The sequence below is a fragment of the Peromyscus maniculatus genome, chromosome 21 (genome assembly GCF_049852395.1).
Source record: "Peromyscus maniculatus bairdii isolate BWxNUB_F1_BW_parent chromosome 21, HU_Pman_BW_mat_3.1, whole genome shotgun sequence".
Lineage (NCBI taxonomy): Eukaryota > Metazoa > Chordata > Mammalia > Rodentia > Cricetidae > Peromyscus > Peromyscus maniculatus.
Genome location: NC_134872.1, coordinates 5402108 through 5542909, shown reverse-complemented (window position 1 = coordinate 5542909; position 140802 = coordinate 5402108). Strand labels below are relative to the sequence as shown.

General features: G+C 55.9%; 1 protein-coding gene across 2 annotated transcripts; it reads left to right on the top strand.

The window, feature by feature from the left end:
- The first annotated feature begins 22682 nt into the window (after window positions 1–22682).
- On the top strand, window positions 22683–105270 carry Grm4 (glutamate metabotropic receptor 4). Of its 2 annotated transcripts, XM_042265700.2 has the most exons (10): window positions 22683–23567; window positions 60157–60373; window positions 75547–75682; window positions 78106–78260; window positions 79982–80122; window positions 91555–91755; window positions 91959–92095; window positions 94420–95355; window positions 99364–99610; window positions 104326–105270. In XM_042265700.2, exons 1-10 carry the CDS (start codon window positions 23049–23051, stop codon window positions 104373–104375), a joined length of 2739 nt encoding a protein of 912 aa, XP_042121634.1. In that variant the 5' UTR covers window positions 22683–23048; the 3' UTR covers window positions 104376–105270. The 2 variants fall into 2 exon arrangements, with proteins under 2 accessions (XP_042121634.1, XP_042121635.1); XM_042265701.2 differs by lacking the exons at window positions 22683–23567; window positions 60157–60373 and adding an exon at window positions 74007–74521.
- Window positions 105271–140802: the final 35532 nt, after the last annotated feature.

The following is a 140802-nucleotide window of genomic DNA, read 5'->3' as shown; positions in this document are numbered from 1 at the left end:
GTGGGCGCAGAACTGTTGGGTCACCCAGGAAGGAGGGACGGACCCCGTCTGCGTGGGGAAGGAAGGATATCATAGCTGCCTGTATGCATGGGACACGGCAAAGCCAAACTCAACACTCCTGCACCTAGGGTCTCCACCAGCGCTGGGCCCAGACACTGGGAGCCTGAGGTCCAGCTCCACCGCCTCCTGCCATCCCTTCGGTCTTTCAGTGAGCTGTTTTCAGGCAGCGTGAGTGACTGGGCCAACAAGCCGTGCGATTTAAAGGACCCTCGGCACGCGGCTGCAGGACGCCCGTGGCAGCTGCCCCATGTTCAAGTGGCAGTCTCCAGATAACGCTCCAGATAGTCTCCTCTTTTCCTTGGTAGGACTGGTGGATGCTTGAGCATGTTTATCATCTGGGTTGGCCAATCACAGCCTTCCCTGAGAGTTTGCAATCTGCCCAGGAATAGACTGAGATGCATGGCTGGGCCTCCTCACCCTTGCCGTTTCTGGGGTGGCAGCTGCTGGAAGGAGGGTGTAGCAAACACTATCAGGGAGGCCCTCCCAAGCTTGACACACACACACACACACACACACACACACACTCACGCACGCACGCACGCGCGCGCACACACACACACACACGCAGCTTTTTAACTTCTCTGAGTTATGTGTAAACAATACCTCACCCCCCCACCCCCCCACCCTCACCCCCACCCCCCGTCCTTTAGCAGATTCTTCCGAGAAGCAGGGCTCCTCCCCACAACCATCATGTTGCCCAAGTCCCCAGCCGGCCAGCCCTATTTCCGTTCTAAGGCTTAGCTGGTAGCTCCGCCCAGGATCTCCATGGCTGTAGTCAGATGGCCGGGACCTCTCCGTCTCCTGTTTGTTTTCCTCTTTGACATGCCATGGCTGCCTGTGATCTGGGCTATAGCTGGCTGTCGACCAGAGCATCTCTGAGTCACTCTCCACGCAGCCTGGGCTTCCTCCCAGCACGCAGCCTGGACTTGACTTCCTCCCAGCGCGCAGCTGCATTCCAAGAAGCAGGAAGGGGAAGTGTCCGTTCTTCCGTTCTTCAGGCCTGGCCCCTAGCACTGGCATGGAGACCTTGTGTCCGTACATAGAACAGCCACAGAGCCCAGAGTCAGGGACCCAGCCCCCTCAGCTGGACTGCCAATCAGACCTTCCCCTGGGAGTTTGTATATAAGGATCAAGGTGGCTGGGGCCTCACTGCTCAAGAGAGAGACCAAAAATTGCCATATGCTCCATATATTTATTACAAGATTTGTATCATCATCGTGTGTGTGTGTGTGTGTGTGTGTGTGTGTGTGTGTGTGTGTGTAGTCCCTGGGGGAAGCGTCGGGCATTTTCTCTATTGCTCTCCCCTTACTCTTCTCATCATTATTTGAGACAGGGTCTCTCTGTGTAGCCCTGGCTGCCCTGCAACTTGCTCTGTAGCCCAGGCTGGCCTCAAACTCAGAGATCCACCTGCCTCTGCCTCCCGAGGGCTGGGATTAAAGGTGCGCGCCACCACCAACCAGCTGTCCCTGCCTTAATCTAAGACAGAATCTCTCATGAAAACTCACTATTTCCCAGCTAGGCTGGCAGCCGGCGAGCTGCAGTAATCCATTACAGGCATGAGCAGTCACACCGCGCTCTTTATGTGGGTGTGGAATCCAAACTCCGGTCCTCACGACTGCACAGGAGGAACTTCACCCAGTGAGCCATCTCCTCGGCCCACGTTTAAGACTGACGCCGTGTTGCTGAAAAGATAGTTCATCCTGAAAGTTGTTTCAACAACATTCTTTATAATTATTTAAGATCCAGGTTTGAGCTGGAAAGACGGCTGAGTGGTTAGGGGTGCATGCTGCAGTTGGGGGGTGGTGGCACACCCTTTAAGCCCAGCACTGGGGAAGAAGAGGCAGGTGGATCACTGTGAGTTTGTCAGCCTGGTCTACAGAGTGAGAGACTGTTTCAAAAAGAGGGAGGTGGTGCTGGACAGAGGGCTAGGTGGTTAAGTACACTGGCTGCTGTTGCGGAAGACCTGGGTTCGGTTCCTAGTACCCATACGGTGGCTCACAGCAGCCCATAACTCCAATTCCAGGGGTTCCAACGCCATCTTCTGGCCTCCAAGGGCACCAGGATGGCACTTGGTACACAGATGTATATGCATGCAAAACACCCATACACTTGAAAAGAAACCACCGAGGGCTGGGATGTGGCTCAAGGGCCATGAGCCTGTGTGACCATGCGGAGTCCGGCGCGGCCCCGGCACCACATACATAACACCGTCTCCTGTTGAAAGTCTGTAGTTACTTGTCAGGTTGCTCCGACAGAATACTCAGGCCCGGAGAGATGCTCAGCTGCTAGCCTCACAGCCACGACAGAAGATCCAAGCAAAGGGGGTCATCCCACCGTGGCGGAAGGTGTGGCGGCAGCCGTGTGAGGCTCACATTGTGTCTGAGGAAGTGGAGAGGTGACCAGGACCCGTCCAGGGCCTCAGCCCAAGGGCTGATGCCTCCTGATGGAGCCTAATCTAGATGACCCCTCACAGCATGCCACCTGTCTCCTCGGAGATTCTGGATGCTGTCAAGCTGATGCCAATATTAACCATCACAAAGTCACATCTGAAACAGATGCCTGAGAGGACTCAGCTCAGGTCAGACCGCCAAGTTTAATCTTCACTGAGGGAAGAATTTTCTTTTTAAAGATTTATTTATTTTTATGTGCATTGGTATTTTGCCTGCATGTATGTCTGTGTGAGGGTGCCAGATCCCCTGTAACTGGAATTAAAAACAGCTGTGAGCTGCCACGTGGGTGCTGGGAATTGAACCTGGGTCCTCTGGTACTCTTAACAGCTCAGCCATCTCTCTAGCCCCGAGTGCCCACTCTTGTTCTGCCCTGTAGTGGATTGAGAAGGCTGCTGCCTGACTCTGCGGCTGTTCTGCTCCATCAGCCATGAATGCACGGGACTGGTGTGGGAGGTGAGGACTTGCTGGGTCTGTGGTCCAGGAACTCCCCCATCTCGTCCTTCTCTCTCCCCTTCCTGTAGTAGAATATTATTTTAAGGTGTGCTACTTTTGTTTATGTTGCATTTGTTTAACTCTGTGAAGCTGTGTTACTGTGCCTGTCTAAAACACCTGATGCTCTAATGGAGAACTGAACGGCCAATAGGGAGCCAGGAGAAAGGATAGGCGAGGCAGCAGGCAGAGAGAATGTACAGAAGGAGAAATCTGGGAGAAAAAAAAAAGAGAGAGAGAGCTAGCAGCCAGAGAAGGAGGAGGACATCAGGGGTCAGCCATCCAGCTACACAACCAGCCAGTAACAAAGAAAGGTATACAGGAATAGAAAAGGCAAAAGGCAGAGGGGATAAGGCTGGCTAGAAATTAAGCCAAGCTAAGGCCGGGCATTCATAAGTAAGAGGAAGCCTCCATGTGTGATTTATTTGGGAGCTGGGTGGCGGCCCTCAAAGAGATCAGATATGAACACTGCCACCTTCCTTCTCTCCCCAGCTAGGGCCTCACTCTTGCTCACTGGGACTCCTGGGCCCCAGCAGTCTCCTCCCTGGCCTTCTGCATCAGCCACTCCCCTGAATCAGTCACTCTTCTTGTTGCTGTGACAAAATGCTGGACAGAAGTGACTTCAAGAAGGAAGGGTTGCTGGACATGCTGGCACACACCTTTAATCCCAGCACTTGGGAGGCAGAGGCAGACAGAGCTCTGTGAGTTCGAGGCCAGCCTGGTCTACAGAGCAATTTCCAGGACAGCCAGGGCCACACAGAGAAACCCTGTCTTGAAAAACAAAACAACAACAAGCAACACAAAAGCGTTTATTCTGTGCCACAATATGAGGGCACAGTCCCCTGTGGTGGGGACAGCCTGGCGGCAGGAGTTTGGGGGACTGGTCTCCTGGTGTCCACAGCTCGGGAGGAACGTCAGCACACTTTTCTCTTTCCAGTCCAGGGCTCCCCCTGCCCCGGAAGAATGGTACTGCCCATATTTAGGGTAGGTCTTCCCATCTTCCTTAACCCAATCTAGAAACTCTTTCACGCCAGGCGGCGGCGGCGGTGGCGCACGCCTTTAACATGCTGCCCAATGGAGGAACCACACTTCTAAAGCTGCGGTCTGAAGGAGTGTCGCAGGTTTTTGTAGGTTCGATGTTTCTGCGTCACTTGATTACTGTTGTGCATGTACATTGTGCACCCGTGGACACACGCCTGCTGTGAGCTCTGAGGACAACTTTGTGTGGTTTACAGGTCTTTCCACACTCAGGTGCCTATTAGTGAGAGCCTTTCTTTGGGGTGTGGGGCCTTGCCTTGCGGGGACTGACAAGCTCAGGAGGCTGATTTCTCTGTCACCCTCCCCTGTCAGCCATGCCTCTCTCTGGTTGCTGAGGCCAGCCACCCCAGGACAGTCTGCCTTCACTGCACTGAGAGCACAGCCCTGTGTACCAGGTCCCTGCCATACTGTGTACCCCAGGGACAGCTGGAGCCTGGGGCCTTGTACAGATTGGCTGTCTACTGCTTTGATAAAGGTGATGACCAAAAGCACCTTGGGGGAGAGAGGGCTTATTAGGCTTACATGCCCTGATCACAGCCTGTCACTGACGGAAGCCAAGGCAGGGACGGAAGACAGCAGGAGCCTGTGGCAGCAACCAGAACAGAGACAGCGGAAGAGCACTGCTTACTGGCTTGCTTGACATGGCTTGCCCAGCCTGCCGCGGCCACAGCTTCCCAGTCCTTCTTAGACAGGCCTCACTCACTGTGTAGCCCTGGCTAGCCCCCTGCTCCAGCCTGCCTTCGTTCACACCCGGGAACACGTGCCTCGGGATGGAACTGCCCACAGTGGGCCGGGCCCTCCACACCGATGTTAATCACGAAATCACCCTCATAGCCTTTCCTACAGGCCAATCTGATGATTGTTATTTTCTCAATCAAGTTTCCTTGTTTTTGTTCTTTCAAGATAGGGTCCTTCTTTGTAGCCCTGGATGTCCTGGAACTTGCTCTGTAGACCAGGCTGAGGTCAAACTCGCAGAGATCTGCCTGCCTCCCAAGTGCTGGGATTAAAGGTGTCACCACTGCCCGGCTTTTTTGGGTCTTTGAGACAGGATGTGTTAGGGTTTCTATTGCTGTGAAGAGACACCATAACCACAGCAACTCATAAGGAAAACATTTAATTGGGGCTGGCTTATGGTTTCAGAGGTTCAGTCCATTATTGTCATGGTGGGAAGCATGGCAGCATGCAGGCAGATATGATGCTGGAGAGGTCGCTGAGAGTTCTAGATCTTGATCTGCAGCAACAAGAAGTGAACTGAGGCCCACACTGGGCATAGCTTGAGCATATGAGACCTCAAAGTTCATCCCTACAGTGACACACTTCCTCCACCCCAGCCACACCCACTCCACCGAGGCCACACCTCCTAATAGTGCCACTCCCTGTGGGCCCATCATTCATACATATGACTCCATGGGTGCCGTACCTCCTCAAACCACCACACAGGGTTTCTCTATATAGCCCTGGCTGTCCTGGATCTCGCTCTGTAGACTAGTCTGGCCTTGAACTCACAGATACTCCTGCCTCTGCTGAGATTAAAGGCGTGCACCACCAAATGACTATAGCTTGTGTCAAGTTTACAAAAATTAAGCACTGGCCTTTTGCACAGATCTGAGTTAACTGGTTCAGGGTGCAGCCTGGAGTTTCGTAAGAGTCCTTGTAGCTCAAATGTGCAGCAAAGGTGATTGGAAGGGCCGAAGATTGCAACTTTGTGCCTGCCCGTGCCGGCTTCCACACCTCAGCATCACACCCCACTCAAGAAACCGGAGACCCCTTCACCTGTGGCCACCCGCATGGGTCTTTTCCAAAGGGCGCATGTGGCTTAGAAAAAGCTCTCTGTCGTCATTGCAGGTGAGCGGCTGCGCACGAATCTGAGGGCGGCGGCCCAGCTGGGAAACGTCCTGAAATAGGCCCCCTGCCGCCCCCGCTGCCTCCTCCCGGAATCTGTTCAGGTGAAAACAACTCTCTCCATCCGGGTGTCTCCCTCCTCCCGCTCCTGCCCGCAGCTCACACCTGGACCTGGGTGCTGCTCAGAACTGTGGACGCACCAGGGGCCGGCCAGCGCGTGCAGTAAGGGCGCTTGGCCACGGGGCGGCGCTGCAGGCCCGCGATGGGAGAGCATCCAGGCTATGCTCGCCGACACCTAAGAAGAGATGGCCTCTTACCTGAGGGTGGTGGTGTGTCCAAATGGGACTTCATCTTGTAGAGGACGCTTAGGACCATTCACATATGATGCTACAGACACAGGAGAGGGTTGGGGCCCTGCAGTCTCCCCCCAGGCCTCTATGTTCACCTCTGGCTGCTGCTTTTGGTCCATTTCCACACTTTCTGAAGTCTAAACTTGGAGGGTAGAGGCGTTAACCCACCCACCATGCACTCAGATAATCTTAATTACCCACTACAAGCCAAAGAAACGGGGAGGAGGACCATGGATCTGGGTACCCTAAAATTTTCTACTTGGGCCTTTAAAGTTGGGGAGAAATTTGGGGTGGAGAAGGAGTCCAGACAGAGGGTGAGAGGGAGCCCATGTGGGGCTGGAGGACTGTGAGAGTGTGGGAGTCCCTGGGTGCTGCCTCTGGATCAGCCCAGCCTGGGCTGTGGAGCCCTCCTCCTCCTCCTCCTCCTCCTCCTCCTCCTCCTCCTCCTCCTCCTCCTCCTCCTCCTCCTCCTCCAACAGGAAACCAAGGCCAGAGAGGGATGGAGGAGACATGGTAGGTGGCCTGAGTGTAAGTATGATTGTGGCTGGAGATAGGGTCTCCATACGTAGCCCAGGCTGGCCTCAGATTAGGTACTCCTCAGTCTCTCCTGAGCCCTGAGACCACAGATGTGTGCATGAGTAGCCCTACCCAGATGAGTATCCCAGGCCCCTGGGCTCTGTTCTCCTGCCCATGGTCGTCCTGCTCTGGGAGGAAGCCTGTGGCAGCCTGCTCCTGGGCAATCTGGAGGGAGAGCGGCTACCTCTGAAAAGGCAGGTGGGAACCAGATGGGGCAAAGCCTGGGATTCTGCCTTGAGGTCTCCAAGACTCCTGCATCCCCAGGATGCTGGGCAGCCCCAGCACTCTGCTAAATGGCTGCCTGGCTTGGCTTCTGTGGGTCCAACCATTCTTCTGAACCAGGAGAGGTAGTGCAATCTCCGAGCCCGGGAGAGCTGTAGCTAGCTCAGATGTGGGAGTCAGGGATGAGCTGGGGGTGTGGTGTGGGAGGGTCCCAGTGCTCAGCGGATCCCTTCCCTAGGACCCAGGGTGGGTCTGCGTGCCGCCGCGCTGGCCTGGTGACTTAGGCTCCAGAGCATCTGTATCTTAGAGTGGGTCCTTATCCCCAATCCATCCCCCTGTTGCAGGTTGTCAGGGGAGTGGCTGACTCACGTGGTCTTAGCAGCACACCTGAAGGCTTGCCAACTTTCTCTTCCCATACCCAGGGACACAGTCCTGTCCCAAGTCAGCTCCTTCCTCCTCAGCCACGTCCCCACCTTCTCCTTCCTGTCCCCTCTTTTTCCATTGTGGGGGCCTCACGCCCCTCTCCAGCTGGTTGAAAGTCTATTAATATTTCAGTTTGATGAATTAAAGATTCTTCCCTACCCTCCTTCTGATGTCCCAGGAGGGAATTAAGAGCGCATCCGATCCAATCAAACGCCATTAGAATGCAGCCCACGAGGGTGGGAGCTGGCGGTGCGGCGCGAGCCTTTCTTCCCCAGCCTGCTTTGTTTTGGGGGTCTGCACCGTGGCGGGGTGGCCCAGAGGCAGCACCTGGAGGAAGAAGGGAGCCGTGGCGGGGTGGCTGGAGTGTCAGCACCTGGAGGAGAAGGGGAGGAGAGAGGTAATCTGGGACTGGTGGGGGGTGGGCATGTGTCCTGGCAGCTGTGACCTCAGCACTGCCCCCTACCAGGGCACAATACCCCTCTGCTCACCTCCATGGGGATCTTTTTCTGGGTCAGTCCAGTGTTTCAGTGTTCTGTGCTCCGTGCTGAGGATAACCTCAGAGCAGGGTGGAGAGCTCCAGATAAGTCTGGATCGATGGCCTCCTCCAGGCTCTGGCAGTGAGCTGTCCCAGGGGCATTTCCAGCTCTCTGTCCATCCTGGTCCTCCACACGAAGGGAGCTACTGTTAGAAGTCCGTGGCCACTGTCCAGCAGCTTCCTAAATAGGCCAGGGCTGCAGTGTGGTGGGGGCAGTTGACAGAGGGGGGGCCCCAACCATCCGTCGGCGAGGCCGTGTGGCTGGAGGACATGGGCCACCAGGCCCAATCACGGGGGTCCCTTACGCCTGTTCCTCCCTTTTCTCCCCATGCAGTTGAGTGAGTGGCAGGCTGCATTATGATTCACAGTTGACAGCCAAGGCTGGGACAGCACCAGTTAGGGCAGCCGGCCTATGACGGTGCAGGGCTGGGACAGAAGTGTCCTAAGGTATGAGTGGCGGGCAGTGCAAGCAAAGCTCCAGAGGGAAGACTGGATGGAGGGGGCTCCCGGGAGCTCAGGGAAGCCCGGCACAGCTGCCAGGCTCCCCCCTCCTCCCTCCCCTCATCTGGCAGGCCTGTGCATCAGGCCAGCTAGACGACTGGATGGTCCCCTCCTGTGCCTGTCACCTGGTAGCTCTCCTTGGTGTCTGGGGCCCTGCCACTCAGCCGAAGGAGCCACGGAATGGCTGGCCACCAGGCTGAGGGCGGGAGGAGCTTTTAAATGTTAATTGTATTTTGACATCTGGGCTTGTGACATCCATCCTAATGACATTTGGCTCGCGGCTGACAGCCCCTGGACATGTGGGGAGAGAGAGAGAGATGATAAGTAGTTTTAAATTGCAGAGTGGCAAAGAGGCTGAAAAATCCTGAGTCTTAAGAAAAAAGAGAGAGGGAGGGCGGAGGAGAGAGTAGAGAGGAACAGGGTAGGAGGCGGCCGCTCCCTGCTAATCACCAGCTGTATGCACTGAGCATCCACTGTATGCTGGCAGAGTCAAAGGCCTCTGGAGGATTCAGGTGTGTCCAGCTGTGTTTGCCACACCCCACATCTGGAGCTGTTAGGTTTTGTTTGTTTGTTTGTTTTTTAAAAAACCTTTGCATCTTTCAAAGCCTCATTCCAAAGCTTCCTGCTCTGGAGGTCTCTGTCTTGGCAGTCCCCATTCCCAGCCATCCTAGGGTGTGAGGCAGCAGATGAACTAGAGGGTCTAGATCCTTGGGAGCCATGAGGACCGCTGCCTCCTCTCTAGCTTGGGGGGCACCCTGTCTCCAGCTGCTCTGGCAGGCCGCCCCTGCTCCCAGCCTCCCCTGCTTTTCCTTCCTCATCAGAGGGAAACCAAGGGTGAGGAAGGAAGTAGATGCGTCTCTTTCAGACCAGGAAACTCTGGAGCAGCAGTTGGGCAGTCATGTTGGCCTGGGGCTCCCCTCTGCCTCCCTGCCCAATGCTCCTCCTGTCCTGGCCCCTGTGTGCCACTTCATGCTAGTGGCAATGGGCACAGGCCGTTGTCACCCCTGACCTCTTGTCCTGCACCCCCTCCCCATGCTGCAGGTGCTAAGGGGCGCCTGGCACACTGCGGGATGCAGCCCATCCTGGTCCTCCTGGGGTGGGCACAGCACTGTGGTTCCGGGAGGCTCGGCTTCGTAGAGGTGTGTTTGACACCTGCCCTCAACCTGTACCACCTTGTCCTATTGGCCAGTCAGAGCGGATGGAAGATGTGGTTTGAGTGTCGGGGCACACTGGGAGCCCTGGATGGTATGTTAAGGGCACACGGGCATTTATGGGGACCAGATGGAGCAGGAAGTTGCAAGGCTAACATGGTGACACAGTCTGTGGAAGACCCGTGGGCAGTATGTACCCCATGTTGATGGCACTCCTGGTGGACAGTCAGAGAGCCGCTGGAGGGGCCGTAGCCAGGTTCTGGTGTCCTGGGAGTGTCCAAAAACAAACAGGCAAACTGTGGCTGCCTGCAGAGCTGCTTGGATTTGGGAGCAGTAGACGGGGTGTGGGGTGTGGGGGGATGTTCTGCTATGGAGGATTCTGGGGGCCGGAGGATTCCTGGAGGCCGGCATGTCCCAGAGCAGAGTCGCAGTCCTCGGAGGTTACTGGCCTTGTCCCTTCCTGTCTCTGAGACTGTGTGTGGGGAGGCATTGCCTCCTGGAAAGGCATGAAGATGAGGCTTAACTCCCTGTGGAGACTTGAGAGGCTCAGCCCAGCCACAGATCTGACAGATGGAGAACCCCATGCTCAGGAAGGTTGGGGACCCCACATCCAGTGGCTCTCAGCACAGAGGACCCAGCCCTGTCCTCTCCCCTCCAGCCTGAACCAGCTCTGAGGTCCAGGGGTCCTGCGGTTGGTTTTCAGGAGACTGTGGTGAGCGCAGGCCGTGGAGAAGCAGCCTCGGCAGAGCCCACGTGACTCTCTGGAGGTCACTTCTGGCCGTGGCTCCTCCACAGAGGCGGCTCTCCCACAGAAGACACCATGGAAGTTCTCTGAAGGTCCTGTTTCTCTGTCTCCAAGTCAGGCCAGCCGGGGCCCATGGTGAGGGCTGATGGGGGAGTGCGCTCAGCTTTGGTGGTCTGAGGTGTCATGGCTACCAGGCAGATGTAGTCTCCGCTGGGGACCTGCCTCGGGCCCAGCCACAGACTCCGCATCTGCCAGCAACAGTTTCTTTTTTTAATCTCTGAAAAACACAGCCTGCCCAGCCTTTAGCAACACAGCTGTGGCGGGTGGGGGATGATTATGGCCAGAGTGGCGGCAATACCGAGGGGCAGGAGCAGGGGAGTGGCTGATTGTAGTAGTTCTGGTTCTAATAAACCATGGCCTGTGTTATTTTTGGTCGCATCCATCCATCCAGCCAAAGGACACTGGGGTTATGTTCTGTATAGGAAGTGCTGTGGCTCCCACTTACAGAGGCGGCCGGTGCTGTGAACCCAACTCCCTTTATGCTGGCTTTGTAGGGGGGCCTAGGGGCTGGACCACGTGCTACTGAGCATGGCGATGGGATGCCTGGGTACAGAGGACAGAGGAACCACTGACCCCAGATCCTCACAGACCAGAGCCATGCACACTTGGCCGTGGGAACTCTACCATCTCTGCATCCGTGGCTGGAGCGGCTGGAGATGCATGCTGCTGAGGTGGGAACCCTGGCTGTGCCTGTCCAGGGGCAGGAGCACTGGTGGCCCTGTCCGTGTCCCGCACTGTGAGTGAGGCAGCATCACTGGTATCAGCTATACACACACACACACACACACACACACACACACACACGCACACGCACACGCACACGCACACGCACACGCACACGCACACGCACACAGCACAGATGAATGAACAACCTGGATGCTTCCGTCAGAGACTTCAGACTGACTGGGTGAAGGAGACATGTATTTGGGTCATTTCATGTGACAGCCAGGAGAGTAACAGTTTGCCAACAGTTATTCATTCACCAAACACTCCTAAGCTCACTGTGGTCCAGGCACAGTGCCAGGCACGGCATGAACGATGGTCACCAGATGCAGCACTGGCCTCCACAGTCTTCAGAGCTGGAGGTGTAGGGCCCGCCTTGGTGGGGACTTCAGGGAGAGAGGCAGACAGGCCAGGGCGGCTCAGGCTGCTGTCCCCAGCCTCTCCCTAGCATTCCACTAGAGTCTGGAAGTCAGGGCTCCAGCAGCCAGGATAGCTGACCGCCCTGCCTGGGCCCAGTAAACACCAGGTGGCTCTCTGCAGGCGGGCCACAGTGAAGGAGGCCGCAGCTCCGTTAGCCACCCTGTCTCCCCAGGACAAGGCGGGCCACTCCTCGGGCCTCTCAAGGAAGCCACATCTGCAGTCTGGGCCCCGAGTTCGCAGCTTTGCAAGGACCGCGTGGTCTGTCCCTGGCTGTCTCACGCGGCCTCTTAGGCAGGCACCCTTTCGGGATGGCCAGAGCCCAGGGAGAGGGGGCAGCCAGCTGCCAGCTTCCGGGGCTGAGGGACTCTTCTTGGGGCTAGCTCCAGGACACCTGTTACACTGTGTAGAGTGGGTCCGGGGGTGAATTGCTCCCTTGGTCTGGGGGCACGGGATTGCTCGAGGTTCAGGGGTAAGAGCGCTCTTCCCCACAGGCCGTGAGACCTGGGGCAGGTGGAGTCACGTCTCTGGGCCTCAGTTTCCTTCCTTGGCATGCTTGTGACAGGAGTGTGTAAATGAGCATGCCACAGGGGGGCATATGCCACGTGTGTGCTCGGCTGTGAGAAGCGGCCCTGCGGGTGGGTGGGGGGGTTCCAGTGACGCACCGGGTGGGTGTAGCGCGCCCCTCGGCGTCCCTGAGCTCTGCTGTACTTTGCCGGGTGTGCGCTGGGAAGCTGGGTTCCCTGACCCTCGACCTGTGGGGGTGAGGAGGGGTCTCCGCCATGTCTTTGGGGTGCAGGGGTGGTGAGCTGGCGCGCGCATGGGGCTAGGGGGTAGGAGGGAAGGCTTCCTGGAGCGGGTGACAACCGAGTGCCGTGGGAGCGGGAGCCGCTGGCGGGGCGGGCGTGGAGGGGTGGCGAGTCCCAGCTTCCGGAGGTGGAGGTGCAGGTGTGTGTGTGTGTGTGTGTTGGGGGGGGACGGGACCCGGGCGCTCGCTCTTTAAAAGGCTGGCGGAAGCGTGGCGCGCTCGACCCGCACTCGCGGCGCAAACTTGCGGGCTGGGCTCGCGCGTGCGGTGCGGCAGGGCGGTGGGCGCCGGGAGCGGTGCGGCCCCCTCGGCCCTCGGCCCGCGCTCCCGGCGCTCGCGCCCCTCCCGCGCCGCCGGGCTCCCTGTGCCTGGCTCGCACGCTCTCATTTTCTCGCCGCCGCTGCCGCCGTCAGGTGCCCGCACCCCGGCCCGGCTGCGCTCGCTCCGCAGCCCCGAGCCTCGGCGCACGCAGCGCCCCGCACCACCTCGCCCGCGCTCTCGGGCTCGGCGGCGGCGGCGGCGGCGGCAGTGGCGGCGGCAGCAGAGGCACCGTGGCGGCCGCTCCCAGCTCCAGCTTCCCGGGAGCTGCTGCCGAACGCCGCGCGCTGCTCCGAGGCTCCGGCCAAAGCGGCCGCCAGCTCCTCCCCGCCGCGCCCGGGACTGCCGGCGGCTCCGCGCCGGGCTTGGTCCGCAGCGTCAGCGCCGCCCGCCGTGGCCCGGGCTCCCGGCACCAGCAGCTAGCGGCTGGCCTCCGCCTCCCTGCGCTCCCCGGGCGCAGCCGACCCCCGGCCGCGGCGTTCACCTCGCCGATGCGCGGTGAGTTGTGGCCCGAGAGCACGGGCGGAGGGGACTATGCCCTCCGGTCTCCGGGAGCGCGGGCTGCGGTGGGGACCCCAGCGTTTGGGGAGGTGGCCTCTGCGAGCTCCCTAGTTCCGGGAGGCGGGCTCGGGACCCAGGAACAAGGGTCCTCTTCGGGCTGGGGCCGCCTCTCCGATGCCCCCTCGGGGATGGGACACAGCTGTCTGCGGATCTAGGGGAAAGTGGGGTGGGGGCTGTGACGGGCTGCACCGATGACAGGTGGAGTTGGACCCGATGGGGACGGCGACACCCGCGCGCCCCCTCTGCGGAAAGGCTAGGTGGTGGGGGCGCGGGCCGGGGTGTGCGCTTTTGCCCCGTGGTCCTCGGCCGGAGGGCAGCGCCAGCCGGGCGCTAAGGCTCCCTTCTCTGAGAACCGAGTCCGGCCCCGGCACCACCTTCGCCACTGGCTGGAGCCGGAGCACCTCCTGCCCGCAGCCGCCGCCGTGGTTTGCGGTGGCGCTGCAGGTCTGGGGTCTCTCCACAGCCCCGGGACCTGGGGTCAGGCTTTCTTAACACTTGGGGCCATAGCCTCCCCGAAACCCTGGTGAACCGAGCGTCTCTAAGGGATCTTTGTGAGCGCTCGTGTGGCGGGGGAGGTCCCTGCTCCGGGGTCGGTTCCCCGCGCCCGCGGGCAGCCGTGTCCCCTCCCCGCGCGGGGGCGGGGCCGAGGTGGAAGCCCGACTGTGCGCTGCGCCCCCGCACCTCGCGCTGCGAGGCTGTTTGTGCTGAGCTGGGGCAGCAGCGCCGCGGCGGGGAGTCCTGAGCCCAAAAGGACGAGCGCCCTCTGCCCCTAGCCCTGGGCGACACTCTTCGTGCTCAGACAATCCTTTCTGCAGGGGGCACCTGGTTTCTTCTTGCTCTCCTCGGTATCCCTGCCCCTGGCTAGGGAGAAAGCTGTCTTTTGGTGACACCCCCCTGAGCTGGGCTTTCAGGGCTAGGGTACCCCAAGCCACACGTGTGGCAGTGTGGTGGCCATCCTGCTGTGAGTCTGGCGGGAGGCGTGTGTGTGTATGTGTCCTCACAGCCACCCGCTCTACTCGGGATGGCTGGACTTAGGGCGGGCAGGCAGGCAGGCCGGTACTCGGAGGGTATCCCTTCTGAGCATCTCAGGCCACTGGAGCGTCTCTGCAGCGGAGCCTAACATCTAACCAGCCGCGGGGAGAGGGCTTCGCTTCTCATGCCAGCCCCTACCTCTCAGGGTGGCTTGGTCCTGGCCCTCTTTCTCCTGGGCTCAGTTCCCCCGTGAACCGGAGGAGGTGGCAGGCCTTGGTGAGGAGCTGAGAACTTGGGAGCTTTCCTGAGCTGCTCTTATAGGATTGAGCAGAGTCTGGGGTGTGGGGGTCGCAGAGGACCAGCACAGGGGTGTGGGGGTCACAGAGGACCAGTACAGGGGTGTGGGGGTCACAGAGGACCAGCACAGGGGTGTGGGGTCACAGAGGACCAGCACAGGGGTGTGGGGGTCACAGAGGACCAGCACAGGGGTGTGGGGGTCACAGAGGACCAGCACAGGGGTGTGGGGATCACAGAGGACCAGCACAGGGGTGTGGGGGTCACAGAGGACCAGCACAGGCCCTGGGCAGGCTGTGGGGGGCTGTGGGCATTCGTCCTCAGCAGAAGACTGCTTCCTGAAGGAGCCCCAGCCTCGGTCAGATTCTCGTCCTGGGTGGGACCTTTGGGGATGGTGCCCCACCCATTCCTTCTCAGCTCTGAGCTGCATGCCTGCCCTCCTGGGGAACAGATGGCTACGGTTTATTTGGACTCTCCTCACCTGCTTCACACCGCTCAGGGACAAACATCCCCAGAAATGATCCCTCACCCTGGCAGTTGGCAGTGTTTGGTCTGGAGGAACATATTGTGAGTGGTGGATTTCCAGGCACATTCAGAGAGGGCATTGGGAAACTCTCAGCCTCACATAGAACAGGCCCTGAGCAGGCAGGGAGGTAGGACAGGTCAGGACCTGGACAGATGTCCTGGTCTCTGGTCCAGGTGAGGGCACTCCCCTCCTCCTCTGACTGTGTCATGGCTTCTGCATCCTTCTGTTGGAGGCATGATGTCTCCAGGAGTTTGGCAGTCAGCCTGCGACTGAATATTTGCTGGCCAGAAGAGCCTGGGAGGTTCTGCACAGCCTTGTCCCTGTCCTGAGGGCTCCATAGCCCAACCTCGGGGCTGCTGGGCCATCCCTACCCCACTGCAGGGGCCAGCTGGTGGGAAGACATGGAGCAGGACCCATGGACTCCAGAGCCTTGTAATTACAGCTGACAGGCCTGTCCTCTTCCTCCAGGCTCAGAGCAGCAGCCCCTAATTACCACCCACCCCAAGACATCTGCCCACCCCTGCTGTCCTCCCCCTCTGGGCCCAGAACCCAACTTTCCAGTGGGCAGGCCCTGCTGGGAGACTGGGCAGCTGGGCTGGCATCTCCTGCCACTGCAAGGTATGTGCTCTCCTGCAGATCGCATCTCATGCCCCAGCCCTGGCCTGGCCTGGCAGAAGACCTGCCGGCTGAGCAGGCCCCCACCTGAAGAAGGAGAAGCAGAGGAGCTTGGAGTGAGGACAACAGCTTCCTGTCACTCCCTGTAAGACCCCGTTTCCAGGAGTGTCAGCTCTGCCCTAGTCAGCTGGGATCGCCAGGAAATGAACTGAGAGGAAGCTGCAAGATGGCTCATTTGGCAAGCCCCAGGTTCTGAGTTTGGGTGCCGGCACCTGTGAGAAAGCCATGTGGTGATGTACCCGGAACCCCGCACTGGGGGGGGGCAGAGACAGGTAGCCCCTGGGCTCACGGCTCAGCCAGCCTAGCCTCACCATGGGCTTCCTATTAGCAAGACTCCATCTCAGCAAATAGGGAGGGGAGGAACTGAGGGCCACAGCTGCTGTCCACTTCTGGTCTTCATAGGTCCACAAGTATGCACCTGTATGCACACCATCCATGCACACGTAGATCGCTACCTACTCCGTGCACACAGCGGGATTGAGAGAAATCCCTGCCTAGGGCCCTGGGGAGCAGGCTGTGCCCCCCAGTACCTGCTCCTTATGCAGCAAGACCTCCCTCTGACCCCGCCCTTCACTCCCTCCTTCAGGGAAGGTTGTGAAAAGGACCCAGGAGAGCAGCTGCTGGCCACAAGCTGGCCTAGCCCAAAGCGCCATCCCCTCTGAGCCCTCTGAGACGGCAGGCCAAGAGAGGCTGCTCTGGCTTGTCCCTGTCCCCTGGCTTCTTGGTAAAACCAGCACACCGAGGATAGTACAAGTCACCCCTAAATGAAAGCCGAGTCCTCCCATTAAAGTGTCACCCCCGAATGTCACCGTAGAGTAGTCATGGTGGCAGCCAGGTGTTAATATGTGTGTACGTGCATATATTAAGTGAATTGGATAACTTGGTGGGTAATGGCATTATCAGGACCCTGTTCAATTAAAGTAGATATTATCTGCAGTAATTGGGAAATGACAGCCCATAATGACAGCCTGCGCCATTTTAGGCCTGGTGAGACAGTCTTGTTAAGCTACCTCTCTCCTGGAGAAGGCAAGGCCACGATCATTGGGGTGAGAGTGATAACTATGAAACTCGGAGAGACCCGTGGCTGCTCCTGTGGGTGTGTGTGCGGGGGGGATGGAGCCAGAGTTCTGGGCTCTCTGGCTACCTCCCCCACATTCCTGGGTGACAGAAACCAGCCTTTGTACCTACTAGTTGGGGTGGGACTTCTAGTTAAAATGACAGCCACTGCCCCAGATGCAGAGAGACTCTTCAGGTTCAAATACAGACTTGAGGGTCGGGGATTCAGCCTGGCAGGCCCTGTCTGTCACAGACATCATCATGGCCACCTCTGGTCCATGGCCTTTGTGTGGCCCACCTAGGCATGGAGTCTTGTCCTCGGAGGTGGCTGTGTCCACGCTCTGAGGCAAGATGGATCAGATTGGGCTAAGCACCCGGCTCCAGGCCGTACTTGGGCCTGGAGTATGGGGTTTGGGGGGGGGGGAGCTGTCGACTTGGGTCTTGTGCAGGAAGCTAGGGACCATGGCGGGGAGATGGGGAGGTGAGACAAGGATGAGGGCTAGGCTGTGGACACTGGACCTGAAGTTGGAGGAGGCAGTGTGGACTTTGAGGCCCCAGAGAGGCGGGCGATGTTGGCAGGATGGCTGGCTGATGCCCTGAGCTTTGGTGATAGGCTGGACATGGGATGAGACTTTCTGCTGATGTGGGCAGCTGTGGGCAGCTGTGGCCACCCTTCTGGGCCTCAGCTTTCTTTTTCATCTTGTCACTGAGTTCGAAGCCCCCATCTCTCGTCTGAACAGTGGCCATGGAGTCTGACCGTAGCCAGTCACTCTCTGCTTGTCCCTCAGCAATCCCTCCGCTCTCTCCCTGTCCTCTGGACGCGCTGGCTTCCTGCCGTTTATCCACAAAAAGCTAAGCACCAACCTCGGGGTCTTTGCCCCTGTGGTCCCCTCCTGGCTTCTGCTCCAGAAGCCCACAGGCTTACCTGCTCCCGCTGTACTTTCTGTTTGAAAACAACTCCTCAGAGAAACCTTCCCTCGCGATCCTCTTCCCAAAGGGCTCTTCCGGGCACCTCCCCTGATCCCCTGTGTGGCTGCGTGGCTCTTGTGTCCTTCATCCCCAGTGCCAGCTGCACAGGTGTGTGTACCTGAGTCACACCAGGGCAGGGCATCCTGGGGGTTCATAGCCCATGTTTGAAGGCCACCCCGAATGACTGGATGTCCATGGCAAATGGGACAGCAGTCTGTGCTTGACCACACGGGAGGGTCTCAAGAGTTTGGCTCCAGGGCGGAGTCCTTCTCTGTGAACGGCAGATGTTGCTGCTCGTTGTCCTGGCCTCTGCCTCAGTGGAGCTGCATGACTGGCTCCGGGAGGGGACCTGTCTCTGCCTGTCATTGATTGAGCGTGTTATTTTGTGTTCTGAACCGTGGATGAAGCACAGGGGATGTAAAGGAGCTGGTCACATGGGCCTCTCCATCAACCCCCAGCATCAGCTTCAGCGTGAGCGAGACTATAATATTTGTCTCAGGAACTGGAGTAGTCAGGGCAGATTCCCTGGGGGAGGAGGGCTCTCCACCGGAAGGGCAGAAGTACAGGACCGTGGATGCCATGTTCTCCTCTTCCTAATTCCCACTGACACTAAGCTGAGGAGTTACTTCCTGTGTCCTTCCCACCTCCTACCTGGTCTCTTCTCTCCTTCCACACACATTTCTGCAGGGCTTGCCGAGGAGCCGTCACCTCTGAATCAGGCCTGTGCTCTTGCAGAACCTGAACGGACGGATGCCTGGGGGTGTAGACTGTTCTAGGACTTGGCAGGTTCCGGTCTGGGAGCTTCGGCTATTTGAGCGCGGGGCTTCCAGAGCCGGGCCCCGGCGTGATACTCTCTGTTGCCAGCCCGTGGCTGTGGGAATGCTGAGGGACCTGGAGAGGTGCTGAGGGACCCAGAGCTCCTCTTTAGAATAAGTCTCTGATCAGTTGGGTGGCCTCGGCACCTTGGCCCTGCCAGTCAGTCCTGTTCACAGCCTGACAACCTACCCCGAGTTCCACCATCAGAAGTACCAGTCCTGTGTACCACAGGGTCTCGTAAATGCAGAGCAGGCCCTTGGGGAGCAGTGCAGGCCCCTTCATAGCATCCATGCTCCACACCAGCTGAGAATGTAAGGCTGGCGAGCCGCGGTGCAGAGGCCATGGAGGACCCAGCCTACTCTCCTCATGGGAGGCCATGTGCCCGATGGAGCCGCAAAGCCGCTCTGAGGCAGGCAGAGTTGTGGACTCTCTCGCTGTGGGGCAGGGGAGGTTTCGAGTGGCCTGCTTCCCATGTCTGGGCACTGGCCATGTCCCTGTGGGAGGGTACTGACTCACAAACTAGTCCTTTGCTGGGTCGTGGGGTCCTGGGGGTGGTGGAGAGGGGTTCAGGCAGGAAGAGGGGAGAGGTCTCTGGTTCCCTTTCATTTTGCCTTTTAGGGTGTGAGATGTGGGCCAGAGAGATGTCTACAGAGCTGGGGGCAGTCCCCCGACTCAGCCATTCACAGTTTCCAGCTTTCTGAGCACCTGGTTGGGTGGGAACCAGAGGTATCCAAGGTGGGACAGGTCACTGAGGCCATGGAGCAAGGCTCAGGAGGGCTGAGGGCGGGGTCTGGGCTCTAGCTCTCCCTATGGCACCCATGGATGGCTTCATACCCTGAGTGCCCACGTCTTTTCTGGGGCGCAGCCCTCAGAGGATCAAGTGTAGTGGCTCCCACCTTGTCCTGTGACAAGGTACAAGGTTACCCCGTTCTCTGCCCTCAAGGCTGCTGTTTGGGTTCTGTTTGGTGGGTTTTGGAAGAGTCAAAGGCAGCTCAGTGAAGGATGACTGGAGTTTTGGTGAATCATGGTTCTCCCTGCCTGGTTGTTGCTCTGTGGTCTGGTTCCTCCTGGATCGGGCCATGCTTGGGGAGGAAAGATCGAGATCAGAAAGGCATGGTGGGCCAGCCTGAGAGGAGTTGGCACGGCCCCTGGGGAGACAGGTTCCTGAGCCCTCCCTGGTGGCCGAGGCCCGCGTTGGTCCTCAGCCCTCCTGGACTGCAGCCCATCCCAAGTTCACTTTACAACCTCATTCACGGAAGAGAAGGCTCTGGAAAATGCCTTCCCGTTGGCCCGTGAGCTAATGCTGTGCGGGGGAGGACTCTCTGCTCCTCCTCTGGTGCTGTCACCGTCCACCCTGCGCCAGTGGGGGGGGGGGGAGTAGGGAGGACTAAGCCAGGGAAGGGGAAGAGGAGGGAGATGCTGGCCTTGCAGCCATCCCGGTGACTCCTTCTGGAGGGGCGCCCATCTTGCCCCATTTGGGCTTCCTGGCTGTTTTGAAGTGTGTGTGTGTGTGTGTGTGTGTGTGTGTGTGTGTGTGTGTGTGTGTCTGCGGCTTAGGGAATGGACTTCAAAGAACTCCCCTTTCCCCTGCAGGTGCAGACAGACGTCCCCAGGGCTGTGCTCTGCCTCCTTTCAGGGTATTTTTACTTCCCCCTTGTTCCTGTTACAGCATCAAAAGATGGAGGGGAGGCTGAAGGAGGTGTGTCCGCCAATCCCCTTGGAGGAACTGGAATCTGCCTGGGGACCTGCCATGGCCAGGGACGAGGCTCCTCTCCCGGGAGGGAGGCCGTGTGGGAGGCTTGGCAGCCGAAGTGCCTTCAGGACTCCTGAATCTGGCCCTGCTGTGTTGGGCTTCCTTCCCCTCCTGCCCTGATTGTTCCCACATGTGGGTGGCGCACTGAGCCTCTAGGAGCTGCAGTGAACCTCTGGAAAGGGCGCAAGCCACTGCCACAGCTGTGCCGCGCAGGCTCCCTGCATCCATTGGCCCTGATGTGGCTCACACCCTTCCAGGGTGCCGAGCCCCCTCCATGTGACACTCATGGAAACAGCTGTGAGCTCAGCAGGTCTGAGGGACTGCCCGCCACAGCAGTGGAGTGACCAGAGCGTAGGCCACCCTGCCCATGCACTGTGTCTCTGGGCTCCGTGTGGCTGGACCGCTCAGTGCTGCAGCTGCCCCCTCTGTGGGGTGGGCTGGACACTGTCCACCCCCAGGGCAGTGTGTTGTGCTCTTCAGCTGCCCCGTGGTTGTCTGAACTGCCCAGTGACCCCTTGGCAATTGTCTGGCACGCCCATACCCTGTCTGCACACAGGCCATTTTAGTGATAGCTGCAGATGTGCCCAAGGGGCCACCATGGTGCCCAACTGACCCAACTCCCATATATGACCACAAGAAAGACCCAGAGGAGATGTGCCCACCTGGCAAGGCAGGGCAGGGTTCTAGGACCCCATGGTGACACCAATCTCCTTCCGACTGCTTGTGGCCTGCCTAGTGCCCCATCTAGCTATTCCCACAACCACCCAGGAAGTGATCCCACAAAGCCCTTCTCATGAGGGGTGAGAGATGACATCTCTGAACAGAGGGAGCCTTGAGACCACCCAAGATGCTGGCTGTGGATCTAGTCCCAGGTCCCTGGCTCTTGGAAAAGGTGGCTCTTCAAGGATCTCTATGTGCTCTGTCTCTAGACCTGACACATCTTGATCTGCTAGGTGACTTGGAGAGAGTTACGGGATGCTTCAGGGCTACCCATACCTGTTCACTGGTAGAGCAGGGCTAGGTAGAGTCATCGCTAGAGTCTTGACTGCCCAGGGCCTGTTGCAGATGGAAGACTTGAGGTCTGGGCTTGTAGCTCAGTGGTGGAGATTGCCTAGCATGTGCTGACCTTGGGTTCCATCCCTATCCCCCCAACACTTAGTGTGAGGCCCTCAGGGCCAGAGAAGCCCAGAAGCTGAGGCTGTAATCTCTCATCCTTCCATTCCCTGTCCTTGGGGCTTGAGTAGGTGGATTGGCAAGTTGAGGAGGGGTGGGTTCCCAGACCCCTGCTGGGCCTTGATGGAAGCACCCCATTTCTAGGGGGAGTTTCAGTCCAGACTCCAGCTCCTCTTCTGATTGCATGGGAAACTGAGGCACAGAGTGGCCCCATGGCTAGCTGGCTTCACTTGGAGAAAGGGCCTTGGGGTCACCTCTTAGCCCAGCCCTGACTCAGCTATCAGCCATTTTCCTGGTGGAATCTGAAGTAGAGGGGGAGGCTGCTGGCTTCAGGGGGGAAGCTAGGGGGTGTACAGAATTCCCAAGGGAAATTAGCCCAAATTAGCTGTGAGAATGAGGAAGAGCTCTGTTTTCTCCTCTACCCTGCAGATAAATATTTAATCACAACAACAATAACAACAATGATGACAATAATGTAGAGACCCAGGCCACAACCCGAGCCCCACTGGGGCAGATATCGGATGGAGAGAGGCCAGAGGAGGCCGAGGCAGGGAGAGGGACAGGGGAGGGAACCTGGATTTGCACTTTTTGGGCACTTGTGTGACTGGAGTGAACATGTGGAAGTGGGGGACCATCTCTGAACCCCAGATTACCACTTCTTCCCACCTTTGGCATTGCAGCTCCTGGCCTGGGCACAGCCAGCACTCCAGCTTGACTGGGCAGGCCGCTCTCCTCCTGGGGTCTTGGCTTCCCCTCCTGGGTCCCCCCAAAACAGCTGGGTTTTTTGCTCAGAGCTAAGGTGGGGAATATCTGTGGAACTGGGCACAGACTTCTATGGGGTCTCAGTTTCTTCATTTCTATCATGAGGTTATAACTTCGAGGGCATGCTGAGGGACCCGTTCCTCCCCAGCCACGCTCACTGTCCCCAGGAGGACTCTGTCAGAGGCCTGGCCTCTGAGGGCAATGGGTCCAGGCCAGCGAAGGTCTTTAAACATGACCCAGTTTCTGCTTCCAGCTCTGCATTTCCTCAGGAGCTGGGCCGCAGCAGTGAAAATCAAGTAGAGATTTATGGCGTCTTTGGCGATAACCTCTGGGCTCCCTCTCCCAGGCTCCTGATGAGGAATCAGAATAGTAAATGTCTTCTTCGGGCTGGGCTGATAGCCTCTCTCTCTTTCCCAGGTTGGTAGCAGTGATCGGAGCTGTTTTCTCCTTGATGCTAAGATCCTGCCAGGCCAGGAGCTCTCCTCCCTTTCCACAGCCAGAGACAGCAATCTGGCCTGCAGGACATGGGGACGAGGATCTGAGACCGCCTGTAGCTCCGGCCACTTTCTGTCGTCTGTGGATTTGGCCTGTGTGGGCCACTGAGCTCCATTCAAGTACCGAAGAGGAGGAGGGGAGATCTCTGGAATGGGCCAGTCCATTGGCCGTCACCAGCCACCCTGCTGCTGAAGCTGCCCTGCTCATGTGTGCCCAGGCCGTGGGACCCAGGGCCTGCTAGGGCTAGGAGTGGGGCCCACTATTCATGGGTCTCTAGGCCTTTTCGAAATGCCTGGGAAGGGAGGCTGGGGCTGGTGGTGGGCCCGGCTGCCCCTCTGCCTGCTCCTTAGCCTTTATGGCCCCTGGGTGCCTCCATCCCTAGGGAAGCCCAAGGGTCACCCCCACATGAACTCTATCCGCATTGACGGGGATATCACGCTGGGAGGCCTGTTTCCTGTCCATGGCCGTGGCTCGGAGGGTAAAGCCTGTGGGGAGCTGAAGAAGGAGAAGGGCATCCACCGGCTGGAGGCCATGCTCTTCGCTCTGGATCGCATCAACAATGACCCGGACCTACTGCCCAACATCACCCTGGGCGCCCGCATTCTGGACACCTGCTCCAGGGACACCCATGCCCTGGAGCAGTCACTGACCTTTGTGCAGGCGCTCATCGAGAAGGACGGCACGGAGGTCCGCTGCGGCAGCGGCGGCCCGCCCATCATCACCAAGCCTGAACGAGTGGTGGGCGTCATCGGAGCTTCAGGGAGCTCGGTCTCAATCATGGTGGCCAACATCCTCCGCCTCTTCAAGGTTAGTGCCCTCCATGGCCCAGGGTGCCTGGCCTGAGACTCCTTCCTCCTTCTTCTCCTCCTCCTGACTGTGTGGGAGAGTGTATGAGAAAGGAGGCAGCCCTCTGGGCTCTCGTGCCTGATCCTGTGTTGGAAGCCTGGGCATGGTGGAGTGAGGGTGAGGCTGAGGGATGGGGCTTGGTGCTGACCGTGGTTCTGAAGCAGCACCCGCCTTGGCTCCCTCTTTAGACCCTGAACCTGGAGGGGGCTGGAAGTGTGAAGGAACATCAGAGAGAGGCAGACAGACAAATGGAAGACAGGTGGATCGATGGAAGGGCAGACAGACAAAATATAGACTGGAAACCACGGCGTTGCAGATTGCCAGGGGATAAAGCAAGACTTTTGTTTTGACATTGTTTTCAAATAATTGCAATCCCCAAGAAAGATGTGTTTTCTTCTGGTTAGTTGAGGAAGCCCCTGGTGGCTCTCCCAGCCCGCCCTTCAGTTCCGGCTAGAGAAGAGTGTCCTGGTTTTCGGATGGGGGCGGGGTTGTGGGTTTAGAAGGGGGATGAAGAGAGGAAGGGGGAGCAGGCTAATCCAACCTTAGCCTGGTTACCTGAACCCAGCCCTGGCCTCCCTCCCACCCTCCCCTCTGCCCTCTGCCCTCCTCCTTTACATCCTCCTCCTCTCCCTTCCCAGCCCCTCCCTGCCCCCTCCACCACCTCCCTTCTTCTCTTCCCGGGGCAAGAGCTGCTGATTTGCAATTCAATTGGAGCCAAGTGCTTGCTAAGCTGCTAAAACAACTGAAAGCTACTGGGGAGAGGGAAAACGTTACAAGCATTTTACCAATAATTATGCACCAGCTCCCCCCACCCCGAGCCTGCCTCCTTTGCTCTATCTGTGGTGTGAGTGGCGGGGGGAGCGGGGGAGGGAAGGGGAAGAGACCAGAAGAGGCCACTGGTCCCCTCTAACTCTGACCTCTGGGTCCCTTTGCCCTGGTCTCCAGAGCTTGGGAAAGGCGGCTTGAGCCACTTGGGGTGGGAGGAGAGGAAGCCAGTCTCTCTCACCCGGAGCTCATCTGTCTAACTCTGAGGATGCATCAGCGCTGGGGATGGTGTTGTGTCTGTGCTTCCAGGAGGGGATGAATAGCGAGGACGTCCCTGTTAGATGGGGTAGAATCTAGCCATGGCTAGTCTCAGGTAGCCCCACTGCAGATGCATACCCCTGTCTGCATCTGCAACCATCGGAAATGTGTGTGCCCACGTGTATGCACCTGCTGTGGTCCCAGGGTGGCCTTTTCCTGGGCGGTTGGTTTTACTTGATTTGGTGTAGGAGCAGCAGGAACCCCTAAGGGAATGATGCCCCTGCATGGACAATTCAAGGAGTCCCCGGGGACCTCGTTGTCCTGATCATCTCGTGGGTTCTCAGAGTGCTGCATTGGTCCTCCCGTGCCTCCAGCCTCACGGAGAGGAGGAGATAATGGGAAAACGGGCTGGCTGTCCCAGGCCTGCTCCACTGATGGCTGGGACAGCTGAGTCATCCAGGCCCTGCCAGGCCCGGGAGGGAGGCAGCCTGGGCCACCCAACTGTGCTCCCAGTGACGTTGGCTCAGCCCCCAGCTCATTGTAAGTGAGCCTTGCATGGAATCTTGAGACTTTCCTGGTGCTCAAGAGTGAAGGCCTCCCAGTATCCACTTCACCTTTGAGATGGGGGATCCCTGGCTCCCCGACTTTCTGTGTGCTGAGCCCACAGAATGGCCTGTCTGGATGTTAGACTTCAAAGCATATTCACAGGGACACATATCTGGGGGACAAGGTGCTCTATCGAGGTTCTCGAGATGGCTAATATTTCTGTGCTATTCTGCCCAAGGATGGGCACAGTTGGTATGATAGGACCCAGGGCTCAGGCCTCCATGTTCCCTGTCCCTCTGGTCCTGTGCAAAGAGGCCTGGCTGCTAGGTCTGTGCCTATGTGAACACAGGGACTGGTGTGCATTGTGAGGTGGGCAGGCTGCATTGACCGCTGGTCTGCAAAGAGAGGAAGTAGGGGAGGGGGAGCAACCAGAAGGCTGTGGTCTGTGTTCCCTGGGTCCCTTTTAGTGATGTTAATGGTCCAAGCTGGGGCAAGAGGTTTCTTCGCTAATGAAACCGATAGTGATGAGAGGCTGGACCAGACACTCAGAAGCCATTTACAGAGGCAAGAGGTTAACGTGGGGAGAGTGGGCTGGGCAAACTCAACAAGAGCTGGCTCTCCAGCTCTGGGGCATGTGGGTGTCTGCTCCCCTGTGTGTGTATGGGGGTGTGTGTGTCACTGCCTGGCTTTGCCTCCCAGCCACATGGAGACTAATTCTTCCAGGGGGCCTGGGCTCTGCTGCTCTGGTCAGTGCTTCCTTCCTGCTGAGGGGGGCTCCAGGGGCACAGCCTGCCTGGAGGGTGCTTATTGGGATGCAAGGGGCCAGGTCTCCCATGCTCCCTCTAGACAGCTAGCTCACACAAACCTGCTGCAAGTGGGATGGGAACCCGGCCATCTCTGGGGATCCACAGGCCTAGCAACCACCTACGTCCTGTTCAGTCAGCCTTAGCTTGGCCTGTTCTCCCAAGGGACGGAGGATGAGTGTGTGGAGAACACCTTGCCGATGGTCCACAGTCTCCGAGGAGGACATGGCGTGGCCGTGGATACCTTGTGGTGATGATAGCCCCAGGCAGGGTCAAGCCTGAGCGTTAATCCTCGTCCCTCCAGAATCATTAGAACCCCACTTAACTGCATCAGCCATTGACACCAGAGTTTGAATGAGCCAGTGGGATCTTCTGAGAACAGACGCTGTTGAGGGTGGTCAGGACAGGACAGGCTCCGACCTGTGCTGGTGAGAACTCAGAGGAGATGACTCTGAATTCCTCTTCCTTCTGCATGGGAGAGTGCTGAAGCAGGTAGGAGAGGCCAGGCAGAGGTTGGTGAACAAGGCCGATGACGTGGGCATGCTGGTCAGCCTTATTCTGCCTCAGTTTGCAGCGTGTTTAAGACAGCTGCCCCACCCTCCTCAGCCAAGTGGATGGAGCTGGACCGTGGGGTGTGAGCAAGGTCAGCCCACAGGAAATGTCACACCCAGCTTGGAGCTGGGCCTCAAGTCAGCATGAGACACTCCATCGATGCAGAAGAGCGAGGAGCAGGCAGGCTGCGACAGACGGTGACCTTTGAGGCTGATCCCGGAGAGTTCCCGCCATCTGCTGGGCCTCTCGGCTCTTCCTGTGAGGGCTCCGAGCTCAGCGCTGGCTGAAGCAGTGTCTCCATGGTTAGTGACAGCGCTCTTGTTGGGCCCAGTGGAGGGGCAGGACCTTTGAGCTGCCCCAGCCTGGCCACGAGGGTCCTGCCAGTGCCCATGGGGCTGTGAGGGACCTCCTGGCTTGTGGCTGTTGAGCAGATCCAAGGCTCAGCCCTCAGCCCCTGCCCAGGACTTCTAGAAGCTTTGTGGCAGAGTCGAGACCCGATTTCCTGGGGAAGCAATGGGTTTGTGCTTTCACGCCTTTCAAGTCATGGGTGAGAGGAACTCTGAGAGTCCTCAACCTCCCCATAGCAGCCCATGTCCCTGGAAGGCATGACCCGGCCTTCCAGGCCCAAAGCTGGGACTTTGGGCACTGGGCCTCTCCTTCTTGTGAGCACCTGCTTGGGTTCTCTGTGGGCTCATCCTGGGCATGGCCTCTCCCCAGCCCTCCCTCCCAGCCTCCCCCAGCCCTCCCTCCCAGCCTTCCCCCAGCCCTCCCTCCCAGCCTTCCCCAGCCCTCCCTCCCAGCCTTCCCCCAGCCCTCCCTCCCAGCCTCCCCAGCCCTCCCTCCCAGCCTCCCCAGCCCTCCCTCCCAGCCTCCCCAGCCCTCCCTCCCAGCCTCCCCCAGCCTTCCCTCCCAGCCTCTCCCCCAGCCCTCCCTCCCAGCCTCCCCAGCCCTCCCTCCCAGCCTCCCCAGCCCTCCCTCCCAGCCTTCCCTAGCCCTCCCTCCCAGCCCTCCCTCCCAGCCTCCCTCCCAGCCTCCCCAGCCCTCCCTCCCAGCCTCCCCCTGCCCTCCCTCCCAGCCTCCCCCCACCCTCCCTCCCACCCTCCCCCAGCCCTCCCTCCCAGCCTCCCCCAGCCCTCCCTCCCAGCCTCCCCCCGCCCTCCCTCCCAGCCTCCCCCAGCCCTCCCTCCCAGCCTCCCCCAGCCCTCCCTCCCAGCCTCCCCCAGCCCTCCCTCAGTCACTCTTTTCCTTCAATAAGGTCTCATGTAGCTCAGGCCAGCCTCAGACTTGCTATGTAGCTGAACATCTGATTCTCGTGCTTCTACCTCCCCAGTGCTGACAGGCATCACTATGTCCTGTCCTCCCCTCCCCAACTTGACACAAGTTAGTTATCTGGCAAGAGGAACCTCAACTGAGGAAATGCCTCCATCAGATTGGCCCGTGGTTGATTGGTGTGGGAGGGCCCAGCCCACTGTGGGCGGAGCCACCTCTGGGCTGCTGGTCCTGGGGTGTACAGACAGCAGGCTGAGTAAACCATGGGGAACAGGATGCAGTTCTCCTTGGCCTTTGCGTCAGTCCTCGCCTTGAGTTCCTGCCCTGGCTTCCCTCAGTGATGGGCTGTTACCAGGAAGTGTAAGGTGAAATAAACCCTTTCCTCCCCAAGTTCCTTTTGGTCACGGTCTTTCTCATGGCAGTGGAAACCTAAGACGCACCCTCATACCCAGTTTTATGCAGTGCCGGGCATGGAATCCAGGGCTTTCTGTGTGCCAGGCAGTGCCCACCGCTGAGCCACATCCCAGCCCTGGAGCCGTCTTTCTAGAGCCCAAGTGGAACCTCCTGTCTCAGCTGCTCAGCTGGTGTCGACTTCCTGTCGTGCTTGGCAATGTTAACTGCTGCTGGCGGCCTGGGCCCCTGACACCCTCGGCTACATCGTCCCTCAGGAGTGCATTCCATCCAGACACACTGCTTTCTGCCTGTTGCTGAAGACATCAAGCTGCTCTTCAGCCCAAGGGCCTTTGTCCCCATCATCCCCCTCTCTGGAATCTTCTCTCTCACTCTTATTTGTTTACTTAGACAGGGTCTCTCTATGTAGCCCAGGCTGGCCTCAAACTCACAGAGGTCTGCCTGTCTCTGTCTCAGGTTGAGGCTCCTCTCTTGTCTGACCTCACTTTCTCCTCATGCAGCCACCGTTCCTGTCATCCACTCGCGCAGGGACTTGTCTGTCTTCTGTCACCCTTGGCTCCCTTCTAGACCAGACACCGTATCCGGCCCGCTCCTGTTTTCATGTGGTCTGTGAGCTACAGAAGGTTCTTACGGTCCAGATGTGTCCAGTCCAGGCCTAAGGCTGCGTGTGCCCCAGGACAGATATAAATACAGACAAACACAAAATCATAAACTTACTAAACATTTTGAGAGGCTGGAGAGATGGCTCAGCGCATAACAGACCTGCTGTTCTTGCAGAGTTCTCAGAACCCACATCGGGTGGCTCACAATCACCTGTAACTCCAGCTCCAGGGGACTCAGTGCCCTCTTCTGGACTCTGTGGGCATGCATACACACACACACACACACACACACACACACACACACACACACACACATGAACATGGATACATAAATGTGTAATAAAAATAAATCATTAAAAATTATGATATTTTGGGCCAGTGAGATGGGTCAGTGGGTACAGAGGCACCTGCTGCTAAGCCTGATGGCCTGAGTTCCATCACCAGGGTCCCTATGGTAGAAGGAGAGAACTGACTCCTATAAATTGTGGTGTACAACACACTATCACACATACACACAAAATAATGTAGCTTTTTTTTTTTTGTTATTGTTTTTTCGAGACAGGGTTTCTCTGTGTAGTTTTGGTGCTTGTCCTGGATCTCGCTCTGTAGACCAGGCTGGCCTTGAATTCACAAAGATCCCCCTGCCTCTGCCTCCAGAGTGTTGGGATTAAAGGCGTGAGCCACCACTGCCCAGCTAACATTTTTTTTTTTAAACTATGAGGCTTAAAAAAAACAAGCCCAATTACCCAGTTATCAAGTGTGAATTTTGTTGTGTTACCATGTCAAAAGTTTGGGTATACCTGGAACTTACGGTTGTGGGGGTGAACCCCCAAAATACAATGTGTCATGATGTGAGAAAGTCTGTGAGGACACAGCCACACCTGCCTGCTCCCTGCTGTTGACCTGCAGCTGCAAGAGCTGCTGAGGTCAACTGTCCACAGGGTTCCTGGTGGAGGCCAGGAGAATAGTAGACTCCCGGGAACCTCCACCATCACGGGCTCCTGGAGGAAGGGGACATATGTCCCCTGGGCTGCAGCTGCTGCAGCTGAGGTCTTAGAGTCTCCTGTAAGTTCCAGCGTGGGGAGGGAGTAGCTGAGGTCACCTCTGAGTGAGTCAAACCAGTGCTCCATCTGATGTGTCCCTCCCTCCATGCTCTTCATGCCTCACCAACACCTTGTCCCTGGGAAAGGACCCATGACCATCTGTTTCTAGAGGTTTGCTTCAACAGGGTTTGCTCAGCCATAGCTTGGGGTGAGTGAGGTTGTTGTTGGTTGTTTTTTTCTCCTTTGCACTTTTGCTCTTTGCTCTATTGAGGGCCCACCACCCAGCTCCCAAATAAATACACACAAAGTCTTATTCTTACTTATAAATGCCTGGTCTTAGCTTGGCTTATTTCTTGCCAGTTTTCCTTAACTTAAAAGATCCCATCTACCTTTTGCCTCTGGGCTTTTTCCTCTTCTTACTTCTGGGTATCTTACTTTCATTCTTGCTCCATGGCTGGCTGTTCCCTTATTTCCTCACTCCTTGATCTCCTCTCATTCCTTCTATTTATTCTCTCTGCCTAGCCCCGCCTATCATTTCTCCTGCCTTGCTATTGGTTGTTTAGCTCGTTATTAGACCAATTAGGTGTTTTAAACAGACAAAGTAACACAGCTTCACAGAATTAGACAAATGCAACATAAAAGAATGCAACACATCTTTGTATCATTAAACAAATGTTCCACAGTGTAAACAAATGTAACACATCCTAATATTCTACAACATGAGGTAAATAGAGAAAGCTCTGAGAGGAGACAGTGGAATGGTGGTGGCAGGGACATCAGCCTCATGGTGGTGGCAGGGACATCAGCCTCAGCCTGGCCCTTCTCTGCGGTCACCCTCCCAGCTCCCCTAGCAGCAGGTGCTTAGAGTCTGTCCTTTTACAGACAGAACAGTGGTGTGGACAGCTAAAGAGCGTGCTCAGAGTCACACAGGTGAGCGGTAGAGCCTGAGTATGCACCGGGCACCTGGACCCAGCCCACCTCCTTCCCCACCTTCTCCCGTCCCTCGAAGTGGGCATGGGGCTGCTCACTGGCAGACCCTGCAGTGTGTGCCCAGAGCTCTTATTTGGTTTCTGGAATGCTGGTCCTGAGAACAGGTTTGATGGATGGCTTACTTTCCTATTGTAATGAAGAGACATCATGACCAAGGCAACTTATGAAAGAAAGCATTTAATTGGGGGCTTGTTTACAGTTTTAGAGGGTTAGTCCATTATCATCATTTCAGGCATGGCAGCAGGTAGGAGCTGAGAGTCCACATCTGATTCACAAGCAGGAGGCAGCAAGTGTGAAACTGTGCTTTTGAAACCTCAGAGTTGACCCACCCCAGTGACACACCTCCAACAAGGCCACACCTCTTAATCCTTCCCAAATAGTTCCACCAACTGGGGACCAAGCATTCAAATATATGAGTCTATGGGGGGGCGCAATCTCATTCAAATTACTACAGTGGATGCCAGGGCTGCTGGGGAGGATGAGGTTCAGGGAAGGTCCATCTGAAGACTGTCACCTGTTTTCTTAAGGTTCCAGTGTGTGTGGCTCTCTTACCCCCAGGTACTGGCAGTCACTTGGGGTGAGAGTCTGGGAAGGGAAATTGCTGGGCTAGGTGCACAGGACGTTGCACTGGGGTACAGCTGCAGCCCTGAGGGTCTCAGAGTGCCAACACTTGGTCTGGTCCCTGGGCCAGCAGACCCTTCCTGCCCCCCCAGCCTGGACTGAGGGGTCCCAGCTGCTTTGCTCCACTGGGATGACACCTGGCAGTATAGCACAGCCACTCTGTACCCAGGGACACTCCATCTCCGGTTCCCAGAGGCTGAAGCCCAGGGTCAGGCCTGAGCTTGGACACCTGCTGACAGACAGCCTGTACCCTCCTAGCAGCAGCTTCCTCCTGAGGCCCTGGTGCTGTGGGCATCTGCAGGTTGAGCAGGTGTGGTTTCGATCCCACTGCCCTGTGCTCAGTTTGGCTGAGAGAGGAGGGAGCAAGGCCTTCTGGAGAGTTCTTAGGGGAGCCCTGGGAGGAAGCCCTGGAACCCACGTGGGGCCCAGTAGAGGGGCTCAGGGTCACTGCTTCCGGCTTCCAGCTTCCTCTCTGCTGGCTGGCCTCAGTTTACTCACCTGTAAGCATTTGTCCACACACCATACCTGTGTTATAACCTCTCGTCTACATGCTGTGGGGCCTGTTGTCCCCTTGGCTGGCACCTGACACCTAGGCCTGCCCCATGGTCTGACGTGCGGCCTGAGGACCCCAGGTGGTCCTGACGTGTGCTCAGGGGAGCACGTTGCCCGAGCAGGAGCCGAGCAGATGAAGCTGTATTGGGGGGGGGGAAGCGGAGTGGGCAAGGAGAAGATGAATAGCTCAAACAAATTATGCCGGGGTGGTGTGACCCATGAAGAACAAAGCCGAGAAGTGTCCTGGAAGCTGCTCTGGCGGAGGAATGGCCATTTTGGAGAGGAGACATTTCTTTTTTCTTTTCTTTTTTAAAATGTTTTAGTGTGTACGGGTGTTTTGTCTGCATGTATATTTATGCAACATATGCGTGCTGGGTGCCCTCAGATCAGGAGTAGGTGTGGATCACCTGGAACTGGAGTTACAGATGCTTCTGAGCCCCCATGTGGGTGCTGGGAATCGAACCTGAGTCCTCTGGAAGAGCAGTCAGTGTTCTTAACCACGGAGCCACCTTTTCAGCCCGAGAGGGGACATTTCTGTAGACAGGTGAGGGAAAGTGTTCTAGAGAGTGGCAATGGTAAGTGCAAAGGTCTTGGGACAGCAAGGTGACCGAGACTCCACAGGAGTCATGCGCCTCTGAAACCCACATGGGCTCCTTTGGCTGCAGAGGTATCTGGTGAGCCTGGGCCATGTCAGGACCTCTGTCCCTCACTGCCTGTACAGCTTGTACCCCGGCTGTGCCTGTGATGCCCAGGCAGGTTCCTCTCTAACCTTCACTTCCCTTGTCTGAAGGGCTAAGTGGAGTGTGCCAGAAGCACCCAGGCCTGCAGGCTGTGGCTGTGGCTGGGTGTAGCCTGCACATTAGAGCCAGATCTTGCCCCACACTGTCCAGTGATGACGCAGCTGAGGCCTCTGTCTCTCCCAGATGTTGATGAAAACCAGTAGAGGCTGGTGGATGGGATGGAGAATGAATGGGTTTAGTGACATTGGATTTTGGTCTCTTGCTGACAGCTCCCATTGGGCTTCATGATGATCCTGCTCAGGCGAGCATGTGATCTGAACAGGAGGAGCGGTAGTTTGGGGGAGGGGAGGAGGCTGAGCAGGCTGGTGACTGTTGTGTGTCCTGAGGCTCCTGCAAGGGGACCAGTTGACATGGACCCTGCTGTCCTTCCCAAAGTGGCTGGCCCTGTGAGAGGATGGTAGCTTGGGAAAGGCTTTTGGTCCCCTTGCCAGTGAAGCCCAGGGCCAGGTGACGCTGCCACCTCACTGTGGTGTCTCCGGTGGGTCAGCTGCTGTATCAGTAACTGAGGGTGTCAGCCTAGGCTAAACCTTACCTAAACCGGGTCCATGTTTTCCAAAACCAGCCTTGCCGGTCTCCTGTTCTCTCCTGGGACATTCCTTTTGCCATTTGATGGACTAGCTGGAGCTCTACAAGGCCCAACTCAACCTGCTAGAACTTTTCTGACTTCCCACCCCCAGCATGGTAGGTGGCAGGACCCAGGCGGCTGTCCTGGCTGTTTCTCATGCTCCAGCACCTGGCCAGAGAACAGCAGATCAGCGAGCAGGCAGGGAGACCCAGTGTGGAGCTGGGTGGCCTAGGTCTTCAAGGTCAGGCCCAGTACCTCCCCTCTAATGAGCTATGAACTCTCCATGTCCCCAATTTATTAACTAGCATTTCTGATCTGCACGTGCTGGGAAGAAAAGAAGCCAAGGTCTGCGTGATATAATACTTGACCTTTCCAAGCGTGCCCCTGGGGGCCTGGCCGGGTGAGGGAGATGAGGACATTGCTCCAGTTCTGAGACTATCTGGGAGATGGTGAGGGAGGGGCAGGGACCCCCTTAACTCCACCCCCTCCTCTATGTGTCCAGGCCTCATGCCTATTCCTGCCCCCCATTATTTAAGTGGCTCAGTTCCAAGCCCCTCCTGGGGGACACCTGGCTCACCTGGATCCCCTCTTGTGGCTCAGGACACCCCCTGATTCCTGTAGCTCCAGAAATTTCTCCCAGCTGGTGCCTTTCAGGCTGCCTGAAGGGCTGTGAGGTGATGAGGCCGAGGCATCTTTTTCCCAGATGAGGGAGACAGACATGGCTCTTACCAGTTTTCAGGGCCATGAGCCAGGAAGGATGTCATGGCTCACTGAGCGCTAGAAAGGAACGGAACCCAGTACCAGGTGCACAGGAGAGGCTGGGTTCCCCTGGCCCTCTCCTTCTGGAGTTTCTGGAGCTCAGTCCTTCCCAGACCTCAGTCTCCCTCTGGTGCTGGCCGAGGGCAGATGCTCTGTGCACAGGCTGGTAGCAGTCATGGCCCATTCTGAAGCCTTCCTCAAGGGCATGGGGGAATTTGGAACTTATCACAGGCCAGCCATCCTGAAGGGGCAGGAGACTCACCCTGGAGGGAGGTGAGAGGATCTAGCGGGACTTGGGGGCTGCAGACAGCATGTATCCCCAAGATGGCCTGGGTGAGGGAGGGGCAGCACTAACCTCTGCCAGAACCTGGGATGGCATGGACACTCCTGGATCTCTCTGTCTTCTTTGTCTCTGTCTCTCAGAGGGCAGGGTCTCTCTACACAGCACTGGCTGCCCTAGAACTCACTCTGTAGACCAGGCTAGCTTTGAACTCACAGAGATCTGCCTGCCTCTGTCTCCTGAGTGTTGGGATTAAAGGCGTCCGCCGCCGCCGCCGCCGCCGCCGCCGCCGCCGCCGCCGCCGCGGCTGCCACCACCACCCTGCTTCTGTTGGATTCCTTTGAGCCTAGTTGTCTTCATGTGTGGCTCCGGTGACAGGAGGCTTCCTGTAGGGAGCTGACAATAGCAGACACTTGAGGTCCCTGTGTCCTGAGGGGGCTGTTGGAGGAGGGGACAGTGAGCATGAAGCTTGAAGGTCACAGGAAACATGATGTTCCCATGTGCGGAAGTCGACTGTCCCACCTGTGAGAGGCTGCGTGGGCTCAGGGTCACTCTGGCAGCGATGTGTGGGGAACCGGGGACACAACAGGCACTCCTGCCCCTACCCAAGGGCTGGAGGAGTCTGAAGTGCGGAGACCAGTTGAGTACTTTGTAAGTGCTTTGATTATTTGAAATTGCTTAAGTGGTTAAGATGGCCCTGCGTATCTTGAGCACCTGGGGACACAGACACAAAATCAATTAGGAAAGGTACAAGGGACCTGGCGGGAACCCTTACCTGCTCCACCCTCTCAGGCCTGTCACTTCCTGGAGCTCTGCTGGCTTCTGCCTCTGCTTCCAGCTGGGTCATTGCAGGCCACTGGGGTAGCCTAGAGGGTCTCCTGAAAGACTCTCCAGACACCAGGGAGCTTGCTGCAGACTGGCTTGGCTTTCTCTTAAAGGGCAGTGTTCAACTCCTGACTGTAGTTTAATATTCCAGAGTCCACAGGAGAGGCTGGCCCCACGGACCCTTGCTCAAAGATCTCAGGACCCTTGCTCAAAGATCTCAGGCACTCTGGGGGATTGCATGGAGAGTTTTTTTGTTCTCAGGGCTGGAGGGGACTGGGTATTTCCCCCCCCCCCCCGACCTATGTGGTTTCTGAGCATTGCTCTCATGGGTGTGAAATGTGACACTCTTGGCTTCTGTGGCTTCTTTGAACAACATTTTCTGTCATGTGTGATGGTGACCCTGTCTCTAGTGCTGTATCTATTTCTGTGGGGCAGTTTCCTCTATACAGGGCCCAGGCTGGACCAGATGGTGCCCTGTGGTGGGCCTCACCTCTGCATCCAGCCAGGCAAGGCATTCCATTAGTGCCCTGTGATCAGTCCTGACCTGCCTCTATGTGGCCAGAAACAGGGTATTTTGTAGATTCTTATAGAATCTAGAGAGGAGAATGGGAGATACTTGAGCAGAAGAGCCAGCGTGGGAAATCCTGTCTGTTCTGGGAAGATTCTGGGTACAGAGAGTGGCTCATTCAGACTGCAGGTATCTGGGCAGTGGTAGCACATGCCTTTAATCCCAGCACTCAGGAGGCAGAGGCAGGCGGATCTCTGAGTTCCAGGCCAGCCTGGGCTACAGAGTGAGGTCCAGGTTATCCAGGGCTACACAGAGAAAACCTGTTCCAAAAAAACAAAAACAAAGACACAGGCTGCAAGTACCTTGTTAGCCACATGTAGCTCCTGTAGCACGAGGCAGAGGAGCAGCTGTTCCTCTGGGTGCTAGCTCTCTGCTCGCGTTCCCAAGTTCTGAGGCTGTTCCCTGTGCTTGCTGTCATACAGGGTTCAGGCACAGCACATGTATCCATCATGCTCTTGGGGTTCGGGGCTTTATTATTTTTTTAAAGAAAAAGTAAAGAAAAAAATTTACCCTTTTTAAAAATTATTTTTTATTTTATTTTTTTATGTGATTGAATGTTATGTCTGCATATCTGTGCACCTTGTGTGTGCCTGGTGTCCAGGGAGCCAGAAGAAAGTATCAGGTTCCCAGGAACTGAAGATGGTTATAAGCCCCCATGTGGGTGCCGGGAATTGAGCTGGCTCTCAATCACTGAGTCATCTCTCCAGCCACTAAATATGTTTTCTAAAGAGCTATGGTTTTACTTTTAAGTGTGTGTGTGTGTGTGTGTGTGTGTGTGTGTGTGTGTGTGTGTGTGTACATTAGAGAAGCACCTAGAGGCATTGGCTTCTGGGCACTGGAGTTATATGTAGGCTGTGTGTGCTGTCTGCTGTGGGTGCTGGAGACTGAACTCAGGTCTTCAGTGAGAGCAGGATGTGCTCTTAATTGCTGAACCATCTCTCCAGGGCTCAGGGATTTCTAATGGCTGCTGTTGTTGGTGTCTGTGACAACGTAAGGCCTTGTTTTTTCTATCTATCTATCTATCTGTCTATCTATCTGTCTGTATCTATCTATCTATCTATCTATCTATCTATCTATCTATCTATCTATCTATCTATTTATCTATCTACCTATCTATCAAGACAGGGTCTCTCTATGTAGTCCTGGCTGTCCTGGAGTTTGCTATTAGACCAGGCTAGCTTCAAACTCACAGAGACCCTTCAGTGTGCTGGGATAAGGATGTGCACCACCATGCCTGGGGAAATTCTTTGTTTTGAGACAGGCTCTCCTGTGTCCCAGGCTGGCCTTGATGAACTTGTTTAGCTAAGGATAAACCCGACCTTCTGATTCTTCTGCTTCCACCACCAAGTGCGCTGAAATCACAGGCATGCCCCCTCACATCTGCTTTATGCAGTGTTGGGATCGAGCCCAGGGCTTCTTATATGCCAGGCAAGCATTCTATCAGATGAGCCACATCCACAGCCCTCATGGTCTCTTCTCGATCACTCCATACAACCTGCAGAGCCTGCAGAGACAGTGGTTCCATTTTACAGATGAGAAAACCAAGGCCTATAGAAAATAGGGAGTCCATGCAGCCTATTAGAGCCACAGCCAGACTGGGTCAGGTCCCAGCCTGCTGCTCTGCCTCTGCATGTCCAAAAGTTAAGAGGAGAACCTTTCAAATCCAGCACCTCAGTGTGTAGGTCTGCCTGACTGAGACAGGACAGCCAGCCTTAGAACCCTATGTCTGTGCATGGCCAATGTCCCCTGTCTCCTTCCTGTTGGGGTTTTAAAGGCCCATGGTAGGTTTGGAAGAAAACAGAACGTGCTGGGAGCCTCAGTTAGCCGCACAAGTGTAAGGACCTGGGTTTGGATTTCTAGCACTCATGTAAAAAGCTGTGCACATCTGTAATTACATCTGTAATCTCAGCACTGGGGAGGCAGAGAAATGGGGCTCCCTGGCTGCTGGCCAACTAGTCTAGCTAAATCAGTGAGCTGCAGATTTAGTGGGAGACCTGTCTCAAAAACTCAGGTGGAATGTCCTGAGAGATGGTCAGCAGTTAAGAGTGCTGGCTGCTTTTCCAGAGGATCCAGGTTTGAGTCCCAGCACCCACATAATTCCAGTTCTAGGGGATCTGATGCCCTCTTTTGGCCTTTGTGGGCACTGCATGCACACGACACATGCATTAATGCAGACAAACACTTATACACATAAAATAAAGATAAAATAAAGCTTTAAAAAACTTGAAGAATGTGGTAGAGAGTGATTGAGGAAGACCCATGATATTGATCTCTGACATTGACAAGTGCATGCATGCACCCATTCATGCATGCACCCATTCATGCATGCACACATTCATGCATGCACACATTCATGCATGCACACATTCATGCATGCACGAAAACAACATAGAGAGACAAAGAAAGGGCTGGAGGGATGGCTCAGTGGTTAAGAGCACCGGCTGCTCTTCCAGAGGTCCTGAGTTCAATTCCCAGCACTCACATGGCAGCTCACAGCCATCCATAACTCTAGTTCTAGGGGACTGATCACCCTCTTCTGGCCAGGCATGTGCAGATGTCTATGCAGACAAAACACCCATATACATGACATAAATGCATAAGGTAAAAGAGGCAAATAAAATTGCCAGTTGCCTTTCCAGGTGGCAACCTGATTTGTGTGTATTTTCCCATAGCCTTCTGTTAATTTAGCAGGTTGAGTTCACTTCTGTGGCTTGCACAAACCATGTGGTGAGCATTTTCTAATGTCCTTAGCCAGGCTTTGAAACATGCTGTCTGCTGGCTACATAATCACCCACTAGAGCCCGGGCCATTCTTGGTTCAAACCCTCCTGGTAGTTAGTTGGCTTGATGTATAGTTTGGGGCCTGCTCCTTTGGCCATGTCTGTGTCCCGCAGGAAATGTGACAGCGTGGTACCTAGGTGGCTGGAGGAAGTTGCTGGGGGAGGGCACTTATCTCATGGGAGAGTTAGTTTTGCAGGTGCTCAGGTGAGCTCTGGGAAGGGTGGTATGGAGGTAGAAATGGCAGGTGGAACCTGGGAGGTAGAGCAGGATTTCTCTGGCAATGCCTGGGGTGGGGGACATATTCAGCTCCTCTTATGAAATGGGGCCTGACCTAAGGCTGGCAGTGAGGGAGATGAGCTGAGGACAGGGTGGCTTCCTTGGCAGGAGAAGTGGAGAGGAGGTGAAGTCCCTCAGGAGGTCTTGAACTGGGCTAATGTGTTTAGGCATCCCATCTTTAGCTCCTCCCTTCCATCTTGCCGTTCCCTGTTCCTGTCCCCTGGCCTCTCTGTAAGTCCCCATTTGCCTCAGTGTCTAATGGTCCCTTAAGGCAGAACTGCACCTTCTTCCATTCCTTTACACCTTGTGACTTGTTATCATAAAGTGTGAATTCCAGACACATTGCCCCATGAGGTTTGAAGGCAGGTTTGTGGATGACCTTCATCACAGCATCTTTAGTGCCCAGGAAGTTCCCTGTAACCCCTCTGGCCAATGTCTCTCTCCACAAGATTCACCTGTTGCTGGACTTGTCTACAAGCTTTACCTCAGCACATGCAGACTGGTGCCTCTGCTGTGTGAGATCCATCCACGGTGTTCTCTGCTGTGTGAGATCCATCCACGGTGTTCTCTGCTGTGTGAGATCCATCCATGATGCCTCTGCTGTGTGAGATCCGTCCATGGTGTTCTCTGCTGTGTGAGATCCATCCATGGTGCCTCTGCTGTGTGAGATCCGTCCATGGTGTTCTCTGCTGTGTGAGAATCATCCATGGTGTTCTCTGCTGTGTGAGATCTGTCCATGGTGCCTCTGCTGTGTGAGGTCCATCTATGGTGTTCTCTGCTGTGTGAGATCTGTCCATGGTGCCTCTACTGTGTGAGGTCCATCTATGGTGTTCTCTGCTGTGTGAGATCCATCCATGGTGTTCTCTGCTCTGTGAGGTCTGTCCATGGTGCCTCTGCTGTTGTGAGATCTGTCCATGGTGTTCTCTGCTGTGTGAGATCTGTCCATGGTGCCTCTGCTGTTGTGAGATCTGTCCATGGTGTTCTCTGCTGTGTGAGATCCATCCATGGTGTTCTCTGCTGTGTGAGATCCGTCCATGGTGTTCTCTGCTGTGTGAGGTCCATCTATGGTGTTCTCTGCTGTGTGAGATCTGTCCATGGTGCCTCTACTGTGTGAGGTCCATCTATGGTGTTCTCTGCTGTGTGAGATCCGTCCATGGGGCAGAGTGTGTAAACATCTTCCTCTTTTTATGGCTCTGTGCTATTCTACTGTGTCTTTATTTGTATAATTCATAATTCATGTGTCCAATCTGCTGCTTCTGAAAATTTAGGGTGAATCCAATGTTTGGGTCTCATGAGTAAAGTGGATCTGAATGTCCATGAATGAGTCTTTCAGTGGACGTCAAGTTCCTTTCCCAGACTGTGTCATGCTGCTGGAAATGTTGGCTTCAGAGCTCTAAGAGCAGTCAGCTTTAGGGAGAACTGTCCATCATTTTCCACAGGGATGCTGCCCTCTTGACAAGTCTAAGCTTCTCCTGTGCCCAGAGGCCTGTCTTAGAGGCCAGCTTGTCCACATCCCGATGGGCAGCACTGGTCTCTGAAGTCAGTCTGCTGCTTTGCACTGTTCTTCCCACTATCACCGCTGGTGTCCGGGAAGCAGCATCTTAGTAATGGAGATAGATTTCTGTGCTGCATACGTTAAAATAGAAGCATCACAGAAGGCTGGGAGATGGTTCAGTGGTTAAAGTACTAGCCAGCCAAGAGTTTGGATCAGAGTTCGAATCCCCAAGATTCACATTAGTAAGCTAGCTACCAAGAGTAGCCGTATTGGTGAACTCTGGGTTTGATTGAGAGGGCCTGCCTCAATGAACAGGCAGAAAAGCAATGGAGGAAGACACCTGACTTCAACCTTGGGTCTCCACACACATGTGCTTGTACACCCCCACATGCAAAGCATGTACACACACACATGTACACACACACACACACACACATGTACACACACACACACATGTACACACACACACACACACCATACACATGTGAAAAAATAAAAGAGAAGGTAAGGGCTCATGGAGGCCTTGGGGCCTGTGCACTACCTGGAACACCTCCCCCTCACCCCCAGCTCTCTCCCTGCAGTGCTCTGCCCACAGTGCTCTCCCCGCAGCACCCCCAGCTCTCTCCCCCCAGCTCTCTCCCCCCAGCTCTCTCCCCACAGTGCTCTCCCCCCAGCTCTCTCCCCGCAGTGCTCTCCCCGCAGCACCCCCCAGCACTCTCCCGCAGCGCTCTCTCCCTGGGCATGTGGCGGCAAATGCACTGCTCTTTCTCAGCCCGCCCACTCTGATTTCATGGGCCTCGTGTTTTAATCTGGGGGCTGGAATCGAATCTGGTGAGTGACCCAGTTAGCTCATGACCACAGCCCCCAGAGTTTCCCTGGCTCTTGTCATCTGCGGTTCCACCTCAGAGTCGGGGGTGACGGAGGCAGAAACCCACCCGTGTGTGAGTCGACTCCTCCAGTGTGGCCTTCATCTTCCCATTCTCACCTTTTCAAAGTCCCTTTCTAAGGGTCTGGTAGAGTGGTTGCTTAGCATGGATGAAGCCCGGGCTCACCTCCCTGCATCATATAAGCCAGGTGTGGGGGTGCACGATTGTAACCCCAGCACTCAGAAGAGGGGAATCAGAAATCCAAGCTCATTCTGGCTACAAGCCTGAGGATACATAAATTAGGAACTATCCAAACTAGGTCTCAGTGCTTAGTGGAGTAGTACAGACCCATAAAAAAGAGCCTCTTAAATTACAAAATAAAAAATTGTTTAGTTTTTTTAAAAAGTTAATTTCTAATGACTGTGACCATCCTTGGGTGGAAGGAAGGCCACACACAGCAGTGTTTTTTGGGGAGGTTCAGTAGGTGAGAGATCAGTCATACACCAAGGCGGGGCCAAGGCCCTTTGGGAATGAGAAGGGCTCTTTAAGGCCATGGATCGACTAAACTATCCTAGAGGAAGAAGGCTGAAATGTTTCAGCACCCTGTGGGCTGAGTCCAGGGCAACTCCCGAGAATGTTGTCCATGGTGCAGAGACAAGCCTGTGCTGGGAGGCAGAGGCAGGACCTCAGCCTAGGGCTGGGACACTGGAGGCTGGGACGCTGGCTGGGACGCTGGCTGCAGATGGAGGCTGGGATGTTGGCTGGGACGCTGGCTGGGACGCTGGCTGGGACGCTGGCTGCAGATGGAGGCTGGGACGCTGGCTGGGATGCTGGCTGGGACGCTGGCTGGGACGCTGGCTGGGACACTGGCTGGGACGCTGGCTGGGACACTGGCTGGGACGCTGGCTGGGACACTGGCTGGGACGCTGGCTGGGGTGCTGGCTGGGGTGCTGGCTGCGGATGGAGGCTGGGACGCTGGCTGGGGTGCTGGCTGTGGATGGAGGCTGGGACACTGGCTGGGACGCTGGCTGGGGTGCTGGCTGTGGATGGAGGCTCACTCCTGCCTATGTCAGTGGGAGTCGTGTGGCTAGGCAGACGGTGTGGGTGCCTTGATATTTTAATTGAAGCCTGGAGACACAGTTGCTCTCTCTACTGTGCTAACAATGTACGGAATAAATAATTCAAGCGTGGCTGTGTTGTGCCTGCTGTCCTCGCCCATGGGGGTGGCCACACATGAGTGAGTACACACACACACACACACACACACACACACACACACACACACACACACACACACACACACAGCCAGGAGTGGGGCAGAGCTGCTGTTAGGGGCCAGTGGCTGGCTGGACCAGAGGGTGAGCATGTCCATTTTAACCAGGCACCTCTCAACTTTAGAGCAGTGGTTTCTTTTCAGGCAGCGCTTGAAGGGAGTTTGGCAGGCCAGCTGCCCCTTTGTGCAGCAGTCAAGTGGCACCTAAAGGCTCCTGTGTCCTCAGACCAGCCTGAGATGCCAGTGACCGGGAGACAGGGACCCTCTTAGTGGCACACTCTTTGGCCTATGTCCTGGCCCCCTCAGAGTTAGCAAATTTCGTGGAGCTCCAGGTCGGAGGGAGGTACGAAGCAGGTGCTGGGGTGGGGGGTGGCCAGAGTGAATGGATCTGGCCTTCCAGGAAGGAGGGTGTGTGGCATACTCTTGGGTGGCCACTGTGCTGGGGAGGGGCTGTGGGCGGCTGTGGTAGAAGGGCAGGTGAGGGCAGCCTGGGCACTCAGAGGCGGAGGGAGCAGTTCTGATGAGGGGGTCCATGAAGGTGGCTTCTCGAAGGTGGCTACTGTCCCCAGACAGAGGTAAGGCCATGGCATCAGGGCATGAGGGAAGGTGGGATGTGTGGGTCTGCTGGGGACAAAACAGGGCTGCCAGGGAAATCTCCGGGAAGGGACATCAAACATGGACTCAGGTGAGGGTGGAGCCAGTGCACAGGTCCTGTGGTAGGGAACGCTTGACCTAGCTGAGGAGCAGGGGCCCGAGGTGGTTACTCCTGTCTACCTTCCTCACTTGGACCCTGCTGAGCACCAGCATCTGAGGACCCAGCAACAGGGCCCTCCCATCTGCCACCAGACTCGTGGTTTTTTAGTTATGGCTAAGCTATAGAGATGGGAAATGGGGGTATGTGGGTTGTGGGTCCTGACTCTTTCTGCCTGGTGTCACTGTCTGTCATAGTTGGCAGCCTACACAGTTATAAAGCTGTAGAAGGGCCACAGCCTCCCTGGGGTGGGGAGAGGCAGGAACAGAGGGCCTGTTTAATTTAATTCCCTGTTTTATTGCTCGCTGGATAAATAACCTTCATTAAGATAGAAAGCGCGGGGCGGGGGGACATGGACAGGGAGAAGTTTGATTAATTTCGAGCTGGTTTCTCATTTGTTAATTTTCTTCCAGTTCAGCAGGATTATTTAAACAAATTACAGACATTACTGTCCCTTCCTCCCCCTGCAGGACTGTGGTCCTCAGGGATGGTCCGGCTCCTTTGTCTACCATGGCTGTTTAAGGGCAACTTAAGTCAGGAAAGGAGGCTCTCCAGCTCATTTGTTCCTCGTGTAGAAGGGGCTGGCGAGGCAGGCCACAGGCCACAGGCCAGGGAGGCAGGCCACAGGCCACAGTCTAGGGAGACAGGCCACAGGCCACAGTCCAGGGAGGCAGGACACAGGCCACAGTCCAGGGGAGGCAGGACACAGGCCACAGTCCACAGTCCAGGGGAGGCAGGCCACAGGCCACAGGCCAGGGGAGGCAGGCCACAGTCCACAGTCCAGGGGAGGCAGGCCACAGGCCACAGGCCAGGGGAGGCAGGACACAGGCCACAGTCCAGGGGAGGCAGGCCACAGGCCACAGGCCAGGGGAGGCAGGACACAGGCCACAGGCCAGGGGAGGCAGGACACAGGCCACAGGCCACAGGCCAGGGAGGCAGGACACAGGCCACAGTCCAGGGGAGGCAGGACATAGGCCACAGTCTAGGGAGGCAGGACACAGGCCACAGGCCAGGGGAGGCAGGCCACAGGCCACAGGCCACAGTCCAGGGGAGGCAGGACACAGGACACAGTCCACAGTCTAGGGGAGGCAGGCCACAGGCCACAGGCCACAGGCCAGGGAGGCAGGACACAGGACACAGGACACAGGCCAGGGGCTGCCGAAGAACCCACCCTTAGTTCCCTTCCAACCTGCTGCCTCCTGAGCACTGTCCTTGACTCTCGCCGACCCACCGGCTTGAACCCATCCTTCCCTGCTTCTGCTCTGGGTGCCCTTGCGGTCCCCTGCTGGGGTACTCACAGGAGAGAGCAGGCTGGGAGATGGGAAATTAGGACCTCAGTCTCTCTCTGTTTCTCTTCCTCTCCTTCCCCTATCCCCTCCTCTCTCTACCTCCAGTTCTGGGAATTGAACCCAGGACCTTGCTCATGCTAGGCAAGTGCTCTGCCATTGAGCTACATCCCCAGGCCCCCTTTTACCCTGTTTTGTGACAAAGGTCTCACTAATTTGCACAGACTGGTCTTGAACTCAGTCCGTTGCTCACATGGAGCTTGCTCTTGCAGCCCTGCCTCCGCCTCCTGAGTACATGGGATGACAGGTTACAGAAGGGCCTGTGCATCCTCAAATGGATTGTCAGCTGCCTCACTACTCCGAGTCTCCGTGTGTGCATGCATGGTACGTGTGCAGCACACACACAGAGCATAGGAATGTTTGTGTGCACAGATTGTTGGCATGGCCGGGTTCACCTCTCACAGTGAGCCCTGTACACTGTGTAGAGGGCCGTGTGTGTGGAACTCAGAGAGTGCTGTGTGTGTGTGCACCTGGGTTCTTGAAAGTATGTGAAGCAGTGTCTCAGACGCCCGTGTTTGCATACCTGTATCCTTGCATGTATGGGGCTAGTGTCCCAGGTGCCACCGTGTCCCCGTCATGCTAGAGTCACACATACAGGCCTGTTCACAGGGCAGGCCAGGCTGGCGGGAGAACGGGACATGAGGCCGAGCCAGGGAGCACCCTGCCTGTCAGTTCAGGGCACGGCTATGCTGGCAGGTGTCAGCGTCAGGTCCAGAACCTCTGAATGTGAGCTGGATCCGACTCTGCGAGGCTGGGTCTGGAATGGACCGCCATGAAGCTGCAAGCCACCCTGTTAGAGACACAGCAGTGTGTATGTGGGGTCCATGGCCAAGGGTCTGCGATGAGAGGGTCATTTCAGGGACGTGGGGGGGGGGCTGATGCCATGATGGGAACTTCAGACTGGTGCTCAGAAGAGCAGAATGGCCTGGGCAGGGCCTTGGGTACCCCTGCTTTTGCTGTGCTGGGGATGAACTCAGGGCCCTGCACATGCATGCAAACCACTAAGCTACAGGGCTCTTGTATTTTGAGACAGGAGATGACTATGTAGCCCAGGCTGGCCTCAAACACATGCTGTGCCTGTCTCAGCCTGAGTGCTGGGGTTCCAGTCACTGTATTCCCTGAAAGTGACCGCCGTCTGCTGTCCTCAGGAGGCCTTGCCATGCCTGCTCTATGTGGCAGACCCCTCTAAGCTCTGCTTCTTGAGCCGGCCTCAGGGACCCACTCAAACTGTATGGCAATTTGGGGGCCTGCAGGGTGAAAAAGACCCCCTCTGCAGGTCGCGTCACCTCATGCCACTGGTTGTTGGTGCCTGGACAGGCCAGGCCTAGATGTGGAGCCTGTGGACAAGACTCGGATGTGCTGGTGGCCCTCATGGACTCGGAGGGAGGCCAGCTGGCCTGGACTGTGCATCTGCATTTGGTGCCTGTGGGCCCAGATTTCAGCAGCTGCTGCCGCTGGCAGTCTTGAACTCCCTGAGTCCTGCCTTGAGGTTATCAAGTTAATGAGGGAGATAACAGTGGCCCCCTGACTGTGCAGGGCAGGTCTCTAGGACAGGCCTGAGGTGATGTTGTGTGGCTTTACTTGTGCGGTGACCTCTGGACCCATGTGAAGAGCAGTGTCATGGAAAAGGGCTGCATAAGGTCTTAATGAGCGAGTCCCTTCGTGGGCAGCGTCTCCTGCACTGGAGAGGGGCTGCCTGGCACGCTACCAAGTCCCAGTATCTGGGGCATGATGGGCGTGTGCAATGTGGTAGCAGAACTGAGTGGCACCTATGGAGGTTTCTGCAGGAAAGGGCAGGGATGGCCACTCCATGTGCACCTGCCGCTAGCAGCAGAGACAACGTCCCTGGCATTTCTGGACCGAGGACCCTTGGTGGACGCCTCCTCCCCGGGTCCCAGGGGCTCGGAGGTGACAGAAACTCAAGCTTATTCCCCGTGGAGGTGGCAGATTTTGCTGGCACACGGAGTAAAAGTGCAGGTGGTTCAGCCACTCACCACCTGGGTGACATTAAACATGATCCTGCACCCCTTGGAGGGATGGGGCCAGCACCTGTCTGCTCCGGAGGGCTGGCAGCAGGGAGTTCTCATGACAGTCAGCCTGGGCAAGGAAGGCCAAAGGCATGGATGCCCTGCAGGCACACGGTGATGGAGGTCAGAACACTCCCGGGGTGGTTCTCTCTTCCACCGTGTGGGTGTCAGGGCTCAAACTCCGGTTGTCAGCCCCTCAGCCTTCACCCACTAAACCATCCATGGACTTCCCGCATAAAGCTTTCTCTGACAGAATCTTGATGGAACCTACTCAGGAGAATCAGTGAGATTGTCTCTGAGACACCTGTTCAATAGTCATTCATATCCTTAGTCCACATCCCGGGGCTATGGGAGGCGGGGAGAGAGGCAGAGACCCTGGTTCTCCTCAGGGTCTGGCACTCCCGTCGGGAGGCACCCAGTCCACACTCCTGTGGGAAGTGTGCGCTGTCACAAGGGGGTAAGCGAGAACTCCAGGTAGAAGGCCCTCGGGGTGGTAAGCACAGCCCAGAGCTGGGGGGCATGGGAGAGGTCAGGCCCCCCGGAAGATCCTGCAGGGCTGCTGAGCTCCCGAGGGGGGAGAAGCTGAGCTAACTTGGGGTTATGTCCTTCCAGCTGTGGGTGGACATGCAGATGTTTGAGGGGGTGAGTTGGGAGGGGGCTGAGGATCCATCCTGCCAGAGGCACAGGAGCTGGCTTGGTAGAGGCCACATGATAGAGCTGGTGAGTGGTGGCTGGCTTCTGGATGTTTCCGGAATAAGGCCAGCAACACCTGATGGTAAGTCAAGTCTGGGCCATGAGGCAGACTCAGGGTCTTGACGCTGCCTTGGCCTGCAGCAGGAAGGACATGGAGGCTGTTTTGAGGCCAGGCAGTCCCTGCTCGGGACCCCCAGAGTCTGACACGTCCAGTCACTGGTGTCCCCAGCGGAGGTCAGCTGGGTGGGATCCTGGCCTTCAGCGTTTATCTGAGGGGTGAACACAGAGGCAGGCAGCAGGGTGTGTGTGCTCTGAGCCCGGGGGTGCAGGGCTGAGGCAGGAAAAGGGGGCTGGGCCGGCTGAGGAGGCTGAGGAGGGCACTGGGACCAAGCAAGGAGGGGACCGCACCAGTCGGATGTCATGGTGGGGAAGGGATGCTGGGGCTCCAGTGAGGCTGCTGTGGCACAGCTGGGCACCTGGCCAGGCCCCCCACGGCTGTGCCTGCTGTGTTTGTCCCTGCTCTGGCTGCCCCCCTTCTCCCAGACAAACCCCAGAGCCCCAGTGGGGGGGGGGCTTCCTCCTGGCTGCCTGGCCAGTCTGAATATGGCCTGGCTGTGGATATAAATCACAGGAAGTGTTGGTGGTGTGACTTTTATCATCTCGTGTGTTCAATGATGTTAATACATCCCATTATATCATCTTATATTAATATAGAGCAGTCCATCACACGCACACACAGAGCACATCTGCCTGACTCGGGAGAGGGCTGAGCAGACAGAGGCTCATCTCCTCCAAGGCCAGCCACGCCCACCTCACTTGCACTCTGTTGCTAAGTGGACCTCAGGGTATCAATGGCAACCACTCTGGGCGCTGAATCAAGAGGTCCTCCTGGCCCTGTCCCAACTCCTGCAGCCCGTGGAGGGTCGCCAGGTTTGGGAGAGGTTTTCATGAGTCCCTGCTTACTGTAGAAGCCCCTCCCTCTGTTCTGGCCGAGAGCCAGGCCGATCATTAAATTCTCACTAAACAGGGCAGGTGCAACGGTGTGAAGCGGACTGCTGGGGGGTGCAGGGGAGGCAGCGGGAGCAATCCCGACCCTTGTTCAGGCTGCCTCTCAGCCCGACACAGTGGGAGTGAAGGACTGGAAGCTGTGTGTGAACACAGAATAGTGCCAGGGAGGGACTGTGGGCTGAGAACACGCAGGTGAAGCCAGGCAGACCTGGGTTCCAATCCTGCCTAAGAATTTGCCGTATGATCTCAGGACATCTTTTCTCATCTGAAAAATGAAGTAACAGATAGTGGTCCTATTGTGTGAGGAAGAAAGGAGGTGGTCCCTGGGGGGCAGGAACCAGGGACAGGTTGATTCTCAGTGTGTCCCAAGCTCTCAGACTTGGTCACCACAGACACCCTCCACTGCTCACCTCTTTGCAGGGCTGCAGGGCCAGGCATAGGCACCATCATCTCCCAGTCCCTTCCTCCTGCTCTCCTTACTCACCCCCACTCCTAGTGCAGGCGCTGGCGTCCCGAGGCCCCGGGCTGGTCTGGGGCCTGGGGGCCTGGGTGGACCCTTGCACTCTTCTAAGCTGGGCAAGGCCTTCTTTGCTCTGTTTGTGTTGAGGGTTAAAGCAGGAGAGCAGAGCGGGCCTGCACTGTCATCCGCACCCAGACAGAACAGTGGCTGCAATGTCCGGTCCCTTCCCTCTCCCCAGCGTCTTTCCTCACTGTGACCTCCACAAATACCCGATTCTCATCACGACGCCCACATCACAAACAAGGAGACTGAGGCTCCATGAGATGGCGACCCGAGACGGCTCAGTTAGCTAGCGACCTGCATCTTGCCTCCGGGAGCTTGGTTTTAGCTCCTTGCACAGAGCGCAGAAGCTGTGGCCCTGGGGGTACCAAGCTTGGCTCCCGCCCTCCCCGCCCAGGCCTCAGCTGCCACCCACCTCCCCTAAGACTGCCACTGACAAGGTGGCACAGTTAGCGTGAACCTGCTAACGCGAGTGTGGTTTATTGATCTCCATTTTGCTTATGAAGCAGGACAAGAGCTGGTTTGAAGATCTTGTTTGCTGTCGGCCCAGGCCCCGCTCCCTGCCCGAACGCTCTTATCTGTCTCCAGGCCCTGCCTCCGACGCGCCAGTGTGGCTCCTTTGTCAGCCGATGCCAGGCGAGCCAGGAGCCCTCCTCCCTGCGCACCCCATTCTTCTCCAGCTCCCAGCCTCCTGGTGGGGGTGTGTGCTGGGCTCCTGTGAAAACATGCGCTGCTTAAAAGGGCAGGCAAGGACTGAGCACGCACCCTCCAGGGATGTGTCTGTCCAGGGCTGGCTGCCTCTGCTGCCTCGTTCCCTTCAGAAAAACAATTTAGAACAGGAAATTAATCCAAGTGCCAGTTTCCTGTCCTGATAGGATGCTGGGCAGCCAACGTGGAGGTAGGGGTGTGGAACAGGGTGTCATTGTGGAGTCAGAGAGACAAGTTCCAGCGGGCCCTGGAGGCAAGGGTGGGGGTGGGGGAAAAGCATTGCCTTTATGTGGGTGCTGCCACTGGTGGTCACTTACGGCAGACGTGACAGCTGGCCCTGGCTGGACATCAGGCAAAGTGAGGACTCAGAGGCAGACTGACTCTGCCATAAATGAGGATTAATAGGGAAGGTCACATGCACTGCTCTGGGAAGGGTATCCAGCAGCGGAGAAGACCAGTGCAAAGGCCCTGAGGCACAGTGCATCTCAGTGCTCAAGGAATAGAGAGAGGCTGGCATGGCAGGAACCGTGGGAGGCCAGGGTAGATGTGGTGAGTGACGGGGTCAGAGTCATGCATGTGAAAATACTCCAGATTAGTTATTCTGATAGACTGCCATGCACTGAGCTGGAAAGGGCACTGCATGGGTACCTGGCCTGGCTCACAGAGGAAGATCAGTGGGCATTCTTTGGAATGTGGGGCTTGAGGTCCACTTGGAGCACCCAGGACCCTGGTATCAGGATGGTGTCAACTCCCCCCCCCCCCCCCGCACCCCCCCCCTCCCCAAGACAGAGTTTCTCAATGTAGTCTGGCTGTCCTGGAACTCACTCTGTAGACCAGGTTGGCCTGGAACTCAGAGCTCACCTGCCTCTGCCTCCCAGGTGCTGGGATTAAAGGTGCATGTATGGTGTCAGCTCTTGCCTAGCCATTCCCTCAGCATGTTACTGTGGGGGTTTCAAGGTACATGGTCCCCAAGGCTCATATATTTGAACACTTCGTAGAACTATTTGAGGAGGACTAAGAGGTGTGGTCTTGCTAGAGAAGGCATGTCACTGGAGGTAGGCTTTGAGATTTGAAAGCCCAAGCCATAAAACAAGTGTGGTAGTGTATGCTTTTAATATCAACACTTGGGAAGCAGAGGCAGGTCGACCTCTGAGTTTGAGGCCAGCCTGGTCTACAGAGTGAGTTACAAGACAGCCAGGACTACACAGAGAGACCCTGTCTCAAAAAGCCATCCCCCGCCCCAAAGCCCAACCCATTGCCAGTTAGCTCTCCCTGCCTCATGCTTGGGGATCAAGATGTAAGCTCTCAGCGATGGCTCCAGCATCATGCCTGCACATTTGCTGCCATGCTAAGATAGTTACGGACTCGCCCTCTGAAATTGTGAGCTCCAATAAACTCTTCTGTAAGTTGCCTTGGTCATGGTGTCTCATCACAGCAACAGAAGAGTAACTGAGATGATTGCCGAGAGAAAAGAGAGGCCCCGGCCATGACCTGGGCTGTGCTGTGAGGGACAGTGTGTGTGTTACGGTCCTGGTAACAGGTGCTGTCCTGGACTGTGGGACACTGCAGCTGTAGAGGTGCCCACACACCGCAGCCAGGCCTGTGTCCTCCTTGAGGACAGTTACAGACAAGAGCCCCTCTGGCAGCCTGGGGGTGAGGTTCTGCTGGTGATCCTAATTAAAAGCTCAGATCCAAATGGCTCAATGATGGAATTTCTAATTAAATCAATTTCATCTCGTCTGGGAAGCAGAGGTTTGCATACGATAAGCATGAAATTAATAATTACGTTTAGAAATTAGCTGCTGCTCAAAGCAGGCCATTTGCACAGCCCTCTGGGGCCCAGGGCAAGCCTCACCCTGTCCTTTGTCTTAGAGACAGATGGACCACTTCAGCCCATAGACTGATGGGCAGGAGAGGTGTGCAGCACACAAGATACAGCTCCCTGCTGGCGCCCACTCTGTCTTGTGGGAGACACAGGCAGCCACTTGTCACTGGAGGCTACAGGCACCCTCACTTCTATTTAAGTTTATTAATTAATTAATTAATTTTTAAGTTTTTTAGTTTATTGAGACAAGGTCTCTCTAGTTATGTAGACCAGCCTGGCCTTAAACTCTCTGAGATCTGTCTGCCTCTGCCTTGCAAGTGCTGGGACTAAAGGCGTGTGCCAGCATGCTCAGCATTATTTTATTTATTTTTTTAATTACTTTTTTTTTTTTTTTTTGGTTTTTCGAGACAGGGTTTCTCTGAGTAGCTTTGCGCCTTTCCTGGAGCTCACTTGGTAGCCCAGGCTGGCCTCGAACTCACAGAGATCCGCCTGGCTCTGCCTCCCAAGTGCTGGGATTAAAGGCGTGCGCCACCACTGCCCGGCTACTTATTTTTTATGTGTATGAGTGTTTGCCTGCATGTATGTCTGTGGACCACATGTGTGCAGTGCCCATGGAGGCCAGAAGAGAGTGTTATATCCCCTGGAACTAAGTTACAGACAGTTGTGAGCTGCCATGTGGGTACTGGGACTTGAACCTGGTTCCTCTGGAAGAGCAGCCAGTGCTCTTAATTGCTGAGCCATCTCTCCAGCCCCAGCCTCATATTCTACAGGTGCATTCATGTTCTGTGTGTGGATACATGTGTGTAGGCACACTAAATTCAGAGGAGACTAAGGTTTCACATAATAATTACTGGGATGGGTTCTGGAAATAAGCCTCTTTGGGTTCAAATGCTGCCCCAGCCAGTCAAGAGCTGTGTGACCTTAGATAAGTAATTTAACCTTTCTGTATTAGTTTTAATAAATGACGATTAAATGGGTCCTCTTATATAGTGTAATATTGAAGGTGTTAAGCTTGGAAACCCACTTAGGACAGTAAGGTGTATATAGACAGCAGGAGTTCTGAGGTGGAGAGCCATTATTGATGTCTGGGAGTTGGAGAATCATGTCCCTCCTGACTGTACAGCCCTCAGACCTGCCCCCTGCATTGGTCAGCACAAGTGAGGTGATGCTGCGGTAACGACTGTTCTGCAAACTTTAGGATGTGAAGAACACAGGCGTAGTAATTGCCGAGCCACACATGCTGTGGATTGGTTAGTGTTTTGTCCTGTCTCAGGAATGCACGTCAGGCTGGACCCTTGCTGGTGACAGTAGCAGGGGATGCATAGACCGTGGGGTGTCTCCCACCTGTGATGACAATGCTCTGGCCCAGAGACAACATGCATTCCCTGCCTCCAGCTCATGAAGCAGGATGTGTCATGTGGCCCTGCCAACCACAGGGTCACGGAGTTGTAACCTGTACCACAAAGATGAGGGCTGGCAGTGAGGGCAGTGACCAGGGACAGCAGCCCCTGATATTAGGTACCTGTGTGTTCATTGCTTAAGCAATTATCTCTGTTTCTTGTGCTGGAATCAGCTTCACCAAGGTCTCTCCACAGCAGGTGCTAAGGAAGCCATTACTGAGTGAGTGAGTTAATGAAGAGGCCACCAGGGTGTGCAAGGAGGTAGAGGAGAGTGTGGGAGCCGTGGCCACGGCAGCTACAGAGACAAAGGAACCTCTCGGGCCTTGTGGACAAAATTTACTTTCTATGACAGTGTGGCAGTTTGAAAATTCCCCTGTGTGCTCCCAGTCACTGTGGGGATTCTCTGCAGGCCCCAGAGGAGAGAGGCACCTGTGTGATGCTGGTTATGGTTCTAGGGGCAGAGCAGGCCCGGGATGCTGTGGAGTTTGTGCCAGAGAGCTGAGCAGGGGAGTCGTGTGCTCTGGGCATGGCTCACAGACAGGACGCTCCTTGGATCGAGGCCAGGCAGAGCCGCCCGATGGACCCAGCCAGGGCAGGCAGGGTGTGTAACCAGGCCCAGAGTGGCCAGATGCTGGGGCTGGCCGTTGTCTGGTGGCTGCTATGAAGTGATGAGTGACAGGTGGGCTGTGGGGAGCTATCCAGCCTGGTCCAGCCTGAGTTCCCAACGTCAGGTGGTCTGGTGGGTGTGGCTTCTGAAGGGGAAGGCCCAGCATGTGGTCCTGGAGGCAGGGAGTCAGTGTCTTCCCACCCAGGCCTATCCTAATCCTTCCAAAGACTGCCAGAGTGCCAGGACTGGTCTTTGGTGATTGGGGGTTCTCAACCTGTGGGTCATAGAGGAGCCTGGAGGAAAGGGACAGAAGATTGCCATTCCTGTCAGGTGGCCCTTGAAGGGTCTGTGGTAAGGGTCTTTCATGGCTGGTCATTTGGCTCTGGCACACCAGGTCACATGGAGGTTGGGTGGAGATTTCACTCCAGTTGCTCTGGATGGTTCCAGAGACGATGGGGACTGTACTCAGTGACCCTCTGGGACACTGATGGCTGCTTCCCTGGGCTTGATTCTGACACTTTGGAGCCTTTCTCTTGGGCCTGAGCAGCGGTGTGCTGAGCCTCCCTGTGTCCTGGACAGGGTTGGCATGCCTAGATTGTGGGGGGAGAGCCAGATGGCAGCCTGTAGTCCCAAGGACACATGGGCACCCCAACACGGGCACCCCAACACGGGCACCCCAACAGGGGCACCCCACACGGGCACCTGACATGGGCACCTGGACACGGGCACTCCTACATGGGCACCCCAACACGGGCACCCCACACAGGCACCCCAACATGGACACCCAACATGGGCACCCAACACAGGCACCTGACATGGGCACCCCGACACGGGTACCCCCACATGGGTACCCTGACATGGGCACCCCTGACACGGGTACCCCCACATGGGCATCCCAACATGGGCACCCCAACATGGGCACATGTACATGTGTGCCGCCTGTGGTCCCACCAGGCAGATCACTGTCCCTCGAACACAGCAGTGGCTCCCTAGGATGTGACACCAGTGTCACCCTGGCAGGGCCTTCCACTCTCCCCCTCACACCCTGCCTTCTCTTTTCCCTTCTGCTTTCTGATTTTCTTTTGAGACAGGGTCTCACTATGTAGCCCAGGCTAGCCTGGAATTCATGTCAATCCTCCTGCCTCTGCCTCCCAAGTGCTAGGTTTTCAGGAGTACCTCGATGCCCAGCTACCCCTGCTCCAGCTCCCCTCGATATGTTCTCCCCTGGCCAGGCAGGAGGCCTGGGGTGGGGGCCAGTGGCTGTGTGCAGGGGGAAGTGTGAGGAGTGTGTCATACCCATGTGCTCAGGCGACTCAGCACATGTTCTGGAACACGCATGCTTGCACAGATGCACTGGGATTTCTGCTTGATTGTTGCTGAAGCCCAGAAGCACGTTTGAATCTTCTTGTGGCACCGACCTCCTCCTCATCATTCCAAGAGTGTGGAGGGGGCAGTGGGAGAGAGTTTTCACACTCTTTCTTCTCAGTCGCCTGCATAAATCAGAGCTCTCCTGGGGGCCAGTGGCAGACACACTATGTGTCACTCAAAGCTAAGTAGCACTTGGCCACAAGCACCTCCTGCCTTCTCTCCTGTCTCCTAGGGAGCAGGGGTGTCCACCAGTGCTCAGGGCTAGATGCTCACCCACCTTTACATCCTTCTGGTGGCACTTCACAACAGGTGACTTAAACAGGGGATGCTTGGTGCTGTGGCAGGCTGAGGCAAGCCTGGAGAAGCCAGGAGGGCTGACTGGAAGAGGTGAAACCAGGCTGCACAGTGCATGTGGAAGGGCTGGGTGTGTGAGACAGTCCATGGGTTACAGCTTCTGTCAGGACCCTGAGAGTAGAAACAGGCTGTTGACACGATTGAGCCTGTATGATAATGAGTATTCAGAGACGGGTAATACTTGGGGGGCACTCACCAACCTAAGACAGAGCACCTGTGTGGCCCGGGTAGGCGTCTCCATGATGGGTAAGGTGACCTGCTGATGCCCCACGCAACCTAAGTCAGATGCTCATTTTTTAGTAAAAGGGGGACCTGTAGGTCCCTGGCCCCCGTTTTGGGTAATTGTTGCCTTGCTTGCTGACCTTGATATCCTCCCTATGCTAATTCCCTGCCGGGTTCCACCCTCCTGAATGCTTAAGGGAAGTTCCTTGTCTGTGTATCCTGCATAATGGGCCTTAACAGCTTAGACGCAAGATTATAAAACATTGGTAGCAAACTTCTGCCCTCCGGGGTTCTCCCATTGTGCTGTAAGCCTGTACTTAAGACCTCCTCCCTCCTTCAATAAACAGCATTTGGCATTAAAAAAAAAGAAAGAAAGAAAAAAAATAGGCTGTTGAGCCCAGTGGCTGTGATACTTGTCCTGTCCCCAGAGTGTGGCATGAGCTGTGTCCTCAGCACCCAGAACAAAGCAAGCCTCAGATCTGGTGGATGTTTTGAATATGGCCAGGGCAGGGGATGATGAGGAAGTGGCAGGAGTCCTTCTGGGCTGCCATTTTTTGAGAAGTGACATCTCTGAGGAGAATGCTAACTGAGCATCCTTTGCCTCTCCAGCCAAGACAGAGGAGCTGAGGAGGGCACACAGCCCCACGAATCAGCATGTCTGAATCACCTGGTGTGGCAGACTCTCCCACAGGCCTCTTTGCCCTGCAGTGCCCCTCGCCCCTCCCCCACTCCAGGCTGGGGCAGTGGGAGGAGGTGCCTCAGAAAGCAGTAAGCATTCAAGGATGTCTTCCTGACAGTGATGGTGCTGTGTCTGGGAGGCTAACGAAGGCAGAGGGAGCAGGGATGCAAGGACCAGGGGAGGGGTCACCTGCAGTGCTGCAGAGAGCCACGGACCTGCTCTCAGAGGTCCCAGGGATTCCTCATATCACCAGCAGCTCCTAATTGCCCATTCTGTAACTGCAGAGCCTGAGGCCTGGGGAGGAGAAGGAACTGGTCGGCTCTACCAGCTAGAGAGCAAGAGTCGACTTGAACCCCAAACCTTAGTCTGAAATTTTCTTAGTGGGAACTTTAGTTTTGGAAATTATTGAGTCTCTTTAATTTCCTTCCCAGGGGCCCAAAAGAGACGCTACTAATGGCGGGGGTAATCTGCAGGAAAATAATCTAAGTACACTGGGTTCTTTCATCCATTTACTTTATTCCTCTGAGATTAACTGCTATCCATATAGTTTTAATTCTATTTTTATATCTAGCTCCTCTCTGTCCCTTCTCTTCCCGAGTTCTTTCTCTACACGGCTTCATTTCTGTGTTCAGAGCTCCTCTCTGTCCCTTCTCCTCCTGTCCTCTCGTAGCCCTGACTAAGCTCTTTTGCTTTTGATCTCATCTTCGTCCTCAGTTCCTCCATCCATGCTTGTCCCTTCCTTTCCTACTCTCCTGATTTGACCTAATCCCTACCATCTATTAAAAACTCTGCCTTTTTCTTTCTTCTCTGGCCACACAACTCTGCTAGGTGCTAGGAATTCTGCTTCAATCCTCCCTCACCTGATATGCAGAAACCCTTTTGTTCTGAGTCAATTGTTCTGGAATGCCACTTGGCCTGTGAGGGGATGGAGGGTCTGAGCTTCATTTGCATGAGAAACGAAGTTATGCATCTACGCATCTGCCTGCCTCCTAAGCCTAGGCGTTGTCTCTGTAAGGGTGTTACCTTAATTCAGATCAGCAGTAGGTCTGAGAAGCTTATACTGTTTGCTATTATGGCCTAGGAGTTATGAGTGCACAAGAAATTGATAGCAGGAAACAGCTGATGTATTAAAAGCTGAATAACACCAAATATTCCTTGATATGTGGCTTCCTCCAGAAGGATTCCTTGGTCCTTCTAGGTTTAGCTTTATCACATACAGCTGAATTCTTACTGCATCCCTGCAGCTCATGACACTTCAGAACCTGTGATGTGACAGGGAGAAGGAACTGGTCACTGTCCCTTACCCTGGCCTGGTCTGGGATTGGTTGTAACTAGAGTTTTCCTGCCTTGCCCACAGTCAGGACAAATTTCTATCACCTGCCAGTCCCACAGCCGCTCAGACCCGACCAAGTAAACGCAGAGACTTATATTGCTTACAAACTGTATGGCCGTGGCAGGCTTCTTGCTAACTGTTCTTATATCTTAAATTAATCCATTTCCATAAATCTATACACTGCCATGTGGCTCGTGGTTTACCGGCGTCTTCACATACTTCTTGTCATGGCGGCGGCTGGCAGTGACTCCTTCTGCCTCCCTGTTCTTTCTTTTCTCCTCTCTGTTAGTCCCGCCTATACTTCCTGCCTAGCCATGGCCAATCAGTGTTTTATTTATTGACCAATCAGAGCAATTGGACATACAGACCATCCCACAGCAGTTGGCGTCTTTCCCAGGGCCTCAGGGACTATTGGGGCGGTACAGCCTGGCTTTCCTGCTGTATGCTATGCAGGAGCCCCATGCTGATCCCCCATCTTTGTGGGAATGGGGTACATGCAGTATGGTAGAAGGCCATGTGCCTGGATCAATCTCTGGGTGTGGGTCTGGGTGTGAAGCTGCTGACTGCTCCCTGGGGACTGGGCTCCCAGCCTGACCACGGGGTACTTGGAGCTCTATCACTCATGGCCTGGTTGGGAGGGAGAGATAGTCTGAGAGTGTGATAAAGATGAGTGAGCAGCAGCCTTTGGTGCTCATTGGAGGAAGTGTGGGTGGATGGGTCCCATCCCAGCTGTCCCCACATTCATGGTGTTTTGTTGGATGGGTGATGGGGTTGCAGGGATTTGGTTTTATTCTGTATAACAATATTTTAGGAAAATGGACATTTTAGACATTCACAAAGGCATAGAGAACAGGCAGCAAGGTCCCACGTACCTGTCACCGCCTCTCACTGATTGTCAGCTCTCTGCTAATTGGTTTATGCTTCCGCCTGCCCCATGGGGTCCTGTGCGGCAAACCCTGTATATCACCTTTACATATCCTCTTTTTTTTTTTTTTTGAAACAGGGTTTCTCTGTGTAGCCCTGGCTGGCCTCAGACTCACAGAGATTCATCTGCTGCTGCCTCCTGAGTTCTGGGATTAAAGGTGTGCACCACCACTGCCCAGCTTCCTTTCTAGCATCTTAGCACCAATTTCTAAACATTGGTTCTCAACTGGGACAGTCAGTCCTCCAGGACCTCTGACTCTGCCTGGAGATACACTGGTGGTCACTGTTGGGGAGATGCTTCTGGCACATGGGGCACAGGCTGGGTATGGACATCCACAGGGTACAGCTTGGGTATGGGCATCCACAGGGCACAGACTGGGTATGGACATCCACAGGGTACAGGTTGGGTATGGGCATCCACAGGGCACAGGCTGGGTATGGGCATCCACAGGGCACAGGCTGGGTATGGACATCCACAGGGCACAGGCTGGGTATGGGCATCCACAGGGCACAGGCTGGGTATGAACATCCGCAGGGCACAGGCTGGGTATGGGCATCCGCAGGGCACAGGCTGGGTATAGACATCCACAGGGCACAGGCTGGGTATAGACATCCACAGGGCACAGGCTGGGTATGGGCATCCATAGGGCACAGACTGGATATGGGCATCCACAGGGCACAGGCTGGTTATCGGCATCCATAGGGCACAGAATGGGTAGGGGCATCCATAGGGCACAGACTGGGTATGGGCATCCGTAGGGTACAGGTTGGGTATGGGCATCCACAGGGCACAGGCTGGGTATCGGCATCCATAGGGCACAGAATGGGTATGGGCATCCACAGGGCACAGACTGGGTATGGGCATCCACAGGGCACAGACTGGGTATGGGCATCCATAGGGCACAGACTGGGTATGGACATCCACAGGGTACAGGCTGGGTATGGACATCCATAGGGCACAGACTGGGTATGGACATCCATAGGGCACAGGCTGGGTATGGGCATCCACAGGGCACAGGCTGGGTATGGGCATCCACAGGACACAGAGCAGCCCTGCTAGGAGCCTCTTCCATCCCTAGCCTGTCTGTGTGGCAGCTGAAAGCCCCTAGGAGCAGGGGACTGTGGTCTCCATAGTGTTGGAGAGGAGGGGACAGGGAGGAGGGTCACATGGCTCCTTTCTTGTCCTTTGGGATGGCTTTAGACAATTACAGGAGGCTGACGCCACTTAAGAGTAGGGGGTCAGGTTACTCCATGGCTGGCTGGGCAGGGCCAGGGCCAGAGGTGGGCCTTGCCTCTCCGGGCCCTGTACACAAACAGTGGAAAGAAAGGGTCTCTCAGAGGAAGCTGCTCTGGCCACCTGTGGGGATGGGGAAGCATCTGAGGTCTGGGTTCTGGGCTGTGTCCTCCAACTGGGCAGGAGAAAGGAGACAGAGGTCATTGGAAACCATAGAGACCAAGCCTTCTGTATGGTGACTAGAGGGACTTGGAAACAGAGGCTCCAGGTTCCCCTCCCCCGCCGTGTGTGTGCATACCCAAGTGTATATTTGTGTCTGGGGTATCGCTAGAGACCATTAGTCAGAGACCACAGGAGGCCTCTGGGAGTCACCCCGGGGTCGCAGGGAAGCTCTTGGTATCTTGCTGGCCAGACCTTGCCCCTACCAGGGAGACAGGTGGAACTCTGTGGGAAGGGCGGCCGCCATTAGACATCTTCTCTCAGTACCTGGGACCTGTCCTGCCATTCTACAGTGTCTTCCCTGGCTGAGGGGAGGGGAGGCAGTGTCCATGGGAGGGTGCTTTGGGTTGAGGGGTCCCAGGGTGGTGGATGGTGGGGAGCAGCTGCCCTTTTATGTGTCTGTCCATCGATCTGCCTGTCCCTGTTCCTCTAGATCCCCCAGATCAGCTACGCCTCCACAGCCCCTGACCTGAGCGACAACAGCCGCTATGACTTCTTCTCCCGTGTGGTGCCCTCGGACACATACCAGGCCCAGGCCATGGTGGATATCGTCCGGGCTCTCAAGTGGAACTACGTGTCCACGCTGGCCTCAGAGGGCAGCTACGGCGAGAGCGGCGTGGAGGCCTTTATCCAGAAGTCCCGAGAGAACGGTGAGAACTGGGGGGGGGGGGCGGGTCCTCTACGTCTGCGTTCTCAGTTCTTCCCCGAGCTGGGTTTGTTTGCTGTCCCCCAACTCCCCAAGACGCTGTACACTCCCACCACGGGTGCATCCGTGGACAGCTCTGTCCTTTCCTGGGCAGGGAGACGGGGAACCAGAGGGCTGTGTTTAGGTGGAGATCAGGGCCCCTGTTTCACGGGTGATCAGCGGGAGTGTTCAGGGCTGGGCGAATGAGGGCTGGAGGCTGCGGGGGTGTCCTCCATTGTAGGTGCACCGCCTTACCCATTGAGCAGGTGGAGGGAGGCTCCAGCAGCAAGTCATTGGCACAGCAAGGGTTAACCTCTGAATGGGGACCCCAGCGATCAGGAGTGGTGGTGACCCCAGGAGGGTCTTGAGGTGGCAAGCAGGCCCCTGGGCTGGAAGACTCTGTGTCCTGTGGCTTCCTAGGGTCTCCTGGATAGAGTGCAGGGGTGGCCCTGGTGCCCCTGGCAGCCTCATCCTGTGGGCTCTAAGCAGCTCACGCTGCTCTCGACCTTGGCCAGTGTATATTTATACCTGCAGGGCCCAGACCTCTAATTGCTTTTCCTAAAACCGCAGAGTGGCCGGAGGAGGTTGGTGGTGGTGATGCCCTGCAGGCATAATCCTGCTACAATTCTCTGATAAGCCCTTTAATTGTGGTGGGAAAGCTGTCTGGGTGCCACTCTGTGCTGTGGGCTTCTGTAATCCCAGGGCTGCTCCTGCCCTGAACAAGTGAGCTGTCGAAGGCACAAACTGTCCTCCGCAGAACTCAGGGCGAGACAGACGGTTTAGTCACGGTGTTGATCCCGCTGTGGGGACCTGGAGGTGCCAGGCCACGTGCTGCACTTGCTGTCTGGGTGGCCGCAGCCTCTGTGGAGAGCACCACCATTTATATGAGGGGCAGAGCCTCAGGAGTCACTCAGTAACTCAGCCTGTCACATGGGGCAGAGGGGCAGGTGTGGGCTTTGACCCCAAGCTCCAGGGCAAGTAGTGTCAGCGGCTCCCTGTCCTCACCTACTTAGTTTTCTGCCCATGCTGTTCTCCTGCTGGGGTCATGGCCAGCTGGGGGTGTGACAGGGACCCGTGTGAGAATGTGTGCGTGACCTGCAGGACAGGAGAAGCTGGTGTCTGGTGTGCTCAGCTGAAGGCAGGACCGTGAATGGCTTTTTCAAGCGCTAATCAGGTGTTGGGAACTGGGAAGAATAATCTATAAAAGATGCTTAGAAAGGACCTCAAAGTCTAGAAAAACAAGAAAACCAGTTCCCTGCGGGGCCCTGGCTCCTCCACCCACCTTTCCGGCAAGGAGCCGTTTGCATGGCCACCTTTCTGTACTGTCCTGTGCCTCTGAGGTCCAGCTGTCCACCACCGCCTTCGATTCTCCCCGTTACCCGAGATCACCTCGCCACTGGGTACCCCATCCAGCCCTGTTGCTAAATGGTATTTGATTTGGAGGGCAGTTCTTGCGGGGGGGGGGGGAGAGAGAGAGAGAGAGAGAGAGAGAGAGAGAGAGAGAGAGAGAGAGAGAGAGGGAGGGAGGGAGGGAGGGAGGGAGGGGAGAGGGAAGAGGGGGAACTGCTCCGGCAAGTCAAATTGAAATCAGAATTGAACACTGGGAGAAAGAGGCCGTGGCACCTTATAGCCTAATCCCCGAGAAAGATTAAAGATGTTTTTGGCCGTATATTGTATTGATTTGTCCTCTGAAGTATAAGTCATTTGGGAGATGATGGGAGGCTTGACGGGAGGGGGAGATAGGGAGGGAGAGAAGGCTCTGCTTTTGGTTACAGACTGGGACTTCTCATTGTGATGGTGAGCATGTCAGGCCTCTACCCTGGACGTGGCTCTGGGTCTTTCAGAGGAGTGTGATTTTTGTTTTTTTCCATTTCAAAGAGAAAGAGACAGACCAGAGAGGGCAAATGCCAAAGCCACACAGCCAGATTGGAGGATCCAAGACAGGAGCTGGATACAGCTTTGTCCTGTGGTGGAGAATGTTGCCCCATCAGCCCATGACACCCTCACCTGTTAGCTCCTGCTTGGGGTGACCCCATGGTTGATGGAGCCCAGCCTGCACCAGTCAGTCACTTCCCCAGCCCACCTTGACCGGTACAAATCCTTCCACGTTGTTTAAGCAAACATAGACTCTGGCTGAAGACCACTTAGGTACACCTCCCTCAGAGGAGGGCTGGGAAGGACCAAAGGCTGCAGGGGTGGGCATCCGGAGGGGGCAGGAGTGGGCATCCGGAGGGGGCAGGGGTGGGCATCCAGAGGGGGCAGGGGTGGGCATCCAGAGGGGGCAGGGGTGGGCATCCGGAGGGGGCAGGGGTGGGCATCTGGAGGGGGCAGGGGTGAGCATCCGGAGGGGGCAGGAGTGGGCATCCGGGGGGCTCAGTGGGCATCCGGAGGGGGCAGGGGTGGGCATCCAGAGGGGGCAGGAGTGGGCATCCAGAGGGGGCAGGAGTGGGCATCCAGAGGGGCTCAGTGGGCATCCAGAGGGGCTCAGTGGGCATCCAGAGGGGGCAGAAGTGGGCACCCAGAGGGGGCAGGAGTGGGCATCCAGAGGGGGCAGGAGTGGGCATCCAGAGGGGGCAGGAGTGGGCATCCAGAGGGGGCAGGAGTGGGCATCCAGAGGGGCTCAGTGGGCATCCAGAGGGGCTCAGTGGGCATCCAGAGGGGGCAGAAGTGGGCACCCAGAGGGGGCAGGAGTGGGCATCCAGAGGGGGCAGGGGTGGGCATCCAGAGGGGGCAGGGGTGGGCATCCAGAGGGGGCAGGAGTGGGCATCCAGAAGGGGCAGGCGTGGGCATTTAGAGGGGACAGGGGTGGGCATCCAGAGGGGGCAGGAGTGGGCATCCAGAGGGGGCAGGAGTGGGCATCCGGAGGGGTGCTGTAGGGCTTCATCTTTGGATTCAGGAAGGCTATATGGGTGCCCTGGCTGCTCTGTTGGGAGGTTCAGCCGAGGGTAGAGGGAGACAGGAGGGACTGTTGTGTCTTTATCTTGGGGTTTCTTCTTATTTGTGGCTTCAGTAGCTCTGGACCCCCCAAAACACTGACTGCCTACTCCTTGGGGAGGTGGCCTGAGGCCTGGCCTGCTGTGTCCATCTTGGAGAATTAAGGAGAGAGGGCTTTGCCACATGCCTGTCCCCTCCTCCCAGAAACCGAGAGGCTGCCCCAGCCTCAGACCCAGCATGTCTTCCATTCAGTGTCTGGGGCCGGACACTGAGTGTGGCCCTGCTGAGCGGCAGGGTCCACCAGGCCCCAGCTGGTGTCTTCTCCAGGCCGGAGGATTGGCAAGGTGTTGGCATTAATGTGACTGCTAGTGATGGCCAGGTCAATCCGGTGTGACGAAGATGAACCCCCATGCTTGCATGGCCCGCCTCGGGGACTTTGCCTGTCCGCTCTGATTTCTCTGATGCTCTGGCCTGCAGCAGGATGTTGACACCTCTCAGGTTGGTGAGTCCCTAGGGCTAGATGTCGTCAGGCCCTTGTGGGTGTGCGTGTGTGTATGTGTGTGTGTACTGCCACTTCCCCTGTTCTCTCTGCCGGCCTCTGATGAGTGCACCGTGACAGCAGCAAGAGGCAGCTGTCACTTGCTGGGCTGTCCTGGTCTGAATTTGCTGCCTCTGTCGTCCACAGAAGCCATGTGCACGCTCCGAGGAACGTACTTGAAGATGTCTGGGGGTTTAGAGTCCCCTCTTGTCTTTGGCCTGTGCAACTCAGTTCTGGGTGGTTCAGAGCCCAAGTACTATGGCAGGCAGGAGGCTGGGCTCAGATTCACGACTCTGCTGCCTTGAACCTGAGGCTTCCACTTCCTCTTTAGTCTAACAGGAAGGGGAATAGCGCATGTGTGCCCCCCCCCCAGAAGTGCTGTGAGTGAGGTTCCGGGACTGAGAGTCACTCTGAGTTCTAGACCTGGCTCTGGGTAGTGGTGTGGCCTTGAGCCTGTCACAGCACCTCTGTGAGCCTTGGCTTTATCACTGGTGTGAAAGGGCTGGGCCGGGACCTCTGGACTCCACCGTTGAGTTCTTCGCGTCCATCAGCTTTCCATCTTACCTCACTGCTTGGAGGCCGGGTGCCATGGTGATCCTCGGCCCCAGACCCCAGGTCGCAGGCACTCATGCAGTCAAGAGTCCCCTCAGCACCCTCCCATCGTTCTAGCAGGTCTTTGAAACCCAAAGCTTTTTAAGTTTATCTTCTCCCCCCCCCCCCCAAAAAAAAAAACCTTTGTGTCTTCCAGGCACCCGTGGAATCGGGAGGGGTCCCTTCCAACTGCTTCTGGTTGTTTAGCCGCAGCTGACAGAGGCTCCAGACCAGTCAGATTGCCGGCCTTCTCCTGTCCGTTGACTTATCTACCCTGGCTTCTTCCTCCTGTGGCCCGCCCATGCCACCGCTAAGCTTTTGGAGTCCTGGCTAAGCATGAGCCATCGCCTTGTCCCAGGGCTGGAGGAGCCTGCAGGCGTAGTTCCCGTGCCAGGCTCCCTGGGGCCCTGCTCTAGGCCTGGCATTGTGTGGCATGCCAGCAGTTTTTTCCTGCTCCTGCGCGGTACACACCATGTGACCCTAGTCACCCCCCCCCCCCATCGGTCAGTTCTTTTTTATGTAGGACCAGCAAGGGGCCGTGCGGGCACTGAAGCCATTTCTGCCTCGTTGCTCTGTCCACTTCTCTTCAGAGCACTTGAGCCTGAACAGACTCTGCTGCCTTGGCCGGCCCCTCAGCCAGCCTGCCCGTTCTAGACTTCTGAGACTCTACCCATGAAAGAGCCAGACTGGCATTTGGGGACAGTCATGACGAGGAGCAGGATGAGTGAGGGGAAAAGAGGAACTATCAGCTGGGGCCTCTTGGGCCCCGGGGGGTGTGACTGGAGTCGTTGAGCACCACGAGCAGAGATGTGAGGGTGCTCACGGGTAATGGGCTTGCGCTGATTGTTGTGTAGGTAATAGACTGGGGGCCTGGGCCCCAGGAAGGCCACTCCTGTGGTCTGCAGGAAACGAGGACTTGAGGGCTTGAGAGCTGTCTCAGTGTGTAAGAGTAAACAAGCACACGGACCCAGCTCAGATCCCCAGAACCACGTGAAGAGTCGAGCGTGGTAGCAAGAGGTTCCCGTGCCAACACCGAGGAAGGGAGACCCAGGGACTTGCTGGCCTCCAGCCCCACTGCAGGCTCCGTGAGGTGACAGAGCAAGGCTGGGAGGGCTAGGGAAGGATGCCTGATGGTTCCTCTGCTTGTGTGCACTCACACACCACACACACACCACACACACATATACCACACACATATACACACTCACACACCACACACACATATACCACACACATATACACACTCACACACCACACACACACCACACACACATACACACACCACAATACCACACACACACATACATACACATACACATCACTCACACACCACACACACATACACCACACACACATACACACTCACACACCACACACACACCACACACAGATACACATACACCACACACATATACACACACCACAATACCACACACACACCACACACACATACACCACACACATACACACTCACACACCACATGCACATCACACACAGATACACATACACATACACTACACACATATACATACACCACAATACCACACACACACACCACACGCACATCACACACACATACACATATACCACACACACATACATACACCAACATACACACACTCACATGCCCACACACATACACACTCACACACCACACACACACACACATGCACGTGCACGCACACACACACACACACACACACACTCACATACACACACAGACACACCACACACCCCAATATATTTTTAAGAGATGAGGGTTTGGGCCATGGGTTCACGGAGAGAAGAGAAGGTGGGGTTGTATTCTAGTCACGAGCTCACAAGCTGTGGCCCTGGGTTCACGTGGACGGAGGTTGTTGAGCCCAGCCCGAGCTTCAGCACCATGGAGAGTGTCACCAGGGCTGGGCTGGGCTCCAGGGCAGCCCTTTGGCTCCAGCCTGCAGCACACGGCCTGCTCCTGGCCGGTCTACAGACACTGAGCCCGCCAGGCGTCTGTGAGAGGCGAGCCCTTCCCTCGGCTTTGTTACCAATTTCCGTCTTATCCAAACACATTTATTCCTGGACACTGCTGTGACTAGGCAGGTCTGGCCGCGCTCGGAGCGGAGATGAAAGGGCCCAAGCGCTTGTCTCCAGCAATCAGTGCGCGAGGCTGAGGGGCTGCGGCTGCAGGCTGGGGAGGCTGGGACAGGAAGGAACTTCCTCTGGGAGACCCAGGATTGGGCCTGGCCCAGAGGGTGTCCTGGACGGCGGGCCGATGGAGCAGGCACCCAGGCAGAGTGTGTGGCCCAGGCCTGCCCGGCTCTTCCCTGTGTGGATGGACCACTGGTCCTCTCGGGCTCTTGGTGTCTCTGAAGTGGAGATAATTCCAGTTTTTATTTGTTTCTGTAGAAATGATAAAAACAGGCAAACCAGCCTCCATGAGGCCCAGGGAGACTGGAGGGTTCAGGACTGCTTCTGGGCGTACCAACCAGGGTGAGCGATTGGCCTCCTAGACTCAGGATTCTCCTCCTCCTGGGTCTTTACACTCCTTGACTTACATGTGCTACATCTGGCTCTATTTTACTATAGACAGAATGATCATGTGGCCATTCTATGCAAATTATATGCAAATTTTTAACGAGCCAGAAGGAAGCTAACGATGCCTTGGGACCCGAGGGAAGCCTTGGGTGTAGGAAGCAGCGGGGCAAGGTGACAATCAGAAGGAGAGAATGGGGGTGGGGCAGGAGGGCTGGGGAGGGCCCTGAGGCCCTTGCCACCCCTCCCCAGCCCTTGAAGTCCTTCCTGGCCCGTGCCACAGATTTAGGGATGTGGGGAGATGGGCAGGATGACTTACTAGTCACCCAGAAGATGTGAAATGGAGGAAGGGAGCGGGGAGGAGGAAGGAGACGGGAGGAGAGGGGGGCAAGGAGAAGAAGGGGGGGAGGAGGGAGGGGAAGGGGAAGAGGGAGGGGAGGGCAGGATCTAAGTCAGAAACAGTAGGCAGAGGCAGCCAGGCAGGGGGGAGGCTCCGGTCCCTCTGAAATGGTCCTGGTACCCAGGATGTGAGCCGACTGGGAGGGGCCAGTGAGGCAGCACAGGCAGTATTAACTGTCTAAGGAGTACTGTGTGGCCATGAAGGGCTGGCGGGGTAGTGGGTAGAGAGGGAGGGGGGCAGAAGACAGACAGTGAGTGAGTAGGGAAGGGCTGGCGATGGGGGAGGGGCTTCTGGACCACTGTCCAGCTGTGATCCAGATGTCAGCCAGTGAACCGGGCCTGCGCATTCTCTCATTCTTCAGTACCCACCTGCACTGTGGGGACGACTGAGCAGTAGTCAGGCAGGGCTCTTGACCATCCCTTCTCTTCACGGGGAGGGGGGGGCAGCAAGAGGGAGTCCCCTGTCGGCCCCCGCCAGGACACTTTGGAGTGGACTTGGGGAGGGGATGAGCACAGCTGGAGAGCAGGAGGGGCGGCTGGCCCTTCTGTGAGTTAGGGCCCACAGGGGAGGGTGAACTGTAGCTGGGGCTTGAGTGTCAGCTGGCTGGGTCTGAGGCAGCCTGGTGAGCCTTGGACACCGGATTTGCATTCCTAGCTCGTGCTGGTCAGTCTGGGGCAAACCGAAGTCGTTCTGTGGACCCTGGTTTAGATCGGAAAGGAGCTCTCAAGGCTGGGTAGTCCTTTTCTGTTCCTGGTGTTCTCAGAGCCATGAGCGATTATCCCATCTTCCATCTCTCGACTGATATTCAGTGTCAGATTCTGGGGAAGTCCCCTGTCCCGTAGCTTGTGCCAATCTGACAGGAAAGTCGCACGCCAAACCAGAGGAGCTGGCGGATCCCACCCACCCCACCCAGGAGGACTGAGGACTGAAGCCCCCTCCCTCCCTGCCTAGCATGTCTCTCCCCTCCCAGGGCTGGTGGCTAGCTTCGGGACTCCAAGCCTTCTCCCAGCAGCTGCAGGCCTGCCGGGATTGCGATGGATCAGTTCCTGACCTGGTCCATCAGCTCTAACTAACCAGAGCCCCAGGCACCCGGGGCTCCTGGGGCCACCGCTCCCCATCCCCCCAAGCTGGGTCTGCTGCTTTGGGCCTGTGTCACCCTCATTGCCACCACCAAGTCCAGCTGATGGTCCCCTTTCTGGGTCATGGGTCAACAGCTCCCTTTTCCACCAGGAAGGGAATGCGGAACGGTGCAGGGTCTGCCCAGGCCCCGGCTTCTGCTGCTTAGCTGCCCCCGCCCGTCCTCTCCTAGCCTGGCTTGCAGAGAGGGCAGGGCTGGCTGGGAGGGCCCAGGAGGACTTCCTTACCAGTGGCTGGTGTAACAGGCTCAGGGCTGAACTGCCTGCAGCGAGACATGGTTGGGCTGCCTGCGTAATTACATCTCAACATTTCATTGCTTGTCAGTTTCCACTTCCCGGGGATGTGGGCTTCTAAATATTTCATCCCGGTCTGCAGCGGCCCACCCTACTCTGGCCAGACCACAGGCTCCCTGCTGCCGCCCCTAACCCCCGCTGCTCTCTCCTGCCTGAATGTTGCTCCTATAAGGTGTGGAGCTAGCCAGGGGCACCTGGAGTCTCTCTCCACACAGGAATCTCCAGTACCAGCCTACCGACTTCCCATCTCCTAGACAGCAACTGGAAAGGATTATTGTTACTATTTTTTTTCAGACCGGGTTTCTCTGTGTAGCCCTGGCTGTCCTGGAACTCACTCTGTAGACCAGGCTGGCCTCGAACTCAGAGATCCACTGCCTCTGCCTCCTAAGTGCTGGGACTAAAGGCGTGCACTGCCACCACCACCTGGCTGTATTGAACTATTATTAATTGAGCTCCCCTGTCTGCTGGGCCCCGGGGAGTTAGAGGAAGGATGATGTATCTTGAGGGGCTCTCATGGAGGACAGCATGGGGCACTTTTGTTTGTGCACCAGGCAATGTCCTGTGCCATTTACCTGTGCTTGCTTGCTCAGTCTGCCTTTTTCCCCCCTTCATTATGCAGGCCTGGTTGACTTTGAATTCAAGGCAATCCTCCTGCCTCAACCTCCTGATTGCTAGGATTATAGATGTGTGTGCTACCACACTCTCCTATATGACCTATTCTTCACACTTTGTGATGGACAAAATCCAAAGAAAATTAAGTACCTTGTCCAAAGTTAGAGCTAAGAAGTGGTACCTGGGACTTGAACCCTGGCTCCCGGGCTCAGCCCTCTCTCTGAGGCAGACAAATTACTCAGCACAAGGCAGGGGTGGCAAGTGCCATTAGAGAGAGCAGAGGGGCAGGACTGGGCCATTGCCAAGAGCTGGGAAGCTTTTTTTGGGGGGGTCAGATCCACAGGCTTCGTGGGCTGGGCAGAGGGGGGGGTGGCTGCTGCTTGCTTCAGGACCACAATGGCAAAGACTTGGGGTGGCAGGGGATGTGTGACTTGGACGAAGTGGTCCTCTTTAAAAAGTGGGGGTGGGGTGGGAGGGGCTGGAGAGCTCTGGTGTAGCTCCTGTCCGCCTGTTTCTGGAGGCAGAGGCAGGTGAGGAAGGAGTGGAGGTCTGGTTCTGTGTGGTACCCGTGGGTGTGGCTGATGGAGACAGCCTTGGCCAGACAGGGGCCCTTTTAGCCACAGAGCCCCCCTTGTCCATAGGCAGACCAGTGAACTGGTCAGTAGACCTGGGACTGCACTCAGCAGCTATGAGCATGTGAGGGTCTTGGGGGAATCGCAGCCCTCTCTGCAGCGAATCTGGGAAGCAGGTGGGTTTCCTCCATCAATCGGGATACGGGTGGAAGGTCGGACAGGGCCCCCACGAATTTTCTGCCAGCATCCTGTCCCCTTAGCCCCGCCCCCAACACCTGTCTCCAGCACTTCTCTTTTCTATATTTTTCCTTGCTTCCTTGATCTGAAGGTGTTTTGCCTAAATGCATCTGTGTTAAGATATTAGGGCAATCATTCAATGGATTTCCTCCCAAGAGCCCAACACCATGAATAATGAAACTCTGAGCCCTGCTGCAGGCTAGCCAGGGACAGTAGGGCTTGCATGGTGGCCCATGTGTCCTCCTTCATCCTGGGCCCTTGGCCTGATCCGGGGTGGATATGTGTCACGTTCTTACTGCTGAGTGACGTGGGAAGCAGTGGGTGTCTGAGATGGGACCAGGACCGTCTGTGCCCTCTCGGCCTCCTGTGTCACAGTGGCCCGCTGCTCTTTAGTGCCTGGGTTCCTTTCTACCTCCCTGTGCACCTCTAACCGCACAGGGACACGGCTCAGGGCCGAGAGGGGACATCGAGGATGAGGGCTTTGCTTTAGTCCCTGGAGCGCTGTGCGGCAGTCCAGCTCTGCTCCCTGTAGTGTGTGGGCAGGCTCCAGAGAGCTACCGTGACCCCCAGCTCCCAGCAGACCCCGGAGTGTGTGGGGTCCACCAAGGCACTCAGGAAGACACCCCCCCCCCCCCGCGAGGAAGGGGACAGGCCTGAGGGAGTGTGCATGGATGGTGAGCATGGGGGAAGCTGTGGGGGAGGGGCTGTGAGCCTTGTGAGGGCCAGGGTTGGCAGGCCTGTCGTCTGACTGGGGACGTGTGTATCTGTGTGTATGTGACAGTCATTGTCTGTGCCTTGTCTGTGTATGAGAATATGGCTCTGTGCTTGGGCACCCATTTGAAGTCATTACAGGCAAACTGTGCTCCCTGGCTGGCTCACCCCATCCCTTGTGAACCCAATGAGTGAAGGGCTGGTGGGTAGTGGACAATCCCTGGCCAGTTGGTTTGGGGTGCTCCTGGCTAGGGGGGCCACCTGCCCAAAGACCTGTTGTAGGGCAGAGGTAGTCAGAGGCAGCCCTGGGAGGCCTGTAGTGAGGTAGTAGCTGCAAACCCGAGCAAGCAACACAGATGTCACACATGTTGGTGTGTGCACATGCACATAGTGTGGACTCAGCAGGGGTGAGTAGGGTGAGAGAGTAAGCGGGCTGGACAGTGCCTAGTGGGGAGGAGGTCTGGGGGCAGGAACAGGCAGGGTGACAGTGAGAGCCAGGCCTGAGTGGGCCACCGTCTGGCCAGCCCGGGGCTCTGTGCAGTGTTGGACCCGGGGGAGCCAAGCCCAGCTCTCCCTCCCTACCCATAGCTCACCGTGGAGCAGCCTCAGGGGAAGATGAGATCACCGGGGTGGGGGTTGGAAGTGCTCCCCACCCCAAACAGTACTGGACCCCTGCTCTGCTGCCTGAACTCTATCAGAGCCCCATCGCTCCATGGCGGAACCCTGTCAGCCACCCACCCTCTAAGGAACTGTTTCCATCTCCCTGGGAGCGGGTTTGAGGCTGGGATTGCTGACAGCCTGACTTAGGAAAGAAGGAGAGGAAGAGAAAGTGACGCGCGCACATGTATGTGCGTGTGCGTGTGCGTGTGCGTGTGTGTGTGTGTGTGTGTGTGTGTGTCTGTGTCTGTGTGTGTGTGTGTCTGTGTATGTGTGTGTGAGACTGCCTCCTGCCTGTCCTGCTTCCTGCAGGGAGCCTAGCGTGGCCTGGGGGCCCCTCCCCTGCTCTCCTCTCCCCTCCCCTGCCATTCCCTGCCATTCCCTACCCTCCCCTGCCCTCCCCTGCTCTCCCCTCTACTGTATTCTGCAGCAATATAGGTTTTTCCACTTGACTTCCTAGGGTTTGTCTTTTCATTATTTTTTTTGTTTTTACATTTAAAAGCATTTTTTCAAAAAAGGGAAAAGAGGAGAGGAGGAGCCTTCAGGGCTTCTATTCAGGCTGTAAGAAACTGAGAAGGAGCCTGAGCAGGTGGGGAGGAGTCTGAGCAGGTGGGGAGGAGCCTGAGCAGATGGGGAGGAGTCTAAGCAGGCAGGGAGGAGCCTGAGCAGGTGGGGAGGAGCCAGAGTAGGCAGGGAGGAGTCTGAGCATGTGGGGAGAAGTCTGAGCAGGCAGGGAGGAGCCTGAGCAGGTGGGGAGGAGTCTGAGCAGGTGGGGAGGAGTCTGAGCAGGCAGGGAGGAGTCTGAGTAGGTGTGGGAGGTGGGAGCCCATCCCTAGGCATTCAGAGCACCAGGCAGTGGTCAGCACAGCATGTGGAGGAGGCTTGCCCCTGCTGTTAAGTGTCTCTAAGTAAGGCAAAGTCCCTCTCTGGCCTCAGACCCTCTGTTCTCCAGGTGTGGACTGGAGTCTCAGGCCCCATGGGCTGATTGTAATCAGAGATATCTTTGGTGAGAGGCTGTGGCATCTGCCTCTGGCCAGCACACAGAGGCCCTGACTTGGCTAGGACACAGGTCTGCAGCTGGCACATGGCAGTTGGGTTCTGAACAGGGATCTAGCAGCCAGTTTCCTGGTAGGAGGTTGGGTAGGGTCTGGGGAATGACCTGAGGGATCTCGAAAGGGGACCCAGGTGGGCTTTGGAGGGGTCATGGGAACCCCAGATTCCTCCAGCCCTCCTAGTCCTGTGTCTGCCTAGAGCTGGGGGTTGGCTGTTTCTTGTCTGTCTGTCTGTCTGTCTGTCTGCCAGCTTCCATTGCTCTCTCCTGCAGTGTGGACGGTGGCTCTGGATGGAGTCCACTGGGAGCCTGAGGGCAATGGAGCGGGGAGGGAAGACAGTGCCCCAGGGAGCGGAGGAGTGAGTACCAAGTGGCAGGCACGGGGGCTGGACGTGGGTGCCCTGCAGCAGTGGTCGGGGACCATTCAGGTGTCCGAGGAAAGGCCGTGTGATTGTGCACACAGACACTCTTGGGTGTGCACACATACACTATGTGCACACACGTGTGTAATCTCCACCCCTTCCACAGAGATGGGCGAGACTTTGGCAGTGGGAACCTTGCCTCTCCTCCCTAGAGGCTGCTGTGGAGGGGAGGGCTTTCTGGATAAGGAGGGCTTCAGCAGAGAGGACCTTGGTCTGATGGAGGCTCTGGGCACTGAGCAGGATGGCTGCTTCACTTACCATGACCTTTGCTAGGCTGTTTGCAGCTCCGAGCCTCAGTTTCCGCGTCTGTCAGATGGGGATATTAGTATTTATCCAGGGTTGAGTGTGCAGACTCTTGGAGGCCAGACCTAGGCAGTGCCAAGCACAGGGTGGGTCCTCAATCGTGCTGGGCCACAGCGGCCACTCCAGTTCTCTCTGGCTGTGACAGGGAACCAGGAGAGAAGTGAAGCAGGGGTGCAGGGCTTTGCCACCCCCTGGAGCCATGTGCCCCAAGACAGACCTGGTGAGGCAGCTCTCTGTCCCCGTTCCCCCAGCTGCCATGTTGACTGTGGGCAGTGAAGTCATGACACTGTTGGGCACTTGCTTTCTCGTGACGCAGAGGCACAGTAAACGTTCACCTAAGTCTGTGCCCAGGCATGCCCACACTCCTGTGCCCAGGCACTCCCACCTCCACAGCCAACTCCCCTGCTACACACAGGACAGGGCAGCTGGTGGCCCGCAGCCTGGTGGCCTGGCTTTAACCCTCAGCTCCTCACCTAACTCTCCACCTCTGAGAGCCTCAGTTTCCCTGTCTGTCTACTGGGAATGTGGTGTGACTCCTCAGAGGAGTGACTTCATGTGGCCTTTGTTAGGTCACAATCACTTTATGTGGGATGCTCCGTAAATATCACGTCCTCCAAGGCCACACACGCACTCAGTTTCCTATGACTAACGTTCCCTCTCGCTGGGCCACTGCCCCCTCAACCTCCTTTTCAGCAGAATGAAGCTGGCAGGACAGGGCAGGACAGCACGCAGCGCTGGCCCAGGAGTGGGACTTAACCCCACACGTTCTCCCTGTAGGAGATAAACTCCCCACTTCCCACTTCCTCCTGGAGCCAGGTGGCTGGGCCCCACTGCCTGGCCTAGCCTCTTCCTCCTGTCCATCTGTCTCCCCAGATGGGGGAGAAGACATGTCGCCATTGGCCCATTTTCTAACTGGAGAGAGACCATATGGCCGGTTGGCAGGAGCCGAGTACCGCCATCATTAGAACGCCGCCAGCCAGTGAGGGCAGCAGGCCATTCCCTGGCTCGCTCTGTGGCCAGGGGCTGGAAGGGGTGCTCACACCACACGCTGTGAGAACCACGTAGAGGCGCCTCATGCCTGGGAGGGTTGCGTCCGTATAGACGGACCAGGTGGAAGCCCAGGCAGACATAGGCTAGCAGGTATGGGATTGGCCTCGATTGAAGAGCTAGGGTCAGACCCGGGGAGGACACTGTTCTGAGTGGACCTACAGAAGGGCAGAGGTCCCACCAAGGGGCTGGCTTCTTGGGTTCTTCCCCATGTGCTTTTCATTAGCGGTTCCCCAGCTCCACCCAGGGCCTCGAGGGCCTGTGGTCTAGAGTCCCTCGCTCCTGGCTGGGCCAGGCAGACTGTCTGGGCTCCAGGTTCCTTGCCTGCCCCATGCAGTGGTGAGCACAGGTGGTCCTCAGTTGCTCTCCTCGGGAGAGTGCAGGTGGGCTATGAATCTATGAATGGCGTGGCCGTCTGCCTGTGCTCCCCTGAGGGGCTTGGGAACTGGCTGGCTTCTGAGTGCTCCCTGGCGGACGTCCTCTGGTGCAAAGCTGGGGTACATCCTGGGACACTATGTTCACCCTGGCCCACGCCAGCAGCCGCACATGCAGCCCACTCTCAGGACCTTTTGGGTGCAGGGTCTCTGGGACAGGGGTAGGAAGCGTGTGGACATGGGTGTGGGGACACCAGTTACCAGGGTGGCTCTTCTTAGATCTAATCCTTCAAAGAACCTTCTCAGGTGAAACCGATAAAAATAGCCAGCGCTTGCTGGTACTTGCTGTGAACCAGACAGCGGGTTTGCTCAGGCTGACTCACAGATTCCACAAGAAGCCAGTGAACTAGGTCGCCTTCTAATCTCACTTTATCGATGTGATGTCTGAGACACAGAGAGGTTGAGCCATTGCTTTGCGTTTTCCTAGCAATAACTGGTAAAACCAAGATTTCAAATAGGCAGTATGGCTCTTGCTAGCCTCCATCAGGGAAACTGAGGCACAGAGTACTTAAGTGTCACATCCAGTTAAATATTCTGTATTCATGCTGTGGTTGGTGTTTGTGACCATGACGTGGGGCTCTGGGGGTCAAGCGAGGGACCCTGGTCACAGTCTCCTGGGGTGTGCTGGAGGAGTCGGGAGCTCAGGCTTGACTGCTTAGGCTGATGGGCAGGGCCTCTCCACAGGAGGTGTGTGCATTGCCCAGTCGGTGAAGATTCCTCGGGAGCCCAAGACCGGGGAGTTTGACAAGATCATCAAACGCCTACTGGAAACATCCAATGCCAGGGCCATCATCATCTTTGCCAATGAGGATGACATCAGGTAGGGTGGCCATGGCAGACAGTAGCCCAGGCACATCCCACTGGAGGACTTCCCTCCAGGGAGTTGGGGAAGGGCAAGGGGTGAATCAGAGTGGTGGACTCCCAGGCTAGACCCAGCTACTCTAACAGGGCTCCTTCCCCTCTGTTTCCTACATCCATTCTGCCAGCCAAGGATGGCAAGCAGGACACTTGGGGGAAGCTCCTCATGGACTTAGGCACGCACGGCACAGTCCTAGTTCACCTGCTGGAGGGTGACCTCAGCCACGTTCCTCAGTTCTCTCAGCCTCTTTGCTGTTTAACAAACACCAACAAACAATTCCTGTCCAAAGCCGGGCGGTGGTGGCACACGCCTTTAATCCCAGCACTCGGGAGGCAGAGCCAGGCGGATCTCTGTGAGTTCGAGGCCAGCCTGGTCTACAAAGTGAGTTCCAGGAAAGGCGCAAAGCTACACAGAGAAACCCTGTCTCGAAAAACCAAAAAAAAAAAAAAAAAAAAACAATTCCTGTCCAGGAGTGTCTGAGTGCAAGGACTATGGAGACCCCGCCAGTCCCTCTGTGTGTCCTCCAGTCCTGCAGAGGGGTCACAGGTCACAAGCCCAAGGGCCCTCGACAGACTGTCCCTGCAGACCCTTCCCAGCATGCCTCCTTTCCTCTTGCTTCTCGCTCGACCCACCTTCTAGAAACCAGTCAGGTCCCTGAGGTTCACCTTTGAGAGCGAACCCTGCATGTGAGCAGAACTGGGGGAGGGGTGGGCCTGCTCTCACAGAGGAAAGTGAGCCCCAGGCTCAGTGACCCTCTCCCCAGAACCTTCTAAGGCCCATGTTGGCCTGACTTCCCTCTTTGAACCCTTCCCCACACCTTACCCCGGGTCCTGAGTTTCAGCAACACAGAAGCCCCAGGAACAGTGCGGGAGTGGAGGAGAAAGGATCCCCCCAGGCAGGGGTTCCCCGCGGATATGGTCTCGAGTGGATGCCCTCCAGGATGCACAGAGACAGTCTGAACCTCCTTAAGGCACACAGGTCCCCCAGATATTGGTGGCAGAGCTCTCCATGCCCCCAGGGAAATGGTTGCCTAGTGGCTGCAGGCTTCCCTGGGCCGTCCCCTTTGCTCCCCCCCCCCCCCCCCCGCTCCTCTCTCACACCCCTAGAACCAGTCCCACACCCACATCCGGCTGTGCATGTCGCTTTGGGCCCCCTGCTTCCCAGGGCACCCTAGTTCAGGTAAGCCTCCCGTTGGGAAGAAGGGTGAAGGTCTTGTCCCTAGCGGAGGGGCTGGATGGGACTCTGTTGAGCCACATGGGCAGTCTGGCAGGAGGCGGGCTGTTTCTGGAAATCCACTGTGTTTTCAGAAGTGGACTGAGGTAAAAATAAATGCAGGTGGTGGGTTGGGCGGGGGATGATTGCTCTCCCCTCCTCGGCTTCTCAGATGCAGGAAGCATTAACAGGATTGTGGCTGCGGTTCCATGTGCCTGCCCCATCTACCATTAGTGGTGGCCCAAGGTGGGTGGTGGCCTGCTAAGGGGCCAGGAGTTGGCAGAGAGATGAGAGCAGGGGCCCAGGGTGACCATGGGCTGGCTTGGCGGCAGGTTCTAGGGCTTGGGGAGAATATTTTCCCTCTAGTAGTCCATATCCTGCTCTTGTCTCGACTTCTGCCGGCCCAGGCCTAGCACCCCTGGGGCCCTGGACCTGCATCCTACTTCTCACCAGGGGAGCACAGAAACAGTCTCTGGGGTCCCTGGCTCCCACAGGAGAGTTTCTGGCTCCTCTCCAAGAGAGCAGGGTCAAGGGACTCCCACCCTTCTCCTCCCCCCTCTGAAGCTCTGGGCTTGAGGGCCATCCAGTTCAAGATCAGTGGCGTGCCATGTGGTCCCCTCAGCCCTGTGATGGGCTGGTCCTGTGCCCTTTGATCAAGGTCCCTGCCTGGAAGAGAAGATTAGGGCTAAGAGGCCCCACCCTGCACCAGAGCAGCTGAGGAGGGGGTGGATGGGCAGCTACCCTGTGGCATCCATGTGAAAGATTGCCTTGCTATGGGGTGGCCTGGTGCCCGGAGAGCATGCCTCTGAGAAGACAGGGGTTTGGCAGATATCATCTGGAACCCAAGTGGGGCAGACAGGGATTTGGGGAGACATGGATGATCTTTGGAGGGCCTGCATGCGAAAGGTCACTGTAGACATGCAGGTAGGCATAGGCCGAAGAGTTGGGGAGCCTGCAGGAGGCCTGGCAGAGGCAACCCTGGGCTGTGGATCAGGGGTGAGGGGCTCAGGTGCAGCCTGGGGATGGGCATAGGCTGGGAGGGGGTCAGGTGTGTATGGGGTATCCTCTATGGCTGGGAGCAGGGGCAGCCATGGGTTCTGGGAGATAGGCATGGAGGATGGGGGCAGCTGGGTAGCCATCCATATCTGGGCTGGGCTGCTGTGTCCCCACAGGAGGGTTCTGGAGGCGGCACGCAGGGCTAACCAGACGGGCCACTTCTTCTGGATGGGCTCAGACAGCTGGGGCTCCAAGAGTGCTCCCGTGCTGCGCCTGGAGGAGGTGGCTGAGGGTGCTGTCACCATCCTTCCCAAGAGGATGTCTGTACGAGGTAGGCCCAGCAGGTGGGGATCACGGCCCCCGTCAACCCCCATGGCTTGCTGACCACCTCCACCCTCTTGTGTTCCCTGTCTTGTCTTGCCTCTTCATTTGCCCGTCACCCCCTGCATGCAGAGGCCTCCAGCATGGCAGAACTGAGTGCAGACCCGGAACTGGTCCTCTGGTGCCTTAGCTGCTTTGGGTTGTGGGACATGAGAGGCATGCGGTCATGGAAGTGTCTTGTACCTGTCCAGCCCCACCCTTCTCCTACTTGGGACCCTTTCCCTGCTCGGCAGGGAAACCATGCATGGCAGCATATTTCGGTGTGGCCAGCTCAGGGCCCATGGCTAGGTCTGGGCACCCTGCTCTGTCTTGCCTCCCTTCCTTTCTACCTTGCCCACACCCCTTCCTCTGGGACGAAGGCCATGGTTGTCCTGGGTAGGAATAGACCTCTCTGGCTGGAGTCTTGCCGGCCGTGAGGCATGATGTCAGTGTCCTGGTGATAGCCTGACTTGGCTGCGCTCATGACGGGACGATGGCGCCCAGGGCCTTCGTTCCGCTCAGTGAAAGCCCACGTTGGGTTGACAGGCCTGGAAAGGCCTCAGGAGTCAGCCCCTTCATCCGACTTCCCATCACTTGCGAAGGTCACATAGCGTGTCCTCTCTTCACCTTGAGGCCCAGCCAGCACAGGCAGTGGAAAATTCCACAGCACCTCAGCCACACGGAGCCACAGTGAGCACCCAGACTGACTGGTGTGGCAGACGTCAGCCCCTGCCGGGTCCTCATTTAGCCTCCCAGCAGCTCTGTGACTCCAGTCACAGAGCTGGGATTTGAACCCAAGACTTAAGTACCCTTTCTCTCTGGGACAGTGGGGACATTTTTAAAGACACTGGTTCTCATGTGTTTTTTGTTTTTCGAGACAGGGTCTCACTGTGTAGCCCTGGCTCTTCTGAAACTTGCTCTGTAGACCAGGCTGGCCTTGAACTCGCAGAGATCCACCTGCCTCTGCCTCCCAAGTGCTGGGATTAAAGCGTGGTCACTATTTCGGCCACTGGTTCTCCTCTGGAGATACTGTTGGTTGTCATAGTGAGTGGGTGATGCCCCTGGACTCTAGTGGCAGGAGGCCAGGGATGCTATTAAACATCCCATAATAGTCCACACAACAAAGAGTTACTCAGTCCCACCATAGTCCAGAATTCATCTCCCTGTGCCCCACAGCTTAGACAGTCCCTTAACTTCCATTTGGACCCCCATGGGGTGAGCTTCAGAGGGTCTCTGGGCAGGAGGAGAGGGCGCTGTCCTGCAAGTGCCAGTCCTGAGGCAGGGCTGCCTGAGCAGGAAGGGAGCTGGGCAGCTTGCAGAGGGCAGAGGAGCAGGTGCTTGTCAGCAATGGGAATGTTCTAGACCAGGGGGCAAGTGCACGGCCTGGTCTTGCTGTTTGCTCTAGGTGACCCCCTGCCTTGTCTGACCAGGTGCCCTCCATGTGCCCAGACTGACCCGTGAGGGCATTTCCGCCATGCAGGCTGTGGCCCTGAATCACAGGCACTCCGCTGGGACCTGGCCAAGCTCTTTTCATTTTGCATGGCGTAAAACGATGCCGTGTTTTGTGTTTTCTTAGCTGCCTGGCCCCAGGTCAGAGGACGCCCCTTTCCCTTCCTGGCCCCGCTTCTCTCCGTGTCTGGGTGTGTGTGGGGAGGGCAGGGAGGAGGCCCTGACACCCCCGTCCCCTGCCAGGGTTCGACCGATACTTCTCCAGCCGCACGCTGGACAACAACAGGCGCAACATCTGGTTTGCCGAGTTCTGGGAGGACAACTTCCACTGCAAGCTGAGCCGCCATGCGCTCAAGAAGGGAAGCCACATCAAGAAGTGCACCAGTGAGCATGCGCCTGTGGTGGGGCCTGCGGAAGGGGGTGTCAGCGCTGTGGGGGCCTGTGGGGGGTGGGGACTGCACAGGTGGGGCCTTGGGGGTCCAGACTTCAGGGAGGCGGACCCTGTAGAATGAGGGATGGTGGGGGTGGGGGGCCAGTGGGAGGCAGAGCCTGTGGGAGGCGGGGCCTGCAGAAGGTGGGGACTATGACGGTGGGGGCCTGTGGGAGGCGGGGCCTGTGGGAGGCGGGGCCTGCAGAAGGTGGGGCTTTGGGAGTGGAGGCAGGGCCTGCTGGCTGTGGGGCCAGATGCTAGGCTCCAGTTGTGGCCACCAGCCCAGTTCCCCTCGGCCAAATCTGGAAGAGCCAAGAGCCTAGCTAGAGGGGCTTAAGGACCGGTATTCAGAAGCTGCTCCTCACGTCTGTGGACGTGCGATGGTCAAGGCCTGAGGGTGGAATTGGTAGGGCTGGAGGAACGGGGCTATGGCCAGAGTAGGGTGCAGCCCACGGTGGCCTGAGAGGTCAGAGTGGGAGGGCTGCGCTGGGTTCTCCAGGGAGCAGAGCTGGAGGCGGAGCTTGCCCCTAGGTCTCACGGAGGCGTCTGACTGCCTTGGGGTTCACCGTGCTGGACTGACCTGCACAGCTGATTCCATTCCTGCCGCTCAGCACGCCGCCAGCCCCCCCCCCCCCCCCGACCCACCAGGGGCTTCTTCCCCAGTCACTCAGCAAGTGTTAGGCTGGCCCACGGACTGACGGCCTGGGCCTGTTCTTGTGGAGGATGGAGAACAAAAGAGTCTGAATCCTCATGGAGTTTTTATTCTAATGGAGAGACAGACGATAAACAAGATAAATAAATCATGGGATGTGTCAGAGGGAGCTGTACTGTAGAAACAAAACCCATTTGAAAAAGAGGAGGAAGTACCGTGGGGGAGGGCAGCAGCCCTTCACAGCCACAGGATGTGCTATGGGGGAAACTGAGCCCCAAAGGGGTCACGTAAGGGGAGGTCTGAGAAGGGATCTTAGTTCCCACAAGTGCCAGGGGCTAAGGCAGGATTTGATCCGAGGCCTGACCTTCAGCCGTCCACCCTGGGGCTGCAGCCTGTTCTTGCTTCATATGTATTTGGACCCAGGTCCTGAGTGCTCTGGGTCTGAAGAGCTCTGCAGCAGGAGCCCCCTGGGTGTCCTGGGGTTCTGGGTGCTGCTTCCATGTGGTACCTCACCGAGGGAAAGGCTTCTGTCCTCTGGAGTGGCCTGGGCAGCTTGAGCAGCGAGGTGGGAGGTGGAGACACTCCCCAAGGAATCTTTGGCGCATTGGGTCCCTTAGGTGGGGCAGGAGGGAGCTAGAAGTGGTGGAATTGGGGTCTGGGAGTGGGAAATATGCTGCCCTCTGGTGGCTGCAGCCCACAGGGACTAGCAGCCACTGGGCAGTGGTTCCTCCCAGGGTCACAGCCAAGCCCTTGGTGTCTGGTCTGCGGAATCTGTGTGTGGGCGTGTTGAGGGGCAGTGTAGATATGTGTGTGCAGGAGTGTGGGCCTGAGCTGGGGTGTGTGTGGGTCTCGTGTGGAGGTTCCCGTGTCCTGCAGGAGCCTGTCTCTCATGCTTACACACGTTAGGTTTCTGACTGCCAGGATCTCATTTCACCTTCCCAACTCTAGAAACCCCTACGTTTCAAGTGTACCATAGGCCATGGAAATTCAGAGAGACAACAGGTCAGAGAGTGCACAGCACACATCTCAGACAGCAATCACAGGCTGTGCAAGGAGTACAGACGTGGGGCTCAGGAGATAAAGCACACCCCACAAATGTGAGGACTTGAGTTCTGATCCCCACAGCTCACAACTGAAGAGACGGCTCGGCAATTAAGAGCACTTATTGCTCTTGCAGAGGACTCAGGTTCAGTTCCCAGCACCTACAGAGTGGCTCACAGTTATTGGTACCTCTAGTTCCAGGATGTCTGATGTCCTCTTCTGGCCTCCATAGGCACTGCATGTACGTGGTGCACAGACATCCATGCAGGCAAAACCCTCATGCACATAAAGCAAAACCATAAATAAATCCAAAGAAAAGGAAAAGCCAGGCATGGTTTGCATTTGTTATCCCAGGGATGGAGAGCTGGGAGGCATGGGGGATGGGAGGAGGTGGTCCCTGGCTTATTGCGCAGCTGGCCTGGCCCACTTCGCTGAGTCTCAGACCAGTGAGAAACCCTGTTGCAAACAGAAGGTGAAAGGTACGGATGGAATGACCCTGACATTGTCTTCTAACCTCTGCACACACGTGAACATGTGTGCACCTCCCCACAAGCATGCACACATACACACAAGTACAAGCACGTCTAGTTAGTAATGGAGGCTGGGCCCCCATGGGCAGACTGATCATGTGTCCTGTCCACTTGCTCCTGTGCCCCTGTTAGTGGAACATTGTGTGGATACCCTGATCATGGTTTCCCAGGGTGGGTGGGCAAACCGGAAGTGAGGTGAGATGGGGCATCCTGCTCCAGTGTAGGTGAAGATCAGGGATCTCTGGAGTCACTTCCTGTCTGTGGGGATTCAGAATAAAGGTCTGGACTTCTCAGGCTGAGCCCAGACTCAGGCTTCAGCATGGATAGCTCTGAGGTGATGCCCAGGTGCAATCCCAGAATCCCTGCTGCCTGTTGGAGCATGCAGGCAGAGGCCTTCTGAGTGTGTAGAGCTTTGCGGGGTGCCTGGGGCCAGCTCTGTGACCCCCCACCTCTGGCCTTGGCTTGCTCTTCTGAGAAATGGGGCTGATGTGAGCTGGCCCAGGGGCCTGCAGGAGGAAGTGAGGGCACTAATGGAGGCCCTCTCTGAACTGAAAAAAGCGGAAGCTCTCTAGCCTGGCTGTGCATTAAAACCACCTGGGGAATGCTTAGGGTCCTCATCACGGGTGGGATTGGCTTTTTAAAGCTCCCTTGGTGACTTTAATGGGCACTTGCGGGGGGCACTGGATTTGAGGCTTAGTCCACGGGAATCACTTGGGGAATTGCGTAAATACTCACACCCGACTTCACCAGGGCAGTCTGGCATCTACCACAAGGGCTTTTATCTCAGCTACAGGGTTTTTTTGTTGCTTAGGTTGGTCTCAAAGTCTTGATGTAGTTGAGGGTGACCTTGAACTCTTGACCCTTCTGCCTCCACCTCTCAAGCACTAGGATTGTAGACTTGTGCCACCAGGTCTGGTTTTTTATTTGTTTGTTTCTGAGACCGAGTCTCACTCTGTAGCCCAGGCTAGTCTCAAACTTGCAGTGATTCTCCTGCTTCAGCCTTCCTGCTACTGAAACCACAGTATCCAGAGCACCAGGGTTTGTCAAACATTCCCAGGGCAGGGAGTTGTTCTGTGCAGGCAGAGGTGCTTTGTGAATAAGAGGGCAGGAGGGTGGCAGTCACTGGTGTAGGCACAAGCAGATGGACAGGATGTCATGGAGGGACAGCATCCAATGGAATAACCCCCCCCCCCGAGTCTCTTGGTATTTTCTGTAGTAGAAGATTCAGGACTGTACCAACCCAAGGGCTAGCACCCATTTTGTAGAAGAGAAAACTGAGGCCACTCCCAAGCATCACAGTGCTAGAGTTGGCAGGATGCACAGTTTGACTGAAGTGTCATGGCCTTGGCGCTGAGGTGGACGTCCTGCCCTGCCCCACACCTCTCTCTTCCCCCTTTAACTCCAGGCCTCTTTCCTCTTCAGCCCAGGCAGCCAGAGCCTGGTGGCACTGGTGTCCCACCTCTTCACTGCACTGGAGCCCGGCTTCGGCCTCTCCCCCGATGTCGCTGCTCAGCTTCCCGCAGTGGCACTGAAGCTGGCGTCCTCTGGGACAGCTTTATTTGAGATAGGAAAGAGGAGCGGAGGGCCACCCTGGGGACAGAGGAGCCCAGTCCTGGGTCCTTGCAGACAGAGAGAAGCGGCCCTTCTTCCCTGGGGTCGGTTGAAGTGGAGGGGCCGAGGGGCCCAGAAGTCTCGGCACCACTTGAGTGTGCACAGAGGGCTGGTGCAGGCACAGGGCTGTGAGGATGCAGGTGAGGAAGGCACCCGTGTGCACCGTGTTCCCGACACAGCCACGGGAGCTTGTAGACCCGGACGTGCATCATGCTGCTGGCACTTGCCGCGGTGACCTTGAGCAGGTCCTCATTTGTAACTGGCATCCTGCCACCCTGCTCAGCCTCCAGAGCCCTGGGACGGGAACGGCCCTCCCTCACAGCCTCCCTGGGACGATGGGAGCTGACTTGCTGCTGGCCCGTGGACTGCCCACACTGACTGAGAAGGGTCACAGAGAGGAGCAGTCTGTGGCTGTCAGGCCCAGGAGGGCAATGCCTGCCACCTGCCTCCTCCATGCCCAGCCCCTCCCCAGGAGCGCACGGAGCAGGCTTGGGAATTAAAGTCATAAACAAAGCAGATGTGGCATCCGTCTTTTTGACAGCGCTGCCAGCCAGGTGATGGCTGAGCAGAGGAAGGCTCGGTTTATGAGGAGAGAGGAAAAATTTACTGTTGGCTGCTCCCAGGGGCTGGGAGTCCACAGAGGGAGGGCGGGATGGGGATGGCAGGGGCTGGGTGGGGAGCTGCTAGTTACCCATTGTGCTGGCTGCAGCCGCAACAGCAACACAGCTACCCATCAGCCAGTTTAACCTGCATCCACCCACTGATCATCAAGAGCCGTCCTAGGATTTTGCATTTCATCTTTAAAGCAACCCATTTTACAGATGAGGAACTGGCCTTCTTGTAGGATCTTTCTACCTCTTCTTCAGAGGGACCAAGGAAGTCTTCCTTTGGGGAAAAGTGAGGAAGGACAGTATTTTGGGAGCACCTACTGTGTGCCAGCCTTGCACCCATTAGGAACTCCTAGTTGGTCAAACTGTCAGGTGTTTGGTAGCCAGGGTATGCCCAAACCCTTTTCTTGGTCACCCAACCAGGAAACCACTGGCTTTTATTCAGAGGCTGAACACGGGGCTGGGGGACGGCTTAGTCAGTGAAGTACCTGCCTTGTAAGCGTAAGGAACTGAGCGTAACAAGGCAGACTTGTGTGTGCCCGTGATTCCATTCTAGGAAAGTGGCGACAGGCAGATCCCTGGAACTTGGTGGGCAGTCAGCCGAGCCCACTCAATGAGTTCCCGCCAGTGAGAGACCCTTTCTCAAAACAGAAGCAAAAAATAAAAAAACCACTATGCGGGTGGCTTCTGAGGAGTGGCATCTGAAGTTGACCACACACACACACACACACACACACACACACACACACACACACACACACACACACAACACACCCCGGGGTGGGGTGGGGAGAGGCTGACTGTTCTTAGTCTCTGCTCACTCCACTGTGAGCAGACCTGCCTCAGGATTCTCTGGCAGTCTGACCAGGACAGCTCCAGAGAGGAGAGAGCCGGTTCTGGGGGACGTCGGAGGGAAGTTGGGATCCTAGCTAGGTTGCACATTCAAGTGAGGAGTTCTCACTGGGACGGAAGGTGACACTTGAGCTGAGGGGAGCGAGCACCGGGCGGGGAGCAAAGAGAGATCATGTCAGGTAGAGGGCAGTGTGTGCAAAGGTCCTGAGATGAGCCTGCCGCGGGTAGAGAGGGAAGAGGTGGGGAGGGGTGGCCGGGGTCACGTTGCCCTTAGCAGAGCCTAGCCCAGTGAGGGGATGGTAGGCTCCCCCGAGGTTCTAACTGTCCCTTCTGCCTGGGAGGGAGGCTGCTGGATGAAGCGTGGAGATGGCAAGGAGGCTGGGATGTCCCCAGGCAGGAGGGACAGGGTCTGGGTTAAGGGCATGACCGAGGTGAGCAGGGGTCAGGTTTTTGGCAAGTCTTCAGTGTGTCTGCAGAACTTGCTGAAGTCTTCAGGCCAGGGAAAGCGGACAAGAAGCCAAGGATGGAGCCTGAGCAGGCAGTGGATGGCTGCTCCTCATCTGGGAGGGGCAGCATGGAGGAGGGGTGGGCCGAGGACAGGCAGGAGCTTGGTCTAGGATGCCAGGGAGGTGTCCGCGCAGACGGCATCAGGAGTGAGCGGACTTGGAGATGCACAGAGGGTTGGGGAAAGGGAGAGGGGAGAAGGGATGCCAGACGGCGAAGGGAACCCTGGGCGGCAGTGGCCTTGCAGGTGTGGCTCTAGAGGAGGATGCAACACCCGTGAGCCCAGCCAGCTTTAGCAGGCACCCCTGCAATGTCCTGGAGGTCCCAGGGAGACAGACCCCACTGGGTTTCTGCTGCCATCCCTCTGCGTTCTCCTCCTGACTCTTGCCCTCTCCAGTTCTTCCACACTCTCCCGGGTCCTCTGTAAAGCGCCTGCACCCGCCTGGCGTGGTGGAGTACAGCTGGACTTTGAGCACTTGGGAGGCTGAGGCAGGAGAATCACCCTGGTACTAGAGGCTAACTTGGGCTATAGAGTGAGACCCTACCCCCCAAAACAAACAGAACCCCCTAACTAACCAAACAAAACCATAAACAACAGGTGTGGAGTCAGGTATCAAAGCCTGGTCAACCTGGGGGGGCAGAAGGGACATGGACGTGAGTCTTGTCAGCACCACCATGTGGGATGGTGCAGCCCGGGCAAGGTGACTCGTGTGCGTGTGCGTGTGCGTGTGCGTGTGCGTGTGTGTGCGTGTGTGTGTGTGTGTGTGTGTGTGTGTGTGTGCATGTGAATCTGTGCGTGTCTGGGGATGGCAAGGGGTCTGGCTCAATCCTGAAGGTGTCTACAGGAGTGGCACTCAGGACGGTGGCGGCGTGGGGCACGTGGGGGAGTGGAGAGGAGCTGTGGACTTTGATTATTTCAACCTTGAAAACTCATTCCGATTACAATTTACAACCTGGCGACAAAGGCTGCGGTCTCCGCAGTGACTACCGCTCAGGGCTTTGAGGGAGAAAATCCTCCCCACGTTCCCAGCCGCCTGTCACCCGTGGCTGAGCCAAATGCATCTCTGCCTCACGGTGCCCCGGGACACAATTAGGACATCTTCAAACTGTTGCGGCTGTCACCGCACCATGTGTCTGGAATTTATTTTCTCCTGTGGCTCTTCGCACGTGTGCCTCACCTCCTCCCAGAGCTTCCAGGCTCCGGCTGGGCCTGGGGTTCCACGCATCTGCGAGAGAGGGGGCACTGACCCCCTTTCCCCTGCCATCCCCTGCTCTAGACCTGCAGACAGGGAGTCCCCAGTGTTGTCTCGGCCTGGCTAGACACCCCTGGAGCAAGAGGTTAGGGTTCAGCTCACCACCCCATTGAAGGGCACTTTGGCTTGTCATTATTGCCTTCTGTGGGGTACAGGCCATCATTATTGCCTTTTGTGGGGTACAGGCCATCATTATTGCCTTCTGTGGGGTACAGGCCTGGAGTCCAAGGCTGGCAAGGGAAGGAAAGGAAGGAGAGAGGGAGAGATGTAGAAGACAGACAGAGATGTGGAAGACAGAGATGTAGAAGACGGAGATGTAGAAGATGGAGATGTAGAAGACAGAGATGTAGAAGACAGAGATGTAGAAGACAGAGATGTGGAAGACAGAGATGTGGAAGACAGAGATGTAGAAGGCTCTCACAGCCTGGCCCGCTCTCAGTAGGCCATTTTAGGGTGTGTCATCTGGAGCTGGGCCAGCATATTGAGGAGTCGGTGGCCCGCCCTGTGATACTCTGCCAGGTGGAGTCAGGTGGGCGTGAGTCTGCACTCAGAACCCTTCCACACCGCTCTAGCGGAGACAGGCTTCCCTGCCGAGGCAGCTCCTGGAGGGTGTCTGTGTCCTTAATGTCTCTTTCCCCAGTGACCTATGACCCCACTGGAGGCACAGAGTGGCCCTGGAGCTAGCTGGTGCTCCATCAGGGTTCTGTGAAAAGGTTCCATGGGGAGCCAGGGGCAGGAGAGGTCAGGGGTATTGCTCCAGAGGGGCAGCCGGGCCTCCGAGCCACATTCTGCGGCTGCAGCAGCCTCCTGCGCCATTCTGCATGCTTGCCTGATAACGTACTTCTTGTTGGATGCGCTGTGAGGGAATGGGGTTCAGGGCCTGGGTGGGGGTACCAGGAGGGGGTCCCGGCTGGGATATTGAGCTGAGTCCTGGTTCTGGGAGAGGCTCTTTGGGGACTGAGTCCAGCCCCCCTTTTTCCTGCAGCCTTGTTCTCTTCTCGCCTCTCAGCATCCCGTGGTGGAGGCTCTGACAGGAAGACAGGGTGGGCGGACTGGAGGACCTGCATCCTCCTATTCCAGCTGTTGCCTTGACCGGGAACTGACAGTCTGTTAGCACATTCGGCAGTGGGGCTCAGAGGAGGCACAGGGCCAGCGTGGTGGGGAGAGGTGCAGGCTAGCTCTGGAGACTGGGGCTCTTGCCCTGCCACCCAGAGGCCCCACCCTGTCTGCGAGGCTGGAGCACACCTCTCCTGGCCTCTGTTTTCTTATTTGTGACAAGAAGGTTGAGGCAGGTAACCAACAACCACACCCCCCACCCCATCCCAGCATATTGATTGCTGCTGGCATCTCCAATGTCCACTCTCAACCAATGAATGCCTACCCTGGATGAGCCAAGGATAGTCCTGGCCAGCAGGGCTAAGTGACCAGGATAGCCACTAGTGACAGGCGCCACAGCCCATCAGCCCCGCCTGTCGGACCCAAGGGACTGAGTGCCTTTTCTGGTGTGAGGGGATTGGATAGTGGGGTACACACTAGAGATGGGCACTGACCTCTCCTTACCCCAGGTCTGCTTCTGAGGTGACCTGGGCAGAGGGATGGACATGTTGACCTCCAGAGTTCCTAGGGAGTGGGGGCTGAGTGCTCACCCCGTTCACAGGGCCTCTGTACATGCTCTCCGTGTCCTTGGCCAAGATCTGGGAGTGTGCCCAAGACCCAGCCAGTGTCCTTGTTTCGCTTTGTGGCTAGGCGGTGTGCAGGGTTATGGCTTCGGGGCCCCGTCCATTTTATCCCTTCTCCCAACACCTCCGGGGCCCTGGACTCATTCCAGCATTCTTACCTGCTTCCTTCCCGTGCCCAGCATCAGGGATAGGCCTGGGGTTAGAATGCCTGCACCTAGCTCCTGGCCTGGGGTTAGAATGCCTGCACCTAGCTCCTGGCCTGGGTTAGAATGCCTGCACCTAGCTCCTGGCCTGGGTTAGAATGCCTGCACCTAGCTCCTGGCCTGGGTTAGAATGCCTGCACCTAGCTCCTGGCCTGGGTTAGAATGCCTGCACCTAGCTCCTGGCCTGGGTTAGAATGCCTGCACCTAGCTCCTGGCCTGGGTTAGAATGCCTGCACCTAGCTCCTGGCCTGGGTTAGAATGCCTGCACCTAGCTCCTGGCCTGGGTTAGAATGCCTGCACCTAGCTCCTGGCCTGGGTTAGAATGCCTGCACCTAGCTCCTGGCCTGGGTTAGAATGCCTGCACCTAGCTCCTGGCCTGGGTTAGAATGCCTGCATCTAGCTCCTGCTAGGACCCTGCTTGTTGCCCAGTGTTTTTGTGCCTCAGTCTCTCCATCGCTGCAAAGGGATCAACTACTCATGTCAGCAACGTAAAGATTCAGTGACATCCTGAGACCCACATGGTGGAAACAGGTTTGACTCCTCCAAATTGTTCTCTGACCTCCACATGTGGGCTGTGGCACATGAGCTCACACACATAATAAATAATAAATGTAATTCAAAAAAATTACAAAAGAAATAAGGGGGCTGGAGAGATGGCCCAGTGGTTAAGAGCACTGCCAGAGGACCCGGGTTCAATTCCCAGCACCCAAGTGGTGGCTCACAGCCGTGTATAACTGCAGCTCCAGGGGATCCAATGCCCTTGGCTGACTTCCACTGGCGTGCACATACATGCATGAAGACAAAACGCTCATACACATAAAGTAAAACAAATCAATCTTAAAAATAATAAAGAATTCAACAAGCTGATCCGTAAAGCCCGGCCCATAGCGGGCTCAGCATAGCTTCTGGTTTGGGGGAGCTCAGCACATATTGGAAGACAGAGTTTTTAAAATCATCACTATCACGTAGGGCCCAGGCCAGGAGCTGCTGCCTCTAGGAAGACTTTCTGAATGTTGTATCCCAGGGATCTCTGCTGCCACTTCAGAAGCCCCCATTCTGGCCACTCGTACCGAGATGACCCTGTTGGGCCACCTGCCTGTGCCTCGTCTCCTCACAGTCTCACCCCTGCCAGCTGAGGACACCCGGACCTCTGGAAGCCCAGCGACTTGCACAGGGCTGCTGAGCAGAGTCTGGGCGGCCATGGAGGGGGGCGGGCGTTGTAAGAAGCCTTCCCAGGAATGTCGAAAGATCTCCCCCTCCTCATAAGGGCCCAGTCACAACCAAAGTTTGAGTCTACGATACTTCCCCTGGGAAACTGATGAGTTTATTAGACTTACTTACAGAGCATGGGGGAGGGGTTCAGGCAGGAGTGTGGGGTGACCGCAAAGTAGCCACACTGGAACGTCTGCACTCTGAATGACAACTCCTCCGTGGCCACATAGATGGAGCCTCCTTCCACGCATGTCCCCCAGTTTGTATGCTCTAGAACCTCCCCGTGACCCAAGGCCACATGCAACTAAGGAAGAGTTGCATCCAAGTGGCTGGGAGAAGTGACTAGAGGCTCACGTGAGGGTCCAGCGACCCCGGCATCCCTTCCTCTGTGAAGGAGTCCAGCTGCGATGGATGACCTGTTGATGCAGGCACAGCTGGTCTGGTGAAGAGGGCAGCTGTTTTCTCGGAGGGTGGTATCCTACAGCGGGAGTATGTGGAGGAGGTGGGGGCCTCCGTCAGCAGTGAGAAGGCTGCTAGGTGGGTCCGCTCACTCCGCTCCTGGGAAGCCTGTGACTGAGGCGGGGAGGCATGGCCAGGCTGATGACAACTTCTGGTGTCAAGTGACGAGAAGCCATCGAGGACACCAGGAAGCCAGATTTAGCCTCTCTGGGCCTCCTTTGATCTGTTTCTTAGGAAGAGGGGGTCATGCTCTGGAGTGGCAGGCCACGGTGAGCTGCTTTGGGGATACCACGGCCCTCGGGAGAGACACAGCTCCTGTCCTGGCTGTTTCCAAGCCTGTGACCCCAGGCCGGCTCAGAGGGCTAGCAGATGCTACAGCCCGAAGGATGTTGCCGGGTCTCTGCCTGCTGACGGTGGCAGGATCAACGGGCTTGTCCTGGCTCTTCTAGGGCCTAGTGGGGTATAGTGTAGGGCTGTGGACTCCCTTTTCCCCTCTGAGGCCACCTTCTGGGCTCCTCTGGAGCACCCTCTCCGTATACACACGGGGATGAAGCACGCATGGGGTTCCAATCAGGAGACCTGGCTCTGTCCAGCCTGGAGTTCCCAATCGGGAGACCTGGCTCTGTCCAGCCTGGAGTTCCCAATCGGGAGACCTGGCTCTGTCCAGCCTGGGGCTCCCAATCGGGAGACCTGGCTGTGTCCAGCCTGGGGTATGCCCAGGCCCCCACTGCTCCGCTGAGCTCAGAGGGTCTCATCGCGCCCGGCATGGTGTTCCCTCACAGACCGAGAGCGCATCGGGCAAGACTCTGCCTATGAACAGGAGGGGAAAGTGCAGTTCGTCATTGACGCCGTGTACGCCATGGGCCACGCACTGCACGCCATGCATCGTGACCTGTGTCCTGGCCGCGTAGGACTCTGCCCTCGCATGGACCCTGTGGATGGTACCCAGCTGCTGAAGTACATCCGAAACGTCAACTTCTCAGGTGGGGGCATGGAGCAGGACACTACGTGACCCCGGGGTGGCCTGGGCCATGCAGCTGCAGGGTATAGAAGTCTGGGCTCATGGGCGTGGGAATGGTGGTCTCTTCAGATGTTCTGTGCAGGAGTCTTCCCAGAGATGCCTCTGTCTTGAGTTTATAAGCCTCCCTGTGCCTGGGTAAAGGCCCAGCAAAGTCCTTCCCTGCAGGTATTGCAGGGAACCCTGTAACCTTCAATGAGAATGGAGACGCACCAGGACGTTATGACATCTACCAGTACCAACTGCGCAATGGCTCGGCTGAGTACAAAGTCATCGGCTCCTGGACTGACCACCTGCACCTCAGAGTAAGCATGAGGATGGGAGGGAACATGGGGGAACAGGGTGCAGAGGCCAGGCGGGGCCGGAGGTCACTGGCTGACGCCAAGCTATCTGAGCGTGAGACCTCACTGGAAGGCAGCCATTTCACCCGAGAGATGCCCTGCTTTCCTCCTTGCCCTTGGGGTGATACCTCCAGCAGTGAACAGTTTTGTTTTGCTTTGGGTTTTGTTGTGGTTGAGAGGAAGCGCCATAGTGAGTTGTCTGGGGCTTGGACTCTGCCCTGCAAAGATGGAGGGAGAGACGCGTTCCCAGCAGGCAAAGCACGCCGCCTTGCAGTCTCTTCCAGGCATCATCCAGGCAAGGAGCCCCTGCAGCCCTGCCCAGCACGGATCCCCGTATTCCACGTCCCAGAGCCTTCCAGGCTGGAGCGAGTGTCTCGGGATGCCATCCCTAGGGAGGGGTTCTCCTGAGGTCACATAGCTTGGAGGGACAGAACCTGTTCCTGGAACGAGGTTTCCCCCTGTTAGGTAGAGAGAAGGTGGATGCGGATGTGCTGGGCGCAGAGGGCAGCGGCAGCCAGGCCTGTTCGCAGCGGCAGCCCAGCGCATGCGCGTGCATACCCCCCTATACTGCAGTTCTAACAGTATGCTCTTCCTGAGAGGCCGGTAGCTCTGTGAGGCGAACACTGTCCCGTCCCTCATTCACAGACACTGGGACTGAAGGCTGGGTAGGTGTGTGTGTGCAGTTCTGAAGGTCCTTCCTTCCCTCCCTGCCAGTCTGTCTGTCCCCAAGTCCCAGCTTGCTGGCCCAGCCGGGGCACCCTCCTGATGCCTGTTCCGTCGCTGATCTAGGGAAGGGGCTGAGTCACAGCAGTGTGGCATGGCCAGGGCTGGGCTTTCCAGCTTTCTCCCAGGCCACCAGAGGAGCTGAGGGAGAGGACCAGGGCTAGCAGGCTACCTTAGGGGACCTGCAGATGAAGGAGGCTCTCCCAGTGAGGTACCACAGCATTCCCTGTGGGAGTGACCCGGAGTAGTAAGAGACAAGGTGACTTCATACCTGCTACTCTCGGAACAGGTGGAGGACAGAGACTCAGTGGGCCAAGGAGTTCTCTCAAAGGTTCACAGCCCCAAGCCACACCATGGACCCTAGGACTGGGCCATCTTCATGGGAACCAGGGTTTTCCAGAATACCCACCATCGCCCCGGGCCTCATCATTCCTTCGGGATCGTGGCGTAGCGACTGCTCCCTTTGGCTGCTAGAGTGATACATCCCATAATACCCAGAACCCAAGAAAACCTCTTCATGTAGACCTCCTTTACCCCTTTGCCCCTCCCTCCTCCTTTCTACTCAGTTCTGGAGCTCTCCGAACAGCCTCAACCAGCCTGGCACATTCCTGCAGGAGAGGGCATTCAGTGAACGCACGCACGCACGCACGCACGCACGCACGCACGCACGCACGCACGCACGCACGCACGCACCACACACACTGCATGCACCGCACCGCACCGCACTGCCCTGCTCCGCCCCGCGCCCCGCAAGGTCCCATCTGGCCAGGCTTGTTGCTCTGAGAACGAACTTACTGCCTGGCTGCTTAAGAGGACTCCTTTGATCAGGGCCTGCAGGTTAACCAGGCTCCCTGGCCCAGCACCTGTAGCTTCCCTGGCCACCAGGTTACTCCCTATAATGTTGTAGGGATTTGGTAGGTGTGACACCGCTCCTGTGGCTTGCTTTGCTCCCAGCAACGGCATCTTCAGAGCCCGGGAGCTGTGTTCTCATTTTGTGTCAGATGTAAAGGAATGCTAACCCCGGGGCACTCATTAAGTGGCTTCTGATTAAATCTCTGTTCCTTGCTTTCAGCTGAGCAGGACTCCGGAGTTGCTGGGTGGGAGGAAGCTCAGGGCTGAGCTCTGAGGTAGTTCCTCTTCCACGCCTCCGGCATGAGAACCACACGGGAGGGGCTTGTTCCCACAGGCGGAGATCTAGGAGGGTTGAAACGGGCGTTTCTAACTCACTCCTGGTTGCATGATTTCCAGGCCTCGGGGTTTGAAAGTCAGGACTCCTGGGGTCTTGGTCTTGCACTGGTGCTCAGTATGACTCTAGGGTGTCACGTCTACGGTCCCTAGACTCAGTTTCTCCAGATGAGTATTGAGTTAGTGGTGTCTGGGTCACATGTGTAAGCTGTCTGATTCCAGCTGTCAGCCAGTCAGCTCAGATGAAGTCCAGGAAGCTGGGCCTGTGGCCAGTGATTCAGGTGTGCAGCCAGAGAGCTCGGGGGTGGTGGTGGCGGAGGGTAAGGTCTGGGCGCTGCCAGCATGTCCCGAAGCCAGCTCTGTGGTGCTGTCCTTGCCAGATAGAGCGGATGCAGTGGCCGGGGAGTGGCCAGCAGCTGCCGCGCTCCATCTGCAGTTTGCCCTGCCAGCCGGGCGAGCGGAAGAAGACCGTGAAGGGCATGGCTTGCTGCTGGCACTGTGAGCCCTGCACAGGGTACCAGTACCAGGTGGACCGCTACACCTGCAAAACCTGCCCCTACGACATGCGGCCCACAGAGAACCGCACGGGCTGCCAGCCCATCCCCATCATCAAGCTGGAGTGGGACTCACCCTGGGCCGTCCTGCCTCTCTTCCTGGCCGTGGTGGGCATTGCCGCCACATTGTTTGTGGTGGTCACTTTTGTGCGCTACAACGATACCCCCATCGTCAAGGCCTCGGGCCGGGAGCTGAGCTATGTGCTGCTGGCGGGCATCTTTCTGTGCTACGCCACTACCTTCCTCATGATCGCAGAGCCCGACCTGGGGACCTGCTCGCTCCGCCGCATCTTCCTGGGGCTCGGCATGAGCATCAGCTACGCAGCCCTGCTCACCAAGACCAACCGCATCTACCGCATCTTCGAACAGGGCAAGCGGTCAGTCAGTGCCCCACGCTTCATCAGCCCAGCCTCACAGCTGGCCATCACCTTCAGCCTCATCTCCCTGCAGCTGCTTGGCATCTGTGTGTGGTTTGTGGTGGACCCCTCCCACTCAGTGGTGGACTTCCAGGACCAACGGACACTGGACCCCCGCTTTGCCAGGGGCGTGCTCAAATGTGACATCTCTGACCTGTCGCTCATCTGCCTGCTGGGCTACAGCATGCTGCTGATGGTCACGTGTACCGTGTATGCCATCAAGACTCGAGGTGTGCCTGAGACCTTCAATGAGGCCAAGCCCATCGGCTTCACCATGTACACCACCTGTATCGTCTGGCTGGCCTTCATCCCCATCTTCTTTGGCACCTCACAGTCGGCCGACAAGGTGGGTGGTGGGGGGCCAGGGGGAATGGCCGAGTGGGGATTGAGAGCAGGAGTCCAGAGCCCAGGCAGCCCCCGGAGACACTTCTATACCTCGTTCTGTTTTCTCTCCCAGTTGCAGGTTTTTCCCCTCTGGGTTTCTCTTGCTTTGTATTTCATCTCTTTATTTATTTATTTTTATTTTTTGTTTGTTGTTTTCTATTTCCCACACTGAGGGCAGGGACAGGCAGAGGCCACACCCCTCCATGGTGTGCCCTTGTGGTGTGTGGCCCCACACCTGAGGGAGATGGCAGCTTGAGATTGCTTTTGGCCTCACCAGGGGGAGAGGGTCACTGCTGGGAGTCCCTCCTGTGTGTCTTGGCGGGAATATCTGGGTCTGCGGCTGCCAGGCCACAACATGGCAGCTAAGGCCCTCCTACTTCACCCATCCCTAGTGGGTTCCTGTATAAGTGAAGCCACGAGAGTCTGTTAAAAGGGTATCAAGGATTTATTAAGATATAAAATGGAGAGAAAATGCACTCACGGATACAGAACAAAGTAAACAGCCGCCGTGGTCCTCCGTTCTGCCCGGGGTGAATGGAACCAGCAGTCCGATCTCCGACCACCACCAGAGAGAGCAAGCACGCCTCTCTCCTCAGTTTTAAGCAGTCATATAACCTGCCAAGAGGCCATGCCCTAAGGCTGGCACTCCAAAGCTATTGGCAGAGTGAATATCCACAACATTCCTGTCCTCCCAGAGGCCAGACCTCTGTCTTCAGGTTCTGGGGCCCAGCCCCATCCTGAACCCCTCCTCTCCCACCCTGGATCCCTGCCCCCCAATCCTGGATCCCTCCTTTCCCATCCTGGACCCCTGCCTCCCAATCCTGGATCCTTGCTCTCTCATCCTGGATCCCTCCTCTCCCATCCTGGATCCCTCCTTTCCCATCCTGCATTCCTGCCCTCCTATCCTGGATACCTGCCCTCCAAGGGGCTCCTCTTGGCACCTGGAAGGAGCTGCTAGGGTGTATCCCCATCAGAGACAGTCCTATCAGAATCCAGACAGGGGCTGGGTTGCATCCTGAGCTGTATTACAGGCTGTCCTCACCAATGTGGCCATGCTTCCCAGCACTAGCCCTTCTCCCAGCCTCCAGATGGGGTCAGGGTGGAGAGATGGAGTTTTGAGTCCTTGCCACTTGGGACACCAGCCTCCATAGAGGCTCCTGCAGCCATAGGTGTGGAGCTCTGACAAGCCAGAGTTAGGGAATACCCCAGCACAAGCTGGGTGGGAACAGGCTGTATTGGAGCCATGCAGTGGGTATGGGGCAGGGAGGGGAGAGAGAGAGAGAGAGAGAGAGAGAGAGAGAGAGAGAGAGAGAGAGAAGAAGAAGAAGAAGAAGAAGAAGAAGAAGAAGAAGAAGAAGAAGAAGAAGAAGAAGAAGAAGAGAGGAGAGGAGAGAGAGGAGGGGGGGAGAGAGAGGGGAGAGAGAGAGAGAGAGAGAGAGAGAGAGAGAGAGAGAGAGAGAGAGAACAGATGTAAGCATGACCTTCTCACGTGTGCCTGCTCAGCAGTGGATGAGCTGTGTGTGAGGTACACAGGGCTATGGGCATGAGGGCCTGATGTGTGCTGAGGGATTCACAGCTGCCTGTATGGATGGGTGTGTGTGCACAGGGGTGCAGGAGCTGGTGGGCACATACAGGTGGCCACGCAGCTGTCTGAATGGATCTGTGTGTAGGCATGTGCACCCAGCTGCAGGGAAGGGTGTAAGTCGGGTGTGTGTGAGTTCAGGCACATGTGTGTTACATATACACGGGTGCAGGTGTTAGCAGGACTGCATGGCTCCCCTGGTGTCATGTGAGGCAGCCCGGGCTGTTCTGGCGAGCCAGTGATGGCTCCTTTGCCTTAGCCAGGATTCTCAGGATTGACAGCTGTGAGGTGTTGCTGTGAGCCATCTAAAGTGGCCGTTCTCTTTTGTGTAGGGCACTGCTCACCAGCCTTGGGCAGGATGTGGCTGTGGATCAGCTGGGATAGAGGAGGTTCCTGATCTGTACAGCACCCGCAGTCCCCCTGGGTCAGCCTGAGTGGACGCCCAAAGTGGGCGGAGCTTCTCCGCTCCCCAGGCCCTCTCAGAACCCTGGCACAGAGACATCGGACTGTGGTCCACACATCCAAACCCTGCTCTATGCTTTGTCCCCCATCAAATCCCTTCCTCCACTGGGGGCCTGTGGCTGTGGCTGGCAGAATTTCAGGCATAGCTCCATGACGAAGCTGCAGTGCTAGCAGAGCTGGTCTGCCTGAGAACAGGACGGTGGCATGGCTGGCCCTGGGGCTGGGAGACGGTTAGGTGGTGAGGTCCCATGGCAGGCTGCCCCTTGGTCTGATGCCTTTAAGACCACGCTGAGGTCTGGCTCCCTCCTACGTTCCTTGCCCCGACTCAGGTGCCACCTGAGCTCTAGAGGGCCATGGTTTCTCTAGAAGGGACCACCAGCCACCTGCCCTGGGAGCCATGTATGCCCCCACACAGGGGACTCCCGAAAAGGTGCTGGAGCCAGAGACCAGCTCCAGAGTTGGAGGGGAAGTCTGAGTCCTGGGGCAAGGAGAGGATCTAGGGGGGCAGCCGTTCTTCTACCTGGAGGTGGCTAGGACCCCAGGGAGCTAGAGAGCAGATCTTCAGCAGCTTTAACTCTAGTCTGAGCTGCTCTTGAACCCTTTGTGTCTTCAGAAAGACTCCTGGGCTGAAAAGGGAAATAACCCAGAAACAGTGACTGGGTTCAGCACTGGACGCCATTTATAGACTGGGGCAAAGGCACACACAGGGTTCCTGTGCACATATTACATACAGTCCAAAATGCTGCTCACTCTGCCTGTGTCAATGAACAGTGGGGGCCATACGCCCAAAGAGGCTTGCCCAGCATCTCACTATGGGCCAGGGTAGATGGCACCTTCTCTCTCAGGACCTCTGTGACTTCAGAAAGAAGTGTAGGCTTGTGCCCTACACTGCTGGGCCAGCGGTGAGGTGTGCAAGATGCCACTGGGAGTCCTGGCAGTCTTCTTGGAAGAACGGAGCATCAGCTGCACTCTAGCGCAGGAACCCAGGCTCGGGGTCATTTCCAGTCTCCTCCACGACAGCATCTGGGGCCCCAGCTGAGCTGAGAGGGGCAGCCAGGGCCGGGATCACCTGTCAGAAAGGAGGAGGTGGGAGGGAACCTGGGCGGGGCTGTGGCAGTTGCTGGGCTCTGTTTGGAGGGCTTCCGCCACTGAAGAATGGATTATCCGACACCCAGATTAATGGGCTTTTATTTTACTAAACATCTGTCACCGTTAGTGCTGGTGAGCGAGCGTGAAATGAGCTTTGACAGCCTTGCTGCCACGGCCGTCTTCCGCTGGGTGTCGTGGGTCCCCTGCCGGGGCCTGTTCCACATGGGTGGCACATGGTGGAGAGTCACCGGCTGAGGGGCTGCTGGGAGCCATGCCAAGGCACCAGTGGGTGCTCATGTCACCCACAGCAGCCCTGTGCAGGGACCGCTCCCACGGAGGTCAGCCCTGGTCCCCAAGAGCGTGCTGGAGACATTTCTCCCAGTTGGATGGGGGGGGGTTCCATGGGCTTCTGCCACTCTACACACAGACGGTGCTTCCCATACCCTGACCACTGTTAACCCTGCCCTCACCACAGCCCTGTGAGGTAGGTACTACAGTTTTCAGGTCTGTGTTGTACATAAGGAAACTGAGGCACAAGGACTGACCTGTCCAAGTTCACAAGCTAGGATGTGAGTCCCAGGAATTCTGAAGTCCCAGCTCCATACGATGGCGTCCTCCTGCTCAAAGCCGTCAGGCCTATCCCAGCTGTCTCTTCCTAAGAGGGTGCCGGGCAGGCCAGGGCCCTCTAGGATGACAGGTAGCTGAGCAGAGTGGGGTGGATGGAGCTGGAGCAGGGCAGGGCAGGGCTGGGCCAGGTGGGTGGAGTCGTGGCAGAGTGGTGCGGACTGCATGGCATGAGGTGAGGCTGCTCTGACCCCCACCTGTGGCCACCCACAGCTGTACATCCAGACAACCACACTGACGGTCTCCGTGAGTCTGAGCGCCTCTGTGTCCCTGGGAATGCTCTACATGCCCAAAGTCTACATCATCCTCTTCCACCCGGAGCAGAACGTGCCCAAGCGCAAGCGCAGCCTGAAAGCCGTGGTCACCGCAGCTACCATGTCCAACAAGTTCACACAGAAGGGCAACTTCAGGCCCAATGGGGAAGCCAAGTCAGAGCTGTGTGAGAACCTGGAGGCCCCAGGTGAGTGTGTAGCCTCGTCCCTGTCTCCCAGGCCCTGCCCCACCCCTTTCCCGCACAGGCGCCTGCAGGCCTCATAACTGCCTGCTCTCTGGTAACCAGTGGGAGACAGTAGGTTGCAGGCGAGCACAGTTGTCCCGTCCAGCCCTTCCTGGTGGCTTCAGAGAACTTCCGAGGCTCCCTGTGGGGGGGGCCACATCCTTCTGTGCCAGCTGACCTGGTTCCTGCAGGGTGCTGAGACCCCACCACATCTCTGTTCTGGCAGCATCTCTCAGTCCCTCTGGGGGCAGGGCTGCCACAGAGGCCCAGTTCCTGGAGTAACCCAGGAGGGGTCTTTGGCTTTGTCCCTAATGGGGTCTGAAAGATGTGCACTGAGGACATGGCCATCCTGTGATAGGTGGGTAAGGATGGAGTGGGTGGGACTTGACTGATGTCCCCATGGATCAGCATCTCCCCAGGGGCTTGTCAGAGATCTCAGAAAGAGGGTCCTGAGCTGGAGGCAGCATACAGAGCCAGGTAGTGGCAGCAGGGACCAGCTCGACCTGGACTTGACCCCCAGAGGAAGTGAGACCGACCTCAACATGGTGTCTTTCCCTGAGCTATGGCTCCCCTGTCTCTGGGGTCCCCATCCTCTATGTGGGGCAATACGCCTGACTTCGGATGTGTCCCCCAGCTTGTGTTAACAGCCCCCCCCCCACCTTACTTCCCTATTCTTGCTCCTCCTCCTAAAAAACCATGTAACCCCTGCCCTCTGATCCCGGCTCTTCCTTCAGGTACTGCCTGGAGATGGGAAGGGCAGGGTGTCCCCTCTGGCTTTCATCTTCTCCTGACTGTCAAGGGTCCTCAGAGCAGCTGCATCTCTTTCTGGCCTGAGCACGGGGACCCCTTGCTCCTTCCTGTGGACATTTGCCCATTCCAGCCCGATTCCTTCAAGGCCCTGCACACCAGTGCAGAAGCAGCTTTGCACACAGCTCCACACGCGAATGGACAGACACTCACATGCACACAAACGCATGCATTCACACACATGCACTGCCATCTCCCCAGAGCAGGATGTATCAATGCTATAACTTGGGAGGACGACACTATTGCACTTATCAATCAGAGGGGCCACAGGATCGAGGGCCTTCACAGGGTTCTGAGGGCCCCACTGACATTGTCCCTCTGCCCTGCTCAGGCCGATCACAAGGTCATAAGAGGAAGTACGGCAGGGAGGGGAGGCCAAGCGCCCACCCTGCTCCTGCGAGGTAGGGCCCAGAGCCCTCTGCAGCCAGGGCCGAGGTGGCAGCTCCTTGTGTCCCCTGTCTCTCAGTGACAGGGCTGCTCAGTGATCAGTTCTAGGGACAGCCCAGATGAGGGGGTGGGAGGGAGGAGTGGGGGGGTCACTTCCATGCAGCAGGGACATATTTCACCCTGTCAGGTCAGGCCACATATCTTTAAACAAACAACAGAATAAATAATTTAGAACCCTGATTGCAGGCGGATTGGTGCCGAGTCACAGGGCGACAAGTGGTGGCCGCGAGCCTCGTGCCTCAAGCTGTCTTGCAAACTGCTCTATGATTGGCTGGTGATGGAGAACCCTTGGGAGGGCTCTGCCACACCTTCGTGCCTCCACTCACAAAGAGGGCACTTCTGCAGCGCCAGGCACCCACCCCGGCCCCGCTGGCACAGCACCTTTCTGTCCAGCGTCTTAGAACTGAGGGTTTCATCTGCCCCGGCCCGAGTGCCAGCTGCTGTGTTCATCGGCACGTGGTTCACAGGTAGAGATGTTCCCGCTTGAGGAGGGTTAGTTTGTTGGCCGGTTGTATGGCAGTTGCTGAGGAGGCCCTGATGGTGGCCCAGGCCCCCTCCCGGATGGCTGATTCTTTCTGTGTGCCTTACTGCTAGTCAACTTGCTGTTCCCATTTTCCAGATGGTGAGACAGGCTTTGAAAAAGGGTTGAGGGCCCCCTGGTTTGCAGCTGAGGGCTGAGACCCCCATTCTGCAAGCTCTGGAGCCAGTGATTCCAGTAGTTTAGAGGAAACAGGCAGCTGTGGCTAGTGGGACCCGGATGTCCCTTGCCATGTGCTCTTTTCTTGTTCCCTTAACAGCTACTGGTGCAGCAGGGCCTGAGGCGTGCATCCCCCGCAGGGGGTTAGCTCCCACCACTGCTGAGGTTTCTTTCTCTCTCTAGGCCCTGAGCCACTGGAGGGTCTTGCAGCTGGGAGACAGTTTTCATCAGTTTGCACAGGGTGATGGGGTCGGGGGCTGGTTCACGGAAGCCAGGACTGCCAGAGGGACCACCCACTGTGGTTCTGCTGCGGCAATGGGGTTCAGATGGTGAAGTGTTGAAAGTTTTGGCGGTCATTTGGGAAAAGAATCCCAGGCACAAAGGGCCACCTTACTTGTTTATTCTAACTGTAGGTAGGGAAACTGAGGCTCATCAGGAAAAGGAGGAAGCCACCCAGGTTATCCAGGAAGGAGGAAGCCCCCTCCTACTAAAATGGACCTCTACAGGCTTCTCACCCAGCACACCCGCCATCCTGCATCCCAGACTCTTCTCCTGAGTCCTAGTCCATCCCAGGCCCAGGATGCCTCCCACTTCTGTCCCATCATCCTGCAATCTTGCTTATCCAGCTCCCTGGAGAGATTCAGGGGTGCTTTGCATACTTCTGTTCTTATCTTTCCCTGAATGTTAGGGCACATTTCCTTCCATTGCACCCAGCTTCTGCTTGATACTTCTTCAGACAGGGAGCCAGCTACCACTTAAGGTCACTTGCCCCACCCTATTCCTGGCCTGGAGAAAGTTATTTCTTTAGCTGAACTGAACTCTGGTCCTGAGATCCCAGAAGAAAAACCAAGAAGCTCAAATCAGGCAAATGTTTTTCTCTCTCTAATGTCAAAGAAGATGATAGGTGGGCAGGAGTGAGGTATGGCCCAGGTTCCTTCCATCTTGTTGCTCTTTTGGTTCCCCAGGGATTGAGGCCATCTCCAGTGTTTCCTCTACTCATGAAGCAGACTAGAGAGGGCAGAAGTGCAGGGAAACAACTGTGGTGGAAGCTGCACGTCATCTGTCCTAGTTAGCTTTTCTATTACTGTGATAAACACCATGACCAAAAGCAACTTGGGGCCGGTGGGGGAAGTATTTATTTCATCCTAAAGGTTATAGTCCATCATTGAGTTAAAGCAGAAACACAGGCAGGAGCTTGAAGCAGAAACCACAGAGGAAGGCTGCTTACTGCCTTGTTCTCTGACTCATGCTTTGTTAGCTTTTTATACAGCACAGACCCACCTGCCCGAAGATGGTGGAGCCTACAGTGGGCTGGCCCTTCTGTATCAATCATTAAGACAATTCCTCACAGATAGGGCCACGGGCCAATCTGATCTGGCTAATCCCCCAACGGAGACTCCTTCAAATGACTCTAGGCTGTGTCAAGTTGATAACTGGCCCTAACTAGGACACCATCGCTCCCTTGGATTTAATTAACAAGATTTACCATGGAGCCCTGCTCAGCTACAAGAGAGGCTGGGAAACATCGTCCTTAACGTGGCAGCCACGTGCCCAGTGTAACAGGGACCGGGAGACAATGTGTGGACCTCCATGCTGCCCTGCCCCATCTCCTCTCTTCTAGGTCACCTGTCCCGGGTCCATCCTCATGGGTGTGTCTCCTTTTCAGAGCTGAAAGATTCCCAAGGGAAACAAGTCAGCTCCAAGATGAAGAGAGCATCTTTTCCCATCCAGCCCCTCTCCACCCCAACCTCAGGCACCATCCCTGCCCCTGATGGAGACCCCCAAACCTCCCAAGGCAGGACAAGCCAAGGGTGTGGCCAGCTGCCTCATGCCTCTGGCCTTGCTTCACTGACAACAGAGGCAACCCTCCTTTGGTCCCACTGTGCCCTGGTGGGGTAGGGGAGACCCACATTGCCTCTGAGAGCTGATGTCATCATCGGGCTGGGATCCTAGGGCAGGGTCCTTGAGGGTGCTGTGGCCAGGAAATGAGAGGACCTCAGATGTGCCATGTCAGTCTCAGCTGGGGTGGAGGACATGAATGGGGGCGGGGCAGAGTGACCAAGGCAGAGAATGCCTGGTCCAAGGTCTGCAGACTGAAGGGGACAGGCCCCCAGAAGTGGACAGGATGGATGCCCCAGCGTCTCTAGGACCAGGGACTGGTGTCTCACTTGGGCAGAGGGTATTGTGAGCCCACTGCATGTCTCAGCTGCTTGCCAAGCGAGGCCCCGCTCTGGCTGGCATTCTTTCTCCTCAGCCCTATTCTTCTCCTCTAGGCCACCATGCTAACACACTGAGTGTTTTCTTTTCCAGAATATCTGGGGCTGAACTTCTGAAAGATTTCCCTTGGCGGATGTTTTAAGATTCTGTAATTACATCATACACCCAAAGAACTATTTTAAGGCATGGTAGAGTTAGGGGTTGACAAGGGTTCTCTAGTGGGGAGGTGCCTAGGGAGGTACTCAAAGATGGGGTCACATCTCAGTGACGTGTGAGGAGGAGGCATGCTCCAGGTAATGGCTCACCTGAGCAAAGATGTGGTGGCGGGAATCCCGTGTGGGACCTGGGGCTTCGGATGACAAGAGAGGCAGCTTTGGGACAGGTGTGCCCAGCACCCAGTTGGGGTGCCCTGGGCTGGGACCCTGATGGAGTTCTGTGTGGGCAGTGCCTCTGGGGAAGGAGGCCTTGGGGGAGGCAGTGCTGACGCCTGGCTCTCCTGATCTCTCTCCAGCACTGGCAACCAAACAGACCTATGTCACCTACACCAACCACGCCATCTAACCGGGCTGAGGAGCCACGCCAGTGACGGAGTCACAACCTCCAAGGATGGTGCATCGGGCCAGGGCCACTCCTGCGGGCCCTGCTGATGTCCTGCCTGCCCCATGGGCATCCACGAATGTGGCTTGGTGCTGAGGACAGTAGAAACCCCCGGCCATCACTGCTGGGCAAGCCGTGGTGGGCAACCGGAGGAGGCTGCATGGCCGGGGCAGTTCCAGATTGTGCCACACAGGCCTTCCGTCTGGACCCATGTCGTGCCCAGCTCCAGCACCGGGGCCTGGTCTCCAGACCCGAGCCCTGGCGTTTTCTCCCTCCTGCCTCCGTCTGTCCTGTTGGTGACCCTGGTTGGTCCTTCCCGTCTTTGCGTTTCTCTTCCGTCTTTCGCTCTGCATGTGTTGTCTGTTTGGGCTCTCTGCTTCTGTGTTTTCCTTTCTGCCCCTGCCCCTCCTCTGCCATCTGCCCTGTCCCACGCCTTCTGCTGCCCTGAGTTGCCCCACCCCCGCCCCATGTCACTTCTCATGCATTTTTCTTTTCTGTCCCATCGACTTCATTTTCTTCCAAGTTTTGTTCCCTTTACTCCATCCACCAACTCCTTCATGTTACAAAAGAGAAAAAAAAAGGGGGGGGGGATCAAAACACAAAAAAGCCCAAACACAACTAATCTTGAGTGTGTTGCAAAGTGCTGCGTCCTCCTGGTGGCCTCTGTGTGTCCCTGTGGCCTGCAGCCTGCTCGCCCACCCTACCCGTCTGCCGTGTGTCCTGCCCGCCTGCCCGCCTTGCCCTTCCTGCCAACGACACGGAGTTCAGTGCCTGGGTGTTTGGTGATGGTCCCTGATGTGTAGCATGACTGTTTTTATACTGAGAACATTTCTAATAAAGATAAACACATGGTTTTGCACCTGGCCTGTGTGTCCACTGAGGGCCCCATGCTCAGCCACAACTGGTGGTCAGAGGCCGGAGGGCAGAACTTCAGAAGGCTGCTGGGGGAGGGACGTGGTATCCCAAGTAAAGTGAGCAGGACACTGCAGAATATTCCAGTATCTACTGGGGCTGGAGAGGTGGCTTGGTGGTTACACAGTGTAACATAAATCTTAAAAAGTCTTATTAATAAAAAAAACCTGGAGCCAGATATTGGGTAATTTCTGAAAGATCAGAGAGACAGAACAAGCCACAGCCAACCTCACCTCGCTAACACCTCGGCTGATCTTGTTTCTTCAGACTGAAAGCCTCTGAGTCCTCACCTGAGTGGATCTCAACTGAACTGCTGCTAAAAAGCCTAAAAGCTTAAAAGCCTCTAGTTCCTGGTCCTCAAGCCTTTTATACCTTTCTGCTTCCTGCCATCACTTCCTGGGATTAAAGGCGTGTGTCCTTCCCAAGCAAGACATGAGATCTCAAGTGCTGGGATTAAAGGTGTGTGCCACCATGTCTGGCTCTGTTTCCAATGTGGCCCTGAACTCACAGAGATCTAGATGGATCTCTGCCTCCAAATGCTAGGATTAAGGGTGTGTGCCACCACTGTCTGGCCTCTGTGTCTAATCTAGTGGCTGTTGTTCTCTGATCCCCAGGTAAGTTTTATTAGGGTGCACAATATGTTGGAGGACACACTATATCACCACAATACGGCATCTTGTAGAAGACCCACGTTTGGTGTCAGCATCAACATCAGACATTGTTCCATGCTCCAGTGGATCTGCTGCCCTCTTCTGGAGTTCTTGGGTATCTGCACTCACCCATGCACATATCTGCATGCATACACATACAATTGAAAATAAGGAATCGTTAAAGAAAGAAATAAGTATTTCATCTATCCTACCGTTAACATTTCTCCTGGCCCCTGCCCCCTCCAGACAAGGGCATCCCTTACAGAAATTGGTTCAGGGCACCAGGGTCCCCAGATCCAGCCTTACTGTCCTATCTCCAGGTGCTAAGGTACTCCGGACCCATGGGTTGGCACATGGTACTTCAGGAGTGTGACTCTCCGCGGGTCTGTGCGTCTGTCTGTTCTGGATGTATCCGGCTCCTCTGTGCACACATCTTTGTTGTGTGTGGAGGTCTGGTGTAGACGGCTGACCTAGATTAGTGGCAAGTGTGAGCAGCAGGTGCGCAGGTGTGCGTGGTTGGCAGCTGGCTCCCTTGACAGGTCGGGAGGTGGGGGGGGGGCATGGCTTAGATGCTGGGCTCTGCCGGGAGACAGTCACAGAGCTGGTGACATAAGGAGGCCACAGCTGGCAGTGGGACCCGGCACTTGGCACTGCCCCTCCCCCTGACTCTCCCACCCTATAGCTGGATGACAGGGCTCTGGAGCACCAAAGGGACCTGGGGGCCCTGGGCAGGGAGGCATCAGGGATCAAGTGAGCTATGCAGACGAGATCATTGTGCGATGCACAGCTGAGGTCCCTGACCCCATGAGCCAGCCCTTACTCTGGGGCCAGCTGTTCAGCCTCTGCCTCCCGTTACCATGCCTGCTCATGGCCCCCTGCAGCTGCTAGTGACGGGGAGGAACAAGAACAGCTGTCTCCCTCTGTCTGCGAGGTCAGTCCCAAGACCTCTCAGATTAGGTTCCATCAAGCACTGTGCTAGCACCAGGCTCAGTCAGGCAAACGCAGAATACCGGATCACAGGTGATTTCTGGAAGCTTCCAGGTAAGTAGGTGTACGGGGGAAGGATTGAATTCGAAGGGAAAAGGCATCTTCTGGGGGATTCCCACAGCACCCCAGCCTGGGCACCTTGCCCCGCCGGCTCTGAGGCTCAAGGCTACGCGTGTAGAAGGCCTGGCCCAGAGCTACAGTGGCAGCTTGGCCCATTCCTATGTGTGGTAATCTTGCCATTGTTCTATGATGGAATGGGCACTCAATGGGGGCCATACCTCTCTGTTCCTCTCACAGTCAGGAGAGGATGGTGGGAGCAGCCAAGGTCAGTCCTCAGTCTCCCCTCTCACCCCCACCCCGTGGGCAGGCACAGACTGAGGAATCCCTCCTGCCAGGGAGTCACCCTCAGGAAGCCAGACTAAACTCTGAAATGCTGATTCCTGAGGAACGATGATGGCCACTTAGTGTTTAGTAGGGAAGCCTTGGGCTGGGTGCATCTGAGCCCCTGAACCCAGAGTGTGGGCACAGGAAACAGGGCCCATGATCCTGAGACCGGAAGGATGACCTGCAAATCAGGGGCCCAGCAGTGGGGAACAGATGAGTGTCCTGTACTCTCCGCCTGGAAGACAGTCAGGAAGCGATGGAAACGCTGGTACGGCCTGCTCCGGAAGGTGAGGGGAAGCTCTTCCTGGGCCAGCTGGCAGCTCCCACCCTAAATTCTAAATTAAATTTTATTATCATTTCTTGTTGTACGGGAGATGTTATCACAGGCCTCTTGCACTCTAGGCACACACTCTACCCCTAAGCACCCCAGCAGCCTCCTCTCATTTTTATTTTCTGTTCTGAAACAGCTTTTTCTACACTGACTCTACCTTTAACTTCCAGTTCTGTTGTGCCAGCCTCTGGGGTATCTGGGATAACAGGTCTGCACCCCATCCCACCCCCGAGCCACATGGACAGGTCTGCACCCCATCCCACCCCCAAACCATGTGGACAGGTCTGCACCCCATCCCACCCGAGCCACATGGACAGGTCTGCACCCCATCCCACCCGAGCCACGTGGATAGGTCTGCACCACCACCACCCCAGCCACATGGACAGGTCTGCACCCCATGCCACTCCCTGCTGCATGGACAGGTCTGCACCCCACACCACCCCCTGAGCCACGTGGATAGGTCTGCACCCCTCCCCCGACCCCGGCCACATGGAAAGGTCTGCACCCCATGTCACTCCCTGCTGCATGGACAGGTCTGCACCCCACGCCACCCCCTGAGCCACGTGGAGAGGTATGCACCCTACGCCATCCCCTGAGCCTTGTGGACAGGTGCTGCAGATGCCTAGGATTTTATATTTCAGTAAGACAGGCATTGGAAGACAGGAAGATGGAATCCCCATAGGGCTTGGAACATTCCCCTGGAGTCTCAGTCTTAAGGAGGTTAAGTGGGGGACCATACCCCCAGTACCCTCTCTATCCTTGCTCACACAGCACAGCCAAGACATTTTACAGGCCGCAGATCTGCACCAGCCTGGGGAAGCTGCCCAGGGAGGGCTGAGGTACTGTGGGTCCATCGTGGACCAGGCCTTGGGGTTGGTGAAGCCAGGGGACCAGAGGCGCCCATCTACAAGCTTGCCTATGGTTCACAGATAAGACAGCTGCTCCTGCCTGGGCCAGGGCCAAGAGCTGCCAGGTGAGATGGACAGACACTGGCACCTTCTCATTCCTCTTGGACCCAGTGAGACCAGCTGTGGCATGCCGAGCTGAATCCTGGGTCCTTCCAGCTCCAAGGCTGGTTCTGCTAAATGCCTAAAGTCTGTCCTCCTAGCAACTTCTTGGCCCCTGGAATTGGAGGCCGAGAAGGCCTGGGGTCCAGAGCTAGGACAGAGGGGGACACCAGTTAGCACTGTGCTAGCTGTCCCTGGACCACCTCTGCCCTCAATCCCACCAAGGGAGCCCCAAGGAGGCCCTCACCCTGAAGGGACCTGGAGGAAGGGCCTGAGCACCTTCGTTACAGTCTCATGAGGGTCCCACACTGTTCCCAGTCTCAGGGTCCAGATGTCCATTGAGCATCCAGGGTAGACTGAGGTGCTTCTCCGGCTTCCCTCAGCTTCCCTGTACTGCCCTGGCCATCCCCCGAGCCTCAGCCCCGGCCCTCCGAGCATCATCGGGCCTGTTCCCCAGACAGCTCTGTGTGCTGAGAAGCACACGCGCCAGGATCTCACTTCAGTTGGCAAAAGTAGCAATTAACATCTAATGAGCCTTCTTGCTTTATTTTTAGGTAACCTCTGAGGCCCTGCCCGTGGAATTCAGCCCGCCATTGCTGGCACATAATTAAAGCATGTCACCATAATTTGCCTTTTTTTTTTCTTACAAAGCCCATAATTATGTTTTTATTGCAAGTGAAGGGGGGAAGGAGGGAAAGGGAAACAAAGCCAAGCGGGGCCGGGGCAGGGACCGGGGCTTGGCTTCCTAAGCGAGGCAGGCGCCCCTGCCTTCTGGGTGCCACTGCCCCCAGAACACCCCGGACTTCCCTGGGAACTCCCTGCCCCAGCCCTGCCCGATGGCTTCCCTCAGCCGCTTCTTCCCCCTTTCCTCACAGGCTTGCTTCCGATTTTTCCAGCCCACCCAGGGGAGAGCAGAAATGGCTGTGTCCGAACTGATGATTCTTGAGTTGGGAGTGGGCGCGTGGGAGTTCCTGCCACGTTTCTTCCACAGATGTTGGAGATTTTCCATAATAAAAAGTTAAATAAATCTCTGCTCCCAGGAAGGAGTCTACTGGCTGCTCTGGGGGCCGTTGTCTCTCTATGTGGTGAGGGGCGGTCTTTTTCCATCATTAACTAGTGCTGCTGAGTTGGGGTGGGTGGCTCCTCCTGATGGGACTGCTCCCACCCTCAAACAACCTTTCAGATGCTGCCTTTGGCGTGCCCCCCCCCCGAAGCCCGTTCACCCAAAGCACACCGATCATTTGACAGCTATGGAGTCCAGCATGGCGCCATCAGCCCTGAGGGCGGGGGACAGGAAACAGGTATGTTTTAGGGCATTCCAGGGACATTCCTTCTTTCTAAGGGTTCCTATGGGATGAGATGGGGAGCTGGGAAAAGCATGGAACAGCAGCACACTGCCCAGTCCCCTCCCGGGATGACAGACACCTTGCCTGTCAGGAGACCTGGATTCCGGCTGAGGCTCTGTCAGGGACTTTGCTGTGTGTCCCTGAACAAGTTGCTATCCCTTTCTGGGCTGGTTTCTTCACCCTTAAGACCAAAGTGAGTTCTGAGTGCAGAGCAGAGTAAGCAAATAGAATTCCTGCTCCGGTGGAAAGGGGAGGAAGAGCTGCAGAGAGGAGGCTTCAGGGACAGTTGCTATGGCAACTGTGCCCCTAATAAAGGGCGGGGAGGAGCCTGAGTATGCAAATTAGACCATCCTTCCCCAGCTTTGGTGGTCTGGCTGAGACCAGAGAGGCCTTTTCCGTGTGGGGGGCTGTGGAAGGGGATAGAAGAAGGGCATGGGTTAGCTAGCTGTGAGGCCAAGAGGAGATCTGCACGAGGTGCTGTCCCGCTGCCTGAGGAGGCTGAACTGGACCGGGCTGCTGGGACCATCCGCTGCCCCATCTCACACAGGAATAAGACGGGGGCCTCACAGGCCTGTCCTCAGCCTGCCACCTGAGGGTGCGGAGTTCTGGGGGCCTCTCCTTCCTGAGTCCTCAGCTCTTAAGCATTCCAGCCATCCTGTGCACCCTGGCCTCTCCGAAATCCCTGTTCTGTTTGAGAGACGTGTGATGGGTTTAATTGCCAACTCGACACAACCTAGAACCTACCTGGGGAGCGTCCCAGTGGAGGGTTGTCTGGGTCAGGCAGACTGTGTGCACGGCTGTGGTGAGTGGGTGGCCTAGATCGCCTCATCTGACAAGACCCAGCCTGCCGTGGGGTAGATCCAGTCCCTAGTTTTGGACCTGGCTTTAGACCGTATGGAGTAGAGAAAGCTGGCTGAGCAAGGCACGCAATCATCCAGGTCTCCGCCCTTGACTGATGTGTGAGGCCAGCTTCAGGTCCCCACCACCTCGCCCCCCCACCCCCATGATGGACGGCAACCTGGAATTCCGAGTTACGCGCAACCCGGCAACCTGTTCTCCTGTAAGATGCTTTTCGTTAGGTTATCTCCTCACAGCAGTGAAACCAGGACACGGGGACTCTGATGTAGCCTGTGCTGCCCTGTGCTCACAATCCTCCTGCCTCGGCGTATACCCCTGCACCTGGCTTTGAATTTCACTTTCTTCATCTGTGAAACAGATTAAACTAGACACAGAAAGTGATTTGGACACCCAGCCGTGGGGGGAGGATGTGAGTGTCTCCGGGTCACATGCCCTCAGGTCCCTTTGTCTCCTGGCCCCTCCCGGGGAATAGGACCCCAGGCCTCTGCCCACCTTTTGTCTTTTTCTTCTACTTTAAAGTTCTGCGTGTGTGAGCAAAGGTGTTTGGTGCCCAGTGTGAAGACCTGAGCGCCATGTCTGGGATCCACATGATGAAGGGACAGACTTAAGCTGTCCTCTGACCTAATATATGCACGTGCACGTACAACAGATGAGTGTGAAAATAAAAATACAGTCCATCGCTTCAGCACTTAGCGGCTTGTCCACACTTACCTCATTCCCCAGCCTGCCGTGTGGTCGGGTTAAGTCATGTGACTTGTGGGACAGTAACTGTGGGCCGCGATGACACCCGTGGCTTCAGTCTGATGCGTCTTCATGCTGAACCCACTTGGCAGTCACCGGTCCTGACGACACTTGAGGGGAAAAATGTCTGGTCAGTGGGGGGAGGGAGCCTCTGCCAACCATGACCAGCTGTCCATGAGCGAGGAGGGAACGGCCAGGGCAGGAGGGTTGCCTTGTGGTTAAGAGAGCTTGCTGCTCTGCCAGAGGACCTGAGCCTGTTCTCAGTCCACCCTGGATGGCTCACAAACTGCAGCTCCAGGGGAATGTGATGCCTTCTCTGGCTTCTGAGGTCACCTGTAGTCATGCATGCATGCGTGTGTGTGTGTGCGCGTGCGTGCATGTGTGTGTGTGTGTGTGTGTGTGTGTGTGTGTGTGTGTGTGTGTGCAATTAAAAAGAAAGAAACTTCCACACTAAGAAGCTGCAGCTTTAGGGCTTCTTAGCAAGTGACTGCATTCCCCAGCATATCTGGTGCACTCTGGACCAGTGCCTGAGCAACACAGTGTCCCCACTGTCCTGGGCACTCTGTCAGCCACACAGACTCACCCACCACATAGTCCACACTCTCTCCTAGCTGCGCCCTTCCCATCCATCCCTCCCTCTGCTACCATCCTCGTCTGCGTCCGTCATTTCTGTCTGTTTTCGTTTGTTTGTTTGGTTTGGTTTTTTATTCAGGGTTCCAGCCAGGCGGTAGTGGCGCACACCTTTAATCCCAGCACTCAGGAGGCAGAGGCAGGTGGATCTCTGTGAGTTCAAGGCCAGCCTGGTCTACAGAGAAAGATCCAGGACAGCCAGGACTACACAGAGAAACCCTGTCTCGAAAACAAACAAACAAACAAACAAACAAACAAAACAGAGTTTCTCTGTGTAGCCCTGGCTGTCCTGGAACTCACTCTCTAGACCAGGGTGGCCTTGAACTCAGAGATCCACCTGCCCCTGCCTCTGCTGGGATTAAAGGCGGGCGCCATCATTGCCCAGATCCCCTCCCCTTCGCCCCATCCTGTGTTTCTTACCGCGGGCGGTGTGCCCCTCTTGTTTTGAAGAGTTTGATGGTGTGCCATGGGGCAGCATTCTTCTTGTGTTTGTGTTTGCCGAGTTTCTAGGACATTTTCAAATGAACTTTATTGTGTGTGCACAGCACACGAGTGGAGGTCAGGGGACAACTTTGTGGAATTGTTTGTCTTCACCCACCTTTAATGTAGTTCTGGGGATCAACTCTGGTGGCCGCCTGCACAGCAAGTCCCTTTACCCCTAAGCCGTCCGGCCAGCCCCATCTCTGGGTTTTTATAGCGGCCATTCCACTTGAAAAGTCTGGGACCATTATTTCTTCAAAAATGTTTTAGCTGTCCCTTTCATGCCCTCTGTTCTGGAGACTTCTGTCACACACGATCCCAGGCTGTGACTGTCCCCCAGCTCCACGGTGCGTCTTTCTTCTCTAAAAAGTTTTTCTTCTTATTACATTTTATTTATTTTGGGGGGTTCTTGTGAAGATGAGAGGACAACGTATGGGAGTCTGCTCTCTATTTCTATTGTGCGGGTTCCAGGATCAAACTCGAGTGTTTGAGCTTGGCAGCAGGAACCCTTACCCACTGAGCCATCTTGACGGGCTCCTCTTCTCGCTTCTTGTTTTGTTTATCTGTCTGTGTTTAGTCTGTCAGTCTGTCTACTTATCTGTCATATCTCAGACACAGTCTCATGTAGCCCAGGCTGGACTCCTACTCATTATGTAGCCAAGGATAACCTTGAACTCCTCCTTCCTTTTGTCGTCCTGTGGCTGTCCTCAGGTTCACTAACCTCTGTGCCCTGCCCCTGCCCCCGCCCCCTGCCCCCTGCACTGCCCCCCGTCTGCTGTGAGTCACACCCAGCACACTGACGGCTTCAGTGGAGGAACGTCCCCACCCAGGAGCTTGGTGGGTCCTTTTAGTGTCTTCTGTGGCTCCAGCTACAGATTCACCTCTCTGGCCTTCCTGAACACACGTGTGTGATGAGCCTGTTTGGAGATCCTTGGTACCTCTGCTGTGGGGTCACTCTGGGCTGGACTCTCATCACGACTAAGCCTTCCCTCTCTTTGTCTCCCGAAGCCTGACATGACCCCAGATCCCGACTCCAGACACAGTGGATGGCCTCCTGGGGTACCAGGTATTTTTGTCTACAAAGGAGTCATCTGACTTCATGGATATGAGCTGTTACTTGGAAACAGCCAGATGCTTTCAAGTCTGGCTTCAGAACTCCAGAGGATGCTGGGAGCGGCAAGTCTGCCCAGGGTCCTGTGCACCTACAGGGACGCCAGGCCTTGCTTGTGCGGCTCTGTGCCCACAGGCTGGACAGTCTCTGGGGGCCCATGTCAACTACAGGTAGTGTGGAGCCCAAGGTCCTCATCTTGAGGGAGCCCAGCTTTTCTCTGTTCCTCCCCTGGCCCTCCTCTGGACCCTGACTCTGTCACTCCCCCAGCCCCTCAACCCCCACCCCTGCCCAGGCCTGTGGTCTCACTGGGCTTCAGCAAGGTTTCTGTGGCCTGGAGTGTCCCTGAGCACTTCCTGGGACATTGTCAGCTCTGCAGCTTTGTCCTTCTTAGGCTGCCTGTGTGTGACTTAAGCTCTTCAGAGCTGTGGCTTCATGTGTTTCATGCCCCCTCCCCCCATTTTTTTTTTTCAGAAAGGCAGTCTGGTCTCTTATTAGGGACTGAATGTGTGTCCAGGTTGGCCTCTGCTGGTGAATTTGAGGCCAGCCTTAGCTACATGAGACATATCTCAAAAAATGGAAACCAAAGGTCTGAAGAGCTGGCTTGGCAGTTAAGAGCCATACTGCTCTTGCAGAGGACCTGAGTTCAGTTCCCAGGCAGGTGACAGCTGCCTGAAACTCCAGCTCCAGGGCATCTGAGGTCCTCTTCTGACCTCCCCAGGCACCCCACACTTATACACATGTACACACATATAAATGAAAATAAAATACTAAAATCTTTTTTTTTTAAAGGGATGGGGGCCAGAGAGATGGTTCGGCTGTTAAGAACACCGGCTGTTCTTCCAGAGGACCCGGGTTTGGTTCCCAGCACCCACCTGGCAGCTCCCAACTGTCTGTAACTCTAGTTACATGGGGTCTGATGCATTCTTTTGGCCTCAGAGGACACCAGGCACACACATGGTGCACAGATAAACATGTATACACATAAAATAATAAAATAATTTTTAAAAAGGAAGATTTATCTCTAGGTCCAAACTATGTGCATATTTACTTAAAATGCTGTGTTTGAAATGGTTAAAAGCTCAAATAAGGCAGATCTAAGGACATTTGGGTGAATTAATTACTTGTCTTCTTGCTCTGATAAAATAATCAACAGTCTTAGTTACTGCTCTATTGCTGTGAAGAGACGTTATGACCAATACAACTCTTAAAAATGAATCATTTAATTGAGGTTAGTTTATGATCATCATGGAGGGAAGCAGACAGGCATAGCCATGGAGCAGTACCCGAGAGCTTTACAACCTGTGGTAGTTTGAATGTAATTGTTTGAATGAATTTGGCCCCCATAAATTCATAGGGAGTGGCACTATTAGGAGGTGTGGCTTTGTTGGAGTAGGTGTGGTCTTGCTGGAGGAAGTGTGTCACTGTGGAGGTGGGCTTTGAGGTCTCATATATGCTCAAGCCATGCCCAGTGTCTCAGACCACTTCCTGTTGCCTTTGGGTCAAGATGTAAGAACCTTCTCCAGCACCACATCTGCCTGCACGCCTCCATGTCCCACCATGATGATAATGGACTAAACCTCTGACCTGTACGTGAGCCACCCCAATTAAATGTTTTCCTTTATAAGAGATGCTGAGGTCATGGTGTCTCTTCACAGCAAAAGAAACCCTAACTAAGGCACAACCTGATCCCCAGCGGCAGGCAGAGAGAGAGAGACTCTGACTGGGTCTGGTGTGGGATTTTGAAACCTCAAAGGCCACCCTCACTTTCTCCAACAAGGTCACACCTCCTAATCCTTCCCAAGCAGTCCACCAACTGGGGACCGGGTTCACAAACACGAGCCTGTGGGGCCCATTCTTATTCAAGCTACTGCACTGACCACAGGAAGGTTTTTCTGTTGTTTGTTTGTTTGTTTTCTGGCTCACAGTTGAGGATGAAGGGTCATGGTGGTGGGGGTGTCAGGGTGCTGGTCACACTGCACCCCCAGTCAGGAAGCAGGTACAGTCTGATGATGCTGCTCACCTGGCTTCCTTCTCTTCATTCAGTCTAGGGCCCTGGTCCATGGGGTGCTGCCCACATTCAGGGCTGGTCCTCTCAGTTAAACTCTCTGGAAATGCTTTCACGATAAACTGAGATGGATCTCCCAGGTGACTCCTGGGTTGATAGAGGTAAAGCATTTCTCTAGGTAAATATGAAAAGGAACCAAGAGACTCAGAAATGAAAATAACGTTGAAACTGAAAACCCAACAAAAGGGTTAGACTGCATGTTAGATACAGTTGAAGAGATAGCTGGTGAACTGGAAAATAGATCTGAAGAAATCATTAGCCATAGTAGAGCACACAGAGAGAAATGGAGACGAGGAGGCATGAGGCAGAGAACGGGGAGTTCTAAGACATGAAGAGACTTGGAGAGGTAATATTTGATGATATATATTGATGAGGAATTTTTCAGAAGTGATTTTAAAAAACACACTGAGATGGAGGTGGAGGGATTCTAAGAGTAAATTAAAGAAACCCAGAGCAAAAATCATCACTGTGAGCTGCAGAAACCCAAGAAGATGCTCTCTCTCTTTTTATCAATTTTATGTGTGTGTGTGGGGGCACATGTAGAGGTCAGAGGACATTCTCTGCCTTCACTGTGTGGGTCCTAGGTATTGAACTCAGGTTGTTAGGTTTAGCTGCAAGCCTCTCTACCCACTGAGCCATCTCGCTGGACCCCAAGAAGACTCTTCAGTCAGACAAACCAGGCAGTGAGGCACACGAGAAGGCAGGAGGATCAGAAGTTTAAGTTCTTCCTTGGCTACTAGTTCCCAAATCAGGGCACACAATCACCCGGTGCAGAGGCAGGTCACCGATGTGACACCAGTGTGGGCTCTGGGGGACAGAGAAGGCCTGAGTCCTATCTCCAGGACCTTAGGCCTCTGATGTCCAGGCTGGATGGGGGGCTGCCTGCCGTATCCTGGAAGGCTCTGAGGAGAGGGGTGGTGGAGAGTGGGGGGTGGGGGGTGGAAGAGTCTGAGAAGGGAACATGAGGATGCACACACACTCACATGAACATACACCCCACACACACACATGCACACACACACACATGCACACACATGCACACACACACATGCACACACATGCACACACATATGCACACACAGGCACATCACCCTCTTCTCCATTCTTGCTATGAGTTTCTCACCAAACAAGCTCCATTAATCGTCTAATAACCGGATTAATTAAGGACGCTGAAAGTAAACAGCAAGAAGGTAATTTGCTCCTGATTACTGTGTAATTGCGGGAGGATGAACTCATTTGCATATGCAAAGAAGGCTGCAGACAGAGCGTGACAATGGAGGAAGGAAGTGTGCGTCTGACCTCACTGCTGCAGAGGGAGCTTCCGTCCTGGCTGGCGGGCCTCAGCCTCAGGCTCCCAGGACAGCCAAGAGGCGGTTTTGCTCCCCATGGGTAGCAGTCAGCCATCTGGCCCAGGCAGCTCCTCCAGAAGAGGGGGATCTCAAAATATGGAGCAGAGAGTCCCGCCTTTGGCCTGTCTGGTGGGCTCTGGGCAACAGGTGCCCCAGACACAGGGCGATGTGCCACCAGGGCCTGACTGCACATCTACTACGAAACTAACGTAGCAGAGGCCGCCTTCTGCAGCTCTGGGGGAGTGGACACGCGCTTACTGGGGGTCATTTCCCTAAGGCTTTCAGGCTCCGCCAACTCCGGGACGCCTTCCAGAACTGCACCCTTAAACCCTGTCCCAGGAACCTGCTTTCTTCTGGGTGGGAAGTTTGTTCATTTCTGTAGCAGACTGTCCACAACTCTGCTACACTGACCTCGTGGACTGGGGGTGGCGGTGTGTGTGGGGGAGTGTGACTTAACAGCCCTCCGTGCCCCCCCCACAAAGGAAGCTCCAGCTTGCAGGGGCGTTGCTCATGCTGGGCGTCCTGGCCCACTGGGCCTTCTGACGCCAAATTGTTTTCTGATGGCGGCGGCTGTCTCTCTTGAACTCAATTTGCGTTTTCAAAGCAGCTAATAGACGCATTAAAAAATCCATTTTCGCTCGGGATTGAATCTGACTGAGCCGGATCAATCTGCAGACGCTCCCACGGCCCTTGCACGTAGCCCTGGTGATGGCGACTCTGCTTGCCCAAGTCCACTGCAGCCCCTGCTGGGCGGGGTTCAGCCCAGGGAGGACCCCAATTCCGCCCTCACAGAGTGACCCTCGTCCACACCGGTGGCTTGGCTCATCTACAGCCCATATGCATTCTCTTCCCATGAACCTCAAGGCTCCCAAGGCAGGAAGGAGCGCACGTGGGTCAGTGTCCGCTGCGCGTGCTCAGCTGGTGCATATACTTGGCCACTGTATTTGAGAAGCGACCGTAAGGCCTGGGTTCAAATTCCCGCTCTGCTTTTGTGGCCTAGCGCAACATCTTTGTAGCTGGGCTCTGTAAACAAAATACTGACACCTCCCTGTAGGGCTGGGGGAGGCTGAGAGGTCCCCCTCGGATTGGCAGAGATCCATACTTCAGCTCTGGCTTCTTTGGGGAGACTCACTTTACATGAACCCCTGCAAGTCAGTGGCTTCCCCACCTCAGCATTGGGAGCCCCCTACACCAAGCCCTAGGAGACAGGAAGTTTGCCTGGTGTCTGCAGATTCCCAGTGTGGGCCTCTAGCAGCAGCTCCCTAGTGGGAAGGAGATTGAAGTCCATGATAAGAGACCCCTGGACCAGTAGTCAGGTATGAGGGTGGGCCGCAGCAGGCCTCTGGACCCCCTTCTTTACAACTTGCTACTGAGGTCCCAGTGTGAACAACCTCAGCTGTTTCAGCTGACAGATGGTCCTAGGGACTGTCAATCATGGGATTTGAAGGAGAGGCTCTGGTCTGCGGCATTAAGGGGCTTAGAAAGAAGCTGAGATGAGAGGCTAGACAATAGGTGTTAAAACATCAGGACTATCCTAGAAATGGAAAAGGAACACATGTTGAATCACTTATTTATTGGCAGGGTCTTAGGTGTCCCTGGCTGGCCCCAAACTCTCTGCATAGGACTTCTGATTCTCCTGTTTCCACCTCCCAAGTCTGGGATCATCCTTTTAGAGAACACTGTCAGTACTGACTCCTCTGGTCCAGGGGACAGTCAAGCCCTCTTTCTTTTCCCTTCTCTCGCTCTGCTCTTCCCTCCCTCCCTCCCTCCCTCCCTCCCTCCCTCCCTCCCTCCCTCCCTCCCTCCCTCCCTTCCTCCTGTTTTGTTTTGTTTGAGACTGAATCTCACTCTGTCTACCAAGTTGGCCTGCTGGAATTTTGGACATGCACTACCATAACTTACCATAACTTACATTTTAAAAAAAAGTTCTAAATCATTTTTATTTTGTGTTTGAGGAAGCCAGAGGCCAGCTTGCAGGACTTGGTTCTTTCTGCCCATCACAGAGGACCTGGGGATGGACATCAAGCTTGCCTTTGCCCACTGGGCCGTCTCACCTCGCCCCACCCCCACCCTTCCTTTTCCTTTTGGATTTTTTGAGACAGCTTCTTGCCGTGTAGCCCAGGCTCGTCTAGAGTTCATTATGTAGCCCACGCCTCGAACTCCCATGATCCTCCTGGCTGTGCCTCCTGAGCTGTGGGATGACAGGTATGAGCCACTGTGCCGAGCGGCTGTCTTTAAGCCGCGCCCGCTGTCACTCGCCCCCCTTCCTCTCAGCAGCCTGGCTTTTCTCTTTTGCTGCCTGGCCTTGGTCAACCATGCTGTAAACTGTGTCAGGCCAGCAGGCCAGGGCTGAGACCATTGGCCCCCAACCCCACAACTACCGCAGCCTGGGAGGGCCAGGCCCGGGGTGGGGTGAGACGGGACAGTGCCACTGGTGCCCCCAGTTAGGGCCACCTGCTCAGGCTTCCTGGCTGGCTCATTAAATCCTTGGCCACTCCAGCGCTGGCTGTCGCCTAATCTCTGGCTTTGTGCTGACAGAGCATTTCTCCTCAGTCATTCTTAAAGGGGGCAGGCCCTTTCCTAGGGAACATTTTAAATACAATTACGCGGACGACAGTGATTCTAAAATACACTTTACTAAGCACTTTCCTTTTTATTTAAAAACACTCGGATGGCGCTTGTCAGGGGCTAAGCACCTTGCAGATCTCCTGGCATTTAATTCTCACACTAACCAGGTCACTGTCACCGTAGATGGGCACATGGGTGACAGGCACTCAGAGATGATGGAGCCCAGCTGAGCGGCTTGACCCTGCGGAGGCCGGGGCACCTTCCGCCGCCCTGGGCTTCCCTGGGATGCGCACACGGCAGGCTCTCCGCATTGGCCAGCTGCAGGGCAGAGGTGAGCAAGGCCTCCCTCCACTACCACTCCTTCTGAGGGCAACCCCGGCCTCAGATCCAAGCTCAGGCAAGTCTGGCATTGTTTGGTTTTGGGGTCAGCACTCTGGGGACTTGGTTATGAAATGCAATGGTGTTCTGGGGTCCTGGTTACCTGCTAAGCAGAAAAGTGCCTGGCATGGTATGTGTGTGTAAGTTGGGACCCTGCAAGAGGAGCGTTAAATCTGATCCAACAAAGTGCTTCTTCCATGGTGCTGGGAGGGACTTGGAAAGAGAGGGAAAGAGGGGACCCCCTGGCTCTCTCTTACAGCCTAAGACTCACCTCCTCTGGATAACCCTTCCAAGACATCACACACTCCCCAACTCCTGAACTCTGGTTGCCTTAGTAAGCATAGGAAAAACGTCACTTACCTGCTGTTCTTTTATTTCCGGCTGTCTCCCTCATAGACCACAAGGGTGAGGCTTTGACGGTACTGTGCCCTCAGTACTTTCCGCATGGCCGGTGTGTGCTGAGTGCTTGGAAGGAACTGACGAGGAGTGCCTCCAGGCCTGTGTGCTGCCATGTCTCCAGGGCTCTCTGTGGCCAACTCTGCTGGTGCCCTCACTGGCCTAAGGGGTTCCTTGAATCTTTGGGGCCTCAACTCAGGAAAATCGGGACTCATGGCTTTGATGAAGAAAAGAATTCCAGGCATCTCCTGTTTGAAGCAGAGTTGGAGATTTCATTAAAGGTAACAAAAATGGAGCCACATCCTCAGCTGCCCACTCTCTCCAACTCCTAGCTGCTTCCCAGCCTCTAATGCTGGCCCCATCCCCACCTTTAAGAATCCAGTTCATCTTTCAAGACATCACCAGGACCCCAGCCGAGCCTCAGCACCCTCTTCTGTGGAGAGTGGGTCACCACAAGGGCCACCTAGAAAGGTGGCCTGGGAGGTCCTGGGCCGGGAACAGAGAACTCAAAAGGAACATGGATAGAGGTGGGGTATTCTGTGAAGGCTTGTCTTCATGGTCAGTGTGACTGGATTTAGAGTCACTAGGCAATTGGAGAGTGCCTCTCTGAGTGTGTCTGTGAGGGTGTTCCCGCAGGATGAGCTGAGTGGAAATACCATCCTGAATGTGGGCAGCAGCATCCCTGAGACCATCAGTGTAAAAAGAGGAGATATTTGATTTGTCTGGGCCCATAGCTTGGAAGGCTTCAATTCAAAGTCTGCTGGTCCATTTGGGGCCTGTGGCAGGGCAGCAGATCACAGTGGAAGCTTTCGGGACAGAAAGCTGCTCACTTTATGGCTGGCAGGAAGCAGAGAAACAGAGGAAGGACCATGGCCCCAATCTCCCTCTCAAGGACACTCCGAACTCTAATTTCTTCCCACTGGCTCCCCCCCCCAGCAGCACCGATGGCTGGGGATTGCACCTGAACACATGCACCGTTGGAGAATATTTGGGAGTCAAACTTTGCAGACCTGATCCTGTTCATGGGCAGCGGAGTGTAGGGGAAAGATGGGCAGAGGCAGAGGGCCAGCCTCCACTCAGAGACTGGGGTAGCTCCACTGCTGCAGCCTGGGGCTATAGTCCAGGGCTCTCTCAGTGGAGGAACAAGTCGCGCACTAAGCGCATGATGCTCCTGTAAGACAAAGATGGCCTGTGTACTGTTCTTAACACCATGACATGATGCTCCTGTAAGACAAAGATGGCCTGTGTACTGTTCTTAACACCATGACATGATGCTCCTGTAAGACAAAGATGGCCTGTGTGCTGTTCTTAACACCATGACATGATGCTCCTGTAAGACAAAGATGGCCTGTGTACTGTTCTTAACACCATGACCCCTGCCACACCAGAGGCAGGGAGAGAGATGGAGAGACAGGGAGACAGAGACAGACAGGGGGACAGAAGGGAGACAGGGAAACAGTTCTTTCCCAAACTCATTTTGCCCTGCAAATTTTCAAACATCAAGGGAAGCAAAGAGAGCTGGATAGAGAAGCCACCCTCTGGCCCGTGAGGTTTTCTCACTCTGGTTTTTGATGAAGTTCACAGTGAGCCCCAAACATCAGCATGAGCATTGGTAACAGGGCTTAGTATTTGCTTATGGTTCCTTGTGTGCGTGTTTGTTTAGAGATGTGTTTACACAAGGGAAATGCAGAACTTGCGTGGATTGTTCTGGAAGCTCTGAAGAATGACATATCTGTATAATTCAACCTCAATAAAAATACAGAACACTATCCACATTCTAGAAATTTCTTTCATGCCACTTCCTAAGGAATTATTCCTGTGCATCTTGTGTGCATATGTGTATATGTGTGTTCATACACGTGTGTATCCATGTGTGTGCACACATGCCATGGGGCACATATCGGGGTAAGAGGACAACTGTGAGAGTCAGTTCTCTCCTTTCATCCCATAGGTTCTGGGGACTGAGCTCAGGGAGGTCAGGCTTGACCACAAGTGTGCCTTAGGGTTTCTGTTGCTGTGAAGACACCACAACCACAGCAGCTCTTATAAGGAAAATATTCATTGTGGTGATTTGCTTACAGTTCAGGGGTTCAGTCCATTATCATCACAGTGCGACATGGCGGCATGCAGGCAGACATGGTGCTGGAGAGGTAGCTGAGAGTTCTGCATCTTGCAAGCAACAGGAAGTAGTCTGAAAAACTGGGCATCTTGAGCATAGGAGACCTCAAAGCCTGCCTCCACAGTGACGCACTTCCTCCAACGAGACCACACCCACTCCACGAGGCCACACCCCCTTGAGGTGCCGCTCCCTTTGGCGGCCATTCCTTTTCAAAGCCCCACACAATGCCTTTACCCACTGAGCCATCTCAAGAGCTCCACATTGCCTTTTGAGTCAGGATCTCTCACTGAACCTGGAGCTTGCCAATTACGCGAGACTTCGCCGATATCAAGCCTGATGCCTGGAGTTCATTCCCTAGGACTCACATGGAGGAAGGAGAGAACCAACTTCCACAAATTGTATTCTAATTTTCACGTTCTTGACACGGTGTGTGATTGCATGAGCATACATGCACATACATGTGCGTGTACACACACACTCCAAATAAGTAAATATAATATTTTAAAAAGATTCAACATAAATAATACATGTTGATGAGGACCTCTGCTTCCTGTTCCCATCCAGTGGCTGGTAGTACCATGGCATGAACTGCTGGTTAGCACATAGGGTCTATGCCACCTGGCGAGAACCCACATTAACTGACAAATGTCTGTGACGCTCAGGTCAGTCACACCACAGCCTGGTCACTCAGCTCCCAGCTCCCTTGGAGGCCATCCAGTGATCAGTTTCTGAATATGAAGCAGGTCCTGGGCCTCGCTTGAGACTGGTCAGGGGCAGTGACAACCTCTGGTCTGCACTGTGGGGACTGAGCTGTGAACACTAAGTGTGTGGGGTTTCTCTGGCCCAGGGCAGAGAGAGCTGCCCTCATATGGTACAGGGCATCTCAGGGTTGGCCTGGGTTCCTGACTTATGTTTGCGCCCTGGCTCCAAGTTGTCATCTCTGTCTCCAGACAACCCTCGGCCCCCAGGGCCCTGCTGCCTGGGGATTTGGAGGCAAGGGCTTATCTGGGTCTGCAGCAGGCAATGTGCGGGCTCTGACCCTCTCTGTGACATCACAACTCGACACTCCAGGCCTTAATCCTCTTAGCCCGGACTCAGGTTGGCTGTCAGATTCTGTCATTCCCCACCCTTGACTTACAACTCTGCTCCCAGCTGTCACATTTCCAGTCCAGTCCCTGCTCCCCAGACAAGTCACCGAGTCTGAGCTTTGCCAATTGCTCATGTCCTGGGACCCAAGGGTATTTGGATTTGGAAGCTTTTTTTTTTAAAAACCATCCCTCAAAACCCCCTGGATTTGGGACTGGCAGCAGCCACTTATTGTCGGCAGTTTTTACTCTTAGTTCTTATGGTTCTTGGTTCTGTGCTCTGGGGGGGCCTGCTACCCAGCTCCCAAATAATCGCACATAGAGACTTTTTCTTACTTATAAATGCCTGGCCTTATCTTGGCTTGTTTCTAGCCAGCTTTTCTTAAATTATACCATCTACCTTTCGCCTCTGGACTTTTTCGTTTTCTTACTTCTGTATATCTTACTTTTATTCTTACTCCATGGCTGGCTGTGTAGCTGGATGGCTGGCCTCCGGTGTCTTCCTCTCTTTATCTTGCTCCTTGATCTCACCTTTTCTCCTTCTATATACTGTCTCTACCTGCCAGCCCACCTATCCTTTTTCCTGCCTTGCTATTGGACATTCAGCTCTTTATTAGACCATCAGGTGTTTTAGACAGGCACAGTAACACAGCTCCACAGAGTTAAACAAATGCAACATAAAGAATGCAGCACATCTTTGCATCATTAAAACAAATGTTCCACAGCATAAACAAATATAACACATTTTAAAATAATATTCCACAACAGCCACTAATCATTGTTACACAGAACTTCTGCCTTCTGGGTACCTGCTCAGTGACAAGTGTCCTTACAAGTTCCCTGTGTCTGTTGATGCAGAAAACCAACTCTCAGCTCAAAGGGAGAAAGTGGCAGTTTATTCTGGAAACTAAGATGAGTGTTCATGCTGAGGAGCGCAGAGTCAGGATACCCTAAATACTATATTTTGGTGTGGAATAGCTATAAAGGGGAGTGAGTAATAATAGATAAAATAAATGGAATTAGGCTTTGGACCTGCAACATTCCAACTCTCTACAATCACAGCCTTGTGGAATTTTTTGTTTGTTTGTTTTTATTTTTTGTTTTTTGTTTTTTGAGACAGGGTTTCTCTGTGTAGTTTTGGTGCCTGTCCTGGAGTTCGTTCTGTAGACCAGGCTGGCCTTGAACTCACAGAGATCCTCCTGCCTCTGTCTCCCAAGTGCTGGGGTTAAAGGCACCACCGCTGCCCGTCGCCTTGTGGGATCTTAACACAGGTGTGGTCTCCCCTCCCTGCTGCTTCATAGATGAAGAAATGGAGGCTCAGAGGTGTTAGCCAGTCCCGAGACCACACAGCTCAGCTGAGGCCTGACTCCTTCAGTGCTCCGAAGCTGTGCCACCCAAAGCTCTGCAAAGGTCTGGGGTCCAGGGGACGGACCAGCATGGCCAAGCCTGAGTGGCCACTGCCTCACCATGCATGGCGACACATGGTCTTTTCCAGGGGGCAGTGCCTTGTTACTCCTGCAGCCTGAGTTCTAGAGACAGAGCACCCCTCGGGTTCCCCAGGACCCTGGGCAGCACCAGCCGAGGCGGTTCAAGTCGAGAGTTTGATACTCGCTGTGGAGGGACCCGAGTAGGAAAAAGAGGCCCAGGGGCTCCTCGGAGTGAGGCAGTGGAAGGGATGGCAGGTGGGAGTGTAGAGCGGGCTCTGGAGGTCACGAGGTAGAGAGACTAGAGCAGCAGAGAGGGACCTGCAAGGCACAGTGTGCAACAGAGACTAAACCCAGGGTGACACCAGGACTTAGCATCTGTTGGAACCCCTCCTGGCCCAAGGTTCCCAGTTCCAGCTAGCTCCGGTCACATGCGTTCCCCACTGTGTACCTGTTTGCTCCTCTGGGCAGCGCCCCACCCTCCTCAGGCCTCAGGAAGCTTCTGGCCCTGCTTCAGGAGTCTGGATGGAGCCTCTTCTGACACCCCTGGCCCAAAGACTTCCCCGCCTGCTCTAGGGTGTGGTGGGCAGTGGACAGTGGGGGCCAGGGGGTCAGGAGGAGAAAGGGGAATCCCAGAGGACTCTGCTGTCCTCCGCTGCAGCCTAGAGGTAGGACCACAGCAATTTCAGAACAAACTCCAGGCTGTTTACCCATGGGCTCTGTTCCTGATGGTTATTTACTTTTCTTCAATGCTGGGAGGGGAAAAGGAGCCTGGGCCTCGAGGGGCCTTAGCACATGGAGGAAAATCGCCAGTGTAAACTGATTCAGTCGGCCACTCCGACAGCTTGCATCCCAGAGGCCATTGGCCTGCATGGCAGGCGCACAGGAGACTTGGTTACAAAATGGAGGTGGAGCTCTCCAGCACGGGGCAGAGAAGCCATGGCACCCCCCCCCCGCCCCAGTGTCCAGCCCAGTCAGAGGAGACCCGTTCACACAGCCTAAGGGTCACTACCAGGAGAAAGAGCATGGGGGGAAGAAGTGACCAAGCCCTCAGGTCATGGGAACTCAGGGCCAGAGCCAGGCTGAGCCCTGCTACCACGGACTCTGGCTATTTCTCAATGATCTGGGAGTTCTGGGGTCCAAGACTCAGTGGACCCCAGTTCTGTCCCTACCATGCTCTTAACCTCTTGGGTTTCTGTCTGTCCGACCACAGTACAAGTATCTTACTTTTCTATTGCTGTGAAAAGGTACCATGACTAAGGCAACTTATAGAAGAAAGAGTTTATTTGGAGCTCACGGTTCCCAAGGGTTAGAGTCCATGGCTATCATAGGGAGCATGGCGGCAGGCAGGCCGGCATGGTGCTGGAGCAGGAGCTGAGAGCTTTCCACAAGCACAAGGTGGAGACAGCTAGCTGGGAATGGTATGGGCTTTTGAAACCTCAAAGCCTGCCCCTCAGTGGCATCCATACTTTCTCCAACAGGGCCTCACCCCCTAATCCTTCCCAAAGAGTTCCACCAACTGGGAACCAAACAGTCACACATATGAGCCTCTGGGTCCATTCTCATTTAAGTAAGACTCAGGATAACCACTGGACTTTCAAAGGCCACCGGAGGGCTCACCTGTCTTGGCAAACTCCTTAAATTGGAAGCAGCCCCATTACTGCCATCCCTTCTGGAGGTCATGGTGACTTTCCCTCTCGGAGAGTAGATGCTCCATGCCTTCACCTGTGAACTGGGTGGTCAGAAGGTACCCACCTCCATGCTGTCTAACCACCACACACGCCCCTGCAAGGAGGGAAGAACGGTTAGTCTTACAAAAGACATCTCTGATGATTAAATTTCCCTCCTCTAACATTCTAAAAACCACAGTGTGCTGGGGAGGCCCCCACTGAACAGAGGGAGGGAGATGGAGCTCTGAGCTGAATTTGCTCTCCTTGTGGAACGCCGTTCTCACAGCGTCGGGGGCGGTCAGGGCCTGCGCAAGGTGGCTCAGTGAGTAAGGGCACCTGCTGCCGAGCCTGACGACCTGAGTTCAATCCCTGAACCCACACGATGAAAGGAGAGAACAATTGTCCTCTGACCTCTGCACGTGGGCAGTGGCACGTGGCACACACCCACGCCCACACTCCCACAGACAAACCGGAGTTGCTCCATCTTGGGTGTTTGGCACCCATGTTCCTGAAAGGAGTGAATGAGTGTGCTTCTTTGAGGAAAACAAGATTTCCTGCCAATGATAAAGTCTGAGTTTTCAAGCCATAATCAGAATTCAGGAAACAGCTGGGCCTTTCGGCTTCCCCATCCTTGAAAGCCTTTCTCACAAGTGGCCAGGCATGCATGGTTACCACGGAAGCGGTGCACTCGCATGAGCTGGGTGAGGACTTTAACATCGCAGAGTGTGGAGCCCGTGACTGCATTTGTAAGATTCCAGGCTGGGAGCAGCCCTCCAGGATCTGCCATATGTTAAGGTTTGGTATGGAATGCCCACAGCCGCTGACGGGCTCCAGATGTGGCAGAAGCCGGAACTTCTTAATCTCCTTCAACCAAAACAGCATATTGCCAGAGTTGATGCAGAAGCAGATAAGACTTCAACTGTCTGCGCTTAAAGCAATGCAACATGCATTGATGGGTGCCCTTCCTCACTGCTGTGACAAAATGCCAACCAGAGCCACTTGAGGGAGGAGGGTTCCAGTGTGGCTGTCAGTGTGAGGGGACACAGGCCACCACAGTGGGAAGGCATGGCGTCGGGAGTGGGAGTCGGCTCATCACACATGCACGGGTGTGGAGAAGAGGTGAACGCTGCCGCTCAGCTCACTTTCTCCCTTTCATTCAGTCCAGGGTCCCAGACATGGGATGACGTCATCCACAGTCAGGGCGAGTCTTCCCTCCTCAGGTAAACCTTTCTGAAACCCCCTCATAGATAACCCCAGAAGTCAGAGATGTTTCCAAGGCGACTCAAAATCCACTTAAGTTGATAATGGAGGTTAATTATCACTCCTCTTCCCTTTTGCTTTTAAAATAATTATCTTTTACAAAAATACATTACTTTATTAATATGAACTTAGGTGATTATTTTTATCTGAAGTGAGTTAATTAATTGGATATTTTAAACATTTCTTAATTGATTTCATGTGTTTTGCCTGCATGTATGTCTGTACACCATGTACATGTAGTGCCTGCAGAGGCCAGAAGAAGGCGTGGAACCCGAGTTACAGATAGTTGAGAGCCACCATATGGGTGCTAGGAATCAAACCTATGTCCCCTAGAAGAGCAGCCAGTGTTCTTAACTATTGAGCCATCTCTTCAGATCCCTTGATTCAAATATTTAAAAGCTTCTCAGCTTTGACTTTGATATAACAAATCCTGCTGAAACCACACAAACCACTACTTTGGGAGTCTTTGATAACTTATTTTGAGACAGCGTCTCATTATGTAGCTCTAGCTAACCTGGAACTCACTATATAGATCAGGCTAACCTCCAACTCACAGAGATCCACCTGCCTCCTAAGTTCTTCAATCAAAGGTATGTGCTACCATGCCCACTGCAGTAAGTTTTGTTTTCTGGACAAGGTCTCGTGTATCCCAGGCTGGTCTCAAACTTTATTTTTAGTTAAAACAACAACAACACTACCTTGAAGTTCCAGTCCTGTTGTGATAACGTGTGTGCTGTCACACTCAGCTTTATGAGCTGCTTGGGGATGGAATCCAGGACTTTGTGTGTGTTATACAAGCACACTGTCGATCCAGTTACATCCCAGCCCAGTTTTCAAGATCACAAAGGGTCCTGGCATGCCAGGGTCTAAGAACTGGTTGTCTGGGCATGTGGGGAAGGAAGAAAATAGGTGTTCTGTAGCCTGTAAAGGCAGTTGAGGGTCTATGGCCAGGCAGAGGCCCTCAGGAGGCGTCCTGGTACCCCTGAGAAACATGGTAGACAGAAGCTTATCCCTATCACTGGGACTGAAAGACTGTCAGGGAGACCCACACACAGCAGGGAGACCCCACACATCAGGGAGACCCCCACACAGCAGGGAGACCACACACATCAGGGAGACCCCCACACATCAGGGAGACCCCCACACATCAGGGAGACCCCCACACATCAGGGAGACCTCCACACAGCAAGGAGACCCCCAGGAACTGTAGGATAGGCAGAGACCGTGAGCACGTGTACAATGAGATCAGCTACTTCCTATAGACAAAATCCAGGATTCATGTCCCCTGTGTCAGGTCCAGAGGCCCCAGCATGGTTAATACCCAAGACTCTGCCTGCCCCTTGTAGAGTGGGTGGTGGGTGGGTGACATCTTTTGGAGAACTCTGCCCTTGGGTCCCCTCAATGCTGACATCTCTTAAATTGGTTTGAACCACCGTGTTGGGGCTGGAAATGACCTAACGCTGTCTGGTTCAGTTTCACCTCAAACCGCCCCAGCTCAAACCTAGCTGCTTCTCCAAGCCAATATCCCTTCAGTGTCTTGGCTGCCTGAGGTGCAAACGGCAATGTCCCCTCTGTGCCCACATCACCCCGTGCTTCTGTTGTAGCTCTAGGCCTGCCTCCCCCAGTCTCCTGTCCACTCTTCCCTCAGCCTCTCCTCACACTGGCCCGCCTGTCTCAGGACCACATCTGTCTGACTCGGGGCTCCATGATTTGCCTTGACCACACCCTGGCCTCTTAGCAGTCAGACATGCTGCTCCCTAGTCTCCAAACCTCCGAGGGGGGCTGGTGCACATCCTGCCACCTGCTCTGCCCTAGTCCAGGTGACTCCCCAGCTCCATTCTGGGCCCAGCTGTGCCCATTCAGAGGCCTTTACCACTCAGGTCACCAGTGACTGGTAGGTTCTATCATCAGGCCCGTGGGCATAAGGTGTCCTTGCCATACTCACTTCCAAAGGGGCTGGGGCAGGCTGTGGGTGGGGGAATGCTCTCCCAATAATCTTTGTAACAGTCCTGTCTCTCAAAGTCCCCATTCCCCTGAGAGCTATCTCAAGTACTCCTAGGAAACACTATGGGTCACCTCTACCCTATGGAGGCCGGATGCCATGGCTTGGACCTCATCACCCACACATCAGGACATTTCACCCTGGTGTGTATGTTGGATGGGACCAGCTCTAAGGTGATTCTCTTTCTGGCTTGTTTCTTGGCATCTGCACAGCCCACCTGTGCCTCAAACGTGAGGGGACAGGTGAATATTGAGAATGTTGGCAGATGTGACATCTTGCACCCTTGTATGGATGACTTCATCATTCCCCTGAATAATGGCTCCAGCCCTCCTGTTGGGTGGTGTTGCATGCATGATAGTTTGGGGTTCCCTGGAGCAGAGTCTGAGTTGAGGAAGGACTTGCTCTTTCTGAGGTGAACCCCAAGAACAGGGTGGGGCAGAGTGAGCAAGAGGAAGGGAAAGGTCAGCCAGTGCAGACTGTGGGTACTGCGGCTCTGTCTCCTGGGAGCCGGAGGAGACCACACCTCCAGACTGTCCACTGGAAGTAGGAAGTTGTGGCTGTGGTCCACCAACTTCGTCCAGGAATCCTGCGGTAGGGAGTGGAACACAGAGATGGGCACTCACTCCTGACTCCTGCCCAGCTCCGGCTTCCAGGAGCGGCTGCTCCCTCTCTTTGGAGAGCCAGCAGAGTGGAGGGCTAATCCCACCTCGTGTCTCTTCCACATTTACCACCGGCCCTGCGTGGCAATCACACCTCCCAAAACTAGCTTCTCTCAGAGGACTCTGAGGCCACCCAACCACAGCCAAGGTCCCACAGCTCTGCGTGCCAGACCCGGGCCGCCTCCATTGCCCCCTTTTTCCTGACTCAGGGACTCTCATCGTGTCCTCTGCTGCCCTAAGAGCAGGGCCTTTAGAGACGGTTCTGGATTGCTCTGTCCAGACCCCTTCCCCTCTTGCAGCCAGCTCAGGACAGAATCCAGTAAATAACATGCTATCCATTGATCGGGGGTCACCAGGGCCAGGGCCAATCGATGGCTGCAGACAGCTGGGCAGGCCGGTAATGAAGTCCCAGCTCCTCTGCCGGTGCTGGCCAGCCTGGACTTAATCCCCTCACCTCCTCCGCAAGGCTTTGTGACAGGAAGGAAGGAGGGAAGATGGATGGACCAGGCTCTGAGGCGTGGGAGGGATGAGGGGTGTGGAGCGGGGGCGCTCACTGGGTCCCACTCGCTGTCTGCCCTTAGGGCTTTGGTCCAGTTCCGCCTCCACAGCAAGCCTCTCTTAGGTACCAAGGACACAAGCTCCCCTCGGCTGCGTCCATCAAGACACACCGCATCCCTCCCTCATCCTCAACACCATGGGCGTGAAACAGTTCACGGCAGGACAGAGCCAGGGACAGGGCTGAGGACAGGAACAGGGCCGGGACAGGGCTGGGGACAGGAACAGGGCAGGACAGAGCCAGGGACAGGGCTGAGGACAGGAACAGGGCCGGGACAGGGCTGGGGACAGGAACAGGGCCGGGGACAGGGTCTGCACATTGTTGAACACATAAGAAGATTCCAACTCTGCATCTGGGGACTTTGCACAACTTTTAACTATTTAAAATTTTTTTTAGATTTATTTTATGTGTCTGAATGAAGACGTCAGTAGTTCCCCTGGAACTGGAATCACTGATGGTTGTGAGCCGCCATGTGGGGGCTGGGTCCTCTGCAAGAGCAGCCAGTGCTCTTAACTGCCGATCCAGCCCCATCTTTGAACTCTTACTACATAGCGAGAGGGTGACCTTGAACTCCTCCTGTTTGCAGGGATTATAGGTTTGCCCCACTCTGCCTGGTTTACGTGGTTCTGAGGACCGAAGGCAGCGCTCTAATTGAGCTACAGCCCAGCCCTGCACATGTCAACTCACTCCGGCTTCATGGCTCGGCCTTCTCAACCTTCTCAAGCCATCCCATTGACAAAGACTGAGAGAAGAAATGTCTGGCAGTCACCTGACAATGGACCGGGCCAGGAGGCCTCATAGGGTGGTGAGATCCCCATTACTCTAGGTATCCAAGCCGACCCAAAGGGCTGGTCCTCAAAGGGAAACGGAAGAAGTTCTGCAGAAGGCCGGCTTCGAACTGCATGGCCATAGGCATTCCAGGGAGGGAGAGAGAAGCCCCAAGAGAAGGCAGGGCCGTCCTGAGGGGCATCACCACGTGAGCTGTGGCTTCCCTGGACGCCTCCGGGTGCAGCTCAGAGATACACATTTGGGCCTGGGTTCATCGTGGAGGCTTCTGTCTGACTCAGGCGCAGCCGGCGAGGGCCCAGCGCTCGGCCCTCTGGACCCCACGAGCGGGGCAGTGGGAAGGCCCAGCGCTCGGCCCTCTGGACCCCACGAGCGGGGCAGTGGGAAGGCCCAGCGCTCGGCCCTCTGGACCCCACGAGCGGGGCAGTGGGAAGGCCCAGCGCTCGGCCCTCTGGACCCCACGAGCGGGGCAGTGGGAAGGCCCAGCGCTCGGCCCTCTGGACCCCACGAGCGGGGCAGTGGGAAGGCCCAGCGCTCGGTCCTCTGGACCCCACGAGCGGGGCAGTGGGAAGGCCCAGCGCTCGGCCCTCTGGACCCCACGAGCGGGGCAGTGGGAAGGCCGCAGGCTCATGGTGTCCTGTAGCTGATTTTTCTTTGTTCTCTTTGCAGTACTGGGAATGAGCCAGGGGCCTCAAGGATGCTGAGCCCCCCCCCCCACACTGGGGGATCCTAGCCCAGAGCTCTACTGCAGAGCCACACCCACACCCCCAGCCTCTCACTGGGGACACTAGGCAGGAGTTATACCTCTGAGCAATGCCCCCAACTCTTCCCTGGTAGATTCTAACAAGCCCACTACTTCTAAGCCACAACCCCAGCCCTGAATCTGTATTTGATTGGAAAGCGTTGCAAGAAGGGGTAGATGGAAATGAAGAGCCCCTCACTTAGCTTGCAAGTAATATCTGTACGAATAAACAATAGCTCCCAGCACAGATGTGAAGCAGAAACGTCAGAGGCTGCAGCTGATGCAGGAGGGAGCTGCCTCTGGTAATCCTGTGTGTCTGGTTTCTATTCCCCGAGGCAGCCTTGTTCCCATCTTATCTGATGTGTTCGTAATTGCTCTCTCCCATTATGAGAAGAACGCGGCACGCGTGTGAACATGCCAAGGGCGTCTGGCCTCAGGAGCGTGCCTCTGATTTGTGGCACATCGCATGCATCTCTATTTAGATTTCATTTGTAAAGGAGCTCAAGTTAAGTGTGCTAGCCACCACCATGGTGGGTGATCCAGGTTGCCACCCCTAGGCTTTTTCTAAGAATGGTGGGGAGCAGTGGTGGGAAATTGGGGTTCACAGCCCTCTGTGCACACTCAGGCCCATCTGGAGAGGCCTGGCAGCTCCTAGTGGAAGAACAGGTCCAAGGAACCTGTGGCCACTCCTCTGTGAGGGTCGGGGGTGAGCAACAGTAGTGCTGGTGGTAGGGGAGTTCAGTGGTCTGCCGAGGCCAGCTGCAGCTCCTGACCCAGCAGTCCATGTACCAGAAGAATGATGGAGGCCCTGACATAAGAGAAGAACTCATTTGGCCAACACTGGGATTAAATGGGCAGCTGGGCTAGTCTCCAGGATGGGACCGCCATCTTGTTCTATGTCTGACAAAGAGACCCGGAGGCTAAGTCTGTCCTGGGCTCTGAACTTCCCCTGCCCCCAGGGCTGTGGGGCAGCTGAGGCCATTTCTGGGGCTGTGAAGGTGCCCATTGGCTTGACACCAAAGGACCCTGTCTGGACTTACCAGCAACCCCAAAGCCCTCTTCTGACAGGTCTGGGGTTGACCCAGCTTGGGCCGGTTAAAGGGTCAAAGGGCTAGCCTTAGCTTCTGTCATTCAGTCCTTCTCTCATGGCCCCTTCAGCAAGCCTGGGCTTCAGTCAGCCTCTCCAGCTAGCCGCCAGGCACCTCCCACCCCAAGATCTTTGCACAGGATGCTAAGATCTTCATTTGAATGTCTCTTCCTATACGGCAGCATCGTCCTCGCCTCAGGTGTCACGTCCTTGGACCACTTCACCCATGACCGTCAACCTTGGCCCATGACACCTCCCACCCTGCCCTGCACCTCTAGGATTCTCTTCTCTTCCCGCACCCACGTCACCGTTTGCCTCTTAATCGCTTCTTCACATCGGAACGCCAGCTCAGGCTTAACTACTGTCCTCTTGGCTGTGTCCGCTGTCCTTGGTGCCACACCTGGCGCACAGAGGGCTCAACGGACATTGGTGGGGTCTGGGAGTTGGTTTGGAACTGGGTAAGGCTTTGGGGGGTTGCTGAGAAATGGGCTGTTAGAACACAGTCCAAGGATGGATTCATGTGAGGGGAATTCTGAGAGCCTGTGAGAAAACTAACAAGACAAGGGTCTTGGGACCTCAGTTTCTCTAAAATCACAGAGTCGCCCTGGGAATGTGCTTTCGCGCCCCTCCCAGGGGCAGCAGATGGGAGCGGGTTTGCTTTGGATTATTCATCACAGCTGGCCATTATCTGTGTATTTGCCTCCATGGAAGGACACGTGCAGCTTCTCCTTGTGACTGGACACTTCATTCATGTGGCTCTTAACCCTCAGAGTATGAATTGTCTGACGCTCTGCCTAAGGTTGGCTCTTTTCATGAGACTTCAGCCGGCCTCATTTTTAGGCTCCACTCTCCCAGGTTCAAACCGCCAACTAGAGCGGTAAACAATGGACAATCTTGGTTTAAAATGCAACGTGGAGCTTGAGCAGGGACAAAGAGGGAGGGTGGGAGGAGAGCGAGGAGAGGGAGGCAGGCAGAAAGCCTAAACATGGGGTGGGAGTTTTGAGGTCCATGGGAACTGACACCTGCTTTTTCAGAAGCCGACTGAAGTGGTGGTGGGGGGCGGGCTCGCGTGTGAGAACCAGATGAGGAGAGAAGGCAGGCCTGACTCTGCCCACGGCCTGCGTGGCCCTCTCAGTCCCTCCCTGGGGACAAGTGGCTCCTTGCTGAACTGGAGAGAGGGACTAGAGATTTTGGCAGGAAGGAAAATCTATGAAAGATCTCTCCTGACTGCGGAATGTTTGGGGCACGGCAGAGTACACCCACAGTCCCAGAGCTTGAAGGCAGAAAGGCTGCGAGTCCGAGACCAGCCTGGTCTGCACGAGACCCTGTCTCAGAACAGAGAAGGAGAAGCAATTTCAGAATCGTGCTCAGTCGTGTTCGCGGCCATCCTTCCCTTCCTGGCCTCATCTGGGGACTGTTGTGCCTGTGAGGATGGAGAGGCAGGGCTGGGGGGGGGGTGCAGCGGCCACCGGGGGCCTGGCCAGGCAGCGCCCGCTCAGGGTGTGTGCTTTACAGCTGGCAGTGTTTCCGTATCTCCTCATCCCCGGCTCAATGGCAGCCGCCCCTCAGTTCTCTCTCAGGGCCACCTGCCCACCTCCCCCCTGTAATCTTGTTTGGCAGCAATTAAATTTTAAAGTCCCATCAGCGCGCATGCCGGCCTTTTCCCAGACAGCATTATTTAATACATGGAGGCTCCAGGGCCCTGCTTGGGACTGCAGACCCACCGTGGTAGGAAATTAACAAATGCCATCGCCTCCTGGCTGCCTCTACCGGGCCTCCTGCAGAGCCAGAGGCAGTGGCTGAAAAATCTGGGGACCTTGACAGTGATCTGAGGACCCCAGGTCTGTGTGGGTCCCCGCTGCCTAATGAGTGGAATGAGAAGGGACACCGATAGCCTCGGTCTGTGGCCAGAAGGATGGGGTCAGGACAGGGTCACAGAGGTAATACATAAAGGACAGGAGCTCAGGATGCAGCGTTCTCTCCCCTTCCCACAAAGGGTCACTTGTGTCCTAACGCCAGTAGTGACCGGGACCATAGTGTGTGTGTGTGTGTGTGGGGGGGGGTTCCTGGGACTCAGTTGTGGGCGGTCAGTAAGAGTCCCCAGGACCCACCATCCTGGGTGGGAACCTCACTCTCCCATGTTTTCAGGGTGCCATTTAGCTTCTTGGCTTGTTTCCTCCACCATGCACTGAATACGGGGTAGCGGCTTCGTGGTCTTTCTGAGATGGTCGGGTGGCTCTGCCCAGCCTCTGCCGCAGAGGCGGGTGCACGATTCTCACGCTGGCCCGGGGTCCCCCGTGCTGGTCTGTGTGATGCCCATCCCACTCTCGTTCCTGGCAATCACTGAACTCTTCTCAACAGCTCTAGTGTCGCCTTTCCCAGAATGCAACAGGAACGAAACTGCGCCGTTTAAAACCTTTTGGGATTGGCTCCTGTCGCTTGGCACAGTGCCTTTGAGAGTCATGCAAGTTGCTGCGTGTGTCGGTGGCCCCTTTGCGTGGCTGAGAAGTGTTCCTCAGCGTGTGTGGGCCTGTTAGTTTACCCAGTACTTACCTTATCGAAGGCCGTTGAGGTGTTTTCAAGTGTAGGTAGAGCTGCTGGGCACATCTTTGTTCTTTTTCTTCAACTGTGAAAAAATGTGCTTTCTTTTCTCCAGGGGCAGTGTCACGAACGGGATTGCTGGTGCACGTATTTTGCTTTATAGGAAACTTGTTGCTGGGTATGATGGCACAGCCCTGTAGTCCAGCGCTCAGGAGGCAGAGCCAGGTAGACCTTCCTGAGTTCACAGCCAGCCTGGTCTACAGAGTGAGACCCTGCCTCAAGAGAGAGAGAGAGACAGAGAGACAGAGAGACAGAGAGAGACAGAGAGAGACAGAGACAGAGAGAGAGAGACAGAGAGAGAGACAGAAATAGAGAGACAGAGAAGAAAAAGAAAAAAAAAAGAAAAGAAAAGAAACCGGGAGCGGGTCTGGGGCAGCTCAGTCCCTCCCACCAGCCATGTGTGAGCAGTCCAGTTTTGTGCCAGCTCTGGCACTAGACATTTAAATTTTGAAAAAGTGCATTTTTATTTATTTGTATGGGTACATGGCGAGAGTGTGGGAATCAGAGGATAACTTGTGGAATTGGTTCTCTCCTTCCACACAGGGTCCCAGGGATTGAACTCAGGCTGGCAGCTTGGCACCTTCTCCTGCAGAGCCCCTTTGCCGGCCCGAGTTTACAGTTTCTAGACCAGCGTATTCACTGGGTGAGCCAGCCTGTGTCAGGTGTGGCGTGTGGGCTGAGGTTAACGTTCTCCGTCTGAGGATGGCGTTCTCCGTCAGCTCCTCCGTACTCGGCCAGCGGCCGGTGGCCGCAGTGCATGACAGAGTCTACTTGGCCCTTATCCTGCTCGCTGATCTCGACGATTCTCTACCCTTGTGATCCTCCTCTTTATCCGGGCTTACTCAGTCTTAGAATTGGGTATGGTGGATCATTCAAATTGAATTTTTCGGTCTAAAATTTTGAGATGGGTCTCATTCTTTAGTTGACCCAGAACTCACAATGATCCTCCTGCCTCAGCATTCTGAATGCTGGATGACAGGCCTGCACTGGCAGTCTCAGGGAACTTTTCCTTCTATGAAGGTGTAAAAGGTGTTTTTATTCTGTCATTTCCCCACAGAGAATCCAGAATCACTTTGTGTCCACACAAACATCTGCTGGGATTTAGGTTTGTAGAGTGGGTTGTATCTGTACCCACCTGAGTCTTCTATATCATGCCTGTGCTGTGCCTCTCTGTCTGCTTGGATCTTTCCAGTCCAGGAACATGTCATGTTTCTCTGTCTATTTGAGTCTTTCATTTCTTACATCAGCATGCATTTTGTTTTATTGAAACAGGGTCTCTCCATGTAGCCCTGGATGGCCTGGAATATAGTGTATAAACTAGGCTTTGAACTCAGAGATCTGCCTACCTCTGCTTCTTTAGTTCTGGAATTAAAGACACACACCACCACATAATATTGTTTCGGAATTCTCTATCTGCAAGCACCCGCTGGCTGCCCGTGAACATGGGTGGATTTCTGTGTGTTGACCTTGCTAACTTCAATCACTGCTGTGTGGGGCTCTTAGAGGTAGGCTGTATGTATGTTATATGGACAATTACGTGGCCTGTAAAGCAGTCTCATTTCTTCATTTCCCATCTGCATGCCTTTTATTTCCTTCCCCTGCTTTATTGCGTGGCTAGCCTTTCCCGTGGCGGTTGGCAGGAGGAAGGAGCGTGGACAGCCTGCTCCTGGTCTTAGAGGAAAGCAGTCCGTCCACTTGTTCCCTTCCTAAAGTGGCTACAGAAAACTTCTCCCTGATTTGTTCTAAGTCATTATCAATGTGAGCAGTTCATTCATTGTCCAGACAATATGCCCCTTTCTCTCGCTCCCTTAAAGGTGGGAACAGCACCGGTGGCCCATGGTCTCCCCGTCATAGGACCCTGTTCTCCTCTGATGCATGGGGACCAGCTGTTCCTAAGTTGTCCAGGCTTCTGCTCTGCCGGCCGGGCTTTGTATCCACCCCCACCTTCTCTTTCCTTTCTTGACGTGCTCACCAGGTTCTCTGTCAAATAAAGACTAGTTTTCGGATTATCTCTTTCTTCGGTAGCTGTCTGAGAATTAGGAATGGTTTCAGTTAGCTCAGTAGAAACTCCAGGTGTGGCAGCAGCCGATGCAGGCATTGCCGCCTCCACCATGGCTGTCACCACGCGGTGGCCCAGAGCTGTGCTGTCCCCACCACAGATTCTGACTCTTCTGTCCTTCTGCAGTGTGGCTTTATTGTCTGTTTTATTGAAGGCCGTTTTAAATTGCAGTCATGGCCTTGGGCCACTCGTGGCTGGTTGAGTGCCTGGGATGAGCTCAGCAGCTCCAACTCCCAGGGGTCCCAAAGGAATTGCTGAGGAGGTGGTTGACATCCCCAGGCGTCAGCAGAGTGGCACAGCAGCACACTGGGGGGACCTGTCCCCGTCCCTTTCTCTTCCCGCTTTCCACGTTCCCACCCCACGTGCAGTCAGTCCTGCCCTTGCTGGCTGCGCTGGTGTCCGTGACATCACCCACTATTCCCTTTACTCGGAACCCCTCCCCGGCACCAGGAGATGTCCTCACTCAGGTCCTGCAGGCTGCTGCCTCACTCTTCCCCCATCCAGGAGACTCCTGGGGACCAGTCCCTTGGCGGCACTGAGCATCGCTCCGGACTGCAGCCTGTCTTCTTAGCATCTGCTGTCATCATATGCTTTAGTGTGATTATTAGTTCCATGTTTGCTGTCCCCTCCCTCCCCTGCCTCCCTGCTGGAGTCACTGTGTTCACCCCTGCCCCTCCATCAAGGAATGGCTGTACATGCACGGTTGAAATAATCACAAGGCTGAGGTCCTGGGAGAGGACATGATTTTGGTGTCCTTGGGATTCAGCATACCCCTGCCACCCAGGAAGCACAATGTTATATGCTGAGGACACTAGGGGACTGACATGGAGACAGTCAGGCACCAGCCCCCACTCTGAGAAGCCCTGGGGCTGAGGGCCCCTGGCAAGACTGGGGAAGGGCCCCAGGGAGGCATCACCTGGGAAGATGAGGAAGCAGAAGCTGCAGAGACCTTCACGGGATCCTGGCTCTTGCCAGGGACGGAGCAGCCAGGGGATTAACGATGCAGGAAAGCCGCTTGTAGATGATATCAGGCACAGGGAGGTCTGGCTTGGAAAGCACTTTATGCTTGGGGCAACGGGAGCCTGGACTTGTGACTTAAGCCACGGGGAGCTCCTGAAGTGTTACAGCAGGCATGATCGGATTTGTAACTGAGAAGGATCTCTGCTGGGGTGCAGGAGAAGGCCAGGAGGGAGCCTGAGTCCAGCCAGAACATCTGCAGATGGGTGTCAGCAGCAGCAGCAACAGGCTGGGGCTGGGGCTGGGGCTGGGAGTGGATCAGACAGGGAGTACTGGAGGAGCGAGGGGATGTTCTGCGGGGTGGGGTGGGGCGCTCCTGCCTGAGCAGGTGAGGGGTCCAGGAGTTTGGGTCTGGACAGCCTGGGTGAGGATGGAAAAGCTGATATCACTTGGGATCATTGGCTCCCTTATGGAAATGTCTTTTTGTATTAATCTATTTGTCTGTCTGTCTGTCTGTCTATCTATCTATCTATCTATTCATTTATTCATTTATTTAATTTTAGCGTGTGTGTGTGTGTGTGTGTGTGTGTGTGTGTGTGTGTGTAGCACATCATGGCACACATGTGCACATGTGGAGGTCAGAGGACAGCTTGGGGAAGTTGGTGTTCTTCCTTCCACCATGTGAGCTCCAGGGACCAAACTCAAGTCGTTAGGATGGCGGCAGCCACCTGTCCCTGCTGAGTCATCTTATGAAGGTGTCAAGGTGGCCGCAGCAGAGCAGAGCACCAAGCCCCAGATCTGGAGGGAGGGACTTTGGCTCCCAATCCACAGTTGACAGAGGAGCCTGGGCAGGGAAGTTCAGGCGCTTCCCCGGACCTCATGCCAGCTGGCCTGAAAAAGTAGAAACGCCCGCAGGACTTGATGTCTCACCATGGTCCCCATTTCACTTCAGACAGCCCCTGCTGCCATGTGGCCTTGGTGAGGCTGGATTAGGATGAGGTCACGGATGCCAAGGAACAGGATGCGGGGTACAGGGGAAGAAGCAGGGAGGTGTCTCACTGCAGAGAGGGGACGTGTCTTGGCTCCAGGATGGCAACCGGAACCTGGACAGTCCTCCTGGATCCAGAGTGGACTGGAGGATCTAGTCAGTGCCAATAAGTGGGGTGTTCTGTGTCAATCTGAGGACCCAGT

What these genes read in the sequence shown, in the direction of transcription:
- Grm4 (XM_042265700.2), top strand. Translation starts at nt 23,049, where the DNA reads ATGCCTGGGAAGGGAGGCTGGGGCTGGTGGTGGGCCCGGCTGCCCCTC. An exon ending in ACATCCTCCGCCTCTTCAAG is followed by an intron (nt 23,568 to 60,156) that starts GTTAGTGCCCTC and finishes CTGTTCCTCTAG; the next exon opens with ATCCCCCAGATCAGCTACGC. An exon ending in CTGACCACCTGCACCTCAGA is followed by an intron (nt 92,096 to 94,419) that starts GTAAGCATGAGG and finishes TGTCCTTGCCAG; the next exon opens with ATAGAGCGGATGCAGTGGCC.